The sequence below is a fragment of the Lagenorhynchus albirostris genome, chromosome 10, assembly GCF_949774975.1.
Source record: "Lagenorhynchus albirostris chromosome 10, mLagAlb1.1, whole genome shotgun sequence".
Lineage (NCBI taxonomy): Eukaryota > Metazoa > Chordata > Mammalia > Artiodactyla > Delphinidae > Lagenorhynchus > Lagenorhynchus albirostris.
In genome coordinates this window covers 11255565-11386173 of record NC_083104.1, presented here as the reverse complement: position 1 = coordinate 11386173, position 130609 = coordinate 11255565, and the positions used below count along the sequence as shown (strand labels likewise).

General features: G+C 42.5%; 2 protein-coding genes across 4 annotated transcripts; both read left to right on the top strand.

Moving 5' to 3' along the window:
• Window positions 1-9054: 9054 nt before the first annotated feature.
• On the top strand, window positions 9055-75394 carry ARL8B (ADP ribosylation factor like GTPase 8B). Its single transcript, XM_060161314.1, is given in 8 exon segments — window positions 9055-9226; window positions 9228-9386; window positions 58422-58502; window positions 59848-59921; window positions 60545-60638; window positions 70728-70795; window positions 71378-71448; window positions 73327-75394. Coding segments are annotated over 8 exon segments (735 nt in total). The 5' UTR covers window positions 9055-9088; the 3' UTR covers window positions 73377-75394.
• A 5697-nt stretch (window positions 75395-81091) lies between these two features.
• EDEM1 (ER degradation enhancing alpha-mannosidase like protein 1) lies at window positions 81092-109321 on the top strand. 3 transcript variants are annotated; one of them, XM_060161313.1, is made up of 13 exons: window positions 81092-81184; window positions 84084-84217; window positions 89307-89379; window positions 92688-92791; window positions 93962-94133; window positions 95373-95556; window positions 97219-97393; window positions 98947-99067; window positions 99544-99714; window positions 101572-101645; window positions 102516-102612; window positions 103788-103991; window positions 105468-109321. In XM_060161313.1, exons 2-13 carry the CDS (start codon window positions 84096-84098, stop codon window positions 105555-105557), a joined length of 1587 nt encoding a protein of 528 aa, XP_060017296.1. In that variant the 5' UTR covers window positions 81092-81184; window positions 84084-84095; the 3' UTR covers window positions 105558-109321. The 3 variants fall into 3 exon arrangements, with proteins under 3 accessions (XP_060017296.1, XP_060017294.1, XP_060017295.1); XM_060161312.1 differs by lacking the exon at window positions 81092-81184 and adding an exon at window positions 86707-86794 and having other exon boundaries at window positions 83971-84217; XM_060161311.1 differs by lacking the exon at window positions 81092-81184 and having other exon boundaries at window positions 83470-84217.
• The last annotated feature ends 21288 nt before the right edge of the window (window positions 109322-130609 follow it).

The window sequence follows — 130609 nt, the reverse complement described above, 5'->3', positions numbered from 1 at the left end:
TCCTGGGTGCTCTGATTCTGAAAGAAGGCAACCTTAAGCCACCTGCTGAAATAGAGATGCACTTGCCTGAATCCAGTGAACTGCAGGTGAGCTATTTCCAGTGCTCCGTGAGGGAAACCATCAGCCTGAAATATCTACTATGGCCTTGTGGGTCAGGTCAACACTTTCCAGCCCCCGACACCCGGCTCCCTGCGTCCAGAGACGCCTGGAACAGACGCTCCCTCACATCCCTCAGGAAGAACCAGCCCAGCTGACACCTTGATCTCAGACTTCCAGCCTCCAGACTGTAAAACAAAACATTTCTGTTGTTTAAGCCACCCAGTCTGTGATCCTTTTTCACAGCAGCCCTGGGAAGCGAATACACCGGGAAACAGAAGCAGGCAATCTTGTCCTATATCCCTTCCCAAAGGTCCAGTCTGCAGCTGGCTCAAACTAGGCAGCAGGAGAAATTTTACCGGAAATAATTTTTTTGTCAGTTTCTTAAAACTGAATATATTTGTTACTGAACCTGAAGTGTGCGCAGCCATTTAAAGTGACAGCAGGTTGTTTTTTATGGTATAAGAATAACGGGTGCAGGGGAAGAACCACTACACAGAGCAATGGCCTAGCAAGGGGGCGGGATGCTGGGTGCCGCAATAAAGGGGTGCATTTCCTGGTGAGAAGATAAACCCAATAACAAACCAACAGTAATTTATTTGCTTTTTAGTACTGCTGTGCTGCAGTATTGAAAATGTCAGTGACAAAATACTCCTCCTACCTGGGGGGCCTCTCCTGCCACTCCCACCATTGCCCCAGATTGGATTTGAAGGACAGGACAGTGGGAAAGAGGAAAAAAACGAAAGAACTAATGTCAAATCTGGTGGTTTTTCAGCTGGGGGCAATCTTGTCCCTGAGGAATATCTGGCTGTGTCTGGAGCTGTTTTTGATTGTCATAATGGGGCGAGGGTGTACTGCCAGTGCCTAGCAGATGGAGTCCAGGGATGCTTTTAAAGATCCTACAGCACACAGAAAAGCTGCCCATGCACAGAACTGTGAGGCCCCAAATGCCAGTAGTGCTGAGGTTGAGAAACCCCGGCTTCAACACTGAAACCATTGTATGTATCCTAAGGGCTCCTAAAGTGGCTGTGAGGATAGCTGAGAGAGGACCCCCAGGGCGTGTGGTCGTAGAATGCGAATGCTTAGGAGGGGACTGCGTCAGTCACTTACTGGGCGGCGTGCCTGTCACAGGAACACGCAAGAGGGAATTTCCACGTTAGGCTTCGGGATCTCAGATGTGAGAAGTAACGACAGTGGGATTAAAGGAGCACTTTCTGTGGGCAGAGCCCTGTACTGAGGCGTCGTGGCGTTGTTTCATTTGACTCTCGTGACAGCCCTGAGAAGCAGGTATTATTTCCATCTAGGCTCAGAGAGGTGAAGTAATTTGCCAGAAGTCGGAAGGGAGAAAACTGGGATGCAAACCTGCTCCCGCTTGACTCCAAAGGGCAGGCTTTTGTTACCCCCAACCTGGACTCACCTCTTGGTGGGTGTTGAACCCCAAAGCACAACTAAGCCAAAGATGGGGAGAAGGAAGGATTTATCACTTGCAACAAGTAAGGAGGACACTGGGGATCTTTTCCCAAAGCAGCGTCTCCCTAAACAGCAAATGGGGACATTTTAAATTGAGTACCTGCATATTCACGAAGGGGCTTGAGCAGAAGGGAATGCGGGATAGAATTGGGGCAGAGGTGGCCAGAATCCAGTCTTCGGTTGATTAGAGTCAGGAGGGTTGGAAAAGGTCAACATCATCATTCCTTGGGTTCTGACCAGTCTGGGATCTCAGCATGTTGTTACCCTCCTCCACCGCGGTGGGGCCTTAGTTTCTGCAAAACTTGGAGATCTGTGTCAGGTTGTTAGGTAGATCCCTTGAGGAGGAACTAGGACTCTGTTTTGTAGCTGAACTATTGTTTTCTTGACTGCTTTTCTTTTGTTCCTGTCTTCCCTTGTTTTCTTCAGATCATTAGTTACTGAGACCTGCTCAAAGATCAACATTGTGGCCAGGCTTAGATCACAAAATGGCTTAGGCCAAACATGGCTTCTCTTATGTCAAGAAAGCCAGGCCTAGTTCTCTTTCTCCAGGACCGCCACCCTCTTCCCTATCTGCTTACAATTTTACCCCCGAAACCATAATACTGACCAGTAATCAAATCCACCAAAAAGCACAGATGACCTGGATGAAGGAGAGATCTATTTGAAAAAAGTTAATGCTTCTATCCAGTACCTGTATTCTTTTCTTTTTCTATTGTTTCTTCTACTTTGTTGCATTTTATTTCATTTCTTTACCTCACTTGGTTCCTTTCATAGACAGTTGAAACTAAAGCCCAGAGGGGGGAAGTGACTTGCCCAAGGTCACTGTTTAGGTTTTAAAGCCAGAATAAGAACTTTTTATTCAAGGTAAGGCTTTTCCTTGCCAGCAGAGTGCTCTTTGCATCACCCCGAGCATCTGTTTAGTATCTGTTTTCCACCCTTGGAATTCTCAAATCATTGACTTTTCTTACAACGGGGTGGACGAGTTCAGTTTTAGAATAATGAGGAGTGTTCCTTCTAAAGAGAATTCCCTAACTGGTTCTTGCTTCCCTTTTCCTGAGGTTGATGCTCTTTTTAAAAGACAAAGCTGGCATTCTGCCCCTTGTCAATTTTGAAGGGCTCTCTCTATGACCTGGGCTGATGTCCATGGCTAAGGAAAGATTCTGGCTCTTTGACTGACTTGGCCAAGATGCGGCCATGTCCTGTGGAGAAGGCTCAGGTGCTGTCATTTTAAAATGCTGTGAAACTGATAATTAGGCCAGTGGGAGCATATGGAATGTGTCACACCCGTCTTATTCCTTGTCCAAAACTATTATCTCATTAGACAAATATGAGGCTGACAAAACAGACAGCTAAGAGATGAGACCTTAACCACTCATTTTCTCAGAATGACTTTATTAGCTTAAGTAGAAATGGTGCCTGTTCTTAAGATTACAATTGAAAATCATGTCGCTAGCTGTGATATTTCCTCCTCCGTGCCTCAGTTTTCTTCTCTCTCTCTTTCTTTTTTTGAGATCGACACAGCACAAGCTTTATTCAGTGGCCAAAGAATGGAGGATCTGGAACTAAGTTCACAGATCAACTTCTCACCCACCTGGGGAGAGTTATTTATTTTATTGTATTTATTTATTTTCTAATTTTTTAAACTTTTTATTTTATATTAGAGTATAGTTGATTAACAATGTTGTGTTAGTTTCAAGTGTACAGCAAAGTGATTCAGCTATACATATACATGTATCTATTCTTTTTCAAATTCTTTTTCTGATAGCCAAAACTAGAATGGTCTTCAAGGATGCGTCCAGGTCTGATGCCATAGAGTTTTCCATTTCTTATACAACAGCCGTGTAGCAAACAAATGGGTTATTCTGATCACTTGCCTTGTCCTCTTCATCCACATTCCCAGGACAATGGGATTCCTGACCTTTACGCATGACTTGGGAATATATCTGAGCACATGATCCTGCATTCCCATTTTTATTATTTATTTATTTATTTATTTCCATATTTTTTAACATCTTTATTGGAGTATAATTGCCTTACATTGTTGTTTTAGTTTCTGCTGTATAACAAAGTGAATCAGCTGTACGTATACATATATCCCCATATCCCCTCCCTCTTGCATCTCCCTCCCACCCTCCCTATCCCACCCATCTTAGGTGGTCACAAAGCACGGAGCTGATCTCCCTGTGCTATGTGGCTGCTTCCCACTAGCCATCTATTTTACATTTGGTAGTGTATATATGTCCATGCCACTCCCTCACTTCGTCCCAGCTTACCCTTCCCCCTCCCGGTGTCCTCAAGACCATTCTCTACATCTGCGTCTTTATTCCTGTCCTGCCCCTAGGTTCTTCAGAACCTTTTTTTTTTCTCTTTTTAGATTCCGTATATGTGTGTTAGCATACGGTATTTGTTTGTCTCTTTCTGACTTACTTCACTCTGTATGACAGACTCTAGGTCCATCCACCTCACTACAAATAACTCAATTTCGTTTCTTTTTATGGCTGAGTAATATTCCATTGTATATATGTGCCACATCTTTATCCATTCATCTGTCGATGGACACTTAGGTTGCTTCCATGTCCTGGGTATTGTGAATAAAGCTGCAATGAACATTGTGGTACATGACTCTTTTTGAATTATGGTTTTCTCAGGGTATATGCCCAGTAGTGGGGTTGCTGGGCCATATGGTAGTTCTACTTTTAGTTTTTTAAGGAACCTCCATACTGTTCTCCATAGTGGCTGTATCAATTTGCATTCCCACCAACAGTGTAGAAGGGTTCTTTTTTCTCCACATCCTCTCCAGCATTTATTGTTTGTAGATTTTTTTGATGATGGCCATTCTGACTGGTGTGAAGTGATACCTCATTGTAGTTTTGATTTGCATTTCTCTAATGATTAGTGATGTTGAGCATCCTTTGATGTGTCTGTTGGCAATCTGTATATCTTCTGTGGAGAAATGTCTATTTAGGTCTTCTGCCCATTTTTGGATTGGGTTGTTTGTTTTTTTGATATTGAGCTGCATGAGCTGCTTGTATATTTTGGAGATTAATCCTTTGTCAGTTGCTTCATTGGCAAATATTTTCTCCCATTCTGAGGGTTGTCTTTTCGTCTTGTGTATGGTTTGCTTTGCTTTGCAAAAGATTTTAAGTTTCATTAGGTCCCATTTGTTTATTTTTGTTTCCATTTCTCTAGGAGGTGGGTCGAAAAGGATCTTGCTGTGATTTATGTCTTAGAGTATTCTGCCTATGTTTTCCTCTAAGAGTTTTACAGTGTCTGACCTTACATTTAGGTCTTTAATCCATTTTGAGTTTATTTTTGTGTATGGTGTTAGGGAGTGTTCTAATTTCATTCTTTTAAATGCAGCTGTCCAGTTTTCCCAGCACCACTGATTGAAGAGGCTGTCTTTTCTCCACTCTATATTCTTGCCTCCTTTATCAAAGATAAGGTGACCATAGATGTGTGGGTTTATCTCTGGGCTTTCTATCCTGTTCCATTGATCTGTCTTTCTGTTTTTGTGCCAGTACCATACTGTCTTGATTACTGTAGCTTTGTAGTATAGTCTGAAGTCAGGGAGCCTGATTCCTCCAGCTGCGTTTCTCTTTCTCAAGATTGCTTTGGCTATTCGGGGTCCTTTGTGTTTCCATACAAATTGTGAAATTTTTTGTTCTAGTTCTGTGAAAAATGCCATTGGTAGTTTGATAAGGATTGCATTGAATCTGTAGATTGCTTTGGGTAGTATAGTCATTTTCACAATGTTGATTCTTCCAATCCAAGAACATGGTATATCTCTCCATCTGTTTGTATAATTTTAATTTCTTTCATCAGTGTCTTATAGTTTTCTGTGTACAGGTCTTTTTCCTCCTTAGGTATGTTTATTCCTAGGTATTTTATCCTTTTTGTTGCAGTGGTAAATGGGAGTGTTTCCTTAATTTCTCTTACAGATTTTTCATCTTTAGTGTATAGGAAAAATTCCCATTTTTAAAACTTAACTCTAGGTAAAGTTCAAAGGGAAGAGTACCCACAGGACTTTGTACATGATGGACTGACTCCAGAAGAAAATGCCTCTTCAGTTAAAATATCAAATAAGGGTGGTATCCTTACCCCTATTTTACAAATGAGAAACTGAGCGCCTGAATTGCTAACGAAATGTCCTGAGTCGCTATGTTCCAGAAATAATAACTAACATTTAGTGAATGTGAATGCTGCACCGGGTGCTATAATAAGAGTTTCATGTGAATTCATTTACTCTTCACAATAATCTTTTGAGGCTGATAGCAATATTACCTCCCTTTACAGTAATTAGAGGCACAGAGAGGTTAGACAGCTTGCACAGTTCACACAGCTGATAGGTAGAGGAGCTGTGATCAGAAGGTTCATTCTATACTATGAACACTATACACAAAAAGTGTATCATCTTGCCTTTCATTATCTTATTAATATAATTTACTATTATTTTATTTAATTCTCACTTTAGTGCTATGAATTAGGTGCTATCAGTAGTGTGCCAGTAAATGTCTAACAACTGGCTCTCCAGGGAAGGGTAAGTTGTAGCCTAAATTGTAGTGTTTGCCAATTTCCATGGTGCAAATACTCCCAGAGTGGTTAATTTCAAGCTACCAATGAGAATCGATGAACTCGGAGTTGGGAAGAAATGTTCTCCATTATATGGTATTTCCATCCTATGGATACACTACTTGTAAATAGCTTCAAGAATATAGCCAAGGGCTTCCCTGGTGGCACAGTGGTTAGGAATCTGCCTGCCAATGTAGGGAACACGGGTTCGAGCCCTGGTGTGGGAAGGTCCCACATGCCGCGGAGCGGCTACGCCCGTGAGCCACAACTACTGAGGCTGCGCGTCTGGAGCCTGTGCTCTGCAACGGGAGAGGCCGCGACAGTGAGAGGCCTGCGCACCGCGATGAAGTGTGGCCCCCGCTCGCCACAACTGGAGAAAGCCCTCGCACAGAAACGAAGACTCAACACAGCAAAATAAATAAATAAATAAATTTATTTTAAAAAGAAAAGAATATAGCTAATAGTAAACTGTATTAAAGTGATTAGGAAACGATGTTTTGAATATCTATTTGAATATTTATGCCTTTCTTTTTAATGAAATGTATTTAACTATAACTGAACAAAGGAAGCTCTAGAATAATACCTACAACATGTTCCCATTTTTGTGCATAAGAGAAAATTCTCTACCCCGTATATGTGTATAAATGTTTGTTTGATCAAAAAAGAGTAAACTCTTAAAATGGGTTACTTCAGAGATGGGGACTTGAGGATGCCAATAGACAGATTCCCTTTTTCTTATCATACGTCTCTACTAGTTGATGGTTTTACAACCATCATATTGTGCTTTTATGATAAAAAATAATTTATAAAGTTTTCTTTTTTTCTTTTTTTTGGCCCTGCTGCGTGGCTTGCGGAATCTCAGTTCCCCAACCAGGGATTGAACTCGATTGAACTTGGGCAGTGGAAGTGCTGAGTCCTCACCGCTGGGAACACCTGATAAAAGGGGTTTTGTGTTTTTTTACTGTGAAACTAGAATCAGGAGGTAAGAAGTGACTTTTCTATTAAATGGTTTTAGAGGTGAAGGAAATTATGATAATTGTAAAGGTTGAGGAATGTTCAACTTTTCATTTTGAAATTAGTTTGTTGACTTGTTCACTGTCTTTCTCTCTAGAACGGAAGGTCCGTGGCAGCCGACACCTAAGTGTGTCCAAAGTCTTGGGCCCAGCCACCAGCATCACTCCCTTACACTAGTATAAGAGCTTCTGAACCCATCTCATTGCTTCTGCTCTTTCCCTCTGTATTAATTTGCTAGGGCTGCCATACCAAAGGACCACAAACTGGGTGGCTCAAAACCACAGAAAGGTATTGCCTCACAGTTCTGGAGGCCAGAAGTCCAAGATCAAGGTATTGGCAAGGTTGGGTCCTTCTGAGGCTGTGAGAGAGAATCTGTTCCAGTTCCTGGTGGTTTGCTGGCAATTCCTTGGTGTTCCCTGGCTTGCAGCTGCAACACTTCAGTCTCTGCTTCTGTTGTCCCATGGGTCTCTCCCCTCCTGTGTCTGTGTATCTTCTAGTCTTCTTGAGGAGAAGAAGTCATTTTGGATTAAGGGTCCACCATACTCCACTAAGACCATCTTAACTGATTACATTGGCAATGGCCCTGTTTCCAAAGAAGGCCACTCTCTGAGGTACTGGGGGTTAGGACTCCAATGTATCTTTCGTGGGGACACACTTCAACCCATAATGCCTTCCTACAGTCAGTTCTGCATGGAGCTGCCAGAGAAAACTTTTAAAAATATAAACTGGTTCACTCTCCGAGTTCCCCATCATATCAAGACCTGAACTAGGGCGACCATACCCTACTTCCTCTGGTCCCTGCATCTTTCTCCATCCATATCTCTTAGTATTAGGATTCTGAGCTAACCACAATGACTGTCTTTCTATTCCTAGAGCATTCCATGTGCCTTTCCCCTTCAGAGTCTTTGCTGTTCCTTCTGTCTGAAACGTGCTTCCACCAGATGTGTGCCTGGCTCTCATTCTCATGTCCTCCAGGTCTTCCCATCCAGGGCCAACTCCTTTGAGAGGTCTACTCTGACCCTCACCCCTAGAACAGGGACCACTCCTGTGTCTTCTTGTTCAGTTTTCTTTATAATGCTCAGTACTACATGGCATTATATCTTATATTTATTTGTTTATTATGTTACATATCTCCCCCCTGGAATGTAAGCTCCTCAGGGGAAGGTATTTTTTAAAATTTGAAAACCTTGCAGATATTTTAGTGTGCTTTTTAGTTAAACTTTTGAACAGGTGACCCATTTACATGGTTGAAAGTGAAAATGATATAAAAAGATATCCAGAGAAGGCTCGTTCCCATTTCTGGGAACTATCCAGTTTCTGACTATCCAGTTTCCCTGACCCCCATAGAAAACCATTTTTACTAGTCTCCCAGTATCTCTTTATGCAACTACAATACGTATTTGTATATATGTACATATATATTCTTGTTTTCCCATCTTATACTGAAGATGTCATTTAATAGTTGGCCTCTTGCATTTATGTTCCTTCAAAATATTTCCTGGACATCATTCCATATCAGTTTATATAGAACTTTCTCATTCTTTTTTAAACAGCTCTATAGTATTCCCTTTCGGGAACATACTGGAGTTATCACTTCTCTACTGATAAATACATGTGGCTTCCATCTTTTATTATATACGACAGGGATTTCCATGCTGTATCCCCAGAGTTTTGAAGTCTTTCTGCACAGAGCGGACTGTCAATAAATAATTGTAAAGAGGATGAAAGATGAATGAACCGATATGAATAAGCCAAGGAGGGTAGTAGGAAAGGAGCCCAAGGGCGGTTTGCAGGTACGCGGTGCTGCACGGAGGCCCCAACAGGTGACGCTGTAGGCGGCGGGCGCGCCTGGCCGGGAGGGTGGGGGTGGGGGCCCGCCGCTCTTGCCGTGGGCGCAGACGGCAGCGCGGGGACAAGCGTGCGGGGTAGGGCAAGTCATATGACTCGTTCGGCTTCCTGGCTTCGGCCGCTGCCGCCGCCAGCCCGTGCCCGCCAGCGTCGAGCCGGGGTCCCGAGGAACCGTTGGGGGGTTCGGGCCGAGGCCCACTTGTGTGGAGGTCGTCGTCACCGCTGCCTGCCCGCTCGCCTGTCCGTCCTTCCTCCCGGCCGCCATCATGCTGGCTCTCATCTCCCGCCTGCTGGACTGGTTCCGCTCGCTCTTCTGGAAGGAGGAGATGGAGCTGACGCTCGTAGGGCTGCAGTATTCGGGCAAGACCACCTTCGTCAATGTCATCGCGGTGAGTGCCCTCCCGCTCACCCGCCCGGGGCGCCGCAGCCCGCGCGTCCGGCGCGGGGTCCGCGGGCAGGCCTGGCTTGGGGGTCCCCTCTGCGCGGTGGGGCTCTTGGGAGTGTGTGTGTGTTGGGGGAGGGAGTAGCCGTGCTTGTCACCTCCCCTAGGGTCAGGACTCGGAGCTTCGCGTGTGTTGGTGGCTGAAGTGTAGCGCTGAGATCGGCAGCTGAAGGGTTAATTCCATTTAGTTGTTTTCTTCCAAGCGCCGTGTTCTTAACGCGGCCGGGGTTTGGAAAGGGTGGAATTGGGCTTGTCACATTTTTAAGGCGCTTGGGGGATTGGGGTTTCCTTCGGGTTTGGTCTGTGACGGCAGCGGAAGGGTTAACTCCAGCTTGTCACTTTCCTGAAGGGTGGGATTTGGCGACTCCGTGTGTCCCGTGAGAAAGCATAAAAATTGAGATCCTCTCAACTAGCCACTCGGGACGAAGAGCCCCGATGTAGGAAAGCAGGGGACCGGTGGGGACTCATTCCTGAATTCTGTGGGCAGCTTCTCCGCTGTAATTCAGTTACTGGTTTTCACCCGTTCCCCGAGGGGCCAAGATCAAGTTGATTGTGCTGCGCTCACCGGTAAAGCTGGGGAGAGACATTTCCAGCCAGTCCAGAGTAGTGCACAGCTTTTATTTTACTTTATTCTGTACTTTACATATCTAATTGAAGTATAATTGATTTATAAATGCACAGCTTTTATTAAGCCGAGCAATTAGGGGGTCTTTGCAGTTCTAGAGCTAAATGTCCTCATCTAGGGGGTAGATTTGCAGCCAGCGTAAAGTTAACTACGTTGAAAAAGCGGGGGTGGTCTTTTGTGATGGTGCTTCTTAAATGAAGGGAGGGGAAGGGTCTGGGCAGGAACGTAGCTTATTCCGCGCCCAGGGAATGGGTGTCTGGGAGGGAAATTGCCCTGGGAACCTATATATAATGTGGTGTTTATTCAGCAGTGATTGAGGGGGGAAGGAGGATGATTCAATATTGCTTGTTTGGTTGGCTGGGGAAGAAATAAGAGCGAAAGATTCTCGTCAATCTTTATTTACAGCCCAGGAGTTGCTGTGCCTCAGTCTTAGCTGATAGGGGCTTGTGCTTGCCCAGCTACTCCAAAGAGAGATGGCAGCAGTTCCTCCACCGTTTAGATGATGGGTGAAAAAATAGGCGACTAGCTGTCCAACTGGTTGGGTTACTGGAATTATTCAAACACGACTTCCTTGTTAGGGAACACAACTTGTGTAACTCGTGACTCTCATTCCTTGCAGTTATAGAGCAACAGGAATGAGTAAGACTTGGAGAAGTAGAGATCAGCAGAACTCCAAACTTCCTTTGAGGAATGTTGCATGGCCTACTTTTTGGGCTCTTTTTGTATAATATGATTGGGGGGGTGCCTTAGGTGACTTTTTTCAACAGTCATAGAAAAGTGGCATGTGTGTCTAGTACCACTAAAATTAGTAAGGAAAGACTTTGCGCTAAGTATCCATATTCAAACTTTTGTGTGATGTGGAAAAGCTCAGCCTGAGTGCAGCTGAGCTCATTTAACTGTACATTTTCTGATATTCCTTTCAGATAAGAATTGGTGTCTCCTCCTAAATTCTATCTTTTTGACAAGACTGAATTATTTTAAAGGGTATATAGGTGTATTACTACAGTCAGTCTTGTTTGTTGCAGAGAAGTAGTTATTCTTGGGAAACCTAAAAAAAGTTTAGTAAATCTTTGAGGAACTTCTAAAAATACAAGCTCTATTTTCATGCTTATGTTTCCAGTAGACAGTGTAGTTTAATATAATGAGCATGAACTTTGAAGTCAAGCATCCCTGGGTTTGCAGTCTGGCTCTGCCACTTAGCAGCCTTGTATCCTCTTTCAGTCCTTGATTTCCCATCTATTAAGAGGAGATAATAATGGGTTTCTTACAGAGTTGCTGTGAGTACATGAATTGACAGATGTTAAGTGACTCGCCTCATGCCTGCCTATAGAAGGGGTTAGATAAATGGTAACTGATGTTATTATTTGTAGTGGGTATACTCGTTTAATGCAGAAACGATATTTTGAAAAATATTCAGAAAGGAATTAGCTGGGGTCATTTCCGTCTTTGAATTTGTGTATGTATCCAAATGTGGACTGCTGTAGTGGATTCCTAGATTGTGGCAAGTAATCACATCATGTCCTCTCCGTTCCCCCCCTTTTTTTTTTTTTTTAAAGATGTTGGGGGTAGGAGTTTATTAATCAATTAATTAATTTTGGCTGTGTTGGGTCTTCGCCTCCGTGCGAGGGCCCTCTCCAGTCGTGGCAAGCGGGGGCCACCCTTCATCACGGTGCGCGGGCCTCTCACTAACGCGGCCTCTCTCGTGGCGGAGCACAGGCTCCAGACGCGCGCAGGCTCAGTAGTTGTGGCTCACGGGCCCAGCCGCTCCGCGGCATGTGGGATCCTCCCACACCAGGGCACGAACCCGTGTTCCCTGCATTAGCAGGCAGATTCTCAACCACTGCGCCACCAGGGAAGCCCCCGTTCCCCCCTTTTTTGCATTAGATTATTTTAACATCTGGAAAGCTGTTGAACTCAAAGTGAGCTATTATTTTAATGTTAGACTCTTCATTGCGTTTTGTTTTGGCTGCGCAGTGCAAGTTGGGGAATCTTAGTTCCCCGACCAGGGATTGAACCTGGATCTATGGCAGTGAGAGCTCTGAGTCCTAACCCCTGGACCGCCAGGGAATTCCCTGTACCATTCTTTTTGAATGATATGATGTGGGTAGGTTCTGTTAAGAAAAAATCGTGACGGTAATTGCCCGTGGCCTTTAAGATGCTGGAAAAAAAGAGACCTCAGTAAATTTCATGCCTTTTTTTAAACCTCAGACTTTAATCTAATCTGTGGTTCCTATAGAATATATTGAGGGTGAGGAAAAAGTTAGTAATTAAAAGTGAATTTACAGAGTTTTAGATAGAAACAGTGTGTCCAAAATAGTAAATTTAGCTTTATCTTAAAAAAAATCAACTGCATTATTCTTTGTATAAAGTGTTTGATTTATAGACTCAGAAATTCAGACGCGTTGACTCCTACGTGTTACTTTAGAAAGTTGGCCGTTTATTTCTCAAATTCAACAAGTAACTTTCCAGGTAGGAAAAGCTTCAGGTGAAGCCAATTTTCTTAGGTAAACATCAACTTTTTGTAAACGTCAAATTAAAATGTGTCTTTATTTTCTGCCTTAAAAGTTAAGAAAACTTTGAGTGATGTCATTTAACTCACTCAAAAGGTTTGTGAAGCTGAATTACTTATATGCAGGGTTTGGTCCATTCTGAAATTAGGCAGTTTGCTTACAGAGAGTTTCAGTCCTCAAATTCATATTCTTATGGTTTCAAACCCCAAATGATACTTCATGTTATCTAATGTTTTATGTAGAGACACTTAATATACGTAGTGTTCTCTTTGTTTTGAATATTAAAAAACAGAAAAGAAACACATCTAGTCTTTAATTTTTTTGATTAGTGTTAGGAAATGAAATACTGCCCATTGCTAAGTATTATGGCAGTTATGACGTAATAAAGCATGTGTCTTGTATGTGTAATGTATGTTGAGTAATCTTTATTTTTAACTGATACCCTTAGATGGGTTATAGGATACTTATGAAGAAATGTTTAATAGGATTTACCAAAATGTTACGGGATAAGTTTTATAGACATTGTGTATTTTTGAAATTAGTAGTATTATAAAAATTTGTCTACATTTTTGTGAAGTATCGAGAGCTCAAAGGTTAATCCAAGGAAAAGTTTATTACTGCTGAGAATTAGAAAAAGGAGATATTTGGAAAAATGGTAGAAATCTGCACCTAGAATAATTTTTTTAAGAGTTTGTAAAAACCTTAATTAAGTGGTCTAATTTTACCCTCGTTTTATAGTTGTAGGTAGGAGATCCAGAAAGGTTAAGTGAAATTCCTAAGGCTAATTAGTAGCAGAGATAAAATTAGAACCCATGGCCAGTGCACTTCCTGCGTCTGTAGATTACCTGAGGTTAGAACCATAGAGCTGTGAATTGGAAGCTCTTAATCCTTTAAACATCTTTTTTGAATATAAATATACTCCTCTTACAAATCTGGATAGCTTTTTAGATCCAACCTTCTTAAGCATATTGACTAACATTTGAGGAATATACACACACACAGACACACACACAGTGTTTGTGTATTTGAGGACATCAATTAGAGGAAAGAATGATAATCTATGGAAAGTAGCAATAGTGGAATATTATAATACTGTGTTTGGACATTTAAATAACTGGCTAACAGGCATTGTTGGGTTATTGAACTACGTTTAATATCTTTTAAGAGCAGAAATAGTTCTGTGATCACAGTGCTTCTTATTGAATTACTTTGGGGTAAGAAGGGCAAAAATAGTTTTTAAAGAAAACATGCTCACCTGTAAAGTTTAGCAAATCTGAAACTTGACTGTAGGAGCTGGCCTTCCAGTGAGGTCATCTTCAGATACAGATTCAGAGTTGTGGAACAGGAGGCATCCTGCCAAGGAGCATTTCTTCAAAGTTCTTTACCCCCTTCCCCTTTCCCATTGTGTTTTCCATGCAGGCTTAGAATCTCAAAACAAAATGTTCTCGTTAAGAAGCTGTTAAGAGTGCATTAAGGCACTTTAAATTACTAACTTAGAGGATATTTCACAACTTAAAGCACTGTGTTTCTCAGAGATAAAGTGGAATGTCAGTGAACATGGATACAAAATGCATTGCACCTATTAAAGAATAGTTATTTACATATTATTTTTAGAAGATCTTTTTTTCCCCTAATTATCAAAATATCACAGGGTCATTAGTAGAAATTTGAAAAGAATACTATAAAATAGAAGAAACCGCTTGTTATCTCCACCATCCAAAGTTAACTACTGTCAGCATACCAGAGTATTTCCTTTTCATCTTTTTTTTTTTTTAAAAAGTATATATCTAAACGGCTAAAAAAGTCTTGAGGTAACGTTTATAATGTTTGTATCCTGGTTTGTTTTCTTTTAATTACGGTGTACACATTTTTCTGTGTCTAAAACCATCTTTAATTCCTTCATAATTTATCCTGTTATAGCATATCTTGTGGATATACCACGTATATTTGATCATTTCCTCATTATTGGACAGTTGAGTGGTTTGCAGGGTTTTGCTGTTGTACATCAGTTTGATCTGCATTTCCTGAGGATGGGTTCCAGAGTTGGCGTCACTGGGTCAAGGGTGTGAACATATTTCATGTCAAATGGCCAAATTGCTTTCCAGAAAGTATGCACTCCTACTGAGAAGGTCTTCTGAACAAAACTTGGACTTCATTTAAGCACTTTGTCCTGTGGTATTTTTAGGGCATACTTAGTTTTGTTGGTAAGGTAAAGTTAACCAGCAGTATTTTAAAACTATCCTATCAGATAATTGCTCTGTTTCTTTCTTTAATGTTTTAAGAAGTACCTATTTATGCTTCAGCAACCGCTAAGACTGAGACTATAGAGAACATAATTCCTTTTTCAATTTTCTTTTTTACTAAACTTTGCAGGCAAGCCATATAAATACAGCTCATCCCCTTTAGCTATCACAGCCTAATTTGTTTTAAACTTCCTGGTGGATTGTCTTAGGAGTTTGTATTCCAGAATTAAGGCATGTTTCCGTGCAGTCCTTACCTAGTCTTGCCTATTATAGTGGGATGCTGCTCACTTTTTTTGCGGGGGGTGTATTAAAAGCAGTTTTTCCTAAACCAGAGTCTAAGAAAGTTTGCCAGGTAGACCACTTTTTGAAGCTATAGCATATGAAATTTTTAAGTTTATAACTTGAGTATCATTTATACTTATAAAAGTTGATTTATGTCTTTTGAACTCTTGTACGAAAAAAACAAAGGAAAGAAATATTAACCTGTCTGCTGAATAGGTCAAAATCAAACGATAATTTAAGGCATTTAGTTTTTCTGAGACAGGACAAACCAAAATTGAAATCTGTAATGGAGTGATTTGAGTTAATTTCTTTCTTCAAAGTAAAAACCACAAGTCTTACATTCTATTGTGCTATTTTTTTTAAAGGTTACATTGTTTTTTGTTTTTAATAAATTTATTTATTTTATTTATTTATTTTTGATTGTGTTGGGTCTTCGTTGCTGCGTACAGGCTTTCTCTAGTTGTGGTGAGCAGGGGCTACTCTTCATTGCAGTGCAGGGGCTTCGCAGTGCAGGGGCTTCTCATTGCGGTGCTTCTCTTGTTGCGGAGCGCAGGCTCTTGGCGTGCGGGCTTCAGTAGTTGTGGCTCGCAGGCTCTAGAGCACAGGCTCAGTAGTTGTGGCGCACGGACTCAGTTGCTCTGTGGCATGTGGGATCTTGCCAGACCAGGGCTCGAACCTGTGTCCCTTGCATTGGCAGGCGGATTCTTAAGCACTCTCCCACCAGGGAAGTCCTGTTATATTGTTTCCTAAATTAGATATTGGATCTTGTATTTGGATCTGATTTCATAGTTTTCCCAGTTTTATATAATAGAATAAGATTCTTATTTCATATCCGGACAAACTTTTTTAAAAAATTAAAATATTAATAAAGCTTTAGGGTTCATTTAGAAATTATCTCTAAGAATACTGTATTTTTAAAAAATTATAATACTGGCAAAATAATTTTAGGATTCAGGTACCTAAGTAGTGACACTTTTCTTGAAAATTGAGGCCTTTCCTCTTAAACTGGGCTAGAAAAGTAATCATTTGTTGTTAAAAAAAATTGTATGATGATTGGCAAAATGCTTCTAAAAATGTCTTTTGTATCAATTTACTTGATGACAGTTACTTAAGCATCTACCAAAATAGTGTTACTATAAGAATATATTTTGAGCCTAAATTTGTTGGTATATGAATGTATTATGGTTGAGTTTATTTGGAATATGTATAAGTGGCTACATGAATTAGAATGCATGGAGGTTGGGAGTTGAAAGCCAGATTATTTAGGTCCAGATCCTGACTCTTAACACCTGTACTATTTTTGGCAAGTTATTTAACTGCTCAGTATCTGCTTCCTTACTTGTAAAATAGTAATAATAGTAGTTTCTACCTCATGGAGTTATTACGGGTTTATACTTCTAAAACACTGAACAGTGATCAAAATAAGGCATGTGTTAGCTGCTAGGTTACCATAATATTATCTCCTGGAGAGCAGGGAATTCTCTCTTTTTTGTTCACTGATGTGTTCCAAGTGTCTTAAACAGTTTCTGGCATACACTGGGTGCTAACATGTATTTTGCAATGGACAAATAATACATTTAAAATATAAAATTAAGAACAAGTGTCTTTATGAACCCATATTCATATTTCAGTATGCAAAGTGTAGCATAATGTTAGGAATGAGAGTTTTGGAATCTGATAGATTTGGATTTGAATATTGACTTGGCTATATATCACTTGTATTAGCATCTGTGTGTTTCATTTTTTCCTCCTCTGTAAAATGTAGATGGTCAAAGAACTGCCTCCTGGAGTGGTTTTCAGAATTAAATGAATGTATGTAAAGTGCTTAGCACTGTGCCTGGCACATAGCGCTCTAAATGGTAACTGTTATGTGTCAGGGGTAACATTTGATGTAATCATCAGCCTTTATGCTCAATTATTTTTTAGATTTAATTATATTTAAATATTTGTAGCTTTTGTTTAGGAAGTAAGGTTTGGTTTTGTTTAATTCTTGCAAAAGTTTTGAGCACGTTATATTTTATCATGTTGAATGTTTTTGATAGCTGAGATGGGCTGGTAGAAAAAATGTTTTAGCCTCCTGGATAGGCTAGTTATTTTTGATGGACCTACTCATAATTCTTCCTTTTAGAAAATGAGGTTAATAGATCTATATACTTCTCCTTGGACTGTGTGTGTGTGTCTGTGTGTCTGTGTGTGTGTATATATAATTGTATTATTTGTTATGGAAAGAATTTACAGGGAATTGGAAATATGAGTTGTTCTTTTGTTTGTCCCACCACTGACTAATGGCAGGACTGTGGACAAGTCATTTAACTTCTCTGTTCTTCGGTTTTGATGCTTGTGAAGAGTGAATAAGCACTGACAACCTTATTGTTTGAGAATTTAGTGGCGCTTTCCTATATCTGGAATTGGAACTCTTACTCACAGATCAGAGAATAAAATAAAAGTGTAAAGGCTCCAATATAAAATGCCGGTTATAAGATCCCAGCCTCTTGCCAGAAGAAAAACTGAGATGGTTTGCTGCTTTATTTAAGAGGTGGAAAGGTAGACGGATCCCAACAGGAAGAAAAGAGTGAACCTTTTGAGTAGTACCTGCCCTCTAGAATTCAGGTGTCCTGTACAAATATATGCTTAGATGAACTTTTTAAATTTGTATTAAACCATAGTAGTGCTTTTTGTGTATGTTTGTTGTAATTTTTAAACCAGGATTTAAGATCCAAGTGGATTTTAGTCACTGTTGACAGCTGTAAATTTGCAAGCCCCAGCAGGCAGTGTGCTGTGTCTGTGTTGGCCTGTTCCCCTAGATGAGAACTGGGCTCTGCAGACTGCATGCAGGCTGGGCCAGAAAGGGCTTTTGGCAGAGTTTCCTTTCTTAAGGTGGCTTAAGGTCTGGTTTAGACACACATCACTAGGCTACCTTTTCTTTACTTTTTTCGTGAAAGCTCATTTTGTCTGGAGAATGGTTTAACACAAATATATAGATTTGATCATTTCTGAATAGTTTCTTTCAGAGGAAAAACTGGGAAATGGAGGAAATTCACTTTTTTCTCCCTCTATAATCTACCTGTTTCACTCCACTAGCTGTTGGTTTCCTTATTTTGATCTTATTATTTCTTCATTCAGTGGCTGAATTAAAAAACTTAAAACGTTTAAAAAATACACAAAATCCATATTGTTTAAAAAAGTAGTGTGGATATACAGATTGGAAGAAATAATCTTTAATACCATTAAGATTTAATCACTATTAATATTAAGCTGTATATCCTTCAGATTTTTTCCTCTCCCTTTATATATACAAATATCAGCTTTTAAAAAATTGATGTATTTGACATATAATATATTAATTTTAGTTGTATAATGTAACGATTCTATGTTTGTATATACTGTGAAATAATCACTACAGTAAGTCCAGTTAACATCACTACCATACATAGAGTTTTTTTTCTTATGATGATTACTCTCGTAGTAACTGCAAGTATACAATACGGTATTCTTAACTATAGTCACTTTTCTGTACATTACATCTCATGACTTCTGTATGTATTTTGTAACTGGAAGTTTGTACCTTTTGATCTCCTTTCACCTATTCCAGCCCCAGTCTGTTCTCCGTCTATGAGTTGGGATATTTTGTGTTTTGTTTTAGATTCCATATATGTGTCTTTCTCTGTCTCAGTTATTTCACTTAGCATAATGCCCAGTATATGCTTTCTTGACAACATTGATGGGATCATGCTGTACATGCTGAGTGGTCTCGAGTAGTCTACTTGATTTACCTACTTTGACGGCTAATAGGCAACTCACATTCAGTCAGTTCAAGACGGAATTCCTGATCCCTTCCTCTCTCAATCCAAGGAACCAACATCTACCCTTATCTTAAAAATATTTTTTTAAAAAAGAAAAAAAGGATGTTACAGGCTTTAAATAACCCTTATGTGTACATTTTGGTTACAGGCATGATTTTCCACTGTTGAGTGATTGAAATGTTGGCGCCTAAAACTTTCATTTTGTAGTTTTCTTTGGAGTTCCAGGAAGTGGGCCAAATGATTTGACCAGCTTTAACCTTTACATTTTCCTGTCATCCTGTGTATGGTAGGTATCTTCCCCAGTCAGGATTGATCATGTCACCTCCATTGTAATTTTCACCACACTTACCACCATCAGAGATTATCTTGCTTATTGTCTTCATTTGTCTTCTGAATATAAATTCCATAGGGGCAGGGCTTTTTCCTTTTTTCATTGGTGCATCCCAGTGCAAAGAACAGTGCCTGGCACATAGTAAGCTCCCTAAATGTTGAGTGAATGAATGAATATAACAGCAAAGTAGTGTATCTATTCTTTTATACTCAAACTGTGTGCAAGGCATCATGGTAGGAGATGATTCATAAATGTATCAGGCAGGGTTATTTGTGGTAGAGTATTTGCCTCATAATAGCCATGTATAGGATAGAAATATTAAGTGCCTTAAAATTGGCACATAATGTTATGGGAATCTCCCCACCCTCACGGAAGACATAAGGGGAGTTTTAGAAAGGCAGTTTGCTGGCTTTGGGTGGGACTGTGTTGAGAATGGCCATGGAGCTGAGCTTTGAGTAGGGTGGTTTTCATTCATTCAGTGGATAGTTGAATCAGTGTTCTAGGCAACATATGCATAATGAAGAACAAAAGAGATATGGTTCCTTCTGTTGTGGAGCTTCCAGTGCCACGAAGGAACAGTAGGAGAAGCAAAGACACAATTGAGGGCAAGAACTTTTGTCAGATTGAGTGTAACCTGCATGAACGGAAAAAAACCCAAAAGCCTAGAAAAATGGGTTGAATCAGTTAACACAAAGCCTTGAGTAAATTTGAATCTGTAGGCATGGGGAGCCATTGAAGATTTTGTTCATGGGAATGAAGACCTGTGTTTCCAAAGGATTAATTTAGTAGCAATATAGAGAGCATCAAGAAGGAAATTGGTTGCAAGATTATTACGGAAGTCTAGTTAAGAGATAATTAAGTGGGGTGGGGAGTAAGAGAAAGTAGTGAGCTTTATTATGGAAGTGGAGTGGGTACAGTTGAACAGTTGAATCAGATGTACAGGGCAAAGGGGAATTTGTAGTCAAAGACCTTTTTAAGGATTTAAGTGGAAGATGGTGGAAGAGTGAGACGTGGAGATCACCTTCCTCCCCACAGATACACCAGAAATACATCTACATGTGGAACAACTCCTACAGAACACCTACTGAACGCTGGCAGAAGACCTCAGACCTCCCAAAAGGCAAGAAACTCCCCACCTACCTGGGTAGGGTGAAAGAAAAAAGAATAAACAGACAAAAGAATAGGGACGGGACTTGCACCAGTGGGAGGGAGCTGTGAGGGAGGAAAGGTTTCCACACACTAGGAAGCCCCTTCGCGGGCGGAGACTGCGGGTGGCGGAGGGGGAAGCTTCGGAGCCAGAGCCGCGGAGGAGAGCGCAGCCACAGGGGTGCGGAGGGCAAAGCAGAGAGATTCCAGCACAGAGGATCGGTGCCAATTGGCACTCACCAGCCCGAGAGGCTTGTCTGCTCACCCGCCGGGGCGGGTGGGGCTGGGAGCTGAGGCTCGGGCTTTGGTGGATCGCAGGGAGAGGGCTGGGGTTGGCGGCGTGAGCACAGCCTGCAGGGGGTTAGTGCACCATGGCTAGCCGGGAGGGAGTCCGGGGAAAAGTCTGGACCTGCAGAAGAGGCAAGAGACCTTTTCTTCCCTCCTTGTTTCCTGGTGCGCGAGGAGAGGGGATTAAGAGTGCTGCTTAAAGGAGCTCCAGAGACGGGCACGAGCCGCGGCTAAAAGCGCGGACCCCAGAGACGGGCATGAGATGCTAAGGCTGCTGCTGCCGCCACTAAGAAGCCTGTGTGCGAGCACAGGTCACTATCCATACCCCCTTTCTGGAGAGCCTGCGCAGCCCCCCACTGCCAGGGTACCGGGATCTAGGGACAACTTCCCCGGGAGAACACAAGGCGCACCTGAGGCTGCTGCAATGTCCCACTGGCCTCTGCCGCCGCAGGCTCACCCCGCACTCTGTGCCCCTCCCTCCCCCCAGCCTGAGTGAGCCAGAGCCCCCAAATCAGTGGCTCTTTTAACCCCGTCCTGTCTGAGCGAAGAACAGATGCCCTCCGGCGACCTACACGCAGAGGCAGGGCCAAATCCAAAGCAGAGCCACGGGAGCTGTGAGAACAAAGAAGAGAAAGGGAAATCTCTCCCAGCAGCCTCAGAAGCACTGGATTAAAGCTCCACAATCAACTTGATGTACGCTGCATCTGTGGAATACCTGAATAGACAACGAGTCATCCCAAATTGAGGAGGTGGACTTTGGAGAGCAAGATTTATTATTTTTTCCCCTTTTCCTCTTTTTGTGAGTATGTGTATGCTTCTGTGTCAGATTTTGTCTGTATAGCTTTGCTTCCACCATTTGTCCTAGGGTTCTATCCTTCCTTTTTTTTTTAAAATTTTTTTCTTAATAATTATTTTATATTTTTATTTTATTTTATTTTATCTTTATTTTATTTTACTTTATCTTCTTTCTTTCTTTCCTTCCTTCCCTCCCTCCCTCCCTTGCTCCTTTCTTTCTTTCTTTCTCCTTCCTTCCTTCCTCCCTTCCTCCCTTCCTCCCTCCCTCCCTCCCTCCCTCCCTTCCTCCCTTCCTTCCATTCCTTCCTTCCTTCCTTTTCTCCCTTTTATCCTGAGCTGTGTGGATGAAAGGCACTTGGTGCTTCAGCCAGGAGTCAGTGCTGTGCCTCTGAGGTGGGAAAGCCAACTTCATGACACTGGTCCACAAGAGACCTCCCAGCTCCACACAATATCAAATGGCAAAAATCTCCCACAGATCTCCATCTCTACACCAGCACCCAGCTTCACTCAACTACCAGCAAGCTACAGTGCTGGACACCCTATGCCAAACAACTAGCAAGACAGGAACATAACCCCACCCATTAGCAGAGAGGCTGCCTAAAATCATAAGTCCACAGACACCCCAAAACACACCACCAGACGTGGACCTGCCCACCAGAAAGACAAGATCCAGCCTCATCCACCAGAACACAGGCACTAGTCCCCTCCACCAGGAAGCCTACACAACCCACTGAACCAACTTTAGCCACTGGGGACAGACACCAAAAACAATGGGAACTACGAACCTGCAGCCTGCAAAAAGGAGACCCCAAACACAGTAAGGTAAGCAAAATGTGAAGACAGGAAAACACACAGCAGATGAAGGAGCAAGATAAAAACCCACCAGACCTAACAAATGAAGAGGAAATAGGCAGTCTACCTGAAAAAGAATTCAGAATAATGATAGTAAGGTTGATCTGAAATCTTGGAGATAGAATGGACAATAGAATGGACAAATTGCAAGAATCAGTTAACAAGGACCTAGAAGAACTAAAGATGAAACAAGCAACGATGAACAACACAATAAATGAAATTAAAAATACTCTAGATGGGATCAATAGCAGAATAACTGAGGCAGAAGAATGGATAAGTGACCTGTAAGATAAAATAGTGGAAATAACTACTGCAGAGCAGAATAAAGAAAAAAGAATGAAAAGAACTGAGGACAGCCTCAGAGGCCTCTGGGACAACATTAAATGCACCAACATTAGAATTATAGGGATTCCAGAAGAAGAGGACAAAAATAAAGGGACTGAGAAAATATTTAAAGAGATTATAGTTGAAAACTTCCCTAATATGGGAAAGGAAATAGTTAATCAAGTCCAGGAAGCACAGAGAGTCCCATACAGGATCAATCCAAGGAGAAACATGCCAAGACACATATTAATCAAACTGTCAAAAATTAAATACAAAGAAACCATATTAAAAGCAGCAAGGGAAAAACAACAAATAACACACAAGGGAATCCACATAAGGTTAACAGCTGATCTTTCAGCAGAAACTCTGCAAGCCAGAAGGGACTGGCAGGACATATTTAAAGTGATGGAGGAGAAAACCCTGCAACCAAGATTACTCTACCCAGCAAGGATCTCATTCAGATTTGATGGAGAAATTAAAACCTTTACAGACAAGCAAAAGCTGAGAGAGTTCAGCACAACCAAACCAGCTTTACAACAAATGCTAAAGGAACTTCTCTAGGCAAGAAACACAGAGAAGGAAAAGACCTACAATAACGAACCCAAAACAGTTAAGCAAATGGGAATAGGAACATACATATCGATAATTACCTTAAATGTAAATGGACTAAATGATCCCACCAAAAGACACAGATTGGCTGAACGGATACAAAAACAAGACCCATATATATGCTGTCTATAAGAGACCCACTTCAAACCTAGAGACACATACAGACTAAAAGTAAGGGGATGGAAAAAGATATTCCATGGAAATGGAAACCAAAAGAAAGCTGGAGTAGCAATTCTCATATCAGACAAAATAGACTTTAAAATAAAGACTATTAGAAGAGACAAAGAAGGACACTACATAATGATCAAGGGATCGATCCAAGAAGAAGATATAACAATTGTAAATATTTATGCACCCAACATAGGAGCACCTCAATACATAAGGCAAATACTAACAGCCATAAAAGGGGAAGTCGACAGTAACACATTCATAGTAGGGGACTTTAACACGCCACTTTCACCAATGGACAGATCATGCAAAATGAAAATAAGTACACACAAGCTTTAAATGATACATTGAACAAGATGGACTTAATTGATATTTATAGGACATTCCATCCAAAAACAGAATACACATTTTTCTCAAGTGCTCATGGAACATTCTCCAGGATAGATCATATCTTGGGTCACAAATCAAGCCTTGGTAAATTTAAGAAAATTGAAGTCGTATCAAGTATCTTTTCTGACCACAACGCTGTGAGACTAGATATCAATTACATGAAAAGATCTGTAAAGGGCTTCCCTGGTGGCGCAGTGGTTGAGAGTCCGCCTGCCAATGCAGGGGACACGGGTTCATGCCCCGGTCAGGGAGGATCCCACATGCCGCGGAGCAGCTGGGCCCATGAGCCATGGCCGCTGAGCCTGCACGTCCGGAGCCTGTGCTCCGCAATGGGAGAGGCCACAACAGTGAGAGGCCTGCGTAATGCAAAAAAAAAAGATCTGTAAAAAATACAAACACATGGAGACTAAACAATACATTACTTAATAACGAAGTGATCATGGAAGAAATCAAAGAGGAAATAAAAAAATACCTAGAAACAAATGACAATGGAGACACGATGACCCAAAACCTATGGGATGCAGCAAAAGCAGTTCTAAGAGGGAAGTTTACAGCAATACAATCCTACGTTAAGAAACAGGAAACATCTCAAATACACGACCTAACCTTACACCTAAAGCAATTAGAGAAAGAAGAACAAATAAACCCCAAAGTTAGCAGAAGGAAAGAAATCATAAAAATCAGATCAGAAATAAATGAAAAAGAAATGAAGGAAATGATAGCAAAGATCAATAAAACTAAAAGCTGGTTCTTCGAGAAGATAAACAAAATTGATAAACCATTAGCCAGACTCATCAAGAAAAAAAGGGAGAAGACTCAAATCAATAGAATTAGAAATGAAAAAAGAGAAATAACAACTGACACTGCAGAAATACAAAAGATCATGAGAGATTACTACAAGCAACTCTATGCCAATAAAATGGACAACCTGGAAGAAATGGACAAATTCTTAGAAATGCACAACCTACCAAGACTGAATAAGGAAGAAATAGAAAATATGAACAGACCAGTCACAAGCACTGAAATTGAAACTGTGATTAAAAATCTTCCAAGAAACAAAAGCCCAGGACCAGATGGCTTCACAGGCGAATTCTATCAAACATTTAGAGAAGAGCTAACACCTATCCTTCTCAGACTCTTCCAAAATACAGCAGAGGGAGGAACACTCCCAAGCTCATTCTGTGAGGCCACCATCACCCTGATACCAAAACCAGAAAATGATGTCACCAAGAAAGAAAATTACAGGCCAATATCACTGATGAACATAGATGCAAATATCCTCAACAAAATACTAGCAAACAGAATCCAACAGCACATTAAAAGGATCATACACCATGATCAAGTGGAGTTTATTCCAGGAATGCAAGGATTCTTCAATATATGCAAATTAATCAATGTGATACACCACATTAACAAATTGAAGGAGAAAAACCATATGATCATCTCAATAGATGCAGAGAAAGCTTTCGACAAAATTCAACACCCATTTATGATAAAAACCGTGCAGAAAGTAGGCAAAGAGGGAACTTTCCTCAACATAATAAAGGCCACATATGACAAACCCACAGCCAATTTCATCCTCAATGGTGAAAACTGAAAGCATTTCCACTAAGATCAGGAACAAGACAAGGTTGCCCACTCTCACCACTCTTATTCAACATAGTTTTGGAAGTTTTAGCCACAGCAATCAGAGAAGGAAAGGAAATAAAAGGAATCCAAATCGAAAAAGAAGTAAAGTTTTCACTGTTTGCAAATGACATGATACTGTACATAGAGAATCTTAAAGATGCTACCAGAAAACTACTAGAGCTAATCAATGAATTTGGGAAAGTAGCAGGATACAAAATTAATGCACAGAAATCTCTTGCATTTCTATACACTAATGAAGAAGACTCTGAAAGTGAAATCAAGAAAACACTCCCATTTACATTGCAACAAAAAGAATAAAATATCTAGGAATAAACCTACCTAAGGAGACAAAAGACCTGTATGCAGAAAGTTATAAGACACTGATGAAAGAAATTAAAGATGATACAAATGGATGGAGAGATATACCATGTTCTTGGATTGGAAGAATCAACACTGTGAAAATGACTCTACTACCCAAAGCAATCTACAGATTCAATGCAATCCCTATCAAACTACCACTGGCATTTTTCACAGAACTAGAACAAAAAATTTCACAATTTGTATGGAAACACAGAAGACCCCGAATAGCCATAGCAATCTTGAGAAAGAGAAATGGAGCTGGCGGAATCAGGCTCCCTGACTTCAGACTATATTACAAAGCTACAGTAATCAAGACAGTGTGGTACTGGCACAAAAACAGAAAGATAGATCAATGGAACAGGACAGAAAGTCCAGACATAAACCCACACACCTATGGTCACCTTATCTTTGATAAAGGAGGTAAGAATATACAGTGGAGAAAAGACAGCCTCTTCAATCAGTGGTGCTGGGAAAACTGGACAGCTACATGTAAAAGAATGAAATTAGAACACTCCCTAACACCATACACAAAAATAAACTCAAAATGGATTAAAGACCTAAATGTAAGGCCAGGCACTGTAAAACTCTTAGAGGAAGACATAGGCAGAACACTCTGTGACATAAATCACAGCAAGATCCTTTTTGACCCACCTCCTAGAGAAATGGAAATAGAAACAAAAATAAACAAATGGGACCTAATGAAACTTAAAAGCTTTTGCACTGCAAAGGAAACCATAAACAAGATGAAAAGACAGCCCTCAGAATGGGAGAAAATATTTGCAAATGAAGCAACTGACAAAGGATTAATCTCCAAAATTTATAAGCAGCTCATGCAGCTTAATATGTAAAAAACAAACAACCCAATCCAAAAATGGGCAGAAGACCTAAATAGACATTTCTCCAAAGAAGATGTACAGACTGCCAACAAACACATGAAAGAATGCTCAACATCATTAATCATTAGAGAAATGCAAATCAAAACTACAATGACTACATCAAAACTACATATCAGTCAGAATTTCCATCATCAAAAAATCTAGAAACAATAAATGCTGGAGACGGTGTGGAGAAAAGGGAACACTTTTGCACTGCTGGTGGGACTATGAATTGGTACAGCCACTATGGAGAACAGTATGGAGGTTCCTTAAAGAACTACAAATAGAAGTACCATATGACCCAGCAACCCCACTACTGGGCATATACCCTGAGAAAACCATAATTCAAAGAGTCATGTACCAAAATGTTCATTGCAGCTCTATTTACAATAGCCAGGAGATGGAAACAACATAAGTGTCCATCATTGGATGAATGCATAAAGAAGATGTGGCACATATACACAATGGAATATTACTCAGCCATAAAAAGAAACGAAATTGAGCTATTTGTAATGAGGTGGATAGACCTAGAGTCTGTCATACAGAGTGAAGTAAGTCAGAAAGAGAAAGACAAATACCATATGCTAACACATATATATGGAATTTAAGGGAAAAAAAATGTCATGAAGAACCTAGGGGTAGGATAGGAATAAAGACACAGACCTACTGGAGAATGGACTTGAGGATATGGGGAGGGGGAAGGGTACGCTTTGACAAAGCCAGAGAGTGGCGTGGACATATATACACTACCAAATGTAAAATAGATTGCTAGTGGGAAGCAGCCACATAGCACAGGGAGATTAGCTCGGTGCTTTGTGACCACCTAGAGGGGTGGGATAGGGAGGGTGGGAGGCAAGGAGACCTAAGAGGGAAGAGAGATGGGAACATATGTATATGTATAACGGATTCACTTTGTTATAAAGCAGAAACTAACACCCCATTGTAAAGCAGTTACACTCCAATAAAGATGTAAAAAACGTTTTTTTAAAAAGGATTTAAGTGAATGGTGGGAAATGTGATTGTGTGATCAACAAGTAGCACATATTGGGGTAGAGAAGGTGGAATGGGTGAAGAGAAGGGGATAAGTTGAGTATAGAATGTATTATATAATTAATGATATAAAGGGAATTCTGTTTGGGAAGGGAATTAGTACTATATTTACGTACAGTGGCACTAAAACTGAGAATTGAAATTTCCTCCAAAATCTTGCCAGTGTTTAGTATGCAAGGACCAAGCAGAATATCTCCACTTCTTCAGAATTGCAGTTGGACTATCTTTTTTTTTTTTTAATAAATTTATTTATTTTAGTTTTGGCTGAGTTGGGTCTTCGTTGCTGCGCGTGGGCTTTCTCTACTTATGGCGAGTGGGGGCCACTCTTCGTTGTGGTGTGTGGGCTTCTCATTGCGGTGGCTTCTCTTTGTTGTGGAGCACAGGCTCTAGGCATGCGGGCTCGGTAGTTGTGGCTCACGGGCTCTAGAGCGCAGGCTCAGTAGTTGTGATGCATGGGCTTAGTTGCTCCGCGGCATTTGGGATCTTCCTGGACCAAGGATCAAACCTGTGTTCCCTGCATTGGCAGGCGGATTCTTAACCACTACGCCACCAGGGAAGCCCCATTTGGACTATCTTGATTTATTTTTGGTGCTTAGGTGCATTAATCTGTGCCCAGAATGCAGGCCTTCCATAACAGGTCCTTTCTGCTGCTGAATGAAGGCTGTGTGTTCAGAGTGACTCATACTCTTTTATAGTCTTGGAAGCCCTTGCTACTTTGAAGAGGAATGTTTCTATCCCTGGAACATGTCTGGTTTAGTGTCTTTCTACTGAACAGAAAAGTTGTTATGTGTCATTTATTTTCTTTAAACATAAAGAGTATCCGATTTGTTGGGATTTTTTCTTAGGTGCTGGGTAAGCTTGTAGATAGTATTAGGCTCAGAATATCATTTTTTCTTTCTTGTCAGGTTACATTACTGATTATTTTACTGTGTGGTTGTGAAAACAAAGTGTGATCCTCAGTTCTCATGTCAGGCAGTTTGATGTCTGCTTAGAGCCTCACTTAGTGCAGTCTGTTGTGGATTTATAGTGCTCAAAGTGCTCAAAGACATCAGTTCATCTTGGAATGTGGACATTACCATAAAACAAGACAGGAAGTGGCTGTGCCACCTACACTGTGTCGTTCTCAAGGGTGATTAACACAAAGAATGTTCCTAGACCTCCTATTTCTTTTAATTTCTTTTATGTATTTATTTTTGGCTGCATTGGGTCTTCATTGCTGTGCATGGGCTTTCTCTAGTTGCGGCGAGCGGGGGCCACTCTTCGTTGCGGTGGGCGGGCTTCTCATTGCGGTGGCTTCTCTTGTGGCAGAGCACGGGCTCTAGGCGCACGGGCTTCAGTAGTTGTGGCTTGCAGGCTCTAGAGCGCAGGCTCAGTAGATGTGGTGCACGGGCTTAGTTGCTCCAAGGTATGTGGGATCTTCCTGGACCAGGGCTCAAACCCGTGTCCCCTGAATTGGCAGGCGGATTCTTAACCACTGTGCCACCAGAGAAGCCCCATCCTACTATTTCTTAATCCTCCTTTTCCTTTATTTCATCACACAGGGCATTCAAGAAAAATCTTTTCATTCATTTAGTTAATGAAACAGTTGACTGTTTTATGAAGTGCTTTCGCACACAATGCATTGTATGATTTTTTTTGGCTCCTTTGTTAAGTGGATATTCATTATATAGGGTAAAGAAAGGTTTAAATGACACAGTTTTTAGATAGATCTGGAATTCAACTCCAGTGCTCAGCCTGAATGTTGTATTCCATAAAGAAGGCGAACTATGATGAATCCATGGTGACCAACAAATCCTTTAGGGTTGTACTTTGCCACCTGATAAGTACAGTTCTTCCAAGTCCTGTTACAGACTAGTTTGGAAATTGGACATGACCTTGTGTTGTTCCATATGCGATTTTAGCTTTCTTTGGCTGTTTGTTGCCAAATACTTTGTCTCCTTTACTGGTTGTTTAAATAGCCCCTATTTTATCGTTTCTAGGAGCATTTCTAAATCTTAGTGTTTTGTTGTGTTTTTGTGAGACTTAGGAGGGGGTCTTAAATTTGCCAGTGTGGGTGTGGGGAGAAGGATAGAGGAAGCAGGCCTTTGGAATCCATGTTAGACTGTGGTAATGAAGGAGAATGAGACACCCAAGATATCAACACCCCCCCCCCCCCGCTTTTATTTTGGCCTACAATACAGTTTTTATCTCCCGGTGTTCCTTTTCCCTTAGATGACACTGTCTTACACATTGTTTAGGTCCCAGATCTGTGAAACCTTGCCCCAGCTCTTCTCCCAGGCAAAGTTAATTGTCCCTTGCTCTGTTGTCATAATACTTTGTTCAGAATTGTATTTGAGCCAGTTATCTGTTCATCTGTCCCTACTTCCAGACTGTAAACTTAGTTCTTATTATTTATGCCCCCTAAGTGTAGATCTGGGCCTGACTCAGTAGGTGCTTCATAATTATTGACTTAATAGAGTGAAGCAGAGTCAGGTCATGTTTAAGTATGTTGGGTCAGACAGGCCTAAATTTGAATTCTAGATCTGTCAAAGCTCTGTGATGCCCTCAGAATTTTAGTTTGCTCATTGGTGATGTGGGAGTGAGACTAGGTACCCCAGGGACGCATGGTATGAGGTAAGGTAATCAGCACAATCCCTGGCATATAGTGAATGCTCCATAGTTAGTAATTATCATTGTGGTTGATGTGATGTTTGGGAATTAGGGCAGGGGCATGTGCTCCATTTAGATGGTAGGTGAAATGGAAACCCCTCACTCCTCAAGTGAGCACTGAGTAGGGATTCAGTTTCAGCGGGGGATGAAAGGCTCCTGAGTGTCAGGGTAGAGGTGTAATGGGTGCTAGGGACCAATTTCTGATTCTTGGTGAAGGTTTTCCATTATTGTGAGAGAGAAACTAAAATAACAGACTGTCCTTTGCCATAATCCACTGTAGATGTGCTAGGATGTTTAGAGCAACCGTTTGAAAATTTTGCTGGTTTATTTGGTTTGTCTTCCTGTTTGTACATTTAGTTGTGGTTACTGGTTTTGGCTTGGTGGGAGAGATTCTGATTGCTCTAAGTTGGTGTTTTACTGCACATGCTAGTAGAATACTAGCATAGTATCTATTTACAGCCTCTCAATTGACCATTGAGTGTGTATTTTGTTGTTGTTGCTTTTGAGCATCCTAACGTTGCCTTCAAGCTTCTGGACAGATGATGACCCTTGCTTATTTATCAACAAATAACCCTCAAATGCCTGAAGTAGTATATTCAAGTAGTGAATAACATTAGGGCTTTGAAGTTTAGACTTGGATTCAAATCCCGGTTTTGCCACTATTTATAGCTGAGTGTGTGACCTTGACACCTTGACCTCTAACTTCCATTTCTGTAAAGTGAGGCCAATAAATCAAATGGTGTTGTGCTGCTATTGTTATTTTTATTGTTATTAATAGGGTAAGCCAGCAACATGTATCCTAGCTAGTAACTAATGTATTCTTGATGCAGTAATCACATATAACTGGAAAATATTCTTGTTACTTCAGCCTCTTTCTGCACTTTCAGTTCCCTGCCAAGCTCCCCACCGGGATGGTAGTAAGTGGGGTTGTAGACAGCTACTGAATTAATAATGATGTTAGCATCTTAGAAGGCTCTGCAGTTTGGAACCTGAGCAGTGTACAGTGACTCAGTGTTTCATGACTGTCCATCATTTAAGAGCTGAGTTTCAGTATGAAGCAATTCTGATAACACTGACTGGGCTAATGGAGTAACTTTACAGTGTTTAATGTTTCTTTGGGAACACCCAGAGAGCCAGAGGGTGAAAAATAGCCACTGAGAGAGAACGTATTCAGATCATTTTGTGCAGCCATGCCACTGTACTGCCAAACTGATAAACATTGAATAAGAGATGCCTCCGCTGATACACAAATAAATAGATAGCTAAAAGAATTGATGTGTTTTAGTTTAATATGTTTTTAGGGAATTATTAACTTTAATATTTAAAAAAGTAAACAGCGCTACTAAACATTTTACAGTGGGGAAGACAAAGCAACCCACATGACGTTATTAGTGGAGGAGATAAGTTTGTAAATCCACAAGGCCAGAAAATGTTACAAGTAGGCAGTAAAGGACTAATAAATTAAAATCCATGTTTTAATGTATCCTAATGATAGGTCCCACAGTTTGCTTTCTCCAGAGTCTGACATCAGAATTGTGTTTATAAACATTTTCTTGCCTCCACTACTTCTGTCAAGAATGCCTAGGCTAGGGCTTCCCTGCTGGCGCAGTGGTTAAGGATCCGCCTGCCAATGCAGGGGACGTGGGTTCAAGCCCTGGTCCGGGAAGATCCCACATGCTGCGGAGCAACTAAACCCTTGCGCCACAACTACTGAGCCTGCACTCTAGAGCCCACGAGCCACAACTGCTGAGCCCGTGTGCCACAGCTACTGAGCCTGTGCTCTAGAGCCCGTGCTCCGCAACAAGAGAAACACTGCAATGAGAAGCCCGCGCACTGCAACAAAAAGTAGCCCCCGCTCTCCGCAATTAGAGAAAGCACATGTACAGCAACGAAGACCCAATGCAGCCAAAAATAAATAAATAAAATAAGTTAAAAAAAAAAAAAAGAATGCCTAGGCTAGTCTTTAAAAGATAAGGGAGGATTGCCTGTCGGTTTTATGAAATAATTGTGGAGCATGGTTTTAGTAGCTTCATTTATCTTCCAGATGGAAACGAGAACTGATAAGAGATCACGCATATACTGTCATCAGGCAAGATATGGTGTAATCCTAGGTTACATTTAGAGGATTTTTCATTCTAACATTTAAGGGTTTCAAGTAGCAATAGTAGTCATGGATTAAGTTCTAAACTAGGAGATGGTTTCTTGGTACCTTCTAAGTAATGTCTTTGACATTTGTTTGGTTGCAGATCTAAAAAGCCACTAATGGATATTACAGTTTCAGTGAGCAGTGAAATTTGTTTGCCTGGAAATAGATTGAGGCATACTCAGACAATTGTGTAAAACGTTGCCAACAGTTAGATTTCTTCATGGCCTAGAAAAACTCCTGTATAACTTCCCTTAAAAAAGTGGAGCTGGGCTTCCCTGGTGGCGCAGTGGTTGAGAGTCCGCTTGCCGATGCAGGGGACACGGGTTCGTGCCCCGGTCCGGGAGGATCCCACATGCCGCGGAGTGGCTGGGCCCGTGAGCCATGGCCGCTGAGCCTGCGCGTCCAGAGCCTGTGCTCCGCAATGGGAGAGGCCACAACAGTGAGAGGCCAGCATACTGCAAAAAAAAAAAAAAAGAAAAGAAATGGAGCTGAACAGGAAGCAGAAGTAGTTAATGGATGATATTGGACCTGGGAGTTCTGAATGTGTCAGTTCAGTTCCTACAGGGTGTCCTGTCTAAGAGAAGTTAGGGGAATATGCGATACAGAGCTTGCGGGGCTCCTAGTGACCTTCTTACTCATATTCTTTCAGAGGTGGCAATGGTCATGGCATCATCTTCCTATACAGGATGTGATAGCTTGTTTTCTTCACTTTGGGGACCATGTGTGGCAGTTTTAAATTTGATGCTCTTTTGGTGCCTCAGGAACTAAGCTTCATGGATAAATTCCAACACAGGTTAATCTTGTCTTTATTTCTCTATTTAGAGAATATTGGAGCAGGTTTTCACACTGCTTAAAACTGAAATGTGGGTACAGTCAGAAGAGAGAAGACACCCTCGGGGAAGCAGCTGTATGTGTGGAACTGATTTGTTGTATTCTGAAAATTAGAATAAATGGTTCCTGGGATACCAGGTACCATCGAGGAGTTATCACCAGTAACCTCCTGGCAGGGGAGCTTGGCATGCTCCCACTCCGCTACCCTTCCCCACCAATCTCTGTCTGGGCCTAGAGATTTCTATTTAAGAAGATTTAAAATTACTTATTCCATTTCTTTAATAAATAGAGGACTGTTAAAGTTTTTCTTCCTTGGTAAGTTTTGATAGATTGTAACTTTTAAGGAATTGGTCCATTGCACTGGAGTTGTTGAATTTGTGTGCATAGAGTTCATAGTATTTCCTTATTATCCCTTTAATGTCTGTAGAGTTTAGTGATATCTCTTCCTTCATTGTTGGTATCCATAATTTTTGTCTCCTCTTTTTTCATTAGTTAATCAGTTTTATCTATCTTTAGAGAACCAGCTCTTGGTTCCATTCATTTACTTCTATGGATTTTCTGTTCAGTGTTATTAATTACTGCTCTTACTATTTTCTTCTGCTTATTTTGGATGTATTTTGCTCTCCCTCCCCCCCCTCCCCAGTTTTATTGAGATATAATTGACATAAGCACTGGGTAAGTTTAAGGTATACAGCATAATGATTTGACTTTCATATATTGTGATGAAATGATTGCCACAAGTTTAGTTAATACTCATCACCTCTAGATACAAAAAAAGAGGAAAAATTTTTTTTTCTTGTGATGATAACTCTTCGTATTTTCCTCTCTTAACAACCTGCAAATATACCGTACAGTAGTGTTAACTATAGTCATCATGTTGTACATATCTTTTCTTTTTCTAATTTAAGTTGTTAATTTGATACCCTTCTTCTTTAATATAAACATTTGAGTCTTTGAATTTCCTTCTAAGCATTGCTTTAGCTGCATCCCACAAATTTGGATGTGTTTTTGATTTAGTTCCTTGAGACTTCCTCCTTGCCCCATAGATTATATATAATCAAGTATTTGGTTATTTGCAGATACTTTTGTAGTAATTATTTCTAGTTTAATTCCATTGCAATCAGAGAACATATTTTGTATGACTTGAACCTTTTAAAATTGCTTAAGTGTTGTTTGATGGCCAGCATATGGTTTATCTTGAATGTTCCATGTTTACTTGAAAATAGTGTATATTCTGCCCTTTTTGAGTGGAGTGTTCTATAAATGTCAATTAGACCTAGTTGGTTGTTGGTGATGTTAACTTCTGCACCCTTGCTTGTTTTCTTGCTATTTGTTCTATCAATTAAGAGAGGAATCCTGAAGTCTCTATAATTGTGGGTTTATTTCTCCTTTTAGTTCCATCAGTTTTAAATTTATTTTGAAGCTTTGTTGTTAGGTGCATACATGTTTAGGATGTTATATGCTCTTGGTGAATTGATTTATCATTATTTAGGGTCCCTCTTTATCCTTGGTAATTTTTCTTGCTCTGAAGTCTGTTTTGATATTAATATAGCTATTCCAGCTTTCTTTTGGTTAGTCGTTGCATGGTGATACTCTTTCTAGCTTTTTCCTTTTAACCTACCTCTGTCATTATATTTGAAGTGGATTTCTTTTTTTTTTTTTTTTTTTTGCATTACGCAAGCCTCTCACTGTTGTGGCCTCTCCCGTTGCGGAGCACAGGCTCCGGACGCGCAGGCTCAGTGGCCATGGCTCACGGGCCCAGCCGCTCCGCGGCATGTGGGATCTTCCCGAACTGGGGCACAAACCCGTGTCCCCTGCATCGGCAGGCAGACTCTCAACCACAGTGCCACCAGGGAAGCCCTGGATTTCTTGAAGATAGCATATAGTTGGGTCTTTTTAAAAATATATATATTCCAACAGTCTGTCTTTTAGTTGGTGTGTTTAGACTACTTACTTTTACTGTAATTATTGGTATGTTTAGATTTAGTTCTACCATTTTGTTTTGTTTGTCTCCTTTGATTTTTGTTCCCTTTTTCCTCTTCTGTTTTCTATTCATTCTTCAGTATTTTAATTTATTGAGGTTTTGACTGTTATCTTTGTATGGCTCCTTTAGTGGTTATTCTTGGGATTAAAATATACATACTTTACCTAGTTTACCTGAAATTAGTACATTATCACTTCATGTGGAATGTAGAAACCTTACCACCATATAGGTTCGTTTACCTTTTTCCCTTTATGTTGTGCTTGTCATATCATATCTACATACATTGAAAACCATACCAGACAATGTTGTAATTTTTACTTTCAACCATCAAACATTTTATAGTAAAGAGAAAGTAAATACTTTATTATATTTACCCAGATATTATCATTTCTTTTGCTTTCCTTTAATTACTGAAGCTCTAGGTTAGTTTCTTTTATGGCTGAAGAATTTCATTTAGTATTTCTTTTAGAGCATATCTGCCAGTTGCAAATTCTTCTAGTCTTCTTTCCTTTGAGGATGTCTTTATTATCTTCATTCCTAAAGGATGTTTTCCCTGGATATAGTGTTCTAGGTTGACAGTCCTTTTTTTTCACCCTGCACTTTTGAATAAGCATTTATTATTTATGATGAGAAATTCATAATCATTCAAATTGTTATTCTCATGTCATATATCATTTCTGTCTGGCTACTTTCAAGATGTTTTTCTTTGTCTTTGGTCTCAGCAGTTCAATTATGATGTATCTGGGTGTGGATTTCTCTGAGCTTACCCCGCTTTGGGTTTGTTGCATTTCTTGAATCTGTAAGTTTGTCTTTCGGCAAATTTTGAACATTTTCAGCCATTTTCTCTCTTTTTCTTTATTGTATAATTGACATCGAACATTATGTTAGTTTCAGGTGTGAAGTAAAATGATTCAATATTTGTATACATTGCAAAATGATTACCACAATAAGTGTAGTTAACCTCTGTTACCTTACATAGTTGCCAAGGAACTTTTTTTCTTGTGATGAGAACTTGAAAGATTTACTCTTAGCAACTTTCAGATATTTAATACAGTATTATTAACTTTTGTCACCATGCTATACATTATATCCCCATGACTTACTTATTTTATAACTGGAAGTTTGTAACTTTTGACCCTTTCACTCATTTCTCTTACCCCCCATCACGCATTTCTGGCAACCAGCTGTTTGTTCTCTATCTATAAGCTTAGTTTTTTTGCTGTTTTGTTTTGTTTTTAGATTCCACATATAAGTGAGAGCTTTTAATATTTGTCTTTCTTTGTCTGACTTTTTTCACTTAGCATAATACCCTTGAGGTCCGTCTGTGTTGTTCCAAACGGCAAGATCTCATTCTTTTTAAAGACTGAATAATGTTCCATTGTGCGTGTGTTTGTATGGGTGTGCACATGTGTATATGTCTATTAATCTGTCACATTTAAAAAATCTTTTCATTCGACACTGGACACTTAGGTTGTTTCCATATTTTGGCTGTTGTAAATAATGTTGCACTGAACATAAGGATGCATATATCTTCTTGGGTTAGAGTCTTCATTTGCTTCAGATAAATACCCAGAAGTGGAATTACTCGATCATATGGTAGTTCTGTTTTTAATTTTTTGAGGAATCTCCAGACTATTTTCCAAAGTGGCCAAAAGTGCCAATTTACATTACCACCAAGAGTGCACAGGGGTTTCCTTTTCTCCACATGCTTGCCAAAACTTGTTATTTCTTTTTTTTTTGATAATAGTCATTCTAACAGGTGTGAGGTGATATTTTCTTGTAGTTTTAATTTGCATTTCCGTGATGATTAGTGATGCTGAGCACTGTTCCATGTACCTGTTGGCTATCTGTATGTCTTCTTCGGAAAAATGTGTTTTCAGATCTTCTGACCAGATTTTAACCAATTGCTTGTTTTGCTAGCTTTTGAGTTGTATGAGTTCTTACATTTTGGATATGGGCCCTTTATCAGATATATGATTTACACATATTTTTCCTATTTGGTAAGTTGCTTTTTCATTTTGTTGATGGTTTCCTTTGCTGTGCAGAAGCTTTTTAGTTTGATGTAGTTTCACTTGTTCATTTTTGCTTTTGTTGCTTTTGGTGTTAGATTCAAAAAATTGTCACCAAGACCTGTGGCAAGGAGCTTAGTGCCTATGTCTTCTTCCAGGAGCGTTATGGTTTGAGGTCTTTTATGTTCAAGTCCTTAATTCACTTTGAGTTAATTTTTTTAATATGGTGTAAGATAGTGAGTGGTACAGTTTCATTCTTTGGTCAGTGAACCTGGACCACTATCCAGTTTTTTGGTTGTCCAATTTTCCCGATGCCATTGATTGGAGTGATGTCTTTTCCTTATTGTATATTCTTAGCTCCTTTGTCATAAATCAGTTTATTTCTGAGTTCTCTATTCTGTTCCATTGATCTCTGTTTTGATTGCTGCAGCTTTGTAATAGAGTATGAAATCAGGTAGCATCGTGCCTCTAAATTTGTTCTTTATTCTCAAGATTGTTTTGACTCTTTGAAGTCTTTTGTGGTATCATTCTTTTTCTCTTATTCTTGGATTTCAATGACATGAATGTTAGACGTTTTTATAGTCTTATGGATCCTTGAGGCTCTGTTCATTTTTTCCCCCAGTCTTTTTTTCTGTTTCTTTCAGCTTGGAATAATTTCTCTTGATCTGTCTTCAACTTCATTGAGTTTTTTTCTGTCACCTCCATTCTTCTGTTAGCCCATCCATTGAGGTGGTTTTTGTTTGTTTTAGATTTTGGTTATTGTATTTTTCAGTTCTAAGATTTCCACTTGGTTCTATTTTATGGCTTTTATTTACCCTCTGAAACTTTCTTTCCACTCATTTCAACAGTGTTTGCCCTTCTTGGAGTATGGTTATGGTAGCTAGTCTTTGATATTTCCGTTATTTGTGTTATCTTGATGTTGGCATCTGTTCAGTGTCTTTTTGCCTTGCTACTTGAAATTTTCTTAATTCTTCACATATTCAGTTATTTTGGACAGTTTGAATATTATGAGACTCTGGGTTTTTTTTTTTTTTTTTTTTTTGCGGTACGCGGGCCTCTCACTGCTGTGGCCTCACCCCCTGCAGAGCACAGGCTCCGGACGCTCAGGCTCAGCGGCCATGGCTCACGGGCCCAGCCGCTCCGCGGCACGTGGGACCCTCCCGGGCCGGGGCACGAACCCCTGTCCCCCGTACTGGCAGGCGGACTCTCAACCACTGCGCCACCAGGGAAGCCCGAGACTCTGGGTTTTGTTTAAATTCTTTGGAGAATGTTGATTTGTTGTTTTGTTTTAGCAGGCATTTGGCCCAGTTAGGTTCAGGCCACAAGCTCCAATCAACCTTCTTTGGTCTTTGGTCTTTGGTTCTTATGTCAGTCTAGTTTGCAGTAGTACTGTTTGGATCATTCCTGCCTGTACACTACTGAGAGGATTAACCAGAAATCTGGCTAGTGGTCTACCTCATAGTTTAGTTCTCAAGGCCTTTGTTTAGGGTCAGACCCACATACCACAGTTTGAGGATGAGCCCAGGAGTTCAGATACAACTTATGGGGTTCATTTCCCTAGTCCCTTTCTTTATGAATCTCCCTGATACTGACTCATAGGGCTCTCCCCCTCCCCGCTTCCTGATCCTCTGGCTATAAAGTCGTGGGTGGTTGGATGGAGTCAGTCTCCTTGCTTTGCTGTGCCCTTTCCTCAACTGAATCTCTCAGGAGCTAAGTGGTAGGAGAGAGAATAAAGACCAAAAAAAAGAAAAAACAAATCAACAGGGATTTCTCCCTCTACCACCCCCAGTGCTCTTCTCATCCACCCCACCCCCAAGTACGTTCCACAGTTGCTATGGTTAGAGAAGATTCCTCTTCTCAAGGTACTTGCTTGGCCATAGCTGCTGTTAGGTGCTCACAGCTTCAAGACTTGGTTTGTCTGGGGGCTATGGCAGGAGAAAGGATAAAACCCAGGGCATTTCTCCCACTTTCTGTGTCCTATTACCCACCTCCCTGCTGGCCCCCCACACACAAACACCCATACACAGTCCTCCTACCAAAAAGAGAAGACTCCTCTCTAAGCTTTTTCTGTTCATGCTTGGTATACATTTCTAGCAATTGGGCTGCCTTTGATCCAGGCTCTGGGAGATTGAGAGGGAAGAAAAAAAAGCAAAGAAGCAACTAGGAAATAGCATCAGATTGCTTATGTTGTGTTTTTTTTTTTTTTTTGAGGATATATTTATTAAAAAAAATTTTTTTTAATAGATCTTTATTGGAGTATAATTGCTTCACAATACTGTGATTCTGTTGCACAACAAAGTGAATCAGCCATATGCATACACATGTCCCCATATCCCCTCCCTCTTGAGCCTCCCTCCCACCCTCCCTATCCCACCCCTCTAGGTCATCCCAAAGCACCGAACTGACCTCCCTGTGCTATGGTGCTGCTTCCCACCAGCCAACTATTTTACATTCGGTAGTGTGTATATGTCGATGCTACCCCAGTTTCGCCCTCCCACCCCATGTCCTCAAGTCCATTCTCTGTGTCTACCTCTTTATTCCTGCCCTACAACTAGGTTCATCAGTACTTTTTTTTTTTTTTTAGATTTTATATATATGCCTTCGCATACGGTATTTGTTTTTCTCTTTCTGACTTAACTCTGTATGACAGACTCTGGGTCCATCCACCTCACTACAAATAACTCAGTTTCGTTTCTTTTTATGGCGGAGTAATATTCCATTGTATATATGTGCCACATTTTCTTTATCTATTCATCTGTCCACGGACACTTAAGTTGCTTCCGTGTCCTGGCTATTGTAAATAGTGCTGCATTGAACACTGTGGTACATGACTCTTTTTGAATTATGGTTTTCTTAGGGTGTATGTCCAGTAGTGGGATTGCTGTGTCGTATGACAGTTCTATTTTTACTTTTTTAAGGAACCTCCATGCTGTTCTCCATAGTGGTTGTATCAATTTACATTTCCACCAACAGTGCAGGAGGGTTCCCTTTTCACCACATCCTTTCTAGCATTTATTGTTTCTAGATTTTTTGATGATGGCCATTCTGACCAGCGTGAGGTGATACCTCATTGTAGTTTTGATTTGCATTTCTCTAATAATTAGTGATGTTGAGCATCTTTTCATGTGCCTCTTGGCCATCTGTTTGTCTTCTTGGTGAAATGTCTATTTAGGTCTTCCCATTTTTTAACTGGATTGTTTGTTTTTTTTGATATTGAGCTCCATGAGCTGTTTGTATATTTTGGAGCTTAATCCTTTGTCTGTTGTTTCATTTGTAAATATTTTCTCCCATTCTGAGGGTTGTCTTTTTGTCTTGTTTATGGTTTCCTTTGCTGTGCAAAAGCCTTTAAGTTTAATTAAGTCCAGTTTATTTGTGTTTTTATTTCTCTTACTCTAGGAGGTGGGTTAAAAAAGATCTTGCTGTGATTTATGTCAAAGAGTGTTCTTCCTATGTTTTCCTCTAAGAGATTTATAGAGTCCAGTCTTAACATTTAGGTGTTTAATCCATTTTGAGTTTATTTTTGTATATGGTGTTAGGGAGTGTTCTAATTTCATTCTTTTACATGTAGCTATCCAGTTTTCCCAGCACCACTTATTGAAGAGGCTGTCTTTTTTCCATTGTATGTTCTTGCCTCCTTTGTCGTAAATTAAGAGATTGCTTGTGTTTTGAGTTCTGATTTCATTGTCTAATCTATCTGCTACACTTACTTTCAGAGTTCTCAGTTAGCTGCTGCGTGCATTCTGTCCATGGTGTTTAGTTACATTCAGTGGAAGGGACAGGGTGGAGTGTGTTTACCTAATCTTAACCAGAACACTGTGAACTACTTTTTAACATCACATTTCATGGACTCTATGTGATGATGATGATAGCAAATATTCAATGCTTCCCCTGTACCTGTAACCAGTGCCCAAAACAGGCATTGTTCTAAATGGTGTATGTATTTTAAATCATTTAACTTGAGGTAGAGACTTGGTTATATTCATTTTACATTTGGAGAAAGTGAGTTTCAATAAAGACTAGGCTTTTGGGTTTTTTTTGGCTGCATTGGGTCTTCGTTGCTGCGCACGGGCTTTCTCTAGTTGCGGCGAGCAGGGGCTACTCTTTGTTGCGGTGCACGGGCTTCTCATGCTGGTGGCTTCTCTTGTTGCGGAGCATGGGCTCTAGGCGCACAGGCTTCAATAGTTGTGGCACACGGGCTTAGCTGCTCTGTGGCATGTGGGATCTTCCCGGACCAGGGCTCAAATCTGTGTCCCCTGCAATGGCAGGGGGATTCTTAACCACTGTGCCACCAGGGAAGTCCCCTCTTATTTTGTTTTAAAAGAGTTCAAGATTCATTTTACCATTTGTAGGTTACAAGTTGTGATTTCCATCACAGTGTTTTTCTTAAGACTGAAGGGCTTTTGTTATGTATGTAACTCATTGATGTGTACCATTTGGTTGGCTTTAGGAATCTCCTTTTTAAATTTAATAATAGAAGCCTATTTTAGGATTTGAAGGAAAGTTTTTCTTTTTATAATCTTTTTTTTTTGAACAAGCTGTACATGCACACACAGAAGGGCATACAGTGAAAAATAAGTCTCTTTCTCATTTTAGTTCCATCAATACCCAGTTCTTCCCAGAAAGAGGGAAAGAAACTTTTAAATATAGAAAATCACTTATTTTGTTCAGTATAACTGACATATAGCACTGTATAAACTTAAGGTGTACCGCATAATGATTTGACTTATGTACATCATGAGATGATTACCATAATAAATTTCGTGACATCTATCATCTCATATAAAATTAAAAGAAAAAAATTCCCTTAGAATGCTTAGGATTTACTCTTTTAATAGTTTTCATATGTAACATTCAGCATTATAATTAATTATATTAATCATGTTGTACATTACATCTCTAGTACTTATTTATCTCATAACTGGAAGTTTGTACCTTTTGACCACCTTTATCCAATTCCCCCTCCCCCCACCCCTCACCTCTGGTAGCCACAAATCTGACCTCTAAAAAGAGTGTTTGTTTTTGAAGTATAATTGACCTGTAATACTATGTTAGTTCCTGATGCACAGTATAGTGACTTGATATTTCAGTACGTTACAGAATGATCATACTGTAAGCCATCATCTGTTACCATATATAGTTATTACATTATTATTAACTGTATTCCCCCACTCTTGTACATTTCATCTCCATGAATCATTTATTTTGTAACTGGAAGATTGTACCTCTTAATTTTCCTCAGCTGTTTCACTCATCCCCTCCACCCTCCTCCTCTCTGTTTTCTCTGTATCTGTGGCTCTGTTTCTGTTTTGCTACATTTGTTCATTTGTTTTGTTTTTTAGGTTCCACATATAAGTGAAATCATACTGTATTTGTCTTTCTCTGTCTGACTTATTTTGCTTAGCAGGATATCCTCTAGGTCCATCCATGTTGTCACAAATGGCAAGATTTCATTCTTTTTTATACCTAGTATTCCACTGAATGTATATATATCTATACACACGCACGCACATATCACACCCCACATCTTTTTTATCCATTCATCTATTGGTGGGCACTTAAGGTTGCTTCCTTATCTTGGCTATTGTCAATAATGCTGCAGTGAACATGGGGTGCGTATATCTTTTCGAATTAGTGTTTTTGTTTTCTTTGGAAAAAACCCAGAAATGGAATTGCTGGATTGTATGGTAATTCAATTTTTGATTTTTTAAGGAACCTCCAAACTATTCCATAGTGGCTATATCAATTTATATTCTCACTGACAGCACACAACAAGGGTTCCTTTTTCTCCACATCCTTGCCAGCACTTGTTATTTGATGTTTTTTGATAATAGCCATTTTGACAGGTGTGAGGTGATATCCTATTGTGGTTTTGATTTGCATTTCCCTGATGATTAGTGATGTTGAGCATCCTTTCATGTGTGTGTTGGCCATCTGTATGTGTTCTTTGAAAAAAATGTTTATTCATGTCCTCTGCCCATTTTTTTAAAAAATATTTATCTCTGCTGTTGAGGTCTTAAGATTAGCGTCTTTCAACATTTTTATTTATTTATTTATTTTTACATTTATTTTTGGCTGTGTTGGGTCTTCATTTCTGTGCGAGGGCTTTCTCTAGTTGCGGCAGGCGGGGGCCACTCTTCATCGTGGTGTGCGGGCCTCTCACTATCGCGGCCTCTTATGTTGTGTAACACAGGCTTCAGACGCGCAGGCTCAGTAGTTGTGGCTCACGGGCTTAGTTGCTCTGCGGCATGTGGGATCTTCCCAGACCAGGGCTCGAACCCATGTCCCCTGCAGTGGCCAGGCAGATTCTCAACCACGGCGCCACCAGGGAAGCCCTGCCCATTTTTAATTGGATTGTTTTTTGATGTTGAGTTTTAAGAGTTCTTTGTATATTTTGGATATTAAATCCATATCATGTTATCTTCTCCCATCTTCTCCCAAACAAGTAGGCAGCTTGTTTCCTTTGTTGATAGTTTCCTTTGCTGTGCAAAAGCTTTTTAGTTTGACGTAGTCACATTTGTTCAGTTTTGCTTTTGTTTTCTTTCCCTGAGGAGACATACCCAAAAAAATACTGCTAAAGATTGATGTCAGGGGACTTCCCTGGTGGTCCAGTGGTTAAGACTCAACTCTCCCAATGCAGGGCGCCCAGGTTTGATCCCTGCTTGGGGAACTAGATCCCATATGCCCCAACTAAAAGAGTCCTCATGCCGCAACTAAAGATCCTGCATGCCTCGACGAAGATCCCGCGTGCTGCAACTAAGACCCAGCACAGCCAAATAGAAAAATAAATATTAAAAAAAAAAAAGACTAATGTGAAAGAGCATATGGCCTATGTTTTCTTGTAGGTGTTTTATGACTTTAGTTTTTACACTTAATGTAGCTGTACAGTTTTCCCATCACAATTTATTGAAGAGGCTATCTTTTTCCCATCATGTATTCTTGCCTCCTTTGTCATAGATTAATTAATCTAGTGTGAAATCCAGCAAAGGGCATGTGTGCCCATGGTGCCGAAAGCCAAACTCTGATAGTGGTAGTTTGCAGCAAAGTAAGGATATGTTGCAGGACGCCAGCAAGGGAGTAGGAGGCAAGCCTCAGATCCACTCCAACTTGGTCTTTGAGTTAGTTTTTTGTTTTTGTTTTTTTAAAGGGGGGAGAACAAAGAGGCTGGGATTAATCATTGTCATGGGACATTTCTTACTTGAAGTTTTGGGAGTCTGGTTTATGAGTATCTGCCAAGTGGTCCATGGGTTGGGGGTCTGTTAGCTCATCTTGCCCTGGAGGACAACCTGAGTTTGTACGTTAATGTTGATATGATGATATCTATGGTAGCAGTTTTAGTACATTATCGATGGCATCGACAACAGCAGTTTCAGTCATCCAACTGGTTGATTAGTATTAAGTTAGCACAGCATTGAGGTCAGAGGAGACAAGAAAGGGAATAAAGTATAGGACAGAGAGATTAATGATAAACTTGGTAAGGGAACTTAGTTTTAGGGAGACTCAGTTTCAAGTGTGGGTTCATTTCTGGGCTCTCTGTTCTGTCCGTTGATCTATGTGTCTGTTTTTCTGCCAGCACCATACTGTTTTGGTTATTGTAGCTCTGTAGAATAGCTTGAAATCAGGTAGTGTGATATCTTCAGCTTTGTTCTTCAAGATTGTTTTGGTTATTCAGAGTCTTTTGTGTTCTTATACAAATTTTAGAATTATTTGTTCTACTTCTGTGAAAAGTGCCATTGGTATTTTGATAGGAATTGCATTGAATCTGTAGATTATTTTGGGTAATATGGTTATTTTAACAATATTTATTCTTCCAATACATGACCATGGTATATTATCTTACATCTTGTGTCATCTTCCATTTATTTAATCAGTGTCTTACAGTTTTCTGAGTACAGGTCTTTTACCTCCTTAGGTAGGTTTATTCCTAGATATTTTATTCTTTTTGATGCAGTTGTAAATGGGATTTTTTTTCTTGCTTTCTCTTTCTGATAGTTTACTGTTAGTGTGTACAGACACAATAGATTTCTATATATTAACTTTGTATTCTGCAATTTTACTCAATTCATTGATGATTTTTTTTTTTTTTTTTGGTGGTATGTGGGCCTCTCACTGTTGTGGCCTCTCCCGTTGCGGAGCACAGGCTCTGGACGCGCAGGCTCAGCGGCCATGGCTCACGGGCCCAGCCACTCCGCGGCACGTGGGATCTTCCTAGACCGGGGCACGAACCCGTGTCCCCTGCATCGGCAGGCGGACTCTCAACCACTGCACCACCAGGGAAGCCTGATGAATTTTTTTTGATGGTGTCTAGAATTTTTTATATGTACTATCGTATTATCTGCCAACAATGGCAGTTTTACTTTCTTTCCAGTTTGGATTCCTTTAATTTCTTTCTCTTGTCACTTTCTTTATGAAAAGGTATTTGTTACAAAGGAAAGTAAAATTAAAAAAAGTAGTAGAATTGTCTAGAGACCGATCAGTAGTAATAGTATCAATGCCTGAAAATGTGACTTGTATGCTAATTCCCTTGACCCTCATGCTTCGGACTTCAGAACATGCTTCATCCTACATGTGAAGATTAGTAGACTTTTTTCATATAAAGATACAAGTATTTATTACAGATTTATAGTGGGCTCTTGATGTTCATGGGAAATATATCCAGACATATTAATGACTTGACAAGTTAGCAAATACTGTATTTGCTAAAGCTCTCCAGCGCTGATTTCTTTTGGGGCCCTTTTTTACATTGTTATTGCATCATCAGAATTTCTGACTGAGTGAAGATGCTGCACTGTGGTGTGGTTGCCCAGTGATTGACTAGGGATGCTTACTAGCAAATTGTTCTATAGACTAGCAAATTAATTTTCTTCAGCAGTTCTTTGGATGTAGATTTAGTAAAACCGTTACTAATGTGCTGTTAATGAAAGTCGTAGTGAACGTAGGAAATAGTCATTAGAGACCTTTTGAAGTGAATTTTCTTCAGGAATAGAGGTTAGCAGGAATGAGAGTTTTCAGGCTCCTAATTGAAATTGTGGGTTTGAGAACATTTTAATCCTCAAGACTTGTCTTTGTAAAGGAGATTGCTGCATAGTAGCTCTATTGGTATTAGCAGGCAGTAGGGATTAATTAGTTGTTTGAAATGAGTTGAATTACAGTGACAGGCATTTAATTAGTTCCCTATGTCATTATGCTTAGTAAAAAGTTTTTTTTTTTAAATTCGGCTGTGATTTTCAGTTAATTTATTTTATTTATTTTTGGCTGTGTTGGGTCTTCGTTTCTGTGTGAGGGCTTTCTCCAGTTGCGGCAAGCGGGGGTCACTCTTCATCGCGGTGCGTGGGCCTCTCACTATCATGGCCTCTCTTGCAGAGCTCAGGCTCCAGACGCGCAGGCTCAGTAGTTGTGGCTCACGGGCCTAGTTGCTCCGCGGCATGTGGGATCTTCCCAGACCAGGGATTGAACCCGTGTCCCCTGCATTGGCAGGCAGATTCTCAACCACGGTGCCACCAGGGAAGCCCGCTTAGTAAAAAGTTTTTATCTAAAGAATTCTCATCTGTTATATTCAGATTTCATAGTTTCGTATCAAAGAAAACATAGTGTCTTTCACCTAGTTTTAATGTTGCTACCTAAAAATAACTTTTAATTCATGTTGCTACTATTTGGGGTGTATAGATAAAACCTAACCAATAGTTAACTTTAAAAATAAACTATTCACCTGAAGTCCCTCCCAAGGCAAAACTGATTGCTTGCCAAATTACCATAAATTTACCATCAAAAAAGAACAAAACAAAAAAACCTGGCAATTTCAATCCTAAAACCTGGAGACTTGCCTAACTGGACCCTTTAAAGGAGTGGTCTTCAGTCCACAAGTATATCAAGAGTGCCTCTGACAGCAGAGAGACAATTCTTGAGTGGTTTATGAGGATCAGTATAGCAGTTAAGGGTTAAATATTACATATTATGCATCCGAGTGGGTCTGGAGCCTTAAATATCACTCCTTCAGAGAGGCTTTCCTTGGGTACCCAGTCATCCTGTATTATCTCCTCTGTAGGATATATTTGTTGTGTGATGTTTTTATATTTGTTTCCTAGTTACTTTTCTTTTCCTTTTCTCTGTTGTTGAATAAGTGAGTGAATAAATGAATGAATAAAGGCAGAGGCACAGTAGCTTTGTGGGTTGATAAAACCATAAAGGAGGGGGTGAACAATAATAGTTGTTTGTGAATCATTACAATACAGATTCATTATCTGTGTCTGCTGTTGATGATTGGATCATCTGCAAAGTAGGCTTTTATAATTGGCCTGCCGACATTAGAACATCTAGACCAGAGTTTGTAAATGCCTAGCATGAGAGCCACAAGCACTTCTCCCTCATCTGTGTGGATAACACAGATGAAAGAAGAGCACAGCACTCACTGTGCCCAGGTGGAAGCCGCTGCCAGTCAGTTTGAGTTGGCAGACCAGATGGAAAACATTGGCATCTAGACCACAGTCTACACGGGGGCCTGTCCATGCCAGAATCTAGGGGTGCCTTTATCTTTTCGGCTAGTGTTTTTTGAAGAGTTAGAAGTTTTTTTTGAGTCAGTATTGTTGCAAATGACGCCACTTTTTGAAGGGTAATCCTGGAACTTTATGATTCTGCAGAAAGTTTTTATTACTTAATTTGCTTCAGAAAAATAGCTCTTCAGTTTGGTTTATTTGGAATGATGGCCCATTTTCAGAATCTGGGCCATTTGGAGATGAGAGGCCTTAATTGATTATGCCCCTAAGAAACCTAACATTTAAAAATTTTGCATGCTACTTAATTTTTTCTGGTAAGGACTGAAGAGAATCCCTCCCTCTCAGAACAAACAAAAAACACAAACAAACCCACTGGGATTTTGAGAGACATTATTCCTTGGTTACTAATATTTAAATCTCAAATGAATCTTAACATGTGCTTTTAAACTGACATCCTGTGGGAAGCAGTTTTGTCTGTAGTTGGAAGTAACTCTGGCACATAAAACTGAGAACAAATTACTGTCTTTTGGGAAATTATTTAAGGAAATGTCCAAAATGTTCTAAAATAGAAAATGAACATTGTATGATCCTTGAAATACTGCTGTAGTGAATGATCTTTTCTAGCCCCTTAAAAAGAGGTTGTAGGGAAATATCCTTAGATACGATGTATGTGTTCACAGTGGTAACTACTGTATGAAATGTTCAGAAAGAAAAGAAGAATATGTGTTAAGTGGGACAGTTTTCCCCAAAACTAAGAGGAATTTAGACTTGGAAGAGCACACTATGTTTAATTCATTTCCCAGCTTATAAATAATTATTAAAACATTGGAGTAGATTTTAAAATGCCAATTTTAAAGCCCAGAGGCATTTTCCTTACACTGAAACTATAAAACATGGATTTTTCTATTAGAAGACATTTGTAAGTTAGTATTCTTTTAGAATATTAAAGGACAAAACAAGATTAGCAATGACTTGTTCCTGAACTAGTTGTCATAATTCCCTGTGATTGAATGTATTCATGAATTTCACTACTATTGTAGGTAATTTATCTTCTAATTCTAGTTGTGTCCTAGATATGATATACAAGAAGATGGTATTTGATTATTCCATTTAAGAAATCTTTTATTTGGAAACAATTTCAAATTTACAGAAATTTTGCGGGAATAAAAGCATTCCAAAAAACATTTATATACCCTTTACTGAGGTCAAACATTTTACCTCATTTGCTTTATCATTCATGCACTGCGTGTGTCACCTTAGGTAAGTAAGGTCTATGTACCATGGCCCTTATTCCTAAATACTTAAGTTTGTGTTTTCTAAGCTTAGGAATATTCCCTTGCATAACTAATTTAGTTGCCAACTTCATTATGTTAGAAAATGATACCTCACATTTTATCTCTTCCTGTTTTGTCACTTGACCCGATAATGTTGTTTATATTGTTTTTGTTCTCCAGTTCAGGATCCAGTCTAGGGTCAGCCACTGCATTTAGTTGTTGTGTCGTTTTAGTCCCCTCTATCTAGTCTGAAACATTTTACAGCCTTGATCTTTTATGACATTGACATCTTTGAAAAATTACCCTCCCTCTCCCGCCTTTTTAAGAGAATGTTCCTCTGTTTTGGATCTTTCTTCATGATTAGATTTAGTTCATGCATTCTCAGCTGAAATACTATATGGGGGATATTGTGTCCTCGTAGTAATACTTCTGTAGGCACATGAAGTCCATCTGAGAAGCCCATGTGAAGTCAAGATGTTGTCTGATTTCTCCATTGTAGAATTGCTTGTTTTTCCCTCTGCAACTGATGCGTAGTTTGTGGGGTACACTTTAAGATCATGGAAATACCCTACTCCTCATCAAAAGTTCCCCTAGATCTACCTTTCATTTTAAACAACTTCAGTAAAAAATGGGTTGCCATTTTTTTTAACTTTTGTAAATTGAAATAAAAGAGCAATATTATCAGTAATTCTACTTATTAGTGAAATATAAGAAGCGTAATAATGCTACAAACTAGGAAAATGGGTATTGATAATAACAGTTTTCCATTTGAATTAAAAGTTCTTGGAAAGAAAAATGACTAACTTGTGTATTTATTGGCCATATCTTCTCACTTGTCAAGTGTGTAAATTTTGGCGATTAAACAATTGAGTCATAGTGTGAGATGACCACTCTGCTTAACATGCGAAAGTAGTTTCTTTGGCTGAAAGGAGAAATTTAGTATGAGTATTTTGTTGTGCTCTTTATTTCATTCTTTAGCTTGATAACTAAAGCCTTAAAAAATAAAAAGATTCTTAGAGAAAGAGACTGTGAGACATTTGTCGAAGCAGGTATTTTTCCACTTGTGTTTAAAGTTTGTTGAATTGGATTGGACTGCTACTACAGAGGAACAGATTAAGCAAAGAGAAACTTCTACTACCATGTTGTTAATAGCTTGATTTCTGCATTTGTTCATTTAAAAGAGCAATGGTAAAGTCTAATCTGTTCCATTTGGAGTCTCTACTTTAAAGCCCTGAAATGTATGAGTATTTCACTGTGTTCTCACTAGTGTCAGATATCATGTATATAAGCAGCCAGTGCTGCATGGTACATCTCTGTACATTAACCTGTTTACAAAGAATAGACCCCTCCCCCATTCTTATTGTCTTAGAGTACACTCAATGAAGTGTCCTTTCACTAATACAGGTCCACTGCCTCCTGTTTTCTGCCTTCGTGGTGTTAACTTTTGCCTTGGTTGTTCTCTTTCCTTCCCCTTTTCTATTTGCCTCATTCCTACGATCTGCAGTAATAAATTTAGGTCAGCTCTGTTTGCTGAAGTTGACACTAACAAAACTTTATGGGACAAGGTCTGCTTTTAGCCTTTGGTATACTAATGAATTTTTGGAAAAAAAAAAAAAAAGAGCCACATTTTCCCTACTGCTGTAGGCATTCATCTCTTAACTATATTTTAAATGAGAGGCCTATGAATAAAACATAAAACCATAAATGTTAGAGCTCGAAGTGATTTTGGAAATACTCTTCCAAGTACCTTTTTCTCTAGTAAGAAAGCTTAATCCTGAGGGTAAGATGACTTGCATGTGGTTAGTAAGTAGTGTAATTGGTGATAAGATTCCTGGACCTTGAGATAGTCTTTTTTTTTTTACCGTTTTATTTTGCTTCAATTTTATCTTGTCCGAAGCCAGATTCCAAAGATACTACCTTGTGACTTTGGGTACACATTGATAACTGCAGTTCTGCCCACTGTCACAAAATCACAGTGAGTGCCACTTGTGGTCTTGAATTTGTGTTATTAAGAGAAGGTCAGTTTATGTTTCATATCCTATTTAGGAAGACAGGTATGAAAGCATATTTTTACTTCTCTTCACAGATCTTAAAAATGATGGGACTTTGAGCAAATGACTTAACCTATCTTTGCCTTGGTTTTCTCATCTGAAAAATGGGGATAATGCTACTTACTTCATAGGGTTGTTAAAAGGATTAAGTAAGTTAATACTGATTAATATTTACTAAGTACTTAAAACAGTGCTTCACATTATTTAAGTGTTTGTTAAAATAAATAGCATGATACACAATTAAGTAGTACTTTTAAAGCATCTACTTGTTTCCTGAATTGCTAGTCTCAGCCTAGTGGCATTTTGACAGCATAGAAATAAATTCTGTTATTTAGAGCACAACTGCCAGCTTAGTGGTTTAGTCATTCAGCACAAACTTCGAAAAGTGACGATTAAGATTTGATACGAAGAAAGAAGTTGAAAATGCTTCCAAGTCTGTAAAGTTGTTATACCACAGAATCCATTCATAAAAGCTAATGAATGATTTTTGAACATTTTGCTGTACTCAAGACATTTGGGGATTAAAAACCCGAAGATTTGATTACCTAATTTTCAGCCATTGCAGATTAGCAGTGCCAGGTGAATTAGGGAAAGTTATTGTTAACATCTGCCAGCAGTGAGAAGTAATGGTGAAGAGAGAGATGAACATTTATGAAAGTTCAGGGGCAGCCGTGTATACTACAGCCCCCTACATCATTTCATCATGGGCTGGTACTATAATTGATGGTCGTAATCATAAAATTTTACTACCAGAAGGGCCCTTAAAGGTTATCAAATTTAGTTTTCTTGTTTTTTTAAAAAAAAATATTTTAAGTATTTCCACTTTTTTTTTTGGGCCGCACTGCGTGGCATGTGGGATCTTAGTTCCCCAACCAGGGATAGAACCTGAGCCCCCTGCAATGGAAGCACAGATTCTTTTTTTTTTTTTTTTAACATCTTTATTGGAGTATAATTGCTTTACATTGTTGTTTTAGTTTCTGCTTTATAACAAAGTGAATCAGCTATACATATACATATATCCCCATATCCCCTCTCTCTTGTGTCTCCCTCCCCCCATCCCTATCCACCTCCTCTAGGTGGTCACAAAGCACCGAGCTGATCTCCCTGTGCTATGTGGCTGCTTCCCACTAGCTATCTGTTTTACATTTGGTAGTGTATATATGTCAGTGCTACTCTCTCACTTCGTCCCAGCTTACCCTTCCCCGCTCCCCTTGTCCTCATATCCATTCTCTACGTCTGCGTCTTTATTCCTGTCCTTCCTCTAGGTTCTTCAGAACCTTTTTTTTTTTTTTTTTTAGATTCCATATATATGTGTTAACATACGGTATTTGTTTTTCTCTTTCTGACTTACTTCACTTTGTATGACAGACTCAAGGTCCATCTACCTCACTACAAATAACTCGATTTCCTTTCTTTTTATGGCTGAGTAATATTCCATTGTATGTATGTGCCACATCTTCTTTATCCATTCATCTGCCGATGGACACTTAGGTTGCTTCCATGTCCTGGCTGTTGTAAATAGTGCTGCAGTGAACATTGTGGTATGTGACTCTTTTTGAATTATGCTTTTCTCAGGGTATATGCCCAGTAGTGGGATTGCTGGGTCGTATGGTACTTCTATTTTTAGTTTTTTAAGGAACCTCCACACTGTTCTCCATAGTGGCTGTACAAATTACATTCCCGCCAACAGTGTAGGAGCGTTCCCTTTTCTCCACACCCTCTCCAGCATTTATTGTTTGTAGATTTTTGGATGATGGCCAATCTGACTGGTGTGAGGTGATACCTTATTGTAGTTTTGATTTGCATTTCTCTGGTGATTAGTGATGTTGAGCATCCTTTCATGTGTTTGTTGGCAATCTGTATATCTTTGGAGAAATGTCTATTTAGGTATTCTGCCCATTTTTGGATTGGGTTGTTTGTTTTTTTGATATTGAGCTGCTTGTATATTTTGGAGATTAATCCTTTGTCAGTTGCTTCGTTTTCAAATATTTTCTCCCAATTTGAGGGTTGTCTTTTCATCTTGTTTATGGTTTCCTTTGCTGTGCAAAAGCTTTTAAGTTTCATTAGCTCCCATTTGTTTATTTTTGTTTTTATTTCCATTTCTCTAGGAGGTGGGTCAAAAAGAATCTTGCTGTGATTTATGTCTTAGAGTGTTCTGCCTATGTTTTCCTCTAAGAGTTTTACAGTGTCTGGCCTTACATTTAGGTCTTTAATCCATTTTGAGTTTATTTTTGTGTATGGTGTTAGGGAGTGTTCTAATTTCATTCTTTTAAATGCAGCTGTCCAGTTTTTCCAGCACCACTGATTGAAGAGGCTGTCTTTTCTCCACTCTATATTCTTGCTTCCTTTATCAAAGATAAGGTGACCATATGTGCATGGGTTTATGTCTGGGCTTTTTATCCTGTTCCATTGATCTATATTTCTGTTTTTGTGCCAGTACCACACGTCTCGATTACTGTAGCTTTGTAGTATAGTCTGAAGTCAGGGAGTCTGTTTCCTCCACCTCCGTTTTTCTTTCTCAAGATTGCTTTGACTATTCGGGGTCTTTTGTGTTTCCATACAAATTGTGAAATTGTTTGTCCTAGTTCTGTGAAAAATGCCATTGGTAGTTTGATAGGGATTGCATTGAATCTGTAGATTATTTTGGATAGTATAGTCATTTTTCAATGTTGATTCTTCCAATCCAAGAACATGGTATATCTCTCCATCTGTTTGTATCATCTTTAATTTCTTTCATCAGTGTCTTAGAATTTTCTGCATATAGGTCTTTTGTCTCCTTAGGTAGGTTTATTCCTAGGTATTTTATTCTTTTTGTTGCAGTGGTAAATGGGAGAGTTTTCTTAATTTCTCTTTCAGATTTTTCATCATTAGTGTATAGGAATGCAAGAGATTTCTGGGAAGCGCAGATTCTTAACCACGGGACCGCCAGGAAAGTCCCTAGTTTTCTCTTTTTACAATTTATAAAATAACCCTGAAACACCAAGAACACATTAAATCATGTTCCATAGACTGTGAGAAGTTAACCAAGTATGTATTTCATTTTAGAAAGCTTTCTGTGCAAGCTTTTTTAAAAGTTTTGTTATCTAGAAACTTTAGCTACAATTTCTGGCTGCTTTATTATGTATAGCACCTTTTCCTAATATACCAAATAAATGAAGCATTATCTCATACACACGTCTCCTCAGATATTAATTAAAGCCTATTACAGTTCACAATGGCGATCTGTAAGACATGTAATCAGCAACTATTGAGCTATGTGACCTTGGGAATTTCTTTCTTGTTCTGTAAAGTAGTAGGGATAATTGCCTCCCTTTACATCATACATTTCTAAAAAATGTAAAACACACAAAACGTTAAAATTACCATCTTAACTATTTTTGGGTGTACAGTGCTATTAAATACATTCACATTTTTGTGTAACCATCACTGCTGTCCATCTGTAGGACCTTTGATCTTCCCAACCTGAAATTCTGTACTCAGTAAGCATTAACTCCTTGTTTCCCCCTTCTCTAGCCTTTGGCAACTACCATTCTATTTTCTGTCTTAATGAATTTAACTACTCTAGGCTCCTTATTTAAATAGAATCATGAAGTATTTGTCTTTTTTGGGACTGCCTTACCCTTAGCATAATGTCTTCAAGGTTCATCCACGGTGTAGTATGAATAAGGTTGGTTTTTTTTAATGTCTTTATTGGAGTATAATTGTTTTACATTGTTGTGTTAGTTTCTGCTGTATAACAAAGTGAATCAGCAGTACGTATACATATATCTCCATATCCCCTCCCTCTTATGCCTCCCTCCCACCCTCCCTATCCCACCCCTCTAGGTGGTCACAGAGCACCGAGCTGATCTCCCTGTGCTATGCGGCTGCTTTCCCCTAGCTGTCTGTTTTACATTTGGTAGTGTATATGTGTCAGTGCCACTCTTCCACTTTGTCCCAGCTTACCCTTCCCCCTCCCCGTGTGCTCAAGTCCATGAATAAGGTTTTTAAGGCTGAAAAATACTGCATCGTAGGACTAGACCACACTTTATCTGCTCATCTGCAGGTGGACACTCAGGTTGCTTCCACTTTGTGGCTATTATGAATAATTCAGCTGTGAACGTGGTTATACATATATTTCTTCAAGTTCCTGCTTTCATTTGGGTATATACCCAAATGAACTGGAATTGCTGGATCATGTGGTAATTCTATTTTTAATTTTTTGAGGAACTGCCATATTGTTTTTCATTCTCCAGCCCCTGACAACCACTGATATTTTTACTGTTTTCATAGTTTTGACTTTTTCATAATGTGATATTGTTGGAATCATACAGCATGTAGTCTTTCCACATTGGATCTTTCATTAAATATGCATTTGAGGCTTCTCCATGTCTTTTGTCGCTTAATAGCTAATTTCTTTTAGTACTGAATAATACTGCATTGTCTGGATATACCAGTCTATCCATTCACTTATTGAAGGACATCTTGGTTGCTTTCAGGTTTTAACAATTATAAATAACGATGCTGTAAGCATTTAATGTGTGAGTTTTTGTGTGGACTTAACTTTGCAAGTTCTTTGGGTAAATACCAAGGAGTGTCATTGTTGGATTGTATGGTAAGAGTATGTTTGGTTTTGTAAGAAACTGTCAAAGTGTCTTCCAAAGTGGCTGTACCATTTTGCAAACCTATCAGCAATGACTGAGAGTTCCTCTTGCTCTACATCCTCATCAGCATTTGGTGTTACCAAAGAATACCAGATTTGGGCCACTCTTATTGCTTTGTGGTGGTATCTCATTGTTTTAATTTGCATTTCTGTGGTGACACATGATGTGGTGCATCTTTTCATATGCTTATTTGCCATCTGTATATCTTCGTTGATGAGATGTCTGTTAAGATCTTTGGCTCATACTTTAATTGGATTGTTTGTTTTTGTACTGCTGAGTTTTAAAAGTTCTTTGTATATTTCCCATAACAGTCCTTTATAGAGTATCTTTTGCACATATTTTTCTCTTACTCTGTGGCTTGTTTTCCGAGTCTCTTGGCATTGTCTTTTGCAAAGCAGAAGTTTTTAATGAAGTTATCTTATTATTTCTTTCATAGATTATGCCTTTGGTTTTGCCTTTGCCCATTTTCAGGTTATATTTTTTGTTCTTGTGTTATGGCTAGTTATGATATATGTAGTTTTGATATCATGACTAGATCTTCACACATATAAATCGTATATGTGAAAGTTCTGAAAATTATAATGTCTGTATGTATAAATAAAGTAGTGATTATGGTTGTGTTAACTTTCTTCCTTTCTCTCTCTTTCTTTCTCTTTCTTCTTTCTGTCCTTTCTTTTCTTTCTTTTTTCTTTCTTTCTTTCTTTCTTTTTCTTTCTTTCTTTTCTTCCTTCCTTCCTTCCTTTCTTTCTTTCTTTCTCTCTCTCTCTCTCTCTGTCTCTCTCTCTCTGTCTCTCTCTCTCTCTTTCTCCTCTCTCTCTCTCTTTCACATTTTTTTGAGATTAGCCCAAACTCCACTGAACAGGAGGGGAAAAATTTTTAAAGTAGAACACTTTTGGGGTTATGTAGAAGAAATTAATTTGTAAAATTGGAATTCATTGTGCTTGGTACAATTGGTACTTGTAGACAGTTTTGGAATGAATGTGTGGCAAACAATTGGCCAGTGTTAGGGCCTTGAAAATAGTTCCATTTGTTTAATTACTCCCACGTTGATACATTTCATAATCCCGAGCTGTACCTAATAAATAAGAGACCACTTGAGAAATAAACATTTGGCAAGTAAAATATATGAATATGTAAATATATAAAATCTGTGTCAATTGTGACTCATTAGGTGTACTTCATAATTGCAGTCAAAATAAAGAATATGACAAGAAAGATGGAAGACCTGTTAGAGAATTATGATACTTCACTGAACGATATAAGGGATTTGAATGTTTGAGTGGACAAACCATGTGCCTAGGTGGAGAGACTTGGTTAAGTATCAAGAGTTGATAAAGGGAAGTTAGTATTTTAACAGAATTATTAATTTTTAAAGTTTATTTCAAATGCGAGAGATGAAACACATTCCCGAACATTCCAACTTCTTGATCTGCTATATAGAATAATATGTAGGATAAGCTACAGTAATTCATGTAGTCCTAATTTATTTCCAATTAGAAATAAACAGACTAATGGAAAAGAATGGAAGACTCAGATATAGAATTGTCTCTATATGGAATTTGGCATATCACATCAATCTAGTTAGGAAAGTGTGGATTTTTAAATTAGGAGTGAGGGCATCCCTGATGGCGTAGTGGTTAGGAATCCGCCTGCCACTGCAGGGGACACGGGTTGGACCCCTGGTCCAGGAAGACCCAACATGCTGCGGAGCAACTGGGTCTGTGCACCACAACTACTGAGCCTGCGCTCTAGAGCCCCCAAGCCACAACTACTGAGCCCACGTGCCACAACTACTGAAGCCCACGCACCTAGAGCCTGTTATCCGCAGCAAGAGAAGCCACTGCAATGAGAAGCCCGTGCACCACAACGAAGAGTAGCCCCAACTCACCGCAACTAGAGAAAGCCTGTGCACAGCAAAGAGGACCCAGCACAGCCAAAAATAAATACTAAGTAAATACATAAATATTAAATGAGGAGTGAGGTGATTATAGGTTATACATTTGTAAAAAGGGCCTTTCTTGCATTGTATAATCAAATCCTAGATGGGTGAACATTTTAAATTTAAAAATATAAATACTCTTAGAAGATATTTAATTTTAGTCCTCTGACAGGAAAGTCAGAAACCAAAAAGGGAATATAATTGATTACATAAGGGAGGATCATGTTCATGAAGAAAACATTTTATAAGCCTTGTTAAAAGACTGACTCAGAAAAGCAACAGTGAATTTTAACAGTATTGTCAAAATAATTTCAATCCTAAAAATAGAAAACTTTGAACTTTTACTTCCGATTTACTTATACCTTGTATGCAAAAATTCACGTATAGGTGCACGAATTAATAAATGTTCATATGTAGTTGTACAGTATTTCTTAAACTTAAAAATATGTAAAAAATTATAGTAGTTTCAGAAGTATCTTTAATGGAAGACTATGTCTTTGAATGAAAAAAATAATGCACCTCTTCAAGATTTATGGCTATTAGGAGTGTTTTCTTAAGGTATATTGTTATTGTCACTAAAAAATTAGTTATTTGCTAAGATGGGTACAGAGTAATGTTGATGTGAAAGGTTTGCAGTGTTACATGTTTTAATAAACAACGATTAGTCTAAAAATGTTTTCTTTCAGTCAGGTCAATTCAGTGAAGATATGATACCTACAGTGGGCTTCAACATGAGGAAAGTAACTAAAGGTAACGTCACAATAAAGGTACGTCAGCTTCTTGCCATACTTGATTTACATTGTTAGCAGATACAAACTAGGAATTTTTCTGTTTGTTTCTTTGCGTTTTACATGAGTATTGGCAGTTCTTAATTAATGAGTGGGCATATTCCAAAAGAGTGTAAATCAAGTTTTTTTCTTTCTTGCTCTAATAGATCAAAATGTGTGTGTTGAAATGTTGTTAAGTGCCCATAAAAAACTTAGCATATGGGTTGGCAGAAGTATTATTTGGGATTTAGGTGTTCCTAGGAAAGAAAAATCCCATCTTCAGAGTATTTGGAATGTGATATTATTACATTATTTCATGAATGATATTTTATATTGAAAGATAATAATTGTTTATAATGTTGGTAATTTAGTATTATATTTGTGGTAGCAAATATGGTAAACTAGTTTTCCTTTTCTTTGCTAATAAGCCCTAAAATTAAAACTATAAAACAGTAAAAAGTTAACTAACATAATTTTGTTTCTAGAATAAGTTTCATAGGTTTGAATTGTGGACTGCTGGACTGTTTTTTAATTTATTAGTAGTATTATTTTTGGCTTCCCTGTTCATGGGGGGAGTTTACTTCTATAGCCTGAACTTTATGGCCATTTTACCCAGTTCTTGTGGTTCACAGAAGCTGTTTACTAAATTCGTTCCATAGCTTATCTAATGAAGCTGCTAATTTTTCGTGTGTGTCTTCATGCATGTTTCCAGTGTCTATGGCTAAATTGGAAGCCTCCTAAAGATAAATATCATGACTTCAGACCTTTACATAGCCCTACAGAGTAGCCATAATAGTGAAATTACTGTGGGTTGTAGCTTTCATATGGGTAAAATAATTTTATATAAGAAAAGCACCTAGGTAGGAATGTTTTCTGTTATGTACAGAATAACTAAAAACGATTAGATGTTAATATATACCCAATCAGACAACTAAACTTAAATAGATTCTGAATGAACTGTTTTTTTCTGTCTTGGACTCCAAATATGGATAACGGCTGATTATGCAGATTCTAAGAGTGCTATTTCAAAAAATACGTATTTTCAATATTGGAAATTTATTGGTAAACAGGCAAAGAAAGTATTGCACAGAAACTAAATGTTTGCTCAAGCACCACCTATTAGGTCTAATGTAAACATATTAAGTATGAGCTTCAAGTTTAGAAGTGGCCCCAAGAACTTCCAGATTAAGAGCTTGTTTGACCTCAAGTTTTTCAAAAGCAGTTTGGCTCTAATACTGTGGAAATGAGCATATCTGCTTGATCTTTGTCCCCTCCTTCTGCTGCTTTTTTCTTCAATGTGTTATTTGAAATATCTTTATTAAGAACTGTCTATCTTGATTTGAAGATTTGGGACATAGGAGGACAACCCCGCTTCCGGAGCATGTGGGAACGGTACTGCAGAGGGGTCAACGCTATTGTGTAAGCTGCTTCCACGCCCCTCCCCCCCCGCCCCGTCTCCCCCCTTGCAGTCAGTTTAGGTTTCAAGGGAAAAACGCTGGTTTTCATACTTTTAAAGGCTCAGTTTTTACTTCGGGCAATAACAGTCTTTCTTAGATATTTTCTTAGTGTAATCCCATTAGCATCAGACTTTAAAAATAGAATGAGAGTTTTATTTGCTTTTTATGTAGCTAAGAGCTAATGGATATAAATGTTTTACTATCATGTATTAGGCCCCTAAGAACAGTCTACCTCTCTACTTATTTTATTGAAGTATAGTTGATTTTCAGTATTGTGTTGGTTTCAGGTATACAGCATAGTGATTCAGTAGTTTTAATTATATTCCATTATAGGTTATTACAAGATAATGGGTATAATTCGCTGTGCTATACAGTATATCCTTGTTGCTTATCTAATTTTATATATAGTAGTTTGTAGAACAGTCTATTAGAAAGTATTTTTGGGTGCCAGCCTTTTAAAATCGAGGACTTTATTTTAATGAACAGTTACAGTAGTATAAATTAAGAAAATTAAAATATCTATTAATTGCGATCATCAAAGAATATGGTGGAGACATATTGAGATCACTTTATGTTTCTGTGAAGCTACATGATAGATGCTGCAGATCGTGAAAAGATAGAAGCCTCTCGAAATGAACTACATAATCTTCTAGATAAGCCACAGTTACAAGGAATTCCAGTGAGTATGGAGTACTGGTTAATTTTACATTATATAATTAAAATATTTATAATTATTACTACAAGTATAATTATACATTTTTATTTATTGTGTTTGAAATCAGTAAAATGTCTTTTGTTTTAAAGCCTGGAAGGCTTACATTTACTGAGTATCTGCCACGTACTGTGCAGTGTGCTGTTTATTCATTTCTTAACCAGCTGTTTATTGAACTGTATGTAGTAGGAGCAGTGCTTAGTCCTGGCGAAATAGTAGTGAGCAGAAGTGAAAAGAAACATGCTGCCTGCAATCATGGAGCTTATGGTTTAGTAGGAAGCTAGGTAGATGATATGAAATCATTTGAATAATACGGCTGTGATCAGTGCTACGAGGGAGAGGTACAAGGGGCTCTTGAGTTGTAAGTTAGAGGGGAGATTTAATGTAGTTTGAGGGACGAAGGAAGGATTCCCTGAGGAAGTGCTGCTTGAGCTGAGATGTGAGGGATGTGTAGGCACGTGAGGGATGTGACAGCTGGAGGAAAAGGGAGTTGCAGGCAGAGGCTCTTTGGTAGGAGGAGGTGGGGCACTGGGAGGAAGCCAGTGTTTCTTGAGCACAGAGCAGAGTGAGGAGGGTGGGGTAGAGTGTGGCGAGCTTGCGGTGGCCCGGACACTAGAAGAGGCTGTGTGGGGCGGGACTGGTTGTTTCTCTTTATTTATTTATTTTAACATCTTTATTGGAGTATAATTGCTTTACAATGATGTGTTTCTGCTGTATAACAAAGTGAATCAGCTATACATATACATATATCCCCATATCCCCTCCATCTTGGGTCTCCCTCTCACCCTCCCTATCCCACCCCTCTAGATGGACACAAAGCACCGAGCTGATCTCCCTGTGCTGTGCACCTGCTTCCCTCTAGCTATCTATTTTACATTTGGTACTGTATGTATGTCCATGCCACTGTCTCACTTTGTCCCAGCTTACCCTTCCCCCTCCCCATATCCTCAAGTCCATTCTCTAGTAGGTCTGCATCTTTATTCCCGTCTTGCCCCTAGGTTCTTCTGATCATTTTTTTTTCTTTTTTTAGATTCCATGTATATATGTGTTAGCATATGGTATTTGTTTTTCTCTTTCTGACTTACTTCACTCTGTATGACAGTCTCTAGGTCCATCCACCTCACTACAAATAACTCAATTTTGTTCCTTTCTGTGGTTGAGTAATATTCCATTGTATACATGTGCCACATCTTCTTTATCCATTCAGCCGATGATGGACACTTAGGTTGCTTCCACCTCCTGGCTATTGTAAAAAGAGCTGCAATGAACATTTTGGTACATGACTCTTTTTGAATTATCGTTTTCTCAGGGTATATGCCCAGTAGTGGGATTGCTGGGTCGTATGGTAGTTCTGTTTTTAGTTTTTTAAAGAACCTCCATACTGTTCTCCATAGTGGCTGTACCAATTTACATTCCCACCAACAGTGCAGGAGGGTTTCCTTTTCTCCACACCCTGTCCAGCATTTATTGTTTCTAGATTTTTTGATGAGGGACATTCTGACTGGTGTGAGATGATATCTCATTGTAGTTTTGATTTGCATTTCTCTCATGATTAATGATGTTGAGCATTCTGTCATGTGTTTGTTGGCAATCAGTATATCTTTGGAGAAATGTCTATTTAGGTCTTCTGCCCATTTTTGGATTGGGTTGTTTGTTTTTTTGATATTGAGCTGCATGAGTTGCTTGTATGTTTTGGAGATTAATCCTTTGTCAGGTGCTTCATTTGCAAATATTTTCTCCCATTCTGAGGGTTGTCTTTTCGTCTTGTTTATGGTTTCCTTTGCTGTGCAAAAGCTTTTAAGTTTCATTAGCTCCCATTTGTTTATTTTTGTTTTTATTTCCATTTCTCTAGGAGGTGGGTCAAAAAGGATCTTGCTGTGATTTATGTCACAGAGTGTTCTGCCTATGTCTTCCTCTAAGAGTTTTACAGTGTCTGGCCTTACATTTAGGTCTTTAATCCATTTTGAGTTTATTTTTGTGTATGGTGTTAGGGAGTGTTCTAATTTCATTCTTTTACATGTAGCTGTCCAGTTTTCCCAGCACCACTGATTGAAGAGGCTGTCTTTTCTCCACTCTATATTCTTGCCTCCTTTATCAAAGATAAGGTGACCATAGGTGTGTGGGTTTATGTCTGGGCTTTTTATCCTGTTCCATTGATCTATCTTTCTGTTTTTGTGCCAGTACCACACTGTCTTGATTACTGTAGCTTTGTAGTATAGTCTGAAGTCAGGGAGCCTGATTCCTCCAGCTCCGTTTTTCTTTCTCAAGGTTGCTTTGGCTATTCGGGATCTTTTGTGTTTCCATACAAATTGTGAATGTTTTTGTTCTAGTTCTGTGAAAAATGCCATTGGTAGTTTGATAGGGATTGCATTGAATCTGTAGATTGTTTTGGGTAGTATAGTCATTTTCACAATGTTGTTTCTTCCAATCCAAGAACATGGTATAATCTCTCCATCTATTTGTATCATCATTAATTTCTTTCATCAGTGTCTTAGAATTTTCTGCATATAGGTTTTTGTCTCCTTAGGTAGGTATTCCTAGATATTTTATTCTTTTTGTTGCAGTGGTAAATGGGAGAGTTTTCTTAATTTCCCTTTCAGATTTTTCATCATTAGTATATAGGAATGCAAGAGATTTCTGTGCATTAATTTTGTATCCTGCTACTTTACCAAATTCATTGATTAGCTCTAGTAGTTTTCTGGTAGCATCTTTAGGATTCTCTATGTATAGTGACATGTCATCTGCAAACAGTGACAGCTTTACTTCTTCTTTTCCGATTTGGATTCCTTTTATTTCTTCTCTGATTGCTGTGGCTAAAACTTCCAAACCTACGTTAAATAATAGTGGTGAGAGTGGGCAACCTTGTCTTTTTCCTGATCTTAGTGGAAATGCTTTCAGTTTTCACCATTGAGGATGAAGTTGGCTGTGGGTTTGTCATACATGGTCTTTATTATGTTGTGGAAAGTTCCCTCTTTGCCTACTTTCTGCAGGGTTTTTATCATAAATGGGTGTTGAATTTTGTCAAAAGCTTTCTCTGCATCGATTGAGATGATCATATGGTTTTTCTCCTTCAGTTTGTTAATGTGGTGTATCACATTGATTGATTTGTGAATATTGAAGAGTCCTTGTATTCCTGGGATAAACCCCACTTGATCATGCTGTATGATCCTTTTAATGTGCTGTTGGATTCTGTTTGCTAGTATTTTGTTGAGGATTTTTGCATCTATGTTCATCAGTGATATTGGCCTGTAGTTTTCTTTCTTTGTGACATCTTTGTCTGGTTTTGGTATCAGGGTGATTGTGGCCTTGTAGAATGAGTTTGGGAGTGTTCCTCCCTCTGCTGTATTTTGGAAGAGTTTGAGAAGGATAGGTGTTAGCTCTTCTCTAAATGTTTGATAGAATTCGCCTGTGAAGCTATCTGGTCCTAGGCTTTTGTTTGTTGTAAGATTTTTAAGCACAGTTTCAACTTCAGTGCTGTGATTGGTCTGTTCATATTTTCTTTTTCTTCCTGGTTCAGTCTCGGAAGGTTGTGCATTTCTAAGAATTTGTCCATTTCTTCCAGGTTGTCCATTTTTTTGGCATATCGTTGCTTGTAGTAATCTCTCATGATCCTTTGTATTTCTGCAGTGTCAGTTGTTACTTCTCCTTTTTCATTTCTAATTCTACTGATCTGAGTGTTCTCCCTTTTTTTCTTGATAAGTCTGGCTAATGGTTTATCAATTTTGTTTATCTTCTCAAAGAACCAGCTTTTAGTTTTATTGATCTTTGCTATGATTTCCTTCATTTCTTTTTCATTTATTTCTGATCTGATCTTTATGATTTCTTTCCTTCTGCTAACTTTGGGGGGTTTTTTGTTCTTCTTTCTCTAATTGCTTTAGGTGTAAGGTTAGGTTGTTTATTTGAGATGTTGTTTGTTTCTTAAGGTAGGCTTGTATAGCTATAAACTTCCCCCTTAGAACTGCTTTTGCTGCATCCCACAGGTTTTGGGTCGTTGTATCTCCATTGTCATTTGTTTCTAGGTATTTTTTGATTTCCTCTTTGATTTCTTCAGTGATCTCTTGGTTATGAAGTAGTGTGTTGTGTAGCCTCCATATGTTTGTATTTCTTACAGATCTTTTCATGTAATTGATATCTAGTCTCATAGCGTTGTGGTCGGAAAAGATACTTGATACAATTTCAATTTTCTTAAATTTACCAAGGCTTGATTTGTGACCCAAGATGTGATCTATCCTGGAGAATGTTCCATGAGCAGTTGAGAAGAATGTGTCTTCTGTTGTTTTTGGATGGAATGTCCTATAAATATCAATTAAGTCCATCTTGTTTAATGTATCATTTAAAGCTTGCGTTTCCTTATTTACTTTCATTTTGGATGATCTGTCCGTTGGTGAAAGTGGGGTGTTAAAGTCCCCTACTATGAATGTGTTACTGTTGATATCCCGTTTTATGGCTGTTAGTGTTTGCCTTGTGTATTTAGGTGCTACTATGTTGGGTGCATAAATATTTAGAATTGTTATATCTTCTTCTTGGATTGATCCCTTGATAGTTATGTAGTGTCCTTCTTTGTCTCTTGTAATAGTCTGTGTTTTAAAGTCTGTTTTGTCTGGTACGAGAATTGCTACTCCAGCTTTCTTTTGATTTCCATTTGCATGGAATATCTTTTTCCATCCCCTCACTTCAGTCTGTATGTGTCCCTAGGTCTGAAGTGGGTCTCTTGTAGACAGTATATATGCGGGTCTTGTTTTTGTAAGCATTCAGCCAGTCTATGTCTTTTGGTTGGAGCACTTAACCATTTACATTTAAGGTAATTTTCAATATGTATGTTCCTGTTACCATTTTCTTAAGTGTTTTGGCTTTATTATTGTATGTCTTTTCCTTGTCTTTTTTTTCCTGCCTAGAGAAGTTTCTTTAACATTTGTTGTAAAGCTGGTTTGGTGGTGCTGAATTCTCTTAGCTTTTGCTTGTCTGTAAACCTTTAATTTCTCTGTCAAATCTGAATGAGATCCTTGCTGGGTAGAGTAATCTTGTTTGTAGATTTTTCTCTTTCATCACTGTAAATATGTCCTGCCACTCCCTTCTGGCTTACAGAGTTTCTGCTGAAAGATCAGCTTATGTTAACCTTATGGGGATTCCCTTATGTGTTGTATTTTTTCCCTTGCTGCTTTTAATATTTGTCCTTTGTATTTAATTTTTGATAGTTTGAATAATATGTGTCTTGGCATGTTTCTCCTTGGATTGATCCTGTATGGGACTCTCTGTGCTTCCTGGACTTGATTAACTATTTCCTTTCCCATATTAGGGAAGTTTTCAACTATAATCTTTTCAAATATTTTCTCCGTCCCTTTTTCTCTTCTTCTTCTGGGACCCCTATAATTCCAATGTTGGTGCGTTTAATGTTGTCCCAGAGGTCTCTGAGACTGTCCTCAATTCTTTTCATTCTTTTTTCTTTATTCTGCTCTGCAGTAGTTATTTCCACTATTTTATCTTCCAGGTCACTTATCCGTTCTTCTGCCTCAGTTATTCTGCTATTGATCCCTTCCAGAGAATTTTTAATTTCATTTATTGTGTTGTTCATCATTGTTTGCTGTTTAGTTCTTCTAGGTCCTTTTTAAACGTTTGTTGTGTTTTCTCCATTCTATTTCCAAGATTTTGGATCATCTTTACTATCATTTTTCTGAATTCTTTCTCAGGTAGACTGCCTATTTCCTCTTCATTTGTTAGGTCTGGTGGGTTTTTGCCTGGCTCCTACATCTGCTGTGTGTTTCTCTGTCTTCTCATTTTGCTTATCTTACTGTATTTGGGGTCTCCTTTTTGCAGGCTTCATGTTCGTAGTTCCCGTTGTTTTTGGTGTGTGTCCCCAGTGGCTAAGGTTGGTTCAGTGGGTTGTGTAGGCTTCCTGGTGGAGGAGACTGGTGCCTGAGTTCTGGTGGATGAGGATCTTGTCTTTCTGGTGGGCAGGTCCACGTCTGGTGGTGTGTTTTGGGGTATCTGTGGCCTTATTGTGATTTTAGGCAGCCTCTCTGCTAATGGGAGGGGTTGTGTTTCTGTCTTGCTAGTTGTTTGGCATAGGGTGTCCAGCACTGTAGCTTGCTGGTTGTTGAGTGAAGCTGGGTCTTGGTGTTGAGATGGAGATCTCTGGGAGATATTCACCATTTGATATTGTGTGGAGCTGGGAGGTCTCTTGTGGACCAGTGTCCTGAACTTGGCTCTCCCACCTCAGTGGCACAGCCCTGACACCTGGCTGGAGCACCAAGAGCCTGTCCTCCACAGAGCTCAGAAAAAAGGGAGAAAAAAGAGAAAGAAAGAAGAAGATAAAATAAAATAAAATAAAATAAGTCATTAAAATAAAAAATAATTATTAAGAAAAAAATGTTTTAAGTAAAAAAAAAAGGACAGACAGAACCGTAGGACAAATGGTTAAAGCAAAGCTATACAGAGAAAGTCACACACAGTAGCATATACATACACACTCAGAAAAAGAGATAAAGGGAAAAAATATATATATAGCATTGCTCCCAAAGTCCACCTCCTCAATTTGGGATGATTCATTGTCTGTTCAGGCATTCCACAGATGCAGGGTACATCAAGTTGTTTGTGGAGATTTAATCTGCTGCTCCTGAGGCTGCTGGGGGAGATTTCCCTTTCTCTTCTTTGTTCGCACAGCTCTGAGAGTTCAGTTTTGGATTTGGCCCCGCCTCTGTGTGTAGGTCGCCTGAGGGCATCTTTTCTTCTCTCAGACAGGATGGGGTAAAAGGAGCAGCTGATTCGGGGACTCTGGCTCACTCAGGCCAGTGGGAGGGAGGGGTACGGATGCGGGACGAGCCTGCAATGGCAGAGGCCGGCGTAACGTTGCACCAGCCTGAGGCATGCCGTGCGTTCTCCCGGGGAAGTTGTCCCTGGATCCTGGGACCCTGGCAGTGGCGGGCTGCACAGGCTCCCGTGAGGTGAGGTGTGGAGAGTGACCTGTGCTCGCACACAGGCATCTTGGTGGCGGCAGCAGCAGCCTTAGCATCTCATGCCTGTCTCTGGGGTCCGCGTTGTTAGCCGCGGCTTGCGCCCGTCTCTGGAGCTCATTTAGGTGGTGCTCTGAATCCCCTCTCCTTGCGCACCAGGAAACAATGGTCTCTTGCCTCTTAGGCAGTTTCAGACTTTTTCCCAGACTCCCTCCCGGCTAGCCGTGGTGCACTAACCCCCTTCAGGCTGTGTTCACGCAGCCAACCCCAGTCCTCTCCCTGTGCTCCGACCCTGAGCCTCAGCTCCCAGCCCTGCCCGCCCCAGCGGGTGAGCAGACAAGCCTCTCGGGCTGGTGAGTGCCGGTCGGCACCGATCCTCTGTGCGGGAATCTCTCTTCTTTGCCCTCTGCACCCCTGTTCCTGCGCTCTCCTCCATGGCTCTGAAGCTCCCCCCCCTGCCACCCGCAGTCTCTGCCCACGAAGGGGCTTCCTAGTGTGTGGAAACCTTTCCTCCTTCACAACTCCCTCCCACTGGTACAGGTTCATCCCGGTTCTTTGTCTCTGTTTATTCTTTTTTCTTTCACCCTACCCAGGTACGTGGGGAGTTTCTTGCCTTTTGGGAGGTCTGAGGTCTTCTGCCAGCGTTCAGTAGGTGTTCTGTAGGAGCAGTTCCACGTGTAGATGTATTTCTGATGTATCTGTGGGGAGGAAGGTGATGTCTGCGTCTGACTCTTCCGCCATCTTGAAGCTCCCTGCGTGTTTTTTTGTTGTTGTTGTTGTTTTTTGCGGTACGCGGGCCTCTCACTGTTGTGGCCTCTCCCGTTGCGGAGCACAGGCTCCAGACTCGCAGGCTCAGCGGCCATGGCTCACGGGCCCAGCAGCTCTGTGGCATGTGGGATCTTCCCGGACCGGGGCACGAACCCACATCCCCTGCATCGGCAGGCGGATTCTCAACCACTGCACCACCAGGGAAGCCTTCCCTGGATGTTTTTAAATGATGAAATTTATCATCTAAATCATTCTGATGTCACTTTAAGAATGGATTGAAGCGTGACTATAAGGAGGACAGTTTTAGGAAGCTATTGAAGTTGTCTTGGCAAAATAGAGTACCATGGATTAGGGTGGTCGTAGACAAGGTTGTGAGAAGGAAATAGACTGGAAGGATCTTTAGGAAGAGTGGCCACCAGACTTGGTAGTTTTACATGGGAAGATATAAAGGATAGTTCCTAGTTCCTGGCTCTTTTAGTCAGGTGGAAGGTGGTGCCATTTGTTGAGCTAAGGGATGCTGGAAAGGACTAGGCTTTACCCTCATGACCAGTTCTCGAGTGTCAGATCCTCGAGGTATGTTGTCTCAGTTAATCCTCACAAGGTATTGAGGTCGATGGTGTGATCCCTCCTTTGTAATAGTTGTTATTCACTCAAGATCACACAGTCATTAGCATTTTGGCACAGCTAGGTTTTGACTCCATGTCTTTCTGACTTCAAAGTCTATTCTTCTTCTATGTTAACAACTAGTTCTACATACCATAAGTAAAAGAATCAGTCTTATCTTGGTCACCGTAAGAGTTCTTAGTTGCAAGCAATAGAAAGCTGATTTAAGTAGAAAGGAATTTACTGAAATGATATTGGGTAGCTCACCGAGTCTGGGAGAAGGCTGCCCATAACCATCTTCAGAAAATAGGCTGGAACAAGGGAGGCTCAGCAGCTGCTAGGACCACATCCAGACTTACACCATCGAGCAAGTCTGGTGACTTCATGCAGTTTCTGAACACCAGACACAGTTGCTCCGACTGGAAGTTCATTTAGTTGATGCCCCTTCCCTAGCAGAATGGATTCTCTATCCCCACTTTCTTGCAGTACTGACTCTGCATTCGTAGTTCTGGTTGATCCTAGATTATGTGTCCATTCTCCAGCAGAAAGGGAGGCTGGAAAAGAAGTTGTCTACAGAAGCAAGAAGCTTTATGGGGAGGCAGGTTCATAAGGTGGAAGATTTCTTAAATGTAGGAAGAGGGCTAAGATGTCAGGCAACCCCGAAACTGACAACTGATCACAAATGACCATGATGCAGTTTTTAAAACTCACACAGGTCCAGGTTGAGAACGTGGGGTGACTTAAGTAAGAGTGTAGAGAGGGGTAAGAGTTGGGGAGGGGAGGACGGGCTGACCGCAGGCGCTGAGATTTGGCTTTTGGCTCTCCGACCCCTGTGATTTAGCGTTCCCCGGGGAGCTCCTGGTGACCCTGGCTGTCTGTCTCCGTCCTTGGCTCTTTCTCCTTCGTGAGAACTAAGCGTCTAGGGCCTAGAAATAGAATCAGTCGCCGTGTTTGGAGTTAGGGGTGGGGGTAGGGGCATGTATTAAGTGAAAGAAATAGGTTTGACCAGTGTTTAACAAGATGACAAGGTAGACATGGCGTGTACTTTCTCAGGATTGGTCAAAGATACAGTTTCTTAGAGAACGTTGACTCAGTAAGGATGTTATCACATACGTTATATGTACTCATAGGTTTTGCTTTTCATAAGGTAGAAAGGATGTACCTGGGGAAGATAGAGTGATGATTGGGACGCCCCTCTCCACTCTCCTTGTTTTTCAAAGCACATCTACCAATCAGATGGTGATATTTATTCTCAGAGTTTATGGCTACTGCATTTATTCTGAACCCCAGTCTTATCCATTATCTTAGAATATTTATACATTATATTTTATAGGATGGGTGTAGAATTTTAAAGGCTTATTTACATGTTTACTGTTAGATTAATGACTAACAGATAAAAATAGTTTAAACTCATTCCTCCACCCTTGGTTGTTAAGATCATATTCACTTCTTGGTAAAGATTTATTAAGAAATAGCAGAATGTATACCGTAGACTTAGAATATTTCAAATAGAAGTTGGCAGCCACATATTGAATTAAGGACATGTGCATGGTAGGAGTTAGAATAAATTCTAATTTGAATGATTAAATGAATGAGATAGGCCACCAGTCACATAAATATACTTTAATTATGGCATGATGTAACATCCTGATTTTAATGTCTACAGATATGCATATGGTATGCTTCTGTGACATTTTCTTAGGTAAAATTTACTCAGTATCTTTTCTTTTTAAAGGTGCTAGTACTTGGAAACAAGAGAGATCTTCCTAATGCCTTGGATGAGAAACAGCTAATTGAAAAAATGTATGTCTTAAGAATGAATGATGGTTTTTTAAAAATAATTTGGTTCTAAATTATACTGTTTTGCTCACTGCTTTGTTTAGCATTGCTGTATTATTCAGTAATGATCATAGTCACGTTTTGGAGTACATAATCTTGACATACTAGAAAAGTGAACCCGTAAATTTTTTTTTCCCCTTAAACATTGTTTTTTTAATGAATGAATTAATTAATTTTTGGCTGCATTGGTTCTTTGTTGTGGTGCACAGGCTTCTCATTGCAGTGGCTTCTCTTGTTGTGGAGCACGGGCTCTAGGCATGTGGGCTTCAGTAGTTGTGGCACATGGGTTCAGTAGTTGTGGCACACGGGCTTAGTTGCTCCGTGGCATGTGGGATCTTCCCAGAACAGGGCTTGAACCCTTGTCCCCTGCATTGGCAGGTGGATTCTTAATCCCTGCGCCACCTGGGAAGTCCCCGTAAAATTTTAGTATCAGTAAAATAATTTCTTCTGTATAGTAATTCAAAAAACAAGCAAAATTGAGCAGTGAGTGAAAAGATGACAGTTGTTTTAAGCACAGACTTATTTTCTTAATTCTGCTTTTTATAGGAATCTGTCTGCTATTCAGGATAGAGAAATTTGCTGCTATTCAATTTCTTGCAAAGAAAAGGATAATATAGGTAAGAAATGACTGGTGTTTATGGAAGAAGTGGGTATCATTAGAAGGGATGTCTCATGCTTTTTACTGTTTATTATCTCCATTTCTGTTTAAGTGATTTCCCTTATAAAGTACTATTGCTTTTGCCTCAGGAAAAAGAGTACACATTATACCTTTTGACAACAAATATAATATCCTGAATCTGCTCCACGCTATTTAAAGAAGTAAATGCAAAAGAGACACGAAGTTAAGCATTATGTGATATCAATTTATTGTATTAACTTTTGCAGAGCTAGTGTCCAGCTGTGCATTATAACAGGATGATGTTTTTGAAATAAAACTTTACAAAAATTGGTCTATAGGCATTATTATGATTTTGCATGTGTCAAAATCAAAATATATTACTGCAGTATGTTAGCTCTCTAAAGGATAAGCCCAGAATACCCTTTATCTACTTAATGTCTGTATTAATTTCCTAGGACTGCCATAGCAAAGTACCAGTCCTGCTTAGCTGCCTTGTCCCGTCAGTCTAAGTGCCTTTCCTGGCTATTCTCGGCCACTGTAGCTTCAGTTGCCACCTCTACGATGCTGTCTTGCCAGTCTCCATCTCTTCCTCAGATCTGTACAGATGAAACTACCTGCTGGACATCTCCATGTGCTACCTTCTCCGTCTCAAACTTGGTGTGCCTGTTGCCGAATTCTTAGTCTTTTTTTCTCAAGCCTGTTCTTCCTTTAGCTACTGTTAGTCAGCAGCTCCATGACAAACACACTTATTCAGGCCAGAAGATTCTTTCTCACCCCCTGCATTTGCTCAGTCCTGTTAGGTTCTATATTTTGAACATGCTCCTCATTTTATTCCTCTCCATTCCTACAGCACTTGATTTGCTTCAGGCCTTCGGCCCTTTCCTGTTCCTGTTGTGATAGTCTCTATACTGGCAGCCTTCCAAGTTGCCCTCCTCGGTTGCCATTGTTGAATTTACTACAATAAACTTAACAGTTTACAATAAACAGTATGGTTTCCCTGCTTAACATTCTCCAATGACTTCCTGTTGACTTGAGAATAAAATCCAAACTTCTGAGCATCTTAGAATGGCACACAAGGTTATCTGGCTCCCGCTAGGCCTGTGGTTCTCAACTGAGAACAGCTGAGCTCCACAGGGGCCATTTGGAGATAATCTGGAGTCCTTACTTGTCACAGCTGAGGATGGGGGGTGGTGATAATGGCATCTTGTGGTCAAGGTTACAGATGTTGCAGAATATTGTACTGTGCACAGCAAAGAATTACCCAGCCCCAAATGTGGAAAGGGTGAGCTTGAGAACTCCTGCTCCAGCCGTAGCCATGAGTGGCACCCCCTCACCCATCCCTGTGCTTCAGCCACGTCTTATCACTTGTCACCCAGCCAGAGCTCCACACAGTTTCATGCCTCTGCTTATCCTATGCGTTTTGCTCTTTCTTTTACCTGGAATTCTGTGGAGGCTGTCCTCCAAACCCAGACGACTACCTGCATGTTTTCCAGCATACTGAAAGCTCCTCGAGGGCAGAGAGTGGTTTTCCCGTCTCTTTGCATCCTGGAGCTTCACACACAATACCTGATCTTACAGGCAATCAGTAAACTTTTGAATGAATAAAGGAAGGCACAAGCTGTTCTGTACACAATTTAGCTTTTAAATTGGAGACTCTTCAGTCTCTCGTGTTTCCAGATTAACCTCTTGAAGGTCAGGGAATGAAGAATAGTGGGATAGATACAGATATCTATATAAGTATAGTAGTATAGAGGCAGAAAAGAAGAGGGCAGGCCCAGGATATGCTTTGAAATAGCTGCGTTTTAAATATTCTCTGATACTTAGTTTCTTAACTTTGGTATCGTAACATCTTCACTCTTTTCCCCTCCATCTTTAGATATCACACTTCAGTGGCTTATTCAACATTCAAAATCTAGAAGAAGCTGAAGCATCTCCTGAAGTCTTCCAGTCCTTCCTGGCTACAATCCCAGAATTATTGTCCGTTCCTCTGAAGTACTTCCCAGAATATGGTCCTTCCTAAACCCAAGAAATTGCCTTTTTCAGAGTTTATTTCTCATGTGCACTGCTGAAGATGTGTATCCTTAACCCTTCATAAAGAATCAGCTAGAGTTGTCATGATAAAGTCAGCACACAAAAAGGCTTCTTATACATACTTGTCTTAAACAGTGTGTAGAGCTTTTTTTAAAAAAAAACACACTTTTGACCATCTTAAATCAAGAAAAATTGCATATTTCTGTTCTGGTCTTTCTGGGCCAGGTTTTTATATTGGTTTTCAGTAAATGTCTGTCTATGATATTTCATTATAGAGTCCAGTAGCTTAATACTGATACTGACTTGATACAGCATGAAGTTTCTAGTGCCACACACAGTATTTAGAAAACCTTTAGCCTGACTCATGTGGGATAGAAACAAAATGTTTACATATCTCACAAATGCATGTGAAATGTATAATTACACCTTAGGAATTTAAAAAATGGTCTGCAAAGAGTGAATAGAGGCACCAGATCAATGTTGTTGTTCCTTCTTTACACTGGCAAGATCTTGGGCGATGAATTTTAAACACATTCTGCTTTCTGAGAGTTCTTCTCCAGATAGCAGTCGGGGGTACGGGAGGAACTGAGGCATGCTGTTTTGTATCTGTCCAGATCATTACTTCTATATTTTTTCTTTTCTTTTTCCTGGTTCAACACACTTTTTTAAGGGGTTGGGAATTGAAGATTTTCTCAAAAGCTTTCATGAATTTAGAGCATTCTAGCCAATATAATAAACGTGTTAAGAATGTCAGACTGTTGAAACACCTGTCTGTTCTTTCTCTCTCCAGTCACTAAAGCAGTGCTGCTGCATGACACTCTAACTCTTGACTTTTTATATTCCGTCATAAAGTTGACTTTCAGCACAATAGATACTTAGAAACAAATAAAAATTCTTATTTTTCTCTCTTATCGATGTAAGGTTTGGCACTCTTTTGTCTGGTGCCATTAGACATCTTGTTTATTGTGACAACTCTAGACCTGCCTGCTTTATCTGATGTAATCATGCACAACGGCTGCAGGCTGTTGAATAATCACACAGAGGTGAGGAAGTGATGCTGTCTGTTGTTTGCTTCTATGATACAGAGATGTATGAAAACTTACCTGAACGTGTTTTGTAGTTTAGTGATCTCCATGCACATAAAGGGACATATTAAAACTGGAGCACTTGTAAATTGTTACGTAGCCCACTGTAGTAGATAAAACTCTGTGGTACACTTGCGTAGGTGTTGCCTCACACTATGTGTGATTTTGTTTCTTTTGTTAAGCAGCACTCATGTAGACAGTGCATTTCCAGACATGTTGAGCACTCGAAGTGCAGTCAACAGTAAGTTCTTTTAATGATATCAGTTTTAATTTATAGACTGCCATGGCCTTAATGATATTCTGTACAAAATACTGCACCGTGTTGCACAGACACTATTTGCTTTTCTCCATTCACATTTTTATGAGTAGAATCTTGGCTTTTAAAATTCTGTTCTTATTCTTTGAAGCATGTTGCATACTTCCCTGATGGGATGGATGGTTCTGTAAATGAAGGGATATTTAAACTTGCTACTGTACTTCAACACCATTAATGGTCACTGTGAACCATTACAAAGAATGTGGCAATTTGCTTGTGCCTAAAAGGAGGAATCAGAACAAGAATGTGTGACTCTGTGGGGACCGCATAGGTTCATTAATTGACCTACAGCTAAACCGTAATGCGTTTGTGTGTCTGTTCATTGCTTCCAGGGTTTCAAGACATCCAGATACTACTACCAACATTTTCCTGTGCATTAACCTCTGCATGTGGAACCTAACAGTTACTGAACTTTGTAAATATGTGAATTTTTTTTTTAGGTGGATGCGTTTTTTGTCTGTTTTACTGCTCTTCTCAGCTTTATTCAATAAACTTGCATTTTGAGGGTTGTATTGACGGTTTTAACTTAAAATGTCCATCATGCTGGAAGGTGCTGACTTTTTTGGAAGGGGGTGGAAAGAAGGTTACCATGAGCAGGGTCTGTAGACCATGTGCTAGAAAGAAATCAGCTCAGCTCTTAAAGAATTGGGTCTGTGAGCTAGTTAAAATAGAAACAAACTTTTAAATATCCACAGAATTGACCTTGCGATGGGGCGGGGGGTGGGGTGGAGGAAATGCTACTACTTGTAAACTGTCATAATACACCAAATTTAGGACTTTTTAAAAATAAGTATTGAGTTAGTTAAGCATTTTGTAATCTGGTTTTAAAAATCATAACAAAACTATTAATAAACTGAAATTACAAGATATGTCTACTTGCTGACTTCAGTTCCAGAATGAAAAGATTTAAAGTATCAAACCTGGTAGTTTTTCCCAAAGAGGCACACTTTTAAAGTAAAACATTTGACCTGTTTTGTATAGTATGTTATCTTTTGCACTATAGAAGTGAACGTTTATCCCATCAAAGCTCTTGGGGAAACGATTTTATGTATTTTTACTCAGAGAAGTTCAACTCGGCTCTTCCTCCGTGTGCACGCCGTCCTTCTGTGCAGCCAAATTGTGTTGTCAGTTGGATGTGTGATCTTGCACTTCTAGGACAGAAGTACTTGGGTATCAGGTTTAAATTCTTTTATTGAATCAGTGGAGCCATTTAGTCAAGCTATCAGTTTGCTTGTTTTCTCAACAGCTTCCTATAAAGCGATTTTTGAAAGAGGAGTGTGTTGAGGGCATGGCTGGGGAGAGGATATACGTTTAGCTTGCTTCACCCTGCTTCTGAGTCTATGTTTGCTTTCAAAAATTGAGACTTCTAAAATTAGTTCCTTTGGGGACTTCCCTGGTGGTCCAGTGATTAAGACTTCGCCTTCCAATGCAGGGGGTGAGGTTCGATCCCTGGTCGGGGAGCTAAGGTCCCATATGCCTCGCTGCCAAAAAACCAAAACATAAAACAGAAGCAATGTTGTAACAAATTCAATAAAGACTTTAAAAATGGTCCACATCAGGGCTTCCCTGGTAGCGCAGTGGTTAAGAATCCGCCTGCCAATGCAGGGGACACGGGTTCGAGCCCTGGTCCGGGAATCTCACGTGTCGCGGAGCAACTAAGCCCGTGCACCACAACCACTGAGCCTGCGCTCTGGAGCCCGCGAGCCACAACTACTGAAGCCCACGTGCCACAACTGCCGAGGCCCGCGCACCTAGAGCCCGTGCTCCGCAATGGAGAGGCCACTGTAATGAGAAGCCCGCACACCACAATGAAGAGTAGCCCCCGCTCGCCGCAACTAGAGAAAGCCTGCGCGCAGCAACGAAGACCCAACGCAGCCATAAATTAAAAAAATAAAAAGTTCCACGTCAAAAAAAAAAAAATCTTAATCAAGTAAAATTAGTCCCTTCGATTCTGTCAAGTAAATTGGGTGTATTGGACTGTGTCTGCTTTTGTGTTTATTGTTTTTGACTGAGGAAGTAATTGCCTTGTGTATTCTATTCATGCAGTTACCCTGAAATCTTGTTGCTGTGGTAATTCCAACCTCTTCAGGGGCTGGCGGATTGAGAACTGGAGCGGCTAATTTACTGTAGCCAGAACCATATCTGTAATATCCAATTGGCTGAATTCTGTTCTCTAAAAATGTGCCATTGGGGGAACCACCATGTTCAGTACGTGAAATATTTTCATTTTGTTAGCAACTTTAAAGGTTGTACCCTCAGCAGGATGTATATCAGTGAAGATACTTGAATAGGAAGACATTTAAAGCAAACACTAGGCTTGCCCGTCTTCCCTTCAGTTTGCAGTTCTACAAATGTACAACCCACGGCAGGTGCTTCCTGTTGATTAGTAAATATCCTCCACACAATTTCTGTTTAAAATTCAGCTATTAATAAAAGTGGGTACTTTTGTAATTGCCGCCTCTTGAATGTTCTTAGGGAAACAGAAGCAAGTCATTGACATGCTAGACAGACTCAGTGGAAAGTTCCTTAATCTGAGCAACAGCAGTAGTCATTCATTCTTCCATCTCATTAACAAGCGCTCTCTGTGTGAGGTAATTCTATTTTAAAATCCCAAGGTAGCTGGTGATTTAGGTAATGCACATTTCCTGGCAGGAATCAGGAGGGGGAGGGGACCTTAGCCTCATTTTACTGGGGCTTGCAGGTCTTGCATTCATAAAAGGGTTGTGGTGGGGAAAGAATTGTCAGCTTAAAATGCTCACTTGGTTCTGTCAAGAGTGCTGGATCGGCATTTAAGAGAATGAATTCTTTGCTGTTAACTGATTGTGTGACCGTGGTGAGTTGCTAAACCCCCTCTGGCTCCGTAGTTTTCCATTCTGCAAAATGAAGAGTAGAGGATTTCTAATATTATTTCTCCTACTCACAGGCTGTGGTTCTAACAGCCTAGAGATTTGGCTGGTGGTGAAACAGAAAGCAGGGAAGAGAGATGAAAAAGCCCGCTGCTCCTAGTGTCTGTCCTAGTGATTGTGTTAGTGTTGCGTGTATTCCTTCTGCTTGAAAATAATCCTGAAACCACAGAAATGTTTACATTTTGTAACTTTTAACATAGTTAAGGACTGGAGATCACAGACATTTTACAGAATGATGTAATAACTTACATTTTGTTCGAAGGAAATGCTGTAACCACACGGGCTTATACTTTGAAAGCCATTTAAAAATTTTAAAGCATTTCTCCCAGACTGCAGAAAAACGTGTATTCTGGTATACAATGTGGAAAAATATAAACCACAGATATACTACCAATTTGGGGGCAAATGTTTATAGAGTGAGTGTTTTAACACTTTATAACTGCTGTGTTGCTAAGTTCTGCTAAAATTTATTTAGAGCTTGGAGAAACGGGGGGCAGTTAGAAAATAGTCCTTTAAAATAGCAAGTGGGGGGGAATCCCCCAACAAAATCAATGTGTTCCCTTTTGAACATGGGAAATAGAACATCAACAGATTGCTAATTATAGTATGTCTCCAACCAGCTCTTATATAATCCACAGCTTTGGCCTACCCTCAGTTTTGTACAATTTGTATCACATAATGTACAGTCTTGTTTCTACATTTTCAGAGTCCATCTTTTGTTTGTTTGTTTTCAGTACGCGGGCCTCTCACTGTTGTGGCCTCTCCCGTTGCGGAGCACAGGCTCCGGACACGCAGGCTCAGCGGCCATGGCTCACGGGCCCAGCCACTCCATGGCATGTGGGATCTTGTCGGACCGGGTCACGAACCCGCGTCCCCTGCATTGGCAGGCGGATTCCCAAGCACTGCGCCACCAGGGAAGCCCCAGAGTCCATCATTTTTATCTACTGTTACCCAATACATGAATTAGATGACTCCTTTTTCTATTTGTATCATCCCCTAAGGAAAAAGAAATTGTCATACCATGAGCCAATTTATGAAATTGCTAGCTCTCCTCTCCCTTCAAAGAAGGGTTAGGAACTTATTCCTACTCTTTCTGGATGCGTCAGTAACTTAAGGGCTGGGGCATGGCACGTGAATGGTGATGAAAATCAGTTCTCGATGGAAAGTTGCAGTGTTTGATTTAGTGGTATAGTAGTTGGAACACGTGGGCAAGGGACTTCCCTGGTGGTGCAGTGGTTATGAATCTGCCTGCCAATGCAGGGAACATGGGTTCGATCCCTGGTCCTGGAAGATCCCATATGCCGCGGAGCAACTAAGCCCATGTGCCACAACTACTGAGCCTGTGCTCCAGAGCCTGCGAGCCACAACTACTGAAGCCAGTGCACCTAGGGCCTGTGCTCTGCGACAAAGAGAAGCCACCGCAATGAGAAGGCCGTGCATCGCAATGAAGAGTAGCCCCCGCTTGCCGAACTAGAGAAAGGCCGCGCACAACAACGAAGACCCGGCACATCCAAAACTAAATAAATAACTTTATTTAAAAAAATAAAAGTGTGGGCCAGAAAGCTCATCATTTTTTCTCCAAGTTCCATTTGTTTTTTGAATAAGTTGATTTTTCATATGTATGTTACATGTTTCAAAAATTGAAAATACATAAAAAGACGTAGGAACTCTTGATCCCACCCATGACTGAGTAACCACTCTTCCACTACCACCTGGTCTTGTAGGTCACCCTTATATCAATTTCTTATTTATCTTTCTAGTGTTTTATACAAAATACAGGAAACAAATAGAAATATATACTTTTTAAAAAGTCTCTTGTATAGGAGGTATTTGAACATAGCTTTTTTCCATTTGCTATGTACGAGTGATATTTCCACAGCCCTATGTAGAGAATTCCTCATTTTCTTTGACAGTAGTATGGTTCCCATTTCACTGTGTGTGGTTTTCACTGTGTCGGGTTTCCGTAATTTATTTAACTGGTCCTTATTGATAAGACATTTGGGTTGTTTATATAACCTTTTGCTTTTTTCTTCCTTTTAAATTTATTTATTTATTTATGGCTGCGTTGGGTCTTCGTTGCTGCGCGCAGGCTTTCTCTAGTTGGGGCGAGCGGGGGCTACTCTTCATTGTGGTGCGCGGCCTTCTCATGGCGGTGGCTTATCTTGTTGCGGAGCACGGGTTCTAGGCGCGCGGGCTTTAGCAGTTGTGGCTCGCGGGCTCTAGAGCGCAGGCTCAGTAGTTGTGGCGCACGGGCTTAGTTGCTCCGCGGCATGTGGGATCTCTCCAGACCAGGGCTCGAACCCATGTCCCCTGCATTGGCAGGCGGATTCCCAACCACTGTGCCACTAGGGAAGCCCACATAACTTTTTTGAGTAGAAAAATCCCTCCTTTTTATAGACTAGTCCTGATATTTAATATAGGAAGCTCTGGGACTACCCTTTAGGGTCATCAAAGGGCCAGAGCGGGCTTCCCTGGTGGCGCAGTGGTTGAGAGTCTGCCTGCCGATGCAGGGGACACGGGTTCGTGCCCCGCTCCGGGAAGATCCCGCGTGCCGTGGAGCGGCTGGGCCCATGAGCCATGGCCGCTGAGCCTGCGCGTCCGGAGCCTGTGCTCCGCGACGGGAGAGGCCACAGCGGTGAGAGGCCCACGTACCTACCAAAAAAAAAAAAAGAAAAAAAAAAAGAAAGGGCCAGAGCTTTTTTTCAGGGTTTGCAGTTTTAGGAAACTAGTGCGTTGATTCACCCCCTCAGCCTCACAAAACTGATTCCCCAGAACTGTAATGTCTATTGATTTACAGTGGAGGATATCTTTAAAGGCACTGAAATAGAGGTAAGCAGTCATCTCCTTCAACTATCAAAGTAAGAGGGTGATTGAATGAGGATGACCTTTTGGGACGTAACCCAAATCACACAGATTTAGGACCTTGATGTGTGGAAGCTGGAACAGGTTAAGTTAAATAGAACTGGAATTAGACGAGGATTCAAAGCTTTTTCAACTGTTCTTAGACTGTGGTAACTTTTAGCCCTTGTCCTACTTTATGCTCGGTTGAGTTAGACACATTTTTCTCCTAAAATAGTGCTTTGAAAATTGTAGGGGCTTAGTTATTTAATTCATCCAACAGACCTCAGCCTTATATGTTCCAGGTACTTTTACTAGTTGCTGGTCTTAACACAGAGTAGATGAGTAGTAATAATAGGCCTCACCATGTATGTGGCACTGTTGTAGGTATACTATATACAATAAAGAATTTAACTCTCACAACCGTATGTGGTAAGTACTGTTTTTATCACCCTCATTTTACAGATGAGAAAACAGGTCCTGAAAAGTAACTTCCCAAGGTTACTCAGAGGGCAGCGCTAAGATATGAACACCTGGCAGCTGGACTTCTGAGTGTGGGTTCGTAGCTGTTATCTCTTTGGCGTCACCCATTTTTACCACGGCGCATTTCAGTGTTCTTTTTAATCAGTCCCCTGTTGCTTTTGTGAGCTTATGTGTGGAAGAACCTATCACAAAACAGTCTCTTAAGGAGTTGATTTTTAAGGTTGGGTTTTCTAGTTAGATACGGGTGTTGTTCCAGTCTTAGCCACATTTACCTTCAGGGGAGTCTAGTCTAATCTAAAGGGCTAGCACAAGATTTTCGTTGTTGAGTTTAATTCGAGAAGGAGATATTTTCTGAACCTGGCCCCTAAATCCTAGGCTGTGCCTTGCAGGACACTAGTGTCAGCATTGTTGCTTTGGGAAGAATAGAGAAGGACCAGTCTTTCTTTGCTTTGAGGGCCAGCTAGTTACAGTAAATTTCTGGGACTAAAGTGTGAGAAAGCAGGGCAGTAGTGCTTTTTCTGCCTAGAGCCAACTAACTTGGAGGACTTGAGACCCCCAACCTGACTTCTTCCCTTATGGTTTATGGAACAGAGCATATAAGGTTTTCTGCCAAGGTTAAATGAGTACACGTGAAAGTAGTTTGAAACTCGCCAGACATATACAGTTGGCAGGTATTGTCAGTTTGACCATGAAAAGCATCTTTCAAAAGTTAGATGGTTTTCTCTGGTTACGAAAAAAGATTTGTTTTTATTAGACCTTGTCTCTAATGTGAAAACAGGAGCTATTATCAATGTGGTCTGTAGTTGACTGTGGTGAGTTAAGATTTGCAGTAAAATAACTTAGGGAGGAAACATACAACGCGGTCCTTAATATTCACATTCAGTTTGCAAGTTCCAAAGGCGGATCTGAAAGTTGAGGATCAAGCGCTGGTGTTGGACTTTCAGCAGGGTCCCTAGGTGCCTTTCACAGGGGAAAAGAATCTGTATAGGCAAAAGACCCATGCTCCAACTCTTTACACTCTTTTCAATGCTTGGGCAGGCCTATCTCAGGATTTTGGACAGGAATACGGCTCAGCCAACAAAAAGGGCCTTACTATGTGCCTGCTACCTTGTGTTAGAATCAAATGTTTCTTTGGATTCCTTCTCAGTCCCCATTATACCTCCTCTGTGTTGCTAAAAGTCCTCTGACTCTGAGAATGTGATGAGTGTGCCACGTGACAACTTTATCATCCTTAATCACTCCCTTGGTCACTCAGCCAATCTCTGATTTGAGCCACCCATCAGGCCTTGCTTCCCAAGCTTTTCGGGAACCTCGGTATATAAGAGGCACATGGTCTAAGCTTATGGAGGGCAAACCTTAGCAGACATTTTCAAGTGCAGCAAGCAAAAGAAAACAAAACCCCTCAACTGCTGAGTCATCACATGAAAGCAGTAGACCTTCAGAGCTGACACTTGCCACCTTATTAATTATGGGAAGCAGATACAGAGGGGTAAAGTGACCAGGAATCTATCCCACACCTCAAAGGATAGGTCACTGCTACACTGTACAGGAGAGATGGTGGCAGTGGGAGGGGCAGGAGGGGACATGATTAAATAGATCTAGTAAAAATACTTCGGTGGTGGCAGCAGCAGCCTTCACTCCTACCGTTGTGTCTGTTTTTAAAAAGATCCTATTTCCGAGATAAAGGCAATGTAACCTAACTATTTCCTGAGATTGCCGGATGCTAAGAATTGCTCAAGAACACTTGTTATACACACATTCTCGGGACACTCCACTGGAGTTCGATAGGTCTAGGACAGGACCTGGCAACAATCACCGTGAGCAATTCTTCCAAGTTAGGGTGTTTCAATAAAAAAAGTGTTAAAAGACTACCAATTAGGATGTTTTAACAAAAAGAATTCAGGATACCGTTTTGTGCAGTCTTAAGCTTAAGGATAGTATCATCCCTACCACAAAACATCCTCTACCACATAACAGACAAATTAAAAACCCTGTCCTACAGAAATGTCCTTTTTCCTCCTCGTTCCTTACGTCTTTTACCTGTCACCATCCTTAACATAGAGCTGGAGTAGTTTTCCTCCTTCCTAGCTCTGGGAGAAACAGGCTCTACGCGGAACCGGTTGGGCCCGGGGCCACGTCCTTGTCCCGCGGCCGTCCGCTCCCGTGCCGCGCTCCCATTGGCTGAAAGTTCCCTCGTCCGGAGCCCGAGCGGTCCCTACTCGCCACGCCAGCCCATCCGAATCCTCCCGCCCAGGGGGCGGGGCCCGGAGGGCGGGGCGGAAGGAGGGGCGGGGCCTCGCGGCGCTGCAGACGTACGGGTGGCCTATGGCGCGGGAGGGAGTCCGCTGCCGCGCCCCGCGAGGCCGGGCCGGGGCCGGGCCAATCCAGGCGACTGGGCGGGCGAACGTGGGGCCTGGCCCGCCGGGCCCGAGGTGCTGGGGGTGTGGGGATAATGGGCCAGTTCCTGGTGCGTCACGAGGGAGTTCCTTAAAGGGGAAGTGAGCGGAGCTACTGGGTGGACGTGGGGTGCGGTGGTCGGCGGGGAAGGCCCCCCGCGTTTGTAAATAATGCCCGCGGCGCCCGCGCGACCATGCAATGGCGAGCGCTCGTCCTGGGGCTGGTGCTCCTCCGGCTTGGCCTCCACGGAGTGCTATGGCTCGTCTTCGGGCTGGGGCCCAGCATGGGCTTCTACCAGCGCTTCCCGCTCAGCTTCGGCTTCCAGCGCCTGAGGGGCCCCGACGGCCCCGAGTCTCCCGCCTCGGAGCCCGCGGGCCGGCCCGGGACGCCCGGGGGGCCGTCGGGGCCATCGTGGCTGCAGCCGCAGGTCCCTGGGGCGGCGGCGGGGCGGCGGCGGGCTCCGCGGCGGCCCGGGCCGGACGTCTGCGGCCCAGGCCACTGGGGCTACGTGCTGGGCGGCCGGGGCCGGGGCCGGGACGAGTATGAGAAGCGCTACAGCGGCGCCTTCCCGCCGCAGCTGCGCGCCCAGATGCGCGACCTGGCGCGGGGCATGTTCGTGTTCGGCTACGACAACTACATGGCGCACGCCTTCCCCGAGGACGAGCTCAACCCCATCCACTGCCGCGGCCGAGGACCCGACCGCGGGGACCCGTGAGTAGCCCGCGCCGGCCCGACGCCCAGGACCGCGCGCCGCACGCGCTTCCTTCCGTTCTCCCGGCAGGTGCAACCTTCATTCCTCCGGGTCCCCCCATTGGTGCCCGGGCGTTTAGGGTCCTGGGGGCAGCGCCCACCCGTCCGGCACCTCGGCTGACCGACCCCCTTTGAGGTCGGCCTGGGCTGGGGGTTGCGTGGACGGCCCGGTGGCTGTCCTTCTCTTGCTTCTCCTGGAATCTCTGTTACTGGACAGCTGTCAGCGCAGTCTCTTTTACAGATGGGGAAACTGAGGCCCAGAGACCGGAAGGGACAGTGGCAGTACCGAGGGGTGGCTTGGGGGGCCTTAGACTTCCGTCTGCAATCCTTCCTCCAAGTGAAAGTCAAATCAAAATGAAATCCCTTGTAAGCGCAGCTTCGAAACGGCGCATATCTCCCTCCACCTAGCCAACTCCAACTTTACTGTATAAAAATATAAAAATTCAAGAGTTGATCCTGAGAAGGGACTCTCTAAAGCCATCTAGTGAGTTTGAGGCAGAGCAGGGCTACAGCCTTTCTCCTTTATCACAGGGGTGGCTCCTTAGGCTGACGATGGTTAGATGGAAGGGAGAGAGAGAGGCTGCGTGGCCCAGATTTGGGGTCCTGATGCTCAAGATGACATTCCTTGCTCTGTAGGGTCTGTTCCATAAATTCCCCCACCCTGGTGGCAGGGCTGTCAGGGAAGATCTACCAGTCTTCCCCTTCCATCAGCCGTGTTTGCACAGGCTGAGCTTCAAGGGTTACTGCTGTTGACATCAGAGTCCAAGAGGACAGCACACCCAGCTAAGGACCTCCTAGCTGGAGAGAACCGGTGTGCCTTGACACTGACCCTGTTAGGCTGGATATGGCTGCCTTTCTCTCGGCCGCTCCCCTCAGTTGGCAGTGGAGGAGTTGAGCTGCTTGGTCCCTTTGGACATTTGAGGCCTGTGTTTTCCTTCACCTGATGAAAAGCAGCAGAGTCCAGTCCTTAGGTCCTAAAAAGGAAGCCCATACACTAAAGGGACTTAAAGTGTTTTAAAAATGGTTGGATTATCTACAGATTCTTGTCTTAAATTGCATTTGGAGAGCATGATTTTTAGTGAAGCCAGGGGGACATCCCAGGTTAACTTAAAAAAGACTTGGCCTTTTTAAAGTTGTAGGAAACTGATGAGTTATATTTTTCATGTTTCACTGTGTCAGGCTTTATACATAGAAATGTATTTTCTATCTCAATTTTTTTTTTTGAGAAAAATTTTAAGTAAGTTTTTTTTTTAAAAATTACTAGGCTTTTCCAGATTTTAGGAAATCGAGTTGTTTTGCTTAACTAGTTCTCTTTGCTTGGGGATGACATCTGCTGATGAGTGGTTTGGTTTGACTGTTCAGTGACAGTCTGGATAAGTTGAGGTCAGGTTGCTTTGAGACAGATATATTGCTTCTGGAAAGATGGAGTTAGAGATATTGAGGGGATGCCATGTGGGAAGGGTTGTGCCCTTTCGGTTGGTCAGCCTTGGTGTCTTTGAGAAGGTGAAAGAGCTCTGGGGTTATGGTAGCCTTGAGTAGACCCTCACGCTGGCCGCTCGTAAAGAGTGGAAAGTTAATTTTTCTTAGTCCTTTTCCTTTCACTTAACTCCTCTCAGACTTTAGTGTTTTCAGGAAAAGAGCAGGCCACATTTACATCCCTGAAATAAATAACTGGTAATAAAAAGTCTTTCAGATATTTATATTAAGCAAATGTATTCTAATGATTACTGTCAAGTGAATTCTAATGACTCACTTAAAAAAGAGAGTAACTTAGCCATTAGAATATTATGTACAAAGTACAGAAACAAAGTATGAGTGCTAAATGTGCCTGTCTTCTCTTTTTAGTCACGTTTACTTGAGGCTTATCTTACGTGTCTTGTTTGACGGGAGGTAGGATGAAGAGTATTGACACGAAGTAAATAAAACCGGAACACTTTTTTAAAAATAGCAAACGTTTCTGTCCAGCTACAAATCACTATGTAAACTCAGTTCCTCTCACATCCCCGATTTGGGTTGGAGGATCCAAATTCAAAAGTTTCTTCAAGTAAGTCTGGATATTGAAACTTTGCAGTCTCATGAATAATAACGTTAGTTCAGACCTTGGGTGCATGACCCTTCTTTGTTTCTCCCCAACCATATTGCTGTTCAAACAAAAAAGCAAATCAAACCAAACCGATGCTGGCCCCTAAACCGACTCGTTCCTAGGCACCCCTAGTTTAAGATGGCCTCCTCTGCATTCCCCTTTCTTCCTAAAATCTTGGCTTCCTTCAGAGTCAGGCTCAAGTCTTTTTCCATGACACCATTGGACTGTTTGAAGATGACTGTCCTTGATCTACTCAGTTCTCCTTTCGGTTCCTTTCCTTTGAGCTGCTTTTCCACCTTTTAATATCGTGTGAGACTTGAGTACTGTTGTGTGTTCACCTTCCTTTCCCTTTGTCTTGTCTCCCCAGATTGTCAATCCCTGGAACACAGGGACTGTTTCTTATATTACCTCTGTGCCTACACAGCACCAGGTAGATTTCTGAACAGCTGTTACAGGTTAAGTATATGTGGAATTTTTTTTTTCTTTTTTACACATGCGTTTAATTTTGAACATGCTTTGTTAGCATTATGGTAGCTGCGTCGCCAGAAATTTTCTGTGAAAGGCCATAGTTTTCTCCATCTTCTCTGTTTGGGGGTAATAAGAACCTTAAAAATGCAGCGTGGGGTGAATGTCACGAACAGGCACACAGGGTGTCTTAAGTGGAGAGCCGTCGTGGTTCGGCAGCTGGTTATGTGGAAAGATGGGCACTTTTGAACCCAGCCTTGTACCTGAAGTTTGAGTTCTTGGTCAGGGTTGCACAGGACAGACGGATCGCCGTCTCGCCTGCACGGTGGGCTGGCCTCAATGGATGCCCGGTAATCTGGTGCCGTTAGGCCAACAGGCTTCTGTGGAGTCTCCTGTTTCCTTCCTGCCCTCCCCATTTTTCTTTTTTCTAGTTTGGCACATTTTGAAAGAGTGTGTAACAATCTGGTAGAAAAGAATTTGGAAGTGTTTTCGTGAACGCCTTAGATCTTTGAGTGATTTGCCTGAGTGGAGAGAAGGAACCACCAGTTACTACAAACACGTTTTTTCTTGTGCCAACTCTTATAATTGTTCTCTGTCGTGGCTGCTTGGGCGTTCTATTGAGAAGTATTTTAAAACTGGGTCCGTTGTAGTTATAGCCTGAAAGGAAAAGCAGAGTAAACCATGGGAAGGAGTGCAGTGCTCCAGATTAGTCCTCCCTTCCAGGGCCGGTGCAGGTGGAAAGGGTGATATGCCTCAGGGGAGGGTGGTCCCACGGGGTTCACCCAGCATCCAGCCTGGAGGCTAGGTGATGAGCGACCCGTGTTGGGATGAGGTGGGTTGTTGGAGGCAGCTCCTGGTTTCTGAGCAGCAGACCAGTGGAGGTAGATATTTCAGCTCAGTAGAATGTTCTTGAGTGGGCAGCACTGAGGATCTCCCTGTCTCCTTTGGCCTTCCCCTCCAGCTTTTGACACTTCCTATATCCTCTCTGGCTGGCACTGCCCTTGAAGGGCTGAGCTTAACCCACAGTTCTCGTCTTCAGAGGACCTTCTGCAATCATATTCATGTATTCAGAAAGAATCGACAGCTAGAAGCAGCAGGTGCGGTTCTTCAGCAGGTGTGGTGTGCTGGCCTCGTGGCTTGGGAGAGACATGTGAGAGCCCTGGTTCCTAGATCGCCCCTTCTAGATAGTTTGTTTCAAAAAAAAAAGGAGGTACAATTTTGCCCTACATTCTTTGTCCTAGATTAAGTGACGTAATCAGCCTAAAACAAAGGCTCAGGTAAAATCGGATGTGAGGTGTGTTTCACGTGGGGCCCACTTCGCCCCAGCTGAGGCACATAGGAGGCCTCTCAGAGAGCAGGGCGAGCAACAGGAACACGGAGATGCTGCCCGTAGGGAAGTGAGACAGGACCCATCAGAGAGAGCCACGGAGCAGGTGACGTGGTCTGGGGTTTGATGGAAGACGTCATAATGACGGTGAATCAGTTGCTGAAGATAAAACTAGGGTGTTTTCACTGTGGTTTTTCATAAACGTAATCTTGAAACAGTCATCCTCTTTCTCTCCTGACTTACATCTTTTTCATCTTTTTCGTTTCTCTCCTTACTTTCAAATCTTTTCAAGCTTCTGCAGTTGCTTTCTAGGGTTTGTGGGAACGGGACAGGAATAGCTGAACTCCCTAGAATTTGTCAAGCTGACTTTATGACTTGCACTATTTCTCCGTCCCCACCTTTCCCAGATGTATTAGTATTATCTTTGTCGTTTTTAGTGCTGTAAAGAACTGTCAGTTACCCTCGTTGCAGCCCTGAAGTTGGTGTCTTAAGATTGTTTCACAGTGGGCGACTGGTGTTGATCATGGGGCAGGAGGTGTGTGGTAGAATCATTAATGCAGCTGCAGTTACGAGAAGCCCTGGCTTGGTTCATGGTAAAACAACAGCTCCTCACAATTGATGGAGCTGGTGGGGATTCTTTGGGTGGTACGTTAGGGAAAAAATGATACAAAGCAGTTAATTTATTCCCCCACCCCAAGGACAGATGAGTGATACTGAGCCTGTAACTGAGGTATTTATTTGCTGCTTTGTGTGTGTAATCTGCGCCAGTGTCTGATTTCTGTATTAAAGTTTTATTTGCAGGTCATGTGACAGGGCCTCTCCTTTTTCATTCCTAATGATTTCGAAATCAGAGCTTTTTGAAGCTGGACAGAAAGGTCATTTGTGCTGTTAAAACTGTATCTTGGAGAGGGCAATGACTCTTGTTTCCCATTTCCTTACTTCCCGTTTTGTGTTCTTTCCACTATAGCATAAGCGTGTGTGTCTCTGCTATTCTGTGCCACTATAGAGACTGTCCCTTGTGAGGCAGAAGGACCATTGCCATACTGATCCACCCACAGTAGTCCCTGAATAAATAAGTTTCCAGCCATTTTAGTTTCTGATGAGTGTTTAGTTTTGTTGTCTCTTTTATCTTTTAAAAGTACCTTGGTTTAATTTTAATTTTCTTTCTTTTTCAGTTCAAATCTGAACATCAATGATGTCCTAGGGAATTATTCACTGACTCTTGTTGATGCGTTGGATACACTTGCAGTAAGTGTTCAGCTTTATTATTATTTTTAAAAATTAATTAAGATATTTTGGAGTTAATTACCCTTACTTTCCCCCAGGGATGAGAATTCCAGGAAATGTGATTCTCAACATGTATTCATAGCTCTGATGGCTATTGTTTATTTTAATGAGCTTAATGCTGAGAGCAAGAAGAACATTGAAGGTTAGATGAGGGGAAATGTGATTCCCCTAAAAAAGCAGAGGAGAAAGTGTGATCGTTGGGCTTCCCTGGTGGTGCACTGGTTAAGAATCCACCTGCCATCCTCCACCTGTCACGGTTTCGAGCCCTGGTCCGGGAAGATCCCACATGCCGTGGAGCAACTAAGCCCGTGCGCCACAAGTCCTGAGCCTGCTGCGCTCTAGAGCCCGTAAGCCACAACTACTGAGCCCATGTGCCACAACTACTGAAGCCCGTGCTCTTAGAACCCGTGCTCCACAACAAGAGAGGCCACTGCAATGAGAAGCCCGCACACCGCAACTAGAGAAAGCCCATGCGCAGCAACAGAGACCCAGCGCAGCCAAAAATAAATTAATTAATAAATAAATAAATTTTTAAAAAATGTTTTTTTAAAAAAAAGAAAATGTGATTGTTTTGGGGGAAACCTATTTTTCTGCAGGGTCCCCACTATTTTATTCCTTAAAGGAACCAGTATACAGTTACTGTAGTTAAGATTTCAGAAGTAAAAGACAGGATCTCAGGATTTCAAGATCCAGGGGACAAGATCCCCTGAAATGTGCCCCAGCTACTGGCTCCCCCAAATCAAGTCTGAGCCCTGGTTCCAGCCCCTGCGCAGAGACCCTCTGTATAAACACTCTTGTTTTGTTTGCTGTCCGTGTTTTGTGGACACTACCCCCTTCAGACTTGGGCTGCCAGCTCAGGAGCAGCCTTTACGTGCCCAGCCCTTGGTTTCCCTCAAGGCAGCTGGAGGCCTCTAGACAGATGAGCCAAAGCACGTGGAAGGCAGGCAGGCACCATGCATGGTTCTTCCTACCAGGCTGCCGTGTGTGCTTGGTGTGCCTCACGACCCTTTGCTGTAGGATACAGCAAGGGACTATATCCCAGCGTAGCGCTGGAAAATTTCCTTAGTAACCACGATTCTACTGCCTCTTTGCTCTCCTCCGTTGTCCGGCACACCTTTACCATAAGAAAATTTGTACTGTAGTCGATTCCAAATCCCGCATTTTAACTTTCCTTAAACAGAGTTTGAAGCTGTCAGGAGTTAGAATTGGGTAACGCTAGCTAAGTTTGCATTACAGCTGTCCCAGATCTTGCTAGTAGTAGAATTACCGGAACTTGGGAAGAGCTGGAGCGGTCCTTCTCAATTCCCCTAGGCTCATGGTCTAACAGAGAGCCTGGGGTTTCATTCTGCCAGGCTGTAGTTGCACAGCAGTTTAGTTTCCCAATCTCTCCTTCTGAAGTGATTGCTACTCCCTGTCAGTCATCCACCATCACTGGTCAAAATGTGCCTGGACGGGTGTGTTCACCCTGATTAGAGTTAACTTGTTGGGGGGACCAGAGGCTGACTCAGGCTACAAGTGTTGCTTTAAAAAAAGTCCCAAGACTCATATATAGCTTATGAAAGCACACCTTTTCCCCGTGACCCTCTCTCTTTTTGCCCCATTGTGTCTTTTTATCCGTCTGCCATGCTCTTGAAGTACAGAGACCTTGTCCCTGTTACAGTCACTGCACTCTGTCCACACCGCATGGTGTCTGATACATGATAGGAGGGCAAATACGTGTTAAGAAAATGAATTTCCAGTAACCTGGCACTTCCCAACACAGATTCCAGGGGTGTTCTCCCTCAAAGAAGAGTTCTGCTCCCAAATGAACTTGAGAAATTCTACCAGTCTGTCCCACTACTGGAGACCCACCATGCACACCAGCAGTTTAAAGGCTCTGAGAAGTTCTGAGAAGTAAAGAAACCCAGTCCAGCTTTTCTTGAGCCTGAGTGAACGATTTCAGAGCCTCGTTACTCTGTTCCGTAGCTGTCTAAAATGGCAAATTACAATATATCATTGAAAGCTGTTGGCTTCCTTTGCCGTCCTCCACGTGATCTGAGATCATATCAGCGCCTGCAGCTGCTGTAACAGAGTTTGCTGCTGGTGAACATCTGTAGGGAAACAGACCCATCTCCGTGGTTTTCATTGTAGAACATCCGGTCTTTAAGGTACACTTCAGGCTTATTTTTCAGGTGTTACTTCTGTTGACGTTTCCCTTTTCTTTTGCTGACATTTTAAACAAACTTTAACAGGTGTGCTTTGGAAACACTTGGATGATAGCAGTCCCTTGACTGTTCGATGCAACTTGCAGCATGATCGCATAATCTTTTAAAAAGAAAGAACCGAAAGCCAGAAAAGAAACGTCTGTACTTGCTCTGCATGTAACAGCAAAATAACAATGAGGGGGAGAAAAAGAAAAAAAGCTGCACTAGATCAATAAACACTAGGAAATAAGACATACTTGAAATAAGTAGTGTCTGAATGAAATTGTTTTTTCTTGTTTTGTTTTTTTTTGGTGTCTTTATGATGTCGTTATAGTGCCAGGATTGTCATAAAATTTTGAACGGCATGAAAGCATTTCTATTCAGGTTATTTTTATCAAATTTTATGTCCAATTTGCAGTTCATAGAGAGAAGCTTGGAATGATACCATATCCACACACCCAAAATAGGAATCCTAATTCTAGAACATTTCTTACAAAGGACGTAGAGCTGGTTATTTGTATGTTTTGTTTGTTTTGAATGTCATTGGTCTTATGCTGTGCTCCAAAAGATAATACCACTCTTTCCCAAAGTGTTCAGACATCTGGGTAACAAGCAAGGAGTCAGTTTTCCAGATGTTTCGGTCTCCTGGGAGCTAAGCGCCCAAGCTGTCGCATTATCTGAGGAGCAGAGGGAAAGCCATGTTTTTCGTTTCTTCAGTTTTTGGATTTAGTGTTACTCATTTCAGGAATTTCTGGAAGTGTAATGCCTTGCATGCTAAACAAGATCAGACAGAAGGTGAGGGAGAATGGGGCAGGACGAGGAGGGCTGCTAATGATTTTATGAGGAGTTACTGACACAGTTTTGCCATTTGGAGATAGGATGCTTGAGTTTGGTGGAAATGGGCTTGCCGTCTGTCCCAGAGTGTGTTCTAAGAGATAACTGTGCTCTTCTGCCTTTTGTGTTTCTTCTCCCACGAGTGGCAAAACCACACGTACAGACATTCAGATGAAGTGGCCCAGCTCCTGCGATCATGCAGCTCAGTGTCGTTTCAGGCCGTTGTAATGGTTTGTGTTCCTCTTTTTAAAGATAATGGGAAATTCATCCGAGTTCCAGAAAGCAGTCAAGTTAGTGATCAACAGAGTGTCATTTGACAAAGATTCCACCGTCCAAGTCTTTGAGGCCACGATAAGGTAAAATAGTACATCAAACGGATTGAAGGCTGCTTTTGGGTGTGTAAGGAGAAAACTCCTGGAGGGTCCACCAGCCCCGGGGTCCAGGTAGGGAGTCCGTGCAGACCTTGTGGGCACTGTGTCCCTTTTTCATCTGCTTTGCATTGATTAAAACTGAAACAGTTGCCATTTCATTAATTATATTTGGGGCCAAATAGAAAGACACATTGTAATGCAGGTTTAAGATAGATGTCCCTTTAAAGGAGTTTTTCATTATTTCACTTTATGTCTGGTCTCATTTCCTCCACTGTGTCCTAGGAAAACCCCTATGTATTTCTGAAGGAATCATAGTTTCTCCTGTCACCCACTGCCTGCAGAAAACCACTGCTGACCATTTGGGTCTCCCTCCCTCTCCCTCCCTCTAATGTACTGGGCTCATGTTTTATATCTTGCCTTTTTAGTTTGATAGATTGCGACTGCCTTCCTATTCCATTTAAACTTTGAAAGTTGTATCACTGCATAACATTCCAGATGTAGCGTTTATTTAAAAGTAAAGTTATGAAAACATTTGTTCTGAAAAATGTCACAATCTGCTTCACCTCATTGGAGGGGGACCTGAACTCGTGGCTGCTGAGGGACTGAGATCTAAGCTGGGGGCGCCTGCCTCTCAGTCGGGTCATTCTCTCCTTCTCCTTCTCTTCCCCACCTTGCCTGTTTAGCAGAAGCTGGAGAATTGGACGTTGCTTGGCAGCCAGAACTACAAAAGTTACTTAGTGTTTGTTGTCTTGCTCTTTTCTGTTTTTTATTTTGCTAAGTTTTTTCCCCATGTGAGAGAAACCAAGAGTAGTTTATTAATACTAAAAGGTGTTATTTATTCTGGGAATGATTAGGACACTCCCTTCTGATGAGATGATGAAAATGACTAAACACTGTTACTACTTCAAGTGGGATTATTCTCAGTAGCCTCAGAAGAATGGTTCGCTTTCTCCCTTTCCATAATGCTGTTAGCTAACAATGATCATTTACTATCACGGCTGGAAAGAACTTCAGGGGGTCATTAAGTCCAGTCCCTCTGATTTCAGGCAGTGCTAAGTCCATAGGGGATCAAGCCTGCTTGTGTCATTCTGAGCTGCATTGTACACATTTACAACCAACGTGATTTTATTCTTCTTTTGTTTTTCCTGTCATTAGGGTCCTGGGAAGCCTTCTTTCTGCCCACAGAATAATAACTGACTCCAAGCAGCCCTTTGGTGACATGACGATTAAGGATTATGATAATGAGTTGTTGCATATGGCTCACGACCTGGCCGTGCGGCTCCTCCCTGCCTTTGAAAACACCAGGACAGGGATCCCCTACCCTCGGGTAGGTAGACGGCATCAACAGCTCACCACCTTCCCGAATTAAAACACTTTGTTGATGAATTTATTTGCGGGAAGGAGTGGGGCTGATGCGGAAGAGGAAAGCCATGTCCTTGAGAGAATTTGGCCCTAAATATGATAGAAATGGTTTTTAATTCATTCAGCATTTACTGGACACCTGTTGTGTGCTGGTCATACAGTGAAATTTTTTTTTTTTGTTTGTTTCCGGTACTTGGGCCTCTCACTGTTGTGGCCTCTCCTGTTGCGGAGCACAGCCTCCAGACGCACAGGCTCAGCGGCCATGGCTCACGGGCCCAGCCGCTCCGCGGCATGTGGGATCTTCCCGGACCAGGGCACGAAGCCGTGTCCCCTGCATCGGCAGGCGGACTCTCAACCACTGCGCCACCAGGGAAGCCCACAGTGACGTATTTGACTTAATCCTTTCCCTTAAGGAAGTTATGTTCCTGTGCTTTGTATTCTTAACCGTTTTTGCAGGTGGGATTTATATCCTCTGCTGCAAAACAGTGGGGGCAGTTTGTCTTCATTTCTGACTTGGGTCCATTTCCCCACATGTACGCTATAGGAGCTCAGCGAATGTTCTTTTGGACACTTCATGTGGCTCTTTCAAATAAAACCTGTACAGACCAGTAAGTTAGCTGCTGATTTAAATGCAAGGTCTGGAATGAGACTCTGTCTTTGTGGCATCTGATTTACCAAGTCCAGAACCCCTCTGAGAATTGAGTCAGCCTTTGGGTCAGCAACCAGTGGAGAATTGCCAGACCACTGAGCCTCAGTGATCAAACAGGCTGTCACTTGCTCGCTGGGTTCATTTCTCTCCCAGTCCAAGATTTGTTAATGTTTGCTGAGCAGGAGTGAGTTCATAGCAGCTCACTTAAAATTTCTACGTGGTTCCACAGCTTGCCTTTGTCCCCAGTGCCAAAGCCTGGTGCTGCATCACCATGAAGAGAACCTGCTGGGAAGAGGCAGATTAGTGAATAGCGTTACAATGATTCCCCCAAGACTTGCTCTTATTAATAACACAGGGCTCTGGTGTTCGTACTGCCTTGTTTGTGTCTTAAACTTACTCCCATTTTCCTTTTGAATGTAAAGTGGGAGGCAGCGGGCTGACTCGCCCTGTGGTGAGCTTGGTTCATGAGTGGAGTGTGGTCGCTGTAACCTGGTCTTCTAGCCCTGTGGGTTCCTTGACTTCTGCCACAAATCCTTTGTCTCTTCCTGTCCCCAGGTGAATCTAAAGACAGGCGTTCCTCCTGACAGTAATAATGAGACGTGCACGGCCGGCGCTGGTTCCCTGCTGGTGGAATTTGGGATTCTGAGTCGACTGCTGGGGGATTCCACGTTTGAGTGGGTGGCCAGGCGAGCCGTGAAAGCCCTTTGGAACCTGCGGAGCAATGATACGGGATTGTTAGGTGTGGGGCACCTGTGAGGCCCTTGGCACTGTGCACATCGCCCCCTTTCCTTTCCTCTTCTCTGGGGCCCTCCCTCCTTTCCACTCCTTCTTCCTTGTACCACTGAACCTGAAAATTGACAGCTCAGAGAGAAGGGCCCTCCCTCAGTGTCTGCCACATCTGATTTCTCCCTGTGACTTTTCACTTAGAGGGTGGATGGACGGTTTGATGGGACACAGTAATGCTCTTCCTATTTGAGGGCTCCCTTCTGATTTGAATCCCTTGGCATATTCCACTTGAAAATGATTGTTAAATGCTATAAAAAGAACTGCCTCGGAGGCAGATTATATTGCTTCAGTATAAGGTTCCAAAGATAGGAATTTAGAGCTAACTGGTAGAGTGACTTCTTCCTTTTAAAAAATCACGGCATGTGGTAGTAGGTTAAAAGCCCAGATTAAACCTGTATTAGATTTTATTTTTTTCCCTTGAGAATTTTGATCAAGATGTTATTAAAAAATTATTACGGAAAATTTCAAACATAGCGAAGTAGGAAAAAGTATAATGAATAATGAACCCCTATGTACTCATTATTTATCTTCAATGATTATCAGTATTTTACTAGCTCGAGATGTTATTTTAAAATAGGTTGTTTGCCTCTTGTAACTGTTTGTCTTATTTTGAGAAATATTTTCTTTTTGTCATCGGGAAGGAACTGGATTGGTGGTCCTGGAGCCTAGAGTGTCATTGCAAAAGCACTGCTTTTTAGAAGTGATCTTCGATTACTGTTCCTTAAGTTCTTCAATTTATTTACAAATTTTTTGTATTTAACAATAACAGTAGAAACAAAACAGTTGCCCCGTCATCCCATTACCAGTGTCACCCCAAACTGTCAACTTTAAAATTTTCCATAGGCCCTTGCAGCCTGTCATGTGCAACTTTTTTTTTTTTTTTTTTTTTTTTTGCGGTACGCGGGCCTCTCACTGTTGTGGCCTCTTCCGTTGCGGAGCACAGGCTCCGGACACGCAGGCTTAGCAGCCATGGCTCACGGGCCCAGCCGCTCCGCGGCATGCGGGATCCTTCCGGACTGGGGCACGAACCCGTGTCCCCTGCATCGGCAGGCGGACTCTCAACCACTGCGCCACCAGGGAAGCCCCATGTGCAACTTTTGTATACTTTCAAATTATAATATAGATATTTTTATTCTGCCTTTCATTTGGCAAATCATGCAGGTGGTTTCAAGTTGTTATCTTGCTTTCACAGTTATTGTCTTTAAAGTCTATATGACAGTCCATTGACTCTTCTGATGTTGGACATTTGGATTATTTCCGTTTTTCTTTTTTTTTCCATTTTACAGATAATGTAAATTATATAATTCATCATTCTCTGATGAACAACACCCTTTAGGCTTTTGAAATGCATTGTCAATCTGGAAAAGCAACACGACAAGCCTAGTTCTCTTGTGCATTAAATGTTTTCCCCATTTTTGTGTCAGTGTTGAAACACTGTATGTTCAGGAAGCTCTGGCCACCCATGCTGCTGATAGGACCGATAAAGACGAGAGGGCCACGCATTCATCCCTCCTCTTTCCTGTGAGGGACGAAAGTGCTGAGGAGCAGTGGGGCTGAAGTAGGAGGCCCTCCTGCCCCCACCCGGGGGCCCTGACGAGCTTTCTTGTTTTCACAGGCAATGTTGTGAACATTCAGACGGGCCATTGGGTCGGAAAGCAGAGTGGCTTGGGTGCCGGACTGGACTCCTTCTATGAATACCTCTTGAAATCTTACATTCTCTTTGGAGAAAAAGAAGACCTAGAAATGTTTAATGCTGTATATAAGAGTATTCAGAACTACTTAAGAAGAGGGTATGTCTCCTCACCATCTCTCTTACTGTCCCGTCAAGCAAATAGAATGTATTGTGAAATGTTCGTATTTTTCTCAACATAGATTCACAGGGTCTTTTGGTCTCTGCCCTCATTTTACTGCCTCCTTGTTGTTTGTTAGTCATTTGAGGGGGTGGTGAAGAGGTGTATTAGCTCTTTACTGCTGCGTAACAAATTACCCTGAAACCTAGTGGCTTAAAACAGCAAACATTATCTCACCCGTTTTCTGAGGGTCAGGAAGCCAGGAGCAGCTGGGCTGATCCAGGGGCTCTTACGAGGTCATCCACAAGCTATTGGTGAGGGCTGCAGCCTTGTCACGGCTCACTCAGGGCTAGAGGGTCCCCTCCTAGGCTTCAGTTCTTCACGTGCTGTGGCTGGAAGTGTCAGTTCCTTGCCACGTGGGCCTCTTTGTAGGCAGCTCATGGCAGCTGGCTTCCTCAGAATGAGTGATCTGAGAGAGATGGAAAGAGCGCCACCAGAATGGATGTCATATGCTTTCATGCCCTAATCTCAGAATGACAACCAGCACTTCTGCCGGACACTGTTGGTCACACAGACCAGGGCTGATGTAGTCTGTGAGGGTACTGCATAAGGGTGTGACAGCCAGGAGGCGGGGGTCACTGGGGGCCGCCCGGAGACTGGCTGCCACAAGAGTGCCACATCCCTCTGTTTCGCTGGTTTTAATTGCACATAGCGCTGTAATGCGGCACAGCTGTGTTGGTTCTTTCACTTTCTAAAGAAGTTAGGATTGATCTTTATACTTGATGAGAGAAAGGACAGCTGCCACCTTCTTTCCCTCTGTGTTTGTTTACAACAGCTTTGCTTGCCGCTTGTCAGTTGTGCGTTCAGGACGGCAGAAGAGAAGTACCATTGGAAGCTGCAGCGGCCTCGACCCTGGTGCCGCCTCTGCCTTCCCTGGGTCTTCCCTTGTGCACGTGTGTGTGTTAAGTGGCCAGTGCAAGTGATAGCTACTAGTTGCCTGCCCATTTCTACCCTAGCTGTTGTAGGATCATTCAAGTGATGTGTTTTAGTAAGAGGCTGTTTGGCCAGAGTTCAATCCTTTTCGATTTTTAAAGCCCCTAAATTTACTAAATTAGTAGTAATCACTGAGCTTCTTGCTCTGAGGTGTTCCTCCAGGCCCGTGGTGTAGGATTTTATTAGAGAAGAGACTCTTTTTTTTTTGTGCAGAAATAACCAGACTTCCCCACTCAGGTCAAAACTGACCCATGCTATATACCAAATTACGTGGAAGTATTTCTCAAACCTGATTGTCAAAGTGCTTTCTGCAAAATGCAGTGAAATCCCAGTGTGTTACCATGGCTGGGTTTAGAGCTTTTATCCTTTGGTAAGTGTCATCTTATGCTAGAGTCTTGTATTGAGAGGTAGAGGCAGCCTGTCTGCAAAGGTTTAAAGAATGAGTGAGGAGAAAAGGTTAATGTTGATTCCATCTAAGTGAAGCTGCCAGGGGCTGCTGGGGGACAGAGGCTGAGCTGTTTCTCTTTCCTCCCCTTTGGCCGCTCTGCGTGGCTCCTCAGTCGGGAAGCCTGTAACGAGGGGGAAGGGGACCCGCCCCTCTACGTCAACGTGAACATGTTCAGCGGGCAGCTGATGAACACGTGGATTGACTCTCTGCAGGCGTTCTTCCCAGGACTGCAGGTATTTCGCAATCCTGTGTGCTAAGAAATAGCAGTCATTGGGAAAGGGCTTTTTTTCCCCCCTCTGTTTTCTTTTTATGGTACCAGAACATTCTCTGGCTCCTTCAGATTTGGGAAGTGAATAGCACAGTACGTCCCCATTATTCTCTTTGGGCATTACTCCACACTAAATCAGTGCAAAGCCATGCCAGAAAAGTAACGGCGTGTGACTTTTGGGTGATTCATGGCTCAGTTGTCCGTTCTCCATTCACGAGTACAGCTAGCCTCTTGTCCTGTGCAGTTCTCAGGGCTTTGGCATTGATGGCCAGATGGGGGGTGGGGGTGTCTGTCTGGGATGCTCCTTTTGGGTTGGTTTTGTCTCCAGCCACGTTTGTAGGTCAGGTGACCAGTGGGGGGAAGGGGAAGCCCAGGGCCTGTGTCACGTCTTGCCGCTCTGAGAACAGTGTCTTAGCCTGGTGACCTGCGCCTTCCCTGTAGGTTCTGATAGGAGATGTGGAAGACGCTATCTGCCTGCACGCCTTCTACTACGCCATATGGAAGCGTTACGGGGCCCTCCCCGAGAGGTACAACTGGCAGCTGCAGGCCCCCGACGTGCTCTTCTACCCACTGAGACCTGAGCTGGTGGAGTCTACATATCTCCTCTACCAGGTACGAGAGCTTGTTGAACAGTAGTTTGTGTTGAAATGCTGGGAAGACTGTAGCAGTTGGTTCGTAGGGAACACTTGCTGACAGGTGGGGAATAGTGTTATTTCACAGCGACCGTTAGAGTGACCACCGGCCCAGAGCCTTGTTAGCGCTCAGTGTCTGTCCTGGTCGCACGGGACAGGGAAGACGTCTGCGGTCGTGTACGCGTTTGCCCTACATTCTGCAAAGCTGAGTCGTATCTTTACTGCAGGGCTTGTTCCTCACATCCTTCAATCAAGAGGAAGATTTGGTACTCTCTGTTTTCCAAATTTATTTGACCAAACAACTCTTGTTGGGGGACGCATTTCTGTCCTCAGGTACTGTGGAACCCTGGTCTGTGTAAAGTATTCAGACAGAAAAATTATTTTTCTTAGTTGGAAAGGGAATCATCTGGGATTGTCTGAGTGCCTACTTTTGTTTAATCGTTCAAAAACACATACAGTGTTCCCCTTTTGTGGAATTACTTGAATGCCAGAGGAAATGTCACTCTAACTGTGAAGAATCTTCTCCCCGACGGTTTAAGGCCGATATTTATACCTCTGGGCGTGCCGTACATATATACACATCAAGAGTCGTCAGCCATTCGCAAATTCAGCAGCACGAGCTGCTCACTTTCCAAGAAGCTGGCCCTCCGTGCGTTCGGCAGACGCGTGTAGTGGGCAGGCCCTCGCAAGGAGATCTCATGAGCTCTGGTAGTAGGATTAGTAGTTTAGATTTATTCCATAGTTTTTTTTAGCACCGAATCCTTGCCATTTGCTTCTGAAAAAGGGAGAAATCCTATGCAACTGGTAAGTGACTTCAGGTGTAGAGAGACCTTGTGAGTTGTATGTAAGCTCTCAGGGGTGGGGAGGTGGCCTCTGGTTTCGCCTCCCGGATCCCAGATCCCAGGGTAGAGTCCGGCCGCTCGCGCTGCGAGGGTGACACACTCGGGGGCTGGCTGCGTTCTCCTCTTAAGCTTAGGGCTGTTGCCTTTGGGTTGATGCCTCTTTGTTTTGTCACTGCTTCTTTCTCCTTGCAGCTTCTTCCTCATGCTGACTACTTTCTTAGAATCCAGAGAAATCTGTGGCTTTCTGCCCTGCCTTCGGAAGCTGCTCCGTGTGCCCTCCTAATCCAGACACAGCTGACCCTGTGCTCGTTTGCTTTTGGTGCTGCACAGTTGGCACTGGGCACGAATTATAGGTGATCCCCAACTTTCAAACTAGTTTTGGGATAAAAGTCTCATCTTCCCAGAGAATTTTTTTTTTTCCCCTAACGAAACCATCTATGAGCATGTGACAGAAGAGGAAGCAGCAACCCGGGGACTGAGTTCCTAGGGTGACTAGAGAGCACAGCACGTGGAGGCCTCCTTAGATACTTGAGAGTCGTCTTGTCCCCTAGCCCTTCTCACGGTGCTGTGGATGGAACGGGGGCCACGTCCTGTTGCCCTGTGCTTGCAGCTTAAGTGTCGAGCGAGTTCTGAGGCAACACAGAAACTGGATTTGTTCTCAGATACGGGGCTGTCAGTGAGGCGTTGTTTCATTTCTGATCATGATTGGGATCACGAGAGCCAAAGGCAGGGAGTTGATCTGCTCTGGGGCAGATCTTCTCGCCGCCCCCCCCACCCCGTTCAAGTTAAGCAGATTGGAGGTGCGCTTTGATGTGAACCAACAGAACACCTTAATCCTGTAACATTCGCGACCCTTCAGGATAAAGTGAACTGGCCCGTGCCTACCTTTGGACAGTGATTCGTCTCCTCGGGACCGTCCTGCAATCACCGCGATGTGTGTTGACGGCGTGTCTTCCAGGCCCCCGCTGGATCACATTCTCTCGTGTTCTCTCTAGGCAACCAAGAATCCCTTCTACCTCCATGTAGGAATGGACATTCTGCAGAGTCTGGAAAAGTACACAAAAGTCAAGTTAGTTTTCTAAGTTCCTTCCTTTTTCTGTTGGCCACTTTTGATTTCATTTGAGTTGTGCTGAGGTAATATTATTCTAGTTTGCATTTTACTTTTTAGAACAGGTCGTTAATGTTAATTTTGTAGGGAAATTGCTTACTTTTTGTGTAGTAGAACCTGCCCATTATAGTGGGAATTAAAATTTATTTTTCACCTTTATTCCTGTAGGGTTCCAGCAGACTATATGAGCTCTTTTTAAGTAACTTATTTCCCCTGTTATACAAATAATATATATACTAAAAAGTTCATGGAATATAGAAAATATAGAAGTAGAATATTATCACTGTAATCTCCACCTGCAGAGAGAACTACCATCAGCATTGAAGTATATAGTTTTATACTCTTTTATATATTTATATATAAATCTGTAATGTGTGTATATATGTATAAAAACTCTATTTCAGTTTTTTGAGATGTGCTTTTTTTTACCTAGCTATAATATCATGAGTATTTTCTTACAAAATATTGTCTTAGACTATCAAATGATTAGTCAGTCTATACAAGTATTGGGACACGAAATTTAAATCAGTCTTTTTGAATTTGCTGCGAGTCATTTTCTTGGTGTCCTGTTATGCTTTTGGCAAATACTGTCCTCCACCCCCACCCCCCTTCCGCTGCCATTAACCTGATGATTCGGCAGCCAGACCACTTTTTAATGAAGTTTGCAGACAATCTAGGCTGGAAAAGGACAGCCCTTAAACCTACCCTAATTTGTTTCTCATGTGGGGTTTGATGCCTTGGTGGCTCTGTGAATAGGCTACTTCTGCCTCTTCAGTTAATGAGCAGGTGGGAAGGAGCAGAGGTGGGCCTCACTGGCTGATTGTTCTGTAGGTGTGGCTACGCTACGCTGCATCACGTCATCGACAAATCCAAAGAGGACCGGATGGAGAGCTTCTTCCTCAGCGAGACCTGTAAATACTTGTACCTGGTATGTGTGTTGTCAGATTAACCCAGGAAGTGCTCCATTGTGCTGACAGCAAGCACTCCTCCGCCTTCCATCTAACATACGCCACCAGGCGCTGCTCCAGGCTGGACATTTCGCTGGCCCAGGGGCGCAGTACTGTCGGAGCAAAGGCACGTTGCTCTCTGCTCCGTGGTTCCTGACCTAGTACGGGAGGCACTGCCGAGTACACACATAGACACTCTTTGGGTTACACGTTGTGTGAAGCGCAGGTAACGGTTCCTGGGGGACCACCCGCTGGCCGCGTGGTCCTGCCACCAGGTCCTGTGGGCACCGAGGTCTCCCACACCGCACAGTGCGGCCAGTCCGGTCGGCTGCCGAGAGCCTGGCGGGCATCCCATCCGGCAGCCGTGGGGTCCGGGGTATTCACAGGGCAAGTTCTGGAGCGAATGAATGGAGGAGACCCCCAAGGTGTTCCTGGAGAAAGAACTCAGGGTTGTGGGGGGTGGCAGAGGGGGAGGACCCAGGCCGACCCTGTTCTCATCCTGGGAGCCGTGTGAACACGGGGCAGCTGTGCCGAGTGTTCTTCCTCGTTTGTAAAATACCTGAGGTGCCTGTGAGGTTTCCTCCGTCTCTGAGAGTTCTGCGTTCTTCCTCACGCATCGTTTACCGCACGCCTGGGTTAGGGGTCCTTTCTAGATGCCCCCGCTGCGCCCTCCTCCACCCCCCACGCCCACTGCTGAAGGAAGGACTGCCTGGGGTGCCCTGTGCCCTCAGAGCCCACACAGGAGTGCACCACGCGGTGGCACGTGTGTCAGGCCCTGGGGACCTGGTGAAGGATAAACCACCGACCTCCTTCTCTCCAGGCTTTTCCAGTTTCAGGCCTAGGTGCATGTGAGCTGGGGGTAGTTCCAGGATTCCAGTGCTGGAACTCTCCAGAGAGCGTGGGGGCATCATCTAGGGCTTTTACAGATTAGTGGCGCTTGGGTTATAGGCCCGGGCTTTCTAATCTCTAGGTCTGGGCGGGATCGGGGAAGTCCAGGTGTCTGAGTTTCAACACAACTGGGGATTCCGCCCCGCAGCCTGAGTTGGCCTGAGAGCCAAGCAGGTTCTTGTCCCTAAGTAGTCTTAACTCAGCCGCCCTATGAATTGGTTCCAAACCTGCTACAATTGTGTCTGTTTTCTTTTCTTTTTTCTACTAGCTCTTTGATGAGGAGAATCCAGTACACAAATCTGGAACCAGATACATGTTTACAACTGAGGGACACATTGTATCTGTGGACACACATCTCCGGGAGTCACCCTGGAAGGAGTTCTTTTCTGAAGAGGGAGGGCGGGACCCAGTGGGAAAGTCGGGGCACAGGCCGAGACCTCATGAGCTAAAAGTCATCAACTCCAGCTCCAATGTAAGTTGCTTTCTCCAGGGGTGGTTTGCAATTGGAGGAAGAGAAAACACTACTCATCACATTATCATCCAGAGTGTCTGACAGAATATTCATGGCACACTCGGGTTGGGTAATTTGAGAAGAGTCTCAGAAAGAGGCCATTTCTGTAGCTATAAATAAGACCCTGAAATTTATATTAGGCCATGGAGTGTAGATTAAGCGAACAAAGCGTGATTGAGAGGAAAGGGTAAAACAGGAGGAGAGAGAATATCATAGCCAACGTTTATTTACAGAGCTTACCACATGCTAAGCACTGTGCTAAATGCTTAAGTATGCTAACTTCTCATAGCAGCCCTGTGAGGGGTGGGTATCGTAATATCCCCACTTCACAGACAGAAAAAGGGAGGTACAGAGAGGGTCAGGTCACACGGTGGAGCTGCGTGGTGGAGCCCGGATTTGTATTGAAGGAGACACTTGTCTGATAGACCCGATTCCATTGTGCCGGGCACCAGGGATGCGGGCCGGTCAGAGGGGTCCTGGTGCTGGATGGGCCCAGGGCCCAGTGTAGAGACCGGTTCCCCCCGGGTGCTTGTCAGTAGGAGGCTGTGTGAAGTGCTGTTGAAACACCGAAGAGGGAGGAATTATTCTGCCAGGAAAACAAGGAGGGCTTCACTCAGGAGGTTGCCTCTCAGTAGCTCCTGGAATGATGGGGGGGGGCTTCCCAGGAGGGACGCTCTGGCAGAAGGCACAGCACCTACAAAAAGCACGAGTGGGGGGCGTTGGGACCAACTGAAGAACCTGTCGGTCTCGATGTTGCAAAGTTGAGGAGCAGGGTGTGTGAGTTCAGGTACAGAGCAGCGAGCAAATGTTTCTTTGAGGAAGAGCATGAATATATGTGGAAACTTTCCAGGCAGCACGTTTGGTTCTCACACTTAAATCCCCTTTGAGAGAGAGAAGAGCAAAAAAGCCTTTAATTTAAAAAAATTAGTAAATAAGTAACACTCTTAAGCATTTAGGTTTTAGCTGTGGATGAGAAGAGCAACAGACTCAGAAAAACAACAGTATTTTCAAGTAGCTGAAACATTGTTTGCGATTCTGGGTGAATTGAGGACCCAAGGGGCGCAGGTTTTAGTCCCGGCCCCTCTTCACTTGGATGCATGTGTTTTAGCCTCCCTGGGTTTCCATTTCTTCACTTGTGAAGTGAGGAAATTAAATTACATCAGTGGTCCTCAACTGGAGGTGACTTTGCTCCTCAAGGGACATTGAGCAATGTCTGGAGACAATCTTGGTTGTCACAACTGGGGCTTAGGGGCAGGGGGCATATAGCGGGAGGCCCAGGGATGCTGGTGACCATCCCGCAGTGCACGGGACAGGCCCCAAGTGTTGACAGTGCCAGGATGAGAAACCCCAGGGGAGGTCATCCAGTCACATCTGAGGAATTGACACATGGCGTCTTAACTCAAAATTCGAATTGTCCCTCATTCACTTTCTTTCTAGTGCAATCGTGTTCCTGACGAGAGGCGATATTCCCTGCCCTTAAAGAGCGTCTACATGCGACAGATTGACCAGATGGTTGGCTTGATTTAATCTGCTCTCCCCTGTGTGGCCTCATCTGAAACTGGACCTAAAACAGCTGAACCCAGGCCAGGCTGAGACCCAGTCCGAAGAGGAGGCTAGGCGTCTGGCTGTCCACGATGGTGTAGGAATCTCTGTCCAGCTCCCCAGCCGCATCTGGTAGATTCTTGGATACTTTAGCGTTTCTCTTCTGTTCAATAAAATGCCCTGTTTGTCTTAAGGATGTACTTTGAAGTGAGAAGGTACGTAGGAGTTGGCTTCTTATGACGTGCGGATGTTACTGTGCACCGTGGGTGGGCCTCTTTGGCTGGATCTCCAGACCTTCCTACTGTGGAATCCGTCGAGTCTTCTCTGCCGGCGCTTGTGTGACCGCTGCCTGGCCGCCTCTCTGCCAGAGGAGTGTGAATGAATTTCTGTGCAGCAGGGCCTGCGGTTCCCCTGACATCCCTATTTACTGCATTCTGTCATCCTCTCTCTCTTATTGGATAATTGGGCTGTGTCCCAGGTCTCCACCCACGGTTGTCGGTCACATGGGGAAAAATCATCCAGTTATGCATTTGCGCCCCATGCAGTTCGTCACGGTGTTGACAGATTATTTGCTCACGAATTTATCCGAATTCTAACAGGCAGTCTCTTAAGTTGTCGCCTCACAGTTTAAGAGCTTAACAGGTAGATCTTTTGAATGGTGTTCTACATTTATTGTGAACTCACCTGAGGATCGCCCATAGTTTCAGAACCAGGTGCCTTTCAAGGGAGAGAAAAATACCTATGATCGTCTGAGCTTTCATCTGTCTTATATTTACTAACCAAGGATTATCAGTTCCGACCACGTTTGGGTTGGAATTGTTTCCTTTTTGTTTCCTGTGTCTAGTGCCAATCAGCTAAGTCAGGGAGAAAGAAATGATCAGGTGACTTTCTGGCATCCTTGAGCCATTTCTCTGTGCAATGCAGGCTTTTGATGGGTGCCTTATACTCTTTTGGTTTGGGCCACTGGATGTCACAGCTGCTGCTATGATTTTAACCGCCTTGTTTTGTATTGCTACATGGTGTGACCACAGCGAAAGGGGCATGGGATGGATATCAGGCAGGTTCTGGAAACTTCTTGGCCAGTCCTTGCCTTTCAGCCTGATATTTTAAGCAAGCATACATAAAGAGGAAGTTGTGCTAAAACGCCTCTTTTCTTTGTTGGTATTATTTCTTTAGTGAGCACGGAACTGTGTCTCTTTGAACTGTGCAGAGGGCTCAGAGAAAGCAGAACCCTGAGCTTTGGCTTCCCTGTAACGTCAGAGGTTGAAATGAACCTCAATAGAAAGGGTAGGAAGTCTCTTAGAAACCTCCAGTTTCACCTGTCGTGTGGCTCACCCGTCACCGCTAGGATACTTCAAATGATTTTATTTTCGTCTTTTTAAAGCTAGAAAGGAATGCTGTGTAAGCCATTGCATTTTCAGTCAAAAGGGAGGAATTTTATTCTTGAAAATTTAAGTGTTGCTGGTTTTAAAATAGATATCTAATTCAGTTCTTTGAGGTTTTTAGAAGAGGGATTTTCAGTAATAAACGTCACCTCTGTCTTTTAAACATTTACTGTGCAAATGTTTTAAAGAAAAAAAATCAAATGCTTCTGTTTTACATTTTTTCTTCATTTCAGAAGCATTCTGTTTGTCAACATTGTCTCATCTACTGAACAGAAAAGTTTCTTTGAGAATACTCTATATATTTAAAATATTTTCATTGCCTCAGTAAACCCAAAATATCCCCTTTTAAAGACACACACCTGCATGAGCATCCCTGCACCTGTTCTCCAGGTAAACCAAGGTGGGACTATAAATGAGCTGTTTGGGAGAATGGGGCACCTCAGGGAAGAAAGTGGGCCCTTTGTGATCACACTGTTAGGTTATCGCACCCCAATGTTCCCCCTCCTCTGGGCTCAGGTATCCCATCTCCCTCCCGCTCTGGAACAGGGACCTGGGCCTGAGTGCCACAGAGGCACCTCACGGCTACAGGCTGGCATGAGACATGTTTTGTATTAAGTCTCAGACCCCCTTGGCTTCCAGGCACTGGACTTGTACCAGTCGTGAGTCCGAGGGTGAGCGACCCATTCTCACCCCGGTTGCTGAGCTTCCAGACTGCCCAGTCTGAAGTTGGATGCCATGTAGTCAGTGACTAGATGCCAGAATGCCCGTCTCGTGGCTAGTTACGGAGAAGGTCCTTTGAGCCACGTTCAAAACTTGCTTTCTCTTTAAAGGTCAGAGTGTCAACAACTGTGATATGTCCTTCAGGGTCTTTGCTGTTTCTTCTGGGTCGTGGGAGATCAGGAAGGCGAGGGCTGAGGAGGGGAGTGTCAGGGAAATTCCCTTGTGATTTGCCCTAGGAGCACCCTGATTCCAAACATTCCATGCTTTGGAACAGCTGACAGCTTGCACCATCCTTGCAATCCTGTGTGTAGCTAATGTCTAGACTCTGCTTTGGTTCACACAATGAAAGTGGTTTCGCCAAACCTTTGTGGGAAGCTACCTTATAGCTACCTTTGTGGGTGGAGTCTAAATGTCCCACCACAGAGTTCTAAATTGTTCCAGGGCAGGCTTCGCTGGCTGAGATGCTGTGACTGAGGAACTCCGTTTCCTGGAGGAGGAGGTGATGAAGGAAGTGTTTGCTAGCTCTCCAATTGTCCTGGCCTTGGTGGAAATCCAGCTTCCATGTTCAAATCTTCCCTTCAGAACTTGGAAATCTTGCGTCAGAACTTGCTCTGTGTGACTGCTCTGTGCGACTGAATCCCCAGGTTCTGAGGCTGTCCTGGATCATGGGGCGTGTGCACATCAGTCCAATAGTTTTCTGTGTGTTTATGCACCAGGATGGTGTCTGTGCAGATGGAAATTAGCTCCCTGGCTGGATACGTGCAATCTGAGGGTCTCAGCTTGATTCCTCTCTCGCCTCCCTGCTGTGTCCTCCACCAAAGAAAAACATCCCTCTCAGCTATTTTCTTAGCTCAGTTAATGAATGATTACAAACTGTAATCCTTCACTTTGGGTTTTGTAGACAAAATATCAGAAGTTCTTTTTTTCTAGAGGTCTTTCTTTCTTTTTGCCGACCGCAAATTTAATGCTGGTGACCAGGTCGGGCCGGATGATTGCCCCAGCCCTAGAGTGGCTGAGCAGGGACTTTAGAAAAAAAAAGTCTTGATCTTTCTTTCCTTTTCCATTCCCAGACATCCAGCTCCTTCTCTAGTGCCTGTTCCTGCAGGGCAGGGACTCTTGTGAAAGTGAGAAGGTGAGTCGGCTGGGCTGTGTGTCCCCAGGTTTTGCAGGGCTCAGGGTTACGTTCCCACTTGAATTTACATGTGAATCTGGCGAGAATGTTAAGTACCTGTGGACCTTCCTGATTTGTTTGTTACCCACCTTCCCTCTTACTGAGAGGCAGAGAAATAATATTTTTAAAGGTATTTTGTTTTAGTTTTAAATAGCAAAACACAGGCTGCATTTTTATTTATTATGCACAAGAAAGGTAAATATGTTTTTACACACACAAAAAAATCTAGAGTTGGAAACTCTGGGAAAAACCTATTGAAATATACAAATGCTTCTCTCTGTAACGTGCAATATGCTTTGCAACTATAGATGATATTTTATGTTTAATCTGTAAATAAGAAATGTATTTAAATTAAAAGGGAGCTTTTTGTAAAAGGACCAAATGTTCTTTATAAATGTACTAAGAAATATCTTGCTCTTTGAAATTTATTAGGATTTTTATGAGTAATTTTTATTAAAAGATTCTTTTTTTTTTGAGTTGTCATTTTGTTTCTCCTTTATATACTCACACATACACATTATATAGAGGATAAAGAGGGGAGCAGAGTCTATAAAACAGGATGAATAAAAACTTTATTTTGTTTCCTTACAGCTAAGCCCTGAGTAATACCACTTCAGGCTTGTCTGTCATACCTTCATTTAACCGTCCTTCACTCAGAGCCACTTTTAATGACCTTTGTCCTATCCCTAACCTCTTCACCTTAGCCTCCTTTCTCCCAGGCCTGACTCACTCTCAATTCTTGCTGCCATTTACCTGAGTCTCTCTAGAACCTGGAAGGAATTCTTGGTGTTACCTTAAGCAAGGCAATTCTTTTCTCCTATCTTTTTACAGGCTAAGATGGGATTAATGGTCCAGGGGAAGCACGACCTAGGAGGGTTGCAGAGGGATGGCCTCCATGCCTACTGCTGCCTGAACCTTGATGGGGTCTTGAAGCGATTGCTGATTCTGCCCCTGTGACATCCTGGTGTCCCAGCTCTGTGTCATTGCAATTTTGATGGGGCTTTATAAAAATCCTGAATTGCAACAGGTCGAAGGGCAGTCCCGAGGTTGGAAGCACCTGCTGATCTCAGAACACATGCCACTGTAAGGCAGGGTGAGTGTGTGTATGAAGTCCCATGGGTTTGTAATCCTCTTGACTTCAAGTCCAAGCAGGCCCAGTATGCCAGTGGACAGCTGAAGGGCCATAGATCACGCCTCAGCCCCGCCTTCCCTCTCCAAGATGCAGAGCCCTGGTAGCTGGAGCCCTCAGTCAGCTGTGGAGCGAGTGGACTGGAGCATCCTGTGTGGACAGCGCTGGAGGGTGTCGGGGTGAGGGTAGGGACTCCGGATCCACGGTCTTTGGGGTAAGTCCTAGCTCTGCCACTGACGAGCTTTGTGCCAAGTTACACAGTTATTCCATCCATTTTCAGTTTTCCCATCCATTACATGGGATGGTGATAACAGTCCACATGCACAGAGTGGACTGAGTGGATCATTATGTGTAAAGTGCTTAACATGGCACCTGGCACACGGCAGCCTCTGTGTGTGTGTTCCTTTAATCATGGCCAAATTGGATTTGATACCCAGGACAAGCCCTATGGTCTTTTTTTTTAATTAAGTTATTTTTTGACTGCGTAGGGTCTTCGTTACTGCGCGCAGGCTTTCTCTAGTTGCGGCGAGCAGGGACTACCCTTCGTTTTGGTGCACGGGCTTCTCATTGCGGTGGCTTCTCTTGTTGCAGAGCACAGGCTCTAGGTGCGTGGGCTTCAGTAGTTGCAGCATGTGGGTTCAGTAGCTGCGGCATGCAGGCCCTAGAGCACGTGGGCTTCAGTAGTTGCGGCGTGTGGGCTCAGTAGTTGTAGTGTGTGGGCTCTAGGGCATGCAGGCTCAGTAGTTGTGGCTCGCAGGCTCTAGAGTACAGGCTCAGTAGTTGTGGCTTGCAGGCTTCAGTAGTTGTGGCACGTGGGCTTCAGTGGCTGTGGCTCATGGGCTCTAGAGCGCAGGCTCAATAGTTGTGGCACAGGGGCTTAGTTGCTCCGTGGCATGTGGGATCTTCCCAGACAAGGGATCGAACCCGTGTCCCCTGCATTGGCAGGCGGATTCTTAATCACTGCGCCACCGGGGAAGTCCAGCCCTACAGTCTTTAAACAGGGACCCCAGGGAGGGATAAGAACTGGGACTGGCTCGGAGAAGCCCGGGCCAGAGGCTTTCCCCACAGCTCAGAATAATCTCCTTGCCTGTGTGGGGATGTGGGAAGGAGGCAGGGAGGCCAGTTGGGGGTCCACATGGCCTCCACACAACAGAAATGCCCTCTTTGAAGAGCTTGGTCCTCCTCAAATATCCACCTTTCCAAGGCGGAGATTTCTCGCATCATGGGGTACATTGAGGAAGCTCTACTCTGAAGGGAGCAGGGTGAAGGGCATCTTCAGTGGCAGGCTGATCAAATTCTTGGAGAAAACTGCCCTGTTATTTGAAAAGCTTGACACCTGCTTAGCAAGAAAACCAGAAGGGAGTCAGGAGCCAGAGTCCATTGCTGGAAAACCCATCTGGGCCACCCTAAACTGATTTTGTGGGTAAATAAGGACATTTTAAAATGAAACTGAAAGTTGCTCTCTTAAATATATTTGTTTAAATCTAAAAACCATTGCAATTTGTTACCTACCATCATCTATTTAAAAGCACTTTCAAACAAGTTCTTCTTTATTCCTTTTTCACCACAGAATTTTCTACTGATTTAATATATTTCAGTCCTTTAAAGTTTTGCTGCCCACCCACTCAAACTGTGCCACAAAAACATACATAGTTTGACAAATAGAAGGTCTAACAAATTTTCTGTGATCATAAAACTCCAAGTATTAAAAAATTTCTTCAGGATTGAACTAACATTACAATTACTATATAAATAGCGTAAATATGTATTTTGCTAATTTTTAAAAAGGTAAAATTCTTTTGGAAAAATTTCCTTTTATTAAGTAACTTGTTTTTTTTCTCTCTCTAATTGAATTGTATGTCTCTGGATGAACACTACTTATTGCCAGAATGAGAGGGGTTTTAGAATCAATTATCCTATTTTTCATTTTTATAGATGTAACCTCATTCACATAAATAAGTGGATAGAAGTACAAAGAGTTTTTATAGCTATTATATATAAATATCTATAGCTATAGATATCTTAATTCTTTGAACTTAGCAATATGCCCAAAATTACCCAGTAGTTTATGATCAGAACTTAAGTTTTAGAATCCATTTGCTGACAAATAAATTGGGCTCTCTTTCAATTTTGTTGCAAGCAAAGAATTGGAAACCACTGACTTGCAAAAAGATTTGTTATTCAGTTATTAGAGTCATTCACTTTTGCACTTTCTGGTATGTATTCCAGAAAGGCCTTCCAAGATTTGTCAAATGATTATTTTTTGTACCTGTTATTTTTCAATTTAGAGGCACCTTGTGTAACCTGAAATACTCAAAAGTGCTGGGAAATTTTAAAATATTATTAAATGCAATATTATCTCTGATAATACATTAAAAAAATAAGTGCCTTTATCTTATGACCTCCCTTAAATATGTTTGCATCAAAACCTTGAAGCTGTAGACTTATTCAATTTAGAAAAATGTATCCATCATTTAACATAATTGGCTAAGCAGATCCTTGTTTTCAAGTTAATTGGCCCTATCAGGCTTATTTGCTCACCGGAAATGTCTGATTTCATTTTTCAGTCCTAATAGTTGTGGTAATGCATGTCCAGTAATAGCCATCTCCCTTCCGAGTTCTAGGATGGAGAGATGCTGGCAGGAAGTCGCGCTGTAGTTTGCTGCAGGAATGGAACGTGTGGAGACAACCTCTGGAGCAAGGCACTGTTTGCCAACAAGGAGGGAAGGGAAAAGGCAGGTTATTACATGAAAAATATTTCACATGGACCCTTTGGTACCCCAGAAGAAAAACTCGCCACGGCTGTGCAACCGGAGTGGTGAGATTCTGGGTTTGCGAGACGCGTGCCCTCTGGTAAAGTAGAAGAGGGGATTGTGGGTGCTGAGAACTGGTAGATCGTAGGTCAGGTCTCAAGCTGATCGATTTTAGGTGAAAGGATCAATACAAATGCATATTTTTACCCTGAGGATCTGGAAATGGATTCCCTGAGAGCCAGTGGTGTGCAGAGTTCAGAGTGCCTCCAATACACCTGGAGTGTCTGTGAAAACACAGATTGCTGGGCCATACCCCACGGTTTATGACTCAGTAGGTCTGGGGTGAGACCTGAGAATCTGCATTGCTCACAAGTTTCCAGGTGAGGCTGATGCTGCCAATCTGGGGACCACAGTTTGAGAGCCCTGCTTAGAGCTTTCCCTGCAGCCATGCCCCTTGGGAAATCTTGCAGTAGGAAGGACACTGTCGACTTTTCTATGTCTTGCAGGGGTTGATCCAAGTTTTAGAGGGATCCCTTTAAGAAAAACAATATAAAGTTTTGAAAGTGAATGTAAAAGTGAATATGTATGTAAGATGAGAAGTCTAGCAAATCACAACTATTAAAACGCTAACAAATAATAACATAAAAATTCATAAAAATTACAATGTTTTAATTAAAATTACCTGATTCAGCTCTTTTGTTCCTACATTTTTTGGTTACATACCCTTTGCCTACTCTCTGTACTTACATTCACATTAATATGTAAATTAATGTATGTATGTAATTTTGTGGCTCACATTTGTACGCCCCTCTCGTAACACACACCCTCAACCCTCTGGTTACGGAACCTCAGCTTCCTGGCAGCCAGAGCAAAGAGGGAAAGTAGTTGGGTTCTTGGCCTCTTGTTATCTAACCAACCTGAGCCTACTTCTTCAACAGGAGACATGTGGTTCTGAGGCAGACGAGTTTATGTGGATTTACATAGGGGATATTCCACTATGCTCCTGATTGCATTTTATAAAACTACCAAGATAGCAGCAGCCAGTATTTACTGCTTGCATTTTCTGCCTCAAACATAGCAAGCTTTTCCCAGGCATTATCTCAGTGAACACTTAGACTAAGCCAATGGGAGAGGGTCCATCGTTACTCCCATTCTGCACACGAGGAAACAGATTCAGAGAAGTGGAGGATCTCAGCCCAAGGTCACCCAGCCAGTAGGTGGCTTCCGCATCCAGATCTTAAACGCTAGCTGTATCATTCCAGTTGGCTTTCTGGATCCGTAGATACAGAGGGACAACTTCCCTGTGATGCTTTATATAAGGGACTGGAGCGTCATCAGGTTTTGGCATCCTTGGGGGTCCTGTAACCAATCCCCCACAGATACTGAGGGATAACTGTATATTCATGGGGGCCGTTGCTTGGATTGGCTTCCTGTAAGTTGACTAATACTGAATTGGTGATCTATAGTTTTTTTAATGAGTTGATAAAAATCCTCAGATAAAAATTATATAGTGATTGAATTTATAAAACAGATGACCCCACATACAGACAAACAACCCAGAACTCGTAGCTCTGGTGAAGTAGGGGTGGTAACAGGGACTCTCCCCGCTTGGCACGTACACCCTAACTTCCCTGCTTCCCCAGCCAGGCCAGTTTTACAAGATCCAGGGTCCCCTGGAAACCACTGAGACAGCTGCTTGCTCTGCCTTCTTCGCTAGTAAGGTGGTTTTATTTTTCAGGGTTTTAATATGTTCTGTGCTCTGTATCCCGACCCCCCAACCCCCAAATGGCCTCCGCCTCAACCACCACTGTCGGTTGCCTGTCTCTCCTCAGTAGGAGGGCTTCAGAGTTCTAAGATGTGATTTGGATTATCAACATCATTGCCTCCACAATGTGTCAGCCTGGTTCTGGGGCAAGAGGGAGATACAGAAGCACAGGCTTCTGCCACTCAGGTGCCCAAGGGAAAACAACTTATCTTCAGTTTACACAAGAGTAGGGCTGCTGTCAGAAATGCATGAAGTCAGGACTCAGCTACTTACTAGCGAAATGCAAAGCCAAACTACTGCACACCCTTGAGTTCTGCAAAACTTAGTAATGCCAAGGATGGTAAGGATGTGAGTGATGGGGGCATCTTCACACCGCTGTGGGGAATGCGAACACACCGCGGGGGGAATGCAAACTTGCAGAACCACTCTGGGGAAGCGTTTGGCCTCACCCAGCAGAGTCGGCTGTGGCCTTGGTTCAGCAGGCTGGGCTGCGGCTTCTGGCTGCAGTAGGCTGTGCAGTGCACGCTCGGGTTGCCATGGAATTGTGCAGTGGGGTGGACCCGGCAGTTGCACTCCTCAGCAGGCCATCTTTAGCAGGAGTCCGCAGACTATGGGACCATAGCCCGAATCTGGCCTGCCATCTGCTTTGGTTTTCTTTCGTTAAAATTTCGTTGCAGCACGGTTGTGTTATCTGTTGCGTTCTGTTGACATCTGGTCCTGGTTGCTTTCCTGATACAATGGCAGAGTTGGATAGCTGCGAGAGACAGAGACTGACTGGCTTGCAAAGTCCCAAATATTTACTGTATGTCCGTTTACAGAAAACGTGTTCCCACTTCCAGCCTGGAGGATCCCCTTGCATGTGGGAATCAGGTGACATATGAGACTGTTCATAGCAGCATTGTTTGCCAATGTGAACAACTGGAAAAGACCCAAACGTTCATCAAAAGGAGTTGATTTGGGGCTTCCCTGGTGGCACAGTGGTTGGGGGTCCGCCTGCCGATGCAGGGGACACGGGTTCATGCCCCGGTCCGGGAAGATCCCACATGCCGCGGAGCGGCTGGGCCCGTGAGCCATGGCCGCTGAGCCTGCGCGTCCGGAGCCTGTGCTCCGCAGCGGGAGAGGCCACAACAGTGAGGGGCCCGCGTACCGAAAAAAAAAAAAAAGGAAGTTGATTTGTATCAATACAATGGATTATTATAGAGCAGAGACGGAGCAGAGAAGCTCCGTTTATGTGCAGTTCAAAAGCAACTCGAACTAAATGTATGCTTAGAAATACAAACACTTGTGGGAAGCTGTAAAGAAAAACAAGGGAATAATTATCATAAAAGTTAGCCTAGGGGTCATCCCTGGAGAGGATGTGCTTGGAGAGGCACACCGGGGTCCTGGCAATGCTCATTCTTAGTTGCATGAATGCTCACCTTATTTTTATTCTTTATGCGGTGCACATATTTTAGGTGTTCTCAGTGTTTATGTCAAATTTCATAATAAATTTGTCGTATGTGAAATTGGTTTCCCAAATCTTGAAATACAAGTCATAATTCAGTTCTGGTGCAGCATAAAAAAATGGCAAAATGTTCATCAAAATAGGGGAAAATAAAAGAATGTGCATCATTTGGTGGAGAAATCTACCAAGTATTTTGGTCCTCCTCCAGGCCTTTGAGTTCTGCTACACCTATGCCAGCATTAGTCTTTCCTTGCCTTTCATGGTCACAAACAAAGACAGCGGTTTGTGGTCAATGGGTTGCAGCCCAGTTTTTTTTTTTTTTCTTTTTAACTTTTTATTTTATATTGGAGTATAGTTGATTAACAATGTTGAGTTAGTTTCAGGTGTACAGCAAAGTGATTCAGTTATACATATACATGTATCCGTTCTTTTTCAATCTTTTTTTCCCATTTAGGTTGTTACATAATACTGAGCAGAGTCCCCTGTGCTATACAGTAGGTCCTTGTTGGTTATCCATTTTAAGTATAGCAGTGTGTACATGTCAATCCCAAACTCCCTAACTATTCCTCCCCCCACCATTCCCCCGGTAACCATAAGTTCCTTCTCTAAGTCTGTGAATCTTTCTGTTTTGCAAATAAGTTCACTTGTATCATTTTTAAAAATTTTCGCATATAAGTGATATTATACGATATTTCACTTTCTCTGTCTGCTTTACTTCACTCAGTATGACAATCTCTAGGTCCATTCATGTTGTGCAGCCCAGTTTTGAATGGGCGTCCAGGAGGGAAAGACTTTAAGTAGCGTGGCCCTGTTTTGACAGTGATATTTGAAGAAAGTGCACTTGTATGCCCAGCACAAAGCCACTGAAACTCAATGCAACGCTGAATCTCAGAGCGTATCTCCCAAACACCTGCTTCAGACCCACCTGGCTGATGGAGGGGTGCAGAGTGGGAAGGCTGGTGGTTGACAGGAGGAATCAAATTTTCATGGCCCCGAGGAAAGGCTCCCAAGTATAGCCTCAGGTTTTAGGCCTGAGCCTTCAAAAACCATCCACTCTGAAAAAGGGGCGTTTTTCTACCAATGGGCTTCAAAAGATCCTGTGTGATTCACATTCTACAATATATAAATTGTTGTAGGTACTGTTTACTTCCACAAGAGACCACTATTGCTTCACTTTTCCTAATGGTGCTTTTCAAAAAGTATAGTTTTAGCCACCAGTGATATAGAAAAATATAGTGTTGGCATGTTTTAAACACAGCGTGGAAAAATGTCATTTCATGGTCCTTTGGAATCTTGTACTGAATTCTTGGCAGGCTGCTCGTTGAAATATGAGTGATGGTGAAAATGACAATGAGGACACTGGGCCTCTCTGTAGAGACTTCCTCCCAGGATCAAGCTCTTTCATATATATTATTCAGTTAAGACTCACAGTGCCGTGTGTCTTGGGGTCCCTGTTTTCCAGAGAGTACAGCTGGGGAAACACCATGAGTTGCATAGTCAGGTGATAATACTTCAGAACAATGGGAAGTAAGAACAGGGGAAACGTCGAAACTTCCAGACTGTTCTTTTGGAAGCACACCAGGCCTTCCTCAGTGTTCAGGTGGGTGATTTGATTTTCATCTCAACTTGCTTTCAGCTTGATATGAAATTGGGCACGTACATCATTCTAGAGAAAGCTTGGGAAGGGGGTCTCTCAGTGCCTTGGGAGTTTCCCAGATGACTGCTTCCTTGGACTGTCCTTCCTCACAGCCTCTCACAAGGAGCCTCAACTCTGGATATTAGAAGCTTCTGGGTCCCGTGGAACCTTACCTCCTAGTGCTCCTCACTGCCCTGCCTTTTTTCCATTATCCCATTTGGCAGACAGAGGGCAGTATTTGCAGTCAAAACTGGGGGTTTGATTCTGGCTCCTTATTGCTGGGCGAGCTGGTAGTAAACCTCTCTAAGTCTCGGTTTCCTCATCTGTGAAATGGGGCTAATTATACTCATCTCATAGGGTTTGGCAGGGATTCAAGCAATTGTGTGTGTAAAGGGCCTGACACGCAGTGGCTGCATCTGCTTAGCAAATCCTTCTTCCATTTCTTCCTCTCTTGCCCTTGATCAGCTGCTTCTGTGGTTATGGGCCCTGAGTCTAAGAGAACTCAGAGAATACTTGTTACTGACCTAATTATGTTCAAGTACAACCCAGCAGTCCTTGGGGCAGTGCTTCTCACATTTAAATAAGAATCTCCTGTTCAATTTGGAGATGCTCGGCCAGGCGGGTCTTTGTGGGGATCTCCGTCAGGAGAGCATGGCTGGCTGTTGGCCCTCCTGCCACCTCCAGCCCCGGTACCTGGCTGGGTAATCCAGATCGCCCTCACCAATATGGGTGTCATCCAATGCATGGCAGGCCTGATGAGAATGGAAGGGCAAAGTCACTCTCTGCTGAGTAAAGGCGTCCATCTTTCCCCTGCCCTTGGACTGCTGGCTCTCAGGTCTTTATAAGTCGTCTTCAGGGACTTAAACCACGGCTCTCCTGGTTCTCAGGCCTATCAGACTTGGGCTGGAACTACCCCTCCGGCTTCCTGGGCCTCCAGTTTGCGGTCGGCAGATCCTGGGACGTCTCGGCCTCCATAACCAGGTGATGCCAATTCCTCACAAATCTCTTTCTATGTACCTTAAAAAAAAAATCCCTTGGTATGATTGCTAAACAATTCCTGAGTCAGAAGCTGCTTTTCAACCGTCTCTCCAGGGGGTTATGAGGTCAGTGGTCAGAGGATCACGGTTTGAGAACCACAACTCTGGGAGTTTGCTGGCGGGGAGCCGCACCCCGTCCTGTATCTCAAGGCTTCCCTTCAGGGACTGAAGGATTAAAATTCGGGAATCTGGCTCTTCCAGGCAGCTCCCCGCTGTACCGTCCCGTAGACCCCGGGGCACGCGGTAGCTGCCGGCGACACTGGAAATACCATTAGATACAGCTTGGTTCTCAAGCTGTGGTCCCAGAAGCAGCCCCAGCAGGCCCTGGAAGCTTAGTCAGAATGCAAACTCAGCCCCCGTCCCAGGGGCTGGGACCCCCGGGGGTGGGGCCTGCCGTCTGTGCGTTAAGGGGACTTAGGGGTTATGCAGTAAGTGGCAGGTCACCATCCCGGGAGGGCCAGTGAGGCTTCCTCCCAACCTGCTGGGACAGGTCCCCGCATCTCTCCAGTTCCTGCTGGAGGCCTGGGTGCTGGGGCTTGTTCTCCGCTCTCCCGAGTGCACAGGTGCTGAGCATTTGTTAAGCACCTACAGGGTGTACTGGTCATTTATTCTCCCCTCCAACATGCCCCATCACCTAAACCCTTTATTACTTCTGGTTGAGAGGCAGGTTTGCTGTTTCTGATTCATTCTTTCTTTTATTGAACAAATAAACTATTCAACAGCTATAATATGCCAGGCGCTCTTCGGGGTACCAGGGATATACTGATAAGATTGTGCCTTTGCAGAAATACGTAAATTTACGCTATGGTGTCAAAACGTGGTAGGAGCTTTGAGGGCAAAGTAGGGTAAGAGGATAGAATTTTGGGTGGGGGATGAAGTGGGAGAGGGGAGGAGAAGCTGTTCTTTTCTTGGAGGATATACAGGACTGTATTTTGCTGCCCTTTTAATCCTTGTTCTGGGAAGGGCACCCTGATCTTCATCCCTGCTCATTTAAAAAGATTCCTCTCTCCTCACCCATGGTTTGCGAGTGGGGGGAGGCACGTGACCAAAGTCTGGCCAGTCAGAGCGTTCATCTCCCTGCCCCCAACAGTGGATGCTTCAGCAGTGGGCTCCGAGCTACCCTAACGAGACTGAGCCCTGAGGCTTTTCCGAGAAACTAGTGCAGAGAGAAAGAAGTTTAAAACCCCCTTTTAGTAACTGCTGAAGTCATTGAGCTGTGAGGACTTTAGGCTCGGGGTTTTCAGAGGCTGCCATGCAGGGCGAGCTTTCCTGAGAAACAAAGCCCACGCAGAGAAAGTGGAGCTGAGATGAGGCGAGTCCTGATCATGTCGTTTGAGCTACTAGATCTAGCCGTGCTTGAAGCCTTTACTCCTGGGATTTTCAGTTGGATGAGCCAGTACTTTACTTTTTCGGCTAGAATCTCTTTCAGTCCCTTGAGTCATGATATCAAACTAAGGAAACATGGTTCAACTCCCAGTTCTGCCACTTTCAGGCTGATTGAGTCTTGACCTCTTCTGTTACGAGGGCTGGTGGAGAGAGAGTTCAACAAGGCAGAGAATTGGCCGGGCAGCTGCTACAGCCCTTGGCCCATAGTAGGAGTTCAGTAAGGGTTGGCTGCATTGCAGAGAATAAGTAGCTGTCAGGCTAATTTCTTTTTACCTTAGCTTGTGTTCATACTTTGCGTTTCGGAAACACGTGACTGAATTCCCGATGGCGGGGTGAGCGGCTGTGCTATTTTTCATCTCTTTTCTGACAGTCCAGATGGTACAGTGCAATCCTTCCCTCTTCGCACCCCACCAAAGACGCACAGGTTTGCCAAGGAGAGACATTTTTCTTTTTCTCAATGAAATACAATTACATGGAATTCATGGCATTGATGATATTCATTGTCTCAAATTACACTGTTTCCTGGTGCTGGGTTGAGAGCTATATACTGAAGTACTGATAAGGATATTCTCTTTCTAACCCAAACTGTATGCAGATAGGTGACACCTTCTAAGGGCAATGATTTCTCTTTTCTCAGAATTATGAGAAATCAGTCATTCTGAGGCTAATCTACATTGCATGTACTCCTCACACATCCATCAATTTCAAAATAGATTTCAATGAGCAAAATAAAATTCTCTCAGCCCACACAGCGAGGTGGTTTGATTTTAGTAATATGCAAAGCAGGGGTGAGGGAGGTGAGGGAGAAGAATTGCCAGGCTTGGCCCAGGGTAAATGTGCTGGTAACTGGAGGAGACGGGAAGCATTTCCTCGAGCTGAGAACAGTCTGGGAGGGGAGCCGCTGGGGGTTGGGGTGCTGGAAAAGCAGTCTGGACCGACCAGTCCTTAGACTGGGAATCCTCCCGAGTAACAGAAAGAGGCCATTTGGAGCCCTTGGGGCTCTGCCAACACCATTACCATAGTTAGCATCCATCTAGGGCAGCGTTTCTCAACTTTGTTTTTGCGTTATTGCTCCCCCGCCCCCCCGCTAAGGAGCCTCTCAGACTTTTTCTTTCTGATCCTCTCCAGCCGCCCACAATGAAACTTTAGTACCGCTGGTAGGCTGGATACCTGTTTATGTGCTGTCTGTGTACCCGTGCTTTATGTATAAAAATAATACGATTTTGTTTGCCTCCAAGAACCATGCCGCTCTCTTGGCGATTTTGTTCACGTTAAGTATTCATGATCTAGGCTCGGTTCTGAGTGCCTCCCTATATTAGCTAATTTAATTCTGCTGCCACCTGAGGGCAATTCTCCAAAGAAGGGACAGCTGTGCATCTCTAGGGGCCAATGCTCTCGTTGGTGCTTTGCGGGTGCGGAGGGGGGTAGGAATGGGTGCCCCTCCCCGGAAGGGAGAGCTGGGTGGGGCTGCCACAGAGCCTCCTGCTATCACCTTGCTGAGTACCTGTTTGGTTTCTTTTCAGAAGTTTAAAAATGTCCCTCCTGGTCTTGGCTGAGGCCTGGTTCTGGGAATAACCTCCAGGTAGAGACCCGAGTCTCCTCTGGCTACTGAATCGGTACTTCCCTAATATTTGTCATCTTCAGTCTTGGTGTTTCCACAAGCGATCTTTCTCCATGTTTAATTCTCTCTTCACTGTCTGCATCTGCTTCCTCGTGTTCTCACTGGTGTCTGGCTCAGTGGAAACCATCAGGTCCTCAAAATCTGCTCTGTTCCCTTGGCATTGCTGAGGGTGAAGGGAAAGGGCGAGTGAGCTTCTGGCGGCAGCCCTCTAGCTGTCAGAGGCGAAGCCGGCCACTTCCCTAGCGGCCCCTAGCGGTCCCTGTCTGCTGGTATTCACGACCCTGTGTAGTTCCCGCCCCGTGTGCCTGGGCTGGACGTAGGCGTCTCTCTGTAAGCTCACAGGGCTCCTTGGTGTAATCTGCTAGTGCAGCTCCTGAGCCCCGTGGGCGAATCACCAAGCACAGCAAGGAACTGTGACGTTGCCTTCAAGGCCTTTTGCAGGGTGGGCACCTGTCAGCAGGTGCTTTGACTGGATGGAATATGGCAGAAATGGTGGCTGTCCCTTCCAAGTTTAGGTTATCAATGGCTGTGACTTCTGTCTTGCTGGCAGTCTTTCTTGCCTTCTCACTTGCTTGCTCCGGTGTGCACTGCCCTGTGTGATGAGAAACTGAAGAAGGCCACTGGCTAACAGCTCAGGAGGAGCTGCATCCTGCCAACAACCACCAGGGTGAGCTTGGAAGCTGGTTCTTCTCTAGCTGAGTCTTAAGTTGACTACAGCCTTGTGAGGGAACCAGGGCCAGAGAACCCCATTAAGCCTCTCCCAAATTCCTGACACACACAAACTGTAATATAATAAAAAGTTTTAAAGTGTTTTAAAGTGCTAAGTTTGTGGGTAAGTTGTTACACAGCAGTATCTAACTAATACAAAAGTCCTGGGAGGTGGAAAGTGAGGCAGAGCCTGTGTTGTGCTTCTGTGAAACGTAGTATTCTATGGTAATCATTTTCCCCAGCCATTAAAAACTAGTCATGAACATGGTTTTTCATAAATGCATCATAATTCCTTTAGCCATCCTCCTATTATTGGTTATTCTGACTGCCTTCATTGTTTTCTATGGTGAATGATGTTACCAAGAGTTATGTATAACCTTTGATCCACATCACTGTTCACTTCCTAGGATTTTTTTTCTAGAAGTGGAATTATTAGGAAACAAACATGTTTATGATTTTGGGTATATATTGCTTGATTGGCCTCTGGAAGGCTTGTATCATTTTATAATCACACCAATAGAGTATGATCATACATCTATAAAGCTTATTCCAGACTGAAAATCTTTCTTTCTGTTTGATTAAGAAGACTTTGTATTTGTTTCTGGATATGCACACTCTAGCTTGGCACCTGACATGTAGTAAGGCCCATTTAGAGATTAATAAGTGATGGGAAAGCCTTTGTGAGTGCCGGATAATCCTTGTTTCATGATTCTTTGTTTCCAGGACTGTCAGCTCATTGGACATCTACTGCTCTTCAGTTTGTGGCTTCTTTTTTTTTTTTATTCGTTAATTTATGTATTTTTGGCTGTGTTGGGTCCTCGTTGCCGTGCATGGGGTTTCTCTAGTTGCAGCGAGAGGGGGCTACTCTTTGTTGTGGTGCGTGGACTTCTCATTGTGGTAGCTTCTCTTGTTGTGGAGCACGGGCTCTAGGCGTGCAGGCTTCAGTAGTTGTGGCATGCAGGCTCAGTAGTTGTGGCATGCGGGCTGTAGAGCACAGGCTCAGTAGTTGTGGCACATGGGCTTAGTTGCTCCACGACATGTGGGATCCTCCCGGACCAGGGCTCGAACCCGTGTCCCCTGCATTGGCAGGCTGATTCTTAACCACTGTGCCACCAGGGAAGTCCCAGTTTGTGACTTCTGACCAAGTGGGTAGAAAAGTGCAGTGGATCAGAATGCATGCATCAGAATCACCTGGAAGGCTTGTTAAAACACAGATTGCTGGGCCCCACTCCTAGAGATTCTGAATGAGCACATCTGGGCTGGGGCCTGGGAGCCTCTGATGAACTCCTGGGTGATGCCTGGTCCCTGGACCACACTTGTAATAGAACTAGAGTAGTGGATGTGCCCTACAGTTTGGTCTGTTCCTCCTAACCCTCTTTGGGTACCACCTCCTCCCCACTCTCTGTGATTTCGGTGGGGCTGCCAACCAAGGGTGCCTGATCATCTCTGCACCAGGGTGGAAATGGGTCTCAGGTTGGTCTGAGAACCAGGGAGTGGTCCATGGCTTGATGTGTGACCTGGACGGGGCTATTCAGAGTGTTTTTGGAGGGATTTAGATGGATACTAGATGACAGAGGAAATGTCCCTTCTCTTGAGGCTACAGAGGATCAAGTGAGCCCTGAGCTTGCCTGAGAATGAAGTCAGCAAAGGGAAAGCAGAGCCAGGGAGCTGGAGGAAAACATTCTCTTCAGGACAAACTTTGAGCCCCATATCTAGTCCTGCCATGGACTTCCTAGAAATGGGAACCAGTACACTCCTCCTTTGCTTAAGCTTGTTTGAGTTTGATTTCTGTCTTTTACAATTAGAAGAGAGTCCCGGTCCAGGAATCCTATAAGCTGGAATGTGGGAGGATGCTAATGTGTGGACGTAAGCACCAATCCCCTGCTCGTGGGCGTCTCTCTGTAAACTCACATGTAAAAGAAAACTTTTGCACTGGATGTTTGCTAAGAATGGCAAGACAGAGTTTATTTGAGTTACTGCAACTGGGGGAGAGAGACTCCAGTATAGAAAGGAGCTAGGAATTCAGAGCCAATGAGCAGAGTGAGGGGGGTCAGTGGATGGAAAATAACTAAGAGAAAATTAATTAATAGCAAGGGTGGGGAGATTCTTGCTAAACGGACATAGTATTCTTTGCTAAAACTGGGGTCAGCTGGCCAAGGATGTGGAAGGTCAAGGTCAAGGCCTAGTTGATAAGAGGGCTCAGAGGACCCTGAGTAAAGGTTGATCAAGGAGGGAGTCCTCGTCACAGAGGAATCCTGAGTACCGTCTGCTAGTGCGGCTCCTAAGGGCGTGGGCACAGGAAGGAACCAGGATGCTGCCTGCAGGGATTCTCACAGGGTGGACCCTGTCAGCAGAGATCTCTGCAGATGGTCAGAAGTATTGTCAGCCCAGTTTTCTGTCTCAGGTTTGCCCAGGAAGTTGCCTGCACACAGAGTAGGTTCAGCGAAGGTTTGTGGAATGACCCTCTGCTTACCTGAGGCTGAGGAAGAGGTGGCCTGAGTTCCCTTTAGGAGGGGACAAGTTTTTGATTCCACAAGAAACAAAACTGATGATGAAGAAGCTTCTGGAAGAAAGGCTCTATGAGTTTAATTTGCAGAGATTGATGGTGTGCAATTGATCTGAGTTTCTGATAGAGGAAGGGTTTGATGGGAAGAGGGCGCCCTAGGTTCCTGGGAAGCAAGAACAAAGGACAGAGATAGTCAGTTATAGGTACTGAAGACAGACAGAACCACGCTGGGTCTTGAGGGGATCTCTGGAGCCAGAAACATGTTTGTTAATCAAGCGGCGTGATCTCCATTTTGTGCTGGTCTCATTCCCTCCAGATAACCACCTCTTCCTCCTCTTGGCACTCTTCTCTTAATATCCTCACCCCATGCAACATCTCACTGGTCCATTCCTTCCTTCTGTTTGTTTATTTATCTGTTAAACAAATATTTACTGCTAGACATTTGCAAGATTAAGTGTTAGGAACCAATGGTGCTTTGAGAAGCAGATGTAGTCCCTGTTCTCATGGGGTTGCGGTCGAGAGGGACAGAGAAACATTAATCAAATAAGTACCCAAATGCGTTCTTAGAAATTCCCAAAGGAGCTGAGAAGCAGAGCCATGCACAGCACCCAGCTCAAGGTCTTCATTGACACAACTTTACTACTGACTGCCTGCGTTAATGGGACTTACCCAGTTCAGAAAGTTGCAGCTACAGATAGCTGTGCTGTTTGAGAAAATCTGTTTATCCAAACTGAGACCTCCCAGGGAGCTCCCACTAGGGCAAATGTCTCTTTCTCAGGGCAATAAGCTTCTTAACTAGACTCGTCTAATGACATTTCAAGACTGTGTCAAAACCCTTGCCTGGCTGTGTCTGCCAATCCTAAATGATTGTGATGAACTTTGCCCATGACCCATCAGACCTCGCATTAGCTAGTGGCAACCTGTGGTATAGCGCTGGGAGCTCAGCTCGTTGCTCTGTGATGACCTAGATGGGTGAGATGTGGAAGGTCCAAGAGGGAGGGGATGTTGGTGTACATATAGCTGATTCACTTGATTGTACAGCAGAAACTAACACAACATTGTAAAACAATTTTACTCCAATTAAAAAAAAAGTGCTCACACACACACACACACACACACACACACAAAAGAGACGCCTTAAACCAGTTCCCCCAAGTTTCCTAAATATTCCAGCTGTGTCTCCCCACTCTGAGATGTTACTACAGTTTTGACAAGGCTGTGCTCTCCCTTGTTGTGAGAGCAATGAACTTGAAGTTGGAAAGATGATGATGGGGCTTCCCTGGTGGCGCAGTGATTGAGAGTCCGCCTGCCAATGCAGGGGACGCAGGTTCGTGCCCCGGTCCGGGAGGATCCCACATGCCGCGGAGCGGCTGGGCCTGTGAGCCATAGCCGCTGAGCCTGCGCGTCCGGAGCCTGTGCTCTGCAGCGGGAGAGGCCGCAACAGTGAGAGGCCCGCGTACCGCAAAAAAAAAAAAAAAAAAAAGGATAATGATGGGGCTCTGAAGGTGTGGACTACAATCCTAAAACACCTTAACAGCAAGGGATTGGGACCCAAACTGGAGGTTTCCTTGGAGAAGTAACGCTTGAGCTGAGTTCTAAAGGATGTACAAGAGCGAATATGGTAGAGAGAGAGAGGAGGATGAAGGAGGGCAAGGAATAGGAAAGGAAGAACATGCAAAGGCCCTGGGGCAGGAGGGAGCGTAGAGCTTCAAGGGACAAGGACAGGTCAGATTGGCCAGAGCCCAGAGGGCAAGAGCCTCACAATGAGAGTTTAGGCTGGGAAAGTAGGAGGGAGCAAACCACACAGGGCCTTATCAGCTGACCAATTTTGTGATTGTGTCCTTTATCTGGAGAGCACTGAGAAGCCATTGACAGATGTTTTTAGTTCAACTTTTATTTTCACTAGTGCTCACCGTCTGCAGTCAGCAAGGAGAATTAATTAGGAGGCCACAGTGTTTATCCTGGGTAGAAACAGCCAGAATAGCTCGCATTAGGGGATGAGAGGGCTAGCAGAGAAATGGCGAGAAGAAAGTGGGTGGATTTGGGAGGTCTGTAAAACTGAGGGCTGGAGACATTAAGTCACTTGACCAAACTCACATAGAGGCTATTTAAACTTGTATTAATACATTTTAATATATTAAAATACATTTCTCAGTGGCAGCCACACGATGAGAGCTCCTGAGACACACGGGGTACTTTATTGGACAGGCAGATTATAGATCATTTCCATCGTCGCAGAAAGGCTCCCCTAGCATCCAGGTCTCTTGAAGTTCCTTGCCTAAAGCATGGACAGCTTCCCTGCTCAGTATGGAGACTCAGTGCTCAGGGCCTGAGGTCAGCAACTCTAGGCTGGGCTTGACCCGCAGGTGCTCCCCAGGTGCTCCTAAAACAGAGCAGAGTCCAGAGCAGCTTTGTTATTCCTGCCGTCTTCACTACAGGGTAGTGACTGAGGCGTCTTAGCAGCTGTGTCAAAGATGCGCATGTGAATCTCATCACAGAGCCACCGGGGCTGCATGGAGACCCAGAGGGAACGAGCACAGACCCTTCTTCATGCACAACCAGCACTCAGGGGTTTGCCCAGCTTCTGAATATATTGGCATGCAGCACACACATCTCACGGCTGGAATTGCCCATTCCTGAATTAGATAAAAGATGTCAGAAGAATAATAAAGTTACTTTTGGCGAGTACATATTATCTATAATGAAATAAAATGGAATTGTAGAAACTACAACTCAGTCTTCCATCTCAGAGGTTTATTAACTCAAATCCCCCTAGAATCAGTAGCAGGATCTGGGAGTGTAATAAAATGGACTCATTTTTCACACTTTTTTTTCCTCGAGTGCTGGTGGTATAAAAAGAACAATATTAAAAACAAACATTTGTTTACATTTCCCCTGCTAATTTAAGACTGATTTTTGTGGCGATTTTTGTAACAATCCTGTTGTTTTGGAATAGCGGTTTCCATCTCACTTTAGTTTAGAGCCAAGATAGCAAATCCATGGTATATGTCTTTGCTCCCCCATCCCTTGCAGACATCATTAATCTGTCACAGAACTCTTTCCCTATGATTTCAGACATGGCCTTAGAGTCTTTCTCTCCTCAACAGTCCTAGGAGGGGAGAGAATGGGTCACAAACCTAGTTGCTATCCTTGGGTTAGGGACGGGTATCTTATCTGAAATGGAGGAAGATAATTATTCATTTCTCAGAATGGTGGTAGAAAATTGTTCAGAGCTGTTTACTTCTGTGAAAGAGGGGAACATTCTTGCTATTTTGGGGGTCATTAAAGAGGAATGGTTTATCCCAGTCAACCCGGCAGTGGCTAAATTGTTGTAGTAGCATCACGGAGAATAATGGGAACCCGCAACGTGATGGGGAACGTATTTCTCAGCAATTCCATAGGCTTTTTTTTTGTCCTGGAAAACTCATTTATTTAATATTTTACAGCCAGAGCCCTACTGATGAGACCTAGGGCTGTTCCTCACCCACATTTGGCAGAAAGCATGTGGTGTCTCAGATCTGGTTCTGAGTCCATTGGCTTTCTTGCAAACCACCTGCCGGGCATCCCACTCAAACAATCAAACTGACTAAGGTAGAATGAAAGATTTCTGGAACTTGGGAGACTCATGAGTGAGTCAATAAATGAACATAGCCCAGTGTTCCCCAAAATGAGTTCCAGGGAACCATTCTCCAAGTGTTAATAGGAGTTATAGGTTAGAACAGTTTTGTGGTCAACCATGTTTTGGACGTGCTGGGTTAACCAACGTGATAAGCTTCTTTAACGTAGGACTTCTCAGAGCTCTTATGTACCAGTGCATCTTGTGATTCACCAACAGGGTGACGCAACTTGCAGCGTATTCCAAACATGTCTGATCACAGGATCCTTCCTATTTTTTTTTTAAATATATGAAACATCTTGTAAGACTAGTATTCCAAGAAACACATTCTGGGAAGTACCACCCTGGTCCAAACTCCTCATTTTACAGATTGTGAGAAATGAGTCCCAAAGAGGTTAGCATGACTTTCTCAAGGTTTTGTAGGATGGTGGTTAGGCTGGGATTCAAACTTGTCTGAGGTCAGTGCTTGGGCCACTACATCATGTCACTTCTTGGAGAGTTGGAAGTACCTTGTATCTCATCCTTCTACAAGAGACCCTGGGTTAATGCTGCCCCTTCCAGGCAGACTATTAGTACATAATATAAGGAGAGTTGGCTGAAGCAGTCTCTGAAACATGCTACCAGGACCATCAGGTTCATGGTTTGTCACCAGCAGAGGCTCCAAGTGGGGGGGGGGTGTCTTTGTTAACCTTGTTCATGTAATTATGAAAATTGAGTGCCATTATTTTTGTTCCTAAATAGCACTGCACAGTCTCATCAATTGATCCAAAGGCTTTTTGTGGAGTCTGGCTATTCTACTTGTTGGCAACAATGAGTGGCTTCAATTGTGAGTCCCATGAAGGTACAGAGGCGATTTGGGACATTCTCTTGGGCCTCATTATATCATGGCAGGTGCTTAATTAAACTGTATGTTAACGTCATGGGAGCCCCTCAGAAAAATCCCTTACCTAGGCCTTGAGACCCCTGAACTATGTAATGATGTCTTCATTTCATACGTGATCGATGGAATTGATGAACCGTAGCTACTTTCTAACAGTCTTTTGTTGGGGCCTCCTAAGCTTTCTGTGTCTTTCCCCAGAGATAGGCTGCATATCTATCTGCACAAAATAAGAGAATGCTTAATGTTTGCAAGCCCTCTACTGAGCACGCCTCGGTTTAAAAATCACACTTGCTCGTTATGCCTCCTCTTTGGCGTGTTCCCATACCTATTAGGGAGAAGCTTGTGCTTTATATCCCAAGAAAGGCCCAAGAGAGTAGAGATTGGATAGCACCACAGCCTCACTGTTTCTTCCCAGGGAAAAACACTACAAGCCATCAGATTACCCTTCTCCCTGGAGCCCAATTGTACCTGAAAGATTTTCTGTCCCGCCTCATTGCTGCGTGGGCTCTGCATGCCCTGGGGACCAGTGATATTCAGACTATCAAGGAAACCAAACTTTCCCAGAGGAGCAGGGAAAATCTGGATGTAGCGTAGCAGGGCTTCTGGTGGCAACGATGAGAGAGGAAAGCCATTTTGCCACTTGGTGATTCTTGATGTCCCACAGTTCCTGTCTTGGTGTGGTCAGATGGGCTTGAAGTACTGTTTAGACCAGAGGGAAGCAGCCCAGGTCTGGCAGTGTCAGGACAGTGCTCTTGGCCTGGCTTACAGCACTCTGTTCTCCAGACTTTGATAGAGTTTGTTGGCTCTTACCAGGTTCACAGGTCACCTGGCTTTCTGCTCTCTTGTTCTAGGCGCTACGACTGTGTACGAGTTGCTGTAACACATAGTGATTTATGCCCATCGATCCTGTGGGTCAGGAAAGCAGACAAGGTATAGTTCCTCCTAGGTGGTACATCGGTGTTCCAGGACGTCAGGGTCTCAGTTGGGAAGACTCAGAGTTTGGTGGTCATGCAACTGCAGGGGGCTGGTCTCTCCCAGAGGCTCATTCCTGCACATTTGTGGTATCTGGATGAGGATGATTCAGGTTCTGGACCTGGCGTGGCTTCCTGACAGCGTAGCAACTTCGGGGTCGTTAGACCTGAGGCTGAAGCTGCCTCACCTGCTGTGACCCAGCCTCCAAATCCATCAGCAGCAACTCTGTTCTACTCTGTTGGTTGAAGCACCTGCAATCCTGCCTGGTTTCCAGGCTGGAGAGTCACAGTGTGGGCCATCTTTGGCAA

Coding starts and splice junctions, on each gene's coding strand:
- EDEM1 (XM_060161311.1), top strand. CDS start 83,700: ATGCAATGGCGAGCGCTCGTCCTGGGGCTGGTGCTCCTCCGGCTTGGC. Junction 92,792..93,961: donor GTCTTTGAGGCCACGATAAG/GTAAAATAGTAC, acceptor TCCTGTCATTAG/GGTCCTGGGAAGCCTTCTTT. Junction 94,134..95,372: donor CAGGGATCCCCTACCCTCGG/GTAGGTAGACGG, acceptor TCCTGTCCCCAG/GTGAATCTAAAGACAGGCGT.